The sequence below is a fragment of the Jaculus jaculus genome, chromosome 1, assembly GCF_020740685.1.
Source record: "Jaculus jaculus isolate mJacJac1 chromosome 1, mJacJac1.mat.Y.cur, whole genome shotgun sequence".
In the NCBI taxonomy this organism is placed as follows: domain Eukaryota; kingdom Metazoa; phylum Chordata; class Mammalia; order Rodentia; family Dipodidae; genus Jaculus; species Jaculus jaculus.
The window spans coordinates 244,632,095-244,774,692 of NC_059102.1; the positions used below are offsets into that span (position 1 = coordinate 244,632,095).

Consider the following 142,598-nt stretch of genomic DNA (forward strand, 5'->3'; position numbering starts at 1 on the left):
GGGCTAGAGAAACCACATCTTTTTCAAAAAATTATTTTATTTATTTGAGAGATAGAGAAAGAAGAGAGAATGGGCATGTCAGGGCCTTCAGCCCTGCAAATGAACTTCAGATGTATGTGCCACCTTGTACATCTGCCTTCTGTGGGTCATGGGGAATTGAACCTGAGTCCTTTGGCTTTGCAGGCAAGCACCTTAACCACTAAGCCATCTCTCCAGCCCCCTTCAAAAAAATTTTTTTGTTTATTTTTATTTATTTGAGAGCTACAGACAAAGAAAGAGGCAGTTAGAGAGAATGGGCATGCCTAGGGCCTCCAACCACTGTGAACAAACTCCAGATGCGTCTTTGTGCATCTGGCTAACATGGGTCCTGGGGAATCGAGCCTTGAACTGGAGTCCTTTTGCTTCACAGGCAAGTGCTTAACACCTAAGCCATTTCTCTGGCCCTCTTCAGCCCTTTTTAAAACCATATTTCCATGTTTTTTTGTTCTTCCTCAATCTTCCTAGATCTATGGAATAGGTAAGATAGATTTTTATTTTATCTGTAAAGGAAACTGAGGCCAGAGAAAAAGTAAGGGAAGGACTTAAGGTAGATTTTCATCTTATGTGTAAAGAAAACTGAGGCCAGGGAAGGGAAGAACCTTCTAAGCAGAAGTAAAAAACACCAATCCCAGCAAGGTGTAGTGGCTCATGCCTTTAATCCCAGCACCTGGGAAGCAGAGGCAGGAGGATTGTCATGAGTTCGAGGCCACCCTGAGACTATATAGTGAATTCCAGGTCTGCCTGAGCTACAGCGAGACCCTACCTTGGGGAAAAAAAAAAAAAAAAAGAAAAGAAAAAAAAGGCAGAAATCTTTCTGAGTAAACTGAGGACTTCAGGGCAGCAGGGTTGCCAACTGGTAGTGTGCAGACCTGGCCTCCAGGACAGGGGTTGAGCAGAACTCTGAGGGTGCATATCCTAGCTGGAGGAAGACAGGTCTCCAGAAAAGACTCAGAGGAAGGGCCTTGTAACTGTGTGCTTGGAGACAACATGAGGTGCCTTCGGAACTAGCCCATAGTGGCAATGAGACCAGACAACAAAGGAATCAATGATTGGTGCCAACCCATCACATGTGCCCACCATCCCGTGCTATATCCCATGCCCTAACAAACAGGATCTGGGTAGTGGGGTGCCAGCTCCTAGCCACACTGAGCAGCCCCTGGCTTTGGCTGCAGTTCCTTCATGGAGATGCCCATGCCTGAGGGAAGAGGGACAAGGAGGACTGAAGCGACACCAGGAAAGGTCACGGTGATGACTACACCCACCAGACCTGCAGGGCATGGAGACTCAGCTCTCGGTTGGGGTCATGCTCTCAGAGATCATAAATGGCTCCCCTGCTCCTTTTGCCTTCCAAAAGGTCATTAAAACATTAATTACATAGCAAGTGGCAATAAAATGGTCTCATTCTTCCTCATCTTCCCCAGAGCCCAGGGACTCAGGACCCACAACTGAAGGGTTCTGTCATGAGCCAGCTGCCTTGCCATAGGTGGGCTTTGACATCCCCAGTTGTGGTGGCTTGATTCAGGTGTCCCCCATAAACTTAGGTGTTCCAAATGCTTAGGTCCCCAGCTGATGGCAATTTGACAACCAAAGCCTCCTAGAGGCAGTGTATTGTTGGGGGGGGGGGGGCGTGCTTATAAGGGTGTTACATCTAGCTTCCCCTTGCCAGTGTTTGGCACACTCTCCTGTTGCTGTTGTCCATCTGATATTGGCCAGGAGGTGATGTTCACCCTCTGCTCATGCCATCATTTTCCTTATCACCATGGAACTTCTCCTCGAGTCTTTAAGCCAAAATAAGCCCTCTCTCCTACAAGCTGCTGTTGGTCAAGTATTTTCTGCCAGCAACGCTAACCTGACGGCGACACCAGGGCACCGAGTCATGTCTGGGTAGCACATCTGTCATGGCATGGAAATCCTGGCCTCGAAGTCCAGTCCTACCCACCGGGAACTCTTGGAAAAGCTGTTCACCTCTGACCAGCACTGGCAGGAGGTGACCACAGATCTATACACGCAGAGGGCCCTGCAACGTCCTCAGAGACACTGTCTCTGCCCATCATGGCTTTGACCTGTGAGGCACATACTTTCATCTCCAGTGACAGAAGTCCCATATCATACTTCTGCCTCTAAGCCTCCAAAACTATGTTATGAGACAAGCTGGAGGTGAAGATTCCAGGCTTTGAAGCCCAATAAATTTGATCTGCATCATGGCTTTGCCACTCGTTAATCCTGTGGCCCAGGTGAGCATGCCAACCTCTGGAAGTTTTTGTCCTCAGTAGTAACCTGGAGATAAGATTATTTGTCCCACGTCTGTCATGGGGTTTAGACAATATAACATGGTGAGGTACGCCAGGGGCGTCTTCCTACTGCCTTTCCTGACTGTGGTATTTGCCGTTTCTTTCCACTCCTTGTCCTCCCTCGCTGGATGCAGCTGGAGGCCTTGACCAATCAGCTTAGTCCTTCAGCGGCTTTGACTGGCCCGAGTTCTAGGCCTCTGGTCCTCCTGTCCTGCCCCGGGACCCCTGGTGGCCCTAGACTTCTGCCACTTGGGATGATGAGCCTGGGCTTCACGCTGGACAGACCCCTAGTCAAGTGAGAGATAAGCCAACGGATACCGGTGTAGATCACTGCTGTTCAAAAGAAATAGAAGATGGGTAATTTAAAATTTTCTAGTAACTGCATGCAGAAGAAATTTAACAAGAAAAACTTAATTTCACTAAGACACTTTATTGAAACCAATATGTCCAAATAATATTTTGACATTATTCAGTGTGTCTGTCACAGAGAATTATAGAAATGCTTCATTCTGTTTCTCTTCTACCAAGTGTTTGAAATCCAAGCCGTTTAACCACATGCAACGTATTATAAGTATTAGACTGCACAGATTTTCAACACAGAGGAAATAAAAGTGTCATTCAAGGAGACATGAGAAAACATTCATTCATTCATTCATTTATTCACTATTTCATTTATTTATTCATTCATTCATAACTACGTGTTCCTCCTGCTAACCCCCACCAGTCTAAACAGGAGGTCCCTTGCTATGGAGTCACCACTTCTCTCTGGTCCCAAAGAGTCGGCATTTTCTCACCCTCCTTCCCGCCCTTAGCCCCTCTGGCCTCACTTACCACATGTACGGCCAGCTCTAGGCTACTGGAAACCCCCTACCTCGGGCCAGGAAAGGGAAAGAGGGTCAGAAATCAGGCTCCCCTGGAACTCTGTCCGTGGGGTGCTTGGAAACACAAGATCTAGCCAAACACCTGCCCTGCAGCCCCTTTAAGCATGTCAGCAGGCCCTGGCAGGGTGGGTCGCGTGACTCCCGATCTCACAAGCTTGCATGGCACAGGAACCAACTGTGGCGGTGACTCTGCACGAGCCCAAAGCCTGGAGACCCCTAAGGGAGCCTGAAGAGCTCCCTATATCTCCTAGCCTCGCCTTGTCCTAAAGCATAAGCAGAGAACAGCGGAGCCACCCAGGTAGCGTAGGGCGTGCAAATCCTAGATCCCTGCCAGTAGCCTCTTCTTTTCCCAGTAGCTCCAGGTAACACCAGCAAGTCCCCCACATTCCACCTAGGAACCCGACTACCTGATGTTCATGGTACACAGAGTTTTCACCAGGGCACTCCCAGCCCCCAGCCCCTCAGCCCAGCCTAGGGAAGCTGGCGTTCTTGGCCACAGCTTTCTGGAGGGGAAGGATCTCCGTGGGCATTTCTACTGGCCTGAAGACGGGAAAGCACAATAGCCAGGCCTCCAGGTGGCAACAGTCTCTGGGCACAGGCTATCCTCATTTTGCCATGACACCTCGCTTCATACTTGGCATGCTTGCTGAGTGAATGTCCAGTGGTAGAAATCTTCCCCATGCCACAGTCATGCCCAGCTGGACCAAGTCCCCCCCCACTGGCCCTGTCAGCATGACGGCACATTCCCAGGAAGCGGGCTTTCTAGAAGCTGTGTCATACTGGGTGGATTCCTCTCGCCCTCTGAGCAGGCTTCCTCGTCTGTAAAGTGGGGTGGGAACACCTGCCTGTGGATGGTCGTGGGAATTAACGCCGCGATGGACATGGTGACTTCGTCACTTCCTCTTCTTCCCCCTTGGCTGACTGGCAAGGGCCAGCATACTCATCAGGTCCCCCCCCCAAGCCCCCACTTGCGGTAAGCGGGTGTTCCCAAGTGTAGACTGTGGACCTCAAGGCCCAAGGTCTTCTTGGAGCTACCTAGTTTCTAGGGGCAGAAGGAAAAGGCTGCTTCCAGTGGGTGGGGATTTGTGCTCTTTGTGCCCAATTCTTCTTAAGCAGCCCCACTTAAAAAATTTTTTTTTGTATTTATTTGTTTGAGAGCAACAGACAGAGAGAGAGAGAGAGAGAGAGAGAGAGAGAGAGAATGGGCGCGCCAGGGCTTCCAACCTCTGCAAACGAACTCCAGACGCGTGCGCCCCCTTGTGCATCTGGCTAATGTGGGACCTGGGGAACCGAGCTTCGAACCGGGGTCTTTAGGCTTCACAGGCAAGCGCTTAACCGCTAAGCCATCTCTCCAGCCCTAGCTCCACTTTTAAGTGTTCTATGCATGAGCGTTCCAAAGAGGGCATGAAAACCAAAACCAGATTGAGGACACTTCTTGCAAGCCTCCTTAATCCATGAATGGAGTAATGGAGGTCTTCCCAAGATCTTGGAGAGACTCAGCTGGGGGAGCCCAGAGCCCCACCGCGCCCTGCGTGAGACGCAGACTCGGGCCTTGACTGTCAATGCTCAGCACGGGCGGGACACTTGGTTCCTGCCCTCCTGGACCCTGTGGGCTTGGTGGTGCAGGGTGAGGGGAAGCAGGGAGCTTCAGCAGAGCACTGGAGCCATGAGCAGGAGACCCAGCCACTTCCCTGGGAGCTCATGGCACCCGAAACCCCCACACACACAAGAGTGTGAGGGGCCCCGTATACAAGGGAGCCTTTCCACATGCTAACTGATACCCGGTGCCAGATGTTGGAGAGACACAAAGGTGGTGGTCACCATATCGGCCTGCCCACAAGTTACTCTTCCCAGGGAAGTGTGTGATGGGAGCATGTTGTGTCTTGAGTTTTGTGTATTCACCGAAACTCACCAGCATGTACACGTCAGGTCTGTGCATTCTGCTGCTGGGAGAAGGAACCTCAATGGCTTAAAAAAGGAAATCATCAGAGGGAGACAGACTAGAGAGAAAGAAAGGATGAAAGAAAGAAAGAAAGGAAGGAAGGAAGAAAGAAAGAAAAGTTATGAATCGGGGCCACCATACAGGTACGTGCCTCTTTTACAAAAGCCTGGAGAGAGAGGACAGCATCACCGAGAGATGGGTGTGGCTCCTTGTCCGGGCTGGGAGCGTTGGGAGGGACAAGATGGATGTTCTGTCCAGAAGCCAAGGCCAGACACACCCATCTGCATGTGCACATTTTTTTTTTTTTAACCAGAATCTGTCTGCCCTCTGCCCAAGCCTCCCTCTGGCTGGGAGGCCACACCAAAACCTGCCTCCAGAGCTGACCCAGGGCAACTCACTCTTGCCCCTTTCCGCCCACGGCCCCACCCCGAAGGAGGCTGGGGGAGATCCCAGACCCTTGGGAAGATTCTTCTCCCTGCACCTTCATTCCCCAAATCTACCAGAATCCTCCCTCCTCCAGAGGGATGGAACATGGGTTTACTGCCCACAGGGGTAGTTGGGGGCAGCCATGGGCCACTTGTAGGGAGAGCAGCTCTGGGAAACTTGGAGCTGCAGCCACCCCAGATGACAGGGTGTGAGCTGCTGGTGGCTTGGGGAGGCAGGCTGGGAGCCGTGTCTCATCGCTTGGGAAGCCGGGTGCAAGCGCGGACAGCTCCCCTGACGCAGGCGGGGTGTGTGTGTGGGGGGGGTAGGTGCTGCTGCCAGGGTGGCCACGCCAACCCCCAAGGCAGAGCCTCCTCAGGCCAGGGGAGGGGTAAGTCCTGCAGTGTGTGGCTTAGATACTCGGTTCGCATCTCCAGGGGGTGGGGAGGGGTGTCTGGGCACTGGGGGTCTCTGATATGATTTCATGTTGAGGAAGGGACAGCCAGCCTTTCCTGGCTATCCATAGCTTACCTTACGAGGTTCCCAGGTGACACTTCCCTGGCGGGAAGGCAGATCCTGAGTAAGGGTCCACCCCCATCAAATCGCCAAGACACACCTGCCTTACTCGGAACGCGTGAGAGGTCTCCCACTTTGTTCATCCCGGCCCTCAGCCTCTCCCCTCCCTGGCCTCCCTCCCAAAACTGCTGGGATGAGGTATGGCTGGCTGGCCCTGCCATCTGCCCTCTTCTGAGCTGTTCTGGGAACAGGTTTTTTTTTAATTTTTTTTTTGTTTATTTATTTGAGAGTGACAGACAGAAAGATGGTGTGGGGGTGAGAGAGAGAGAGAGAGAGAGAGAATGGGCGCGCCAGGGCCTCCAGCCACTGCAAAAGAACTCCAGACGCGTGCACCCCCTTGTGCTTCTGGCTAACATGGGTCCTGGGGAATCAAGCCTCAAACCAGGGACCTTAGGCTTCACAGGCAAGCGCTTAACCACTAAGCCATTTCTCCAGCCCTGGGAACAGTTTTGACTGGCATTGCCCACCTCCATAGTGAGGCCCACCTGGGAAGGAATGGAGGTGCCCAAGTGGATCTTGAGCTCCTAGGGTGCTCAGGCAGCTGGGTAGTGCCAGAATGAACAACAGGTACAATCTCCCTGATTACTAAAAGCCAAACACAGGGCTGGGGAGATTGCTCAGTGGCTAAAGGTGCTTGCTTACAAAGTCTGCCAGCCAGGGCCCAGGGTCTCAAGCTTCCCACATAAGCTGGGCACCAAAAAGAGAAGAAAAAAAATGCTAAAAGTGGCGCAAGTGTCTAGCATTCATTTGCAGAGGCAAGAAGTCCTGGTATATGCATGAATGCACACACACACATACATGTAAAAATAAAATTAAAACGAATAAACCAGAAAAAGTTCTCTGGCAGGTCTTAAAATGGTCAGCTCAGCTTTTCTTCTCCCAGAAGCAGCACGACAAGAAATGGGCTGGGGGTGGGGTGGAGGGGCTGCACTGGGTCTCCAGGGACATCTTTATGTGTCAGTGCCCTGCTGCCGCCTCTCCTGTGGCAACCCTACCTCTTTCCAGCTCTGTCCCCACATCCCATCTAATGCCCATGGCTTTTGGGCTGCACCAGCCAAGGGTGATATCAGAGCGGGGATAGGACAGTGGGGTGGTGGGTGCTCAATAGCCCTGGGAATGGGGACCTGCCCTCTGAGCCTCCATACAGATTGAGTAAGGCTCTATAGTCCAGCATGAGCTATAGGGGTGTCCATGAGAACCCAAGACTATAGAAGAGGCTGTGTAATGGCTCCTAGGGTTGGGAGGAGGAAGTGGGAAGACAGAGCTCAGTTTCCTGGGCAGGAGAATGTCCACACCGGGAGGTGAGCTCCGCAGAAAACTGCCCAGGGGTGGTGTGATGGTTTTCTCTGACTGATGGAGCTGGGACTTTGCTGGAAAGGCCAAGGGGAGGTTGGGGAAGGTAGCCCCAGCCAAAGAGGCTGAGAAGAGCGCCCTCCCGTCCCCAGCTGGGAGCAGCCCTGCCCATCAGCTGTGATCTGCAGCTTCTGGCCTGGCTGCAAAACCCCAGCAGGCATCTGCCAACAACCGTGGATCTACGGCATTGGCCCCTCCCTCAGACCCCACCCTCGCCAGCCTGTGCCCAGCCTGTGCCCCACATCTCAGGCACCTCACCCAGGACATAGTGTCCTCAGAGTGTGACAGAGCTGTCAGCAGCTGAGGCCACACCTGGAGTTGCAGGTCCTTGCTCCTGACTGGCAACCCTGGCCTGAGGTGGGCAAGGGTGGGGGGATGGGTTTAGCTCTGTTTTCCAGTGAGGATGTCTTTGCAGGGAACTCCATGCCAGTTCCTTGTCAGAGCCCCTGGCTAGGCCTGGCCTGTTTCCTCTGACTCCAGCCCTGCCCATTGTCACCCTGTTTGTCAATGGTATACTCCGCAGTCCATCAGAGCTGAGGTCCTGAGGGAACTCCACTCTGGCAGAGCCCCTCCTGAACCCTCAGAGAAAACCCTAGTTTTAGGCACAGAAAATAAGAAAGGAGGAGGCTGGGCAGAAGGCTCAGCAGTTAAAGGTGCTTGTTTGCAAAGCCTGTGGGCCTGGGTTTGATTCCTCAGTAATACCCATATAAAGCCAGATGCATAAAGTGGTACATGCATCTGGAGCTCACATGCAGTAAGAGGCTCTGGAGCACCCACATGTTCTCTCTCTCTCTCTCACACACACAAATAAATAAATAAATAAAATAATTTAAACTAGTTTTAGAAAAAGAATAGAGGAGGATATGATATGTCCGCCCAGCCTCTGCTCTACCTCAGCTTCTCTCAAATGTCCAGCAGGGGTAGAGGAGGAGGAAGGCTAGACCCTGCCTAGGTTCCTAGAAGGAAGGAAGCAGAGAGAAGGGCTATATGGAAGAGAGAGGTAAAAGGGCCAGACAGGTGAGGAAGGGAGGAAGGAAAAAGAAGTGGCCATCAGGCTGGGTCTCATTCAGGATGCGGTAGTTTCTCACCTAGGGACATGCCATCCAGGACACCTGGCTCTCCTAGGACCTGCCCACTGCCCTCCACTCTGAAGCCCCCTCTTGGAGATCCCCAGAGTCAACCCCCAACCTCCTCAACCCCAGGATGAGGAACTCTTGAGACAGAGGACTGTGGCAGGCAGTGAGCCGAGGAAGCTAGGGAAGAGACACCCTTTCCCTGGGCCAGGGCCAGGGCGCCTAGGAAGTGTGCGGCTCTCCCCAGAGAGGCTTGCTTGGAGAGGGAGAGGGACAATCTGCTGGATCTGCAGCTCCAGCCCCTCCTCCAGTTCCCTCATCTACTCTCCTCAGGCTGCCCCGCCTTTTCAAGGAGACCCCTTCTCTTTTCCCATGTGTTATCTTGGGCATCAGGCACACCCCTTTCCCCGCCCCCGGGGCTCATGGGGTGCTGCTGAAAGGCCTATGGCACCACCTGGTGGTAAATCTGCGCCAGCTGACTGGCCAACAGCAGAAACTTCAAAGGGCGGTTCGGACTCCTCCGGGCTCTGCCCATCTCTCCGCCCTGTGGCACCCTTTCTAGGGCGGATGGACCTGACGTCGATCGTGCGCTGCACTGGCCCCTTCCACCAGCTCCAGCCCCAGCTGCTGCCCTGGAGGTAGTCAGGCCACACTGACCTCTCCCATAAGGGGAGATTTAGAAATAGCAGTGGCGCTATGATATAAAGCAACATGGAATCCGCACAGCACTCAGGGGGATGTTCTGCTATCCTCTCCATTTTACAGACGAGGGAGGGACTGGGCTCACGAAACCAATGAACGACGGAGGGAGGCTTTAACCCAGGCACTCAAGAAATCCAGAGCTCCGCCTAGCGGTGCCTGCGGTATGCATCGCTGCAAGCACAGAGAAGGGGAGGGAAGAGCGAGCCTGGTGGGCTCCACCACTCTCTCACTGGGGGGCTCCAGGCAAGGCCCTTTCATGCTCTGGCTCTTCTCCAACCCCAGACGAGATTTTCTGCGTGAGTGCCCTGAGCTCGTGCCCAGCTGTGGCCTTCAAGGGCCCAGGCTTCTTCTGCCTCAAGGCCCAGCTAGCTGTAGAGCTGGCTCTCAGCACCGACGAGAGGAGCTGCCCAGGACTGTTGGGTTCGGAGAAGTGTCGCCAGCGCTCAGCCGCACCCTCTTCCTGACCCTGCTCCTCGTCTGCAGGAAGCACCTCTGACTTCTTTCCAAGGCAGCCTCTTCAGAGCCTTCTCTCACGTCCCCCAGAAACCCCAGCTTCTTCCCTGTCACCAGAGGGCGCTCTCGATCCTGGGAGGAGTCAGCTGGGCTTGCTTCTCCACTAGAGGGCTCTTTCTGCCTGTCTCAAGGCTCCCTCTCAAGACCTGCCTGGACCTCTCTGGTCCCTGTGTCATGTCCCTCTGGTGGACCCATCTGTCCTCTGTCCCCCAAGAAGGGAAAGCCTCACTGCTACTACACCCAGAAACTGGGGCACATGGGAAACTCAAAAAACCCCAGAACAGGGCTGGAGAGATGGTTCGGCAATTAAGACACTTGCCTGCAAAGCCTAACCACCTGAGTCTGATTCTCTGGTACCCACGCGAAGCTGGATGCACAAAGTGGCCCCCTCATCTAGAGTTAGTTTACAGTGGCTGGAGGCCCTGGCATGCTCGTTCTCTCTCTCCAAATAAATATAATTTTTTTGTTTCTCAAGGTAGGATTTCACTCTAGCTCAGGTTGACCTGGAATTCACTAGGTAGTTTCAGGGTGGCCTCGAACTCACGGCAATCCTCCTACCTCTGCCTCCTGAGTGCTGGGATTAAAGTCATGCACCACCATACCTGGCTCAAATATGTATGTATGTATATATGTATATGTATGTATGTATGTGTATATATATATGTGTGTATATATATATATGCATGTATAATTTTAAATCCCAGATCAACAGTTCTGCAAAGCCCAATGGAACTATCTCCACCCACTCGTGCTTACTGAGCCTATACAGCTTTACCCCAGTTTTCTTGTCCACGCATTCCCTCTTGTCCTGAGGACACAAGTCTCTCACATCAAATAGAGGTTAGGGAGAGAATGCTGCTGTGGAAAGGGGCTTAAACCCAACTCCAGCATGCCTTGGTGGCCACCAGGAGCCCATGTCACAGGGAAGATGCCTGTCACAGAGTTGCAGCCCAGCCTATGTCAGCCCTGGACAGGACGAGGGCGCAAGCTTAGGAAGATGGACTCTTAACATGTTGGAGGGAGGGAAGGAGGAAGGGAGAGAGGGAGGGCCAGCCTCAGCACTGACAGAGAGCCAGAAGCACAGGAAAAGCAAGAAGAGCCATGGGGATCGCCTAGTGTGGAGAAGTCAACAGAGGCACAGATCAGGGAAGGGACTAGCCAAAATCTGTCAGAGTTCAGGTGCCTTCTGGGGTCTTGGTGCTATATGAGACTTGCCCATGAGACAAGAGAGACCTCACCGTATACCCTAACACAGTGGGGTCCTCGGAGAGCAGAACTGTTGGCTGGGAACTTGGGACAAAAGGATTATGTAGGCAGGTTCGAGTCCTCCTTGGAGGTGGACAGGATGTCAGTGTGGAGAGCGGGGACCTGTTGTCCCTTTGCTGGGGCTCCTTTTTCTTTCCCCCTCAGCTGCCTAGGCCCGCCTCAGTGAAAATGCAACTAGGCTGCCCAATGCAGAGAAGCGGTGTCCCTGGTGGGATGTGAGGGGGTCTAGAAAGGGCTCTGTTCACTCTCTAAAAGGAACCTTGAGTTTCCCCTTAGGGTGGGCAGGAGAAGGACAGGCTTGTGGCCCCCAGCCCTTCTGCCTATTCCAACCCACCCAGCCAGGAGGACACGACTGATTGCTCTGGACGTAAATTTGGAGAATGACTTGCGAGCGGTTATAATTGGGACAGGAACCAGGTTACTCCCTGCTCCAAACTGAGAGCCGGCCATGCAATAACCAAAGGCCAATGCCCACTCCTTCAGGGGCCATCAAGGCCTTTCCTCCTGCGGTTGCCCCATGACCCTTGCCCTGCAGCAATACCGTCTCACCTGTGGCATCGTGAGTCCTGTGGCACCACCTACACCTGTAGCGTGCCCTTCCTTCTTGGCCCATAAGCAGCTCGCTCAGCTCTGCAGACCCGACCTCCTTCACGCTCGCCACTGGCTCTCCACCTTGCTGTCTGTTAGAAAGCTGTATAGGTTCAGTAAGCACGAGTGGGTGGAGACAAGATCCGTTGGGCTTTGCACAACTGTTGAGCTGGGACCATCGCTTCTCAGTTTGCCTTCTTCTCGAGGTTGACATCATGTCCTCAGCCACCTGGTTAAAGAACATGGAGGAGTCTCCAACATGCATTCCCAACCTGGCTCTTCATTCCCTGCCAGGCTTGCCACTGGGAGGGTCCAAATACTCATCAGGCTGTGTGTAAAATGACCTCACCTCTACGCCTCCCTTCAGAGGGGGACACGACTGCCCTTCTCAAGACGCTACCAAATGCCCACTTCTCACAAGCTCCCCTGTCGGGAACGCTAGCCATCCCTAACTAGACCTTGAGGCTGTGCACAGGTGCCACCTTCTCGTGGAAGCCTTTCTTGAGTCCCTAGGCTGAGTTAGGTGTCCCACTGATGCTCTCCTGTGGCTCCCTGGGCGTATTCAAGTGAGCAGTGACTCCACTGTCCTGCAACTTGCTCTGAGCCCCTGGGCTACTCGTGGGCGCAGGTTATGCCTCCGCTGGTGTTTGGCACACACTGAACATCCCGTATGTACTGCTTGAGACCACTGATGAAGTGATGAGTTCAACACTTGGGAAGTCCTGAGGCTTTGAGGCCAGGGGAGGATCTGCAAGAGCAGAAGCAGACTGTCTCCCGTATAGCTGCCCACAGGCTGGCTGCTAACAGCATGGCAGGACAGCCTGGGAGATGCAGGGAAAGATGCACCAGGCATCAATACTGCCCTCAAAGCCTGGCACAGCAGGAAGGACAGAGCCATCATGGAGGGCCCCTAGGTTCATGGTGTTAGGTCTTAGGCAAGGCGTCTTTCCCCCTCTCTCCACAGCTCTGACAGACATTCTACTGGTACTCTATCTCTGACTAAGTTAACCACATTGTAAAGGAAACCGACCGGCATACTACTGTGATTCTGTACTTCTCCCTTCCCCAGAGGAGTTTAGGAGGTCCCCCAGGTAACCGGACCCTAACACCAAGGGCCTTACAGGCTTGAGCCATGGATGTCCAGCTGCACAAACTTTCCCCCCAGTTCCACAGGTCTCGTGCCTCCCCCGCGTCACCCAGTAGCACAGCCCTTTTCTAGCGGTGTGAGTTCCTCCTCTCCTCCCCGAGAAGCCGCAAACTTCCCTGCTCAGCCCACGGCTTCTTTCCCTTTGCTTCAGATTGTAATATTCTCTCCCGGCATTAAATAAATCTTGTGGCTTCAAGAAACAATTCACCTCAGTGTCTTCTTGAATCTGACTTTATAGATAGGATGGCCGCGGGCCACCTCTGGCCTCGCTCATGCCCCTCTCCAGGGGCTGGAGTATCCTCTTTGTCTCCTGGAAGCCAGTTTAGGCCAGAGACCAAGCCAGGCACTTCAGGGCCCCAAGTCCAGGTGAGTCAGCCTCTCTTCTCCAGCAGCACAGCCAGCTGGCCCTGCAGCCACATCCTGGTCTAGAGCACCTGAGGCCACCTGGGATGGAGGGCAGGAGCTGTCCTGCATCAGCTTGGCCAACCCTTCAGCTTCTAGAAGCTCTAACCCCAGCTGGGCCTGAACCATCTGAAGCTTAGCCAGCTCCTGTTCCAAGACTCCAGGAAATGGCTCTGAACCCAATAAAGTAGGAGGTCACTTTCCTAGTGAAAGAGTGTCTTGTGGGCTGGAGAGATGGCTTCGCAGTTAAGGCACTTGTCTGCAAAGCCTAATGAGCAGGGTTCAGTCCCCCAGTACCCACATAAAGAACAAAGTGGTGCATGCATCTGGAGTTTGCAGTGGCTAGAGGCCCTGATGCACCCATTCTCTATGCCTGTCTATCTTCTCTCTCTCCCTCTCTCTCTCTCTCTCTGCTTGCAAATAAATTTAAAAAATGTAATAAAAAGTGTCTTGCACTATTGCTGCACTCCTGATCATTTTTATTTACAAGACCACTTCTACCACTTCCTCCTGCTAGCCTCATGGAGCATATTTTACAAATTTTTAATTCTTAACACTTGTTTTTGTTTTCTTCTTTGGTTTTTGGAGGTAGAGTCTCACTTTAGCCTGGCTGACCTGGAATTTATTATGTAGTCCCAGGCTGGCCTCAAACTCACTGCGATCCTCCTGCCTCTGCCTCTCAAGTGCTGGAATTAAAGGTGTGTGCCACCATGCCCAGCTTATTAATGCTTTTAACACCTTGGAAGGAGTACCGTTTTATGACAAGGAATCCAAGTCTCAGAGAAGTTAAATAACTTGCTTAACATCACACAGCTGATGAATTTTTGAGCTGAGACATTGTCTAGCTCTAAGCTTATAATTTAATTGCCACTTGATCATTATTTATTAAATAGTTAAGTATCTGCTGTATATTAGGCATTATTTCTGACCTGGGAATAGAGCAGTGAACATAAAAGTCGAAAACAAAACGAACAACACAAAAAAATCCTTGCAGAACTTTGATTCTGGTAGGAAATAGATATAAGGCAAACCAGTAAAATAGTATGTCAGATCATGGTGAATGCTTCTAGAAAAGACAAGCCAAGGAAAGGGAAGATAGCACAAGCTTCTGATGTAGGACACTGAGAAATCAAGCTAGAACTGAGCTGGGGGCTGGAGAGATGGCTTAGTGGTTAAATCACTTGCCTACAAAGCCAAAGGGCCCAGGTTTGATTCCCCCGGACCCACATAAGGCAGATACACAAGGGGGCGCACGCATCTGGAGTTCGTCTGCAGTGGCTGGAGGCCCTGGCACACCCATTCTCTCTCTCTCCCTCCCTTTCTCATGTAAATATTAAAAAAAAATTAACTGAGCTGGATGCCACCTCCCTGCTGGTTAGCAGGCACATTGCCAGGAAGTGCTATGCAGTCTGCTGGAGGAGAAAACTCATCAACAGTCTTAACCAGCAGTGGACCATGCAAGCTGCATAACTGGCCACCCATACAAGGGGCACTCACTCGTGCAATAGTGGTGTGTCTGTTGTGGGGGTAACCAACTGCTCTCTGGTTAAGGCCTTCTCCATGGAAGAGAATTCATGCTTGAAACTGAAAACCTAGTCAAAAGCTGGTGGCTGAGAAAGTCACAAACTCAGGGGGGAAGTTGCTGCTACTTTTTGGCTACATGGATACATTATGCCCACTGAATGCACTGAAAAAAGAAAAGCGACACGAGTGTTCAGCACTTAGTGAAACATCTAAATTACACCCTCCGGTGGCTCATGAACGATAGCAGAAGACGTTGCAGAAAGAATGTAAGTGCCTTCTCTCTCTCTCCCTCTATCTGTCTTTCTCTCTGTGTCTGTCGCTCTCAAATAAATAAATTTAAAAAGTTGTTTAAAATTCTCTCTCTCTCCCTCTATCTGTCTTTCTCTCTGTGTCTGTCGCTCTCAAATAAATAAATAAAAATTGTTTAAAAGAATGTAAGAGCCACAGGATGAAGAGGAGTGCTTTGGAGTGCTGTCTCCCAGACAAAAAGACAAAGGTGGCTGTATTCATGAACTCACAGTGCCATCATTATCTGCATAAGACCTGCATAATATTGGGCCCAATGTGTTGTCATGAATGATGAAGGAGGGCAAAAAGAAGACAAAATTAAAAAGAACACACACACACATTTATTTATTTATTTACTTATGGGAGAGGAGATTGAGAATGCGCAGGGGAATGCCAGGACCTCTTGCCACTGCTAACGAACTCCAGACACGTGTGCCGCTTTGTGCGTCTGGCTTTACATGAGTACTGGAGACTCGAATCCAGGTGGGGAGACCTTGCAAACAAATGCCTTTAACTAATGAGCCTTATCCTCAGCCCCCAAGACATCAATTTAGAAGAGGAAATAGTAGGGGGAAAAATGGGGGCTCAGAGAGGGTAGGAGAGGAGGGGCAACAGAGGGTGGCGAGAGAGGGGATCATGTAAATTTTTAAATAAAGTTTTTAGTTGTATTTTTAAAAACAAAGTGGGTAGAGATTACTAGTAGGAGGAAGTTGACATTTTAAATTTATTTATTTATTTATTTGAGAGTGACAGACACAGAGAGAAAGACAGATAGAGGGAGAGAGAGAGAATAGTCACGCCAGGGCTTCCAGCCTCTGCAAACGAACTCCAGACACGTGCGCCCCCTTGTGCATCTGGCTAACGTAGGACCTGGGGAACCGAGCCTCGAACCAGGGTCCTTAGGCTTCACAGGCAAGCATTTAACCGCTAAGCCATCTCTCCAGCCCCAACATTTTAGATTAGGTAGACAGAATCCAACCTAAAGACACTGATTACTTGAAGTCCTCATAAGTTTGTCCTATAGGGACTGGGCATTCCTTGTCTACCACACACTTCACTGAGCCGGCTTTGTTAGCCCTGGGTCCAGAAGGGGGAGCTAATTGTATTTACTGCCATCCGTTTGGCCTTTAGCTTTGTTGCTATGAAGGAATAAACAACAACTCCTGCTGCTGTCAGTTTACAGTCTGCTTTCGCTCATCTTTAATCTTACAACTCGCGAGCTGTCTATTGGAGGATCTTCATCCCAGACTGAACATCCAGGGCCAGTTTATTCTTAATCTAGCCATGGAAGGCCAGTGCCTGGAAATGGATTATAAGCAGCTTGTAGAGTTTTCATTACCGTACTTGAAATCTGCCTCTCTTTAAAAAAATAAATAATTCTTCATTGACTCAGGAATTACTGACCACATTGTTTGTTTGTCTCAGAGGAAGCTGGCATTGATATTCCTATGTCTCAAATGGTACCTTGGGAGGAGGTGGCTTCGGTGGCTCTTTCATCTCCTTTCTGTCTGCCTAGGATCCCGACACACCTGCCATTGTCACTGCAGGGCCAACTAGGCATTTAAGGAAGCCTGGACTGAAGGGGGACATGTTACTGAGGTCCCTATTATCCTTGCTCTTGATACCCACAAGGTCCAGGACCCAGGTTCTGGAATCCACGCTGCCATTAAACTAGCTGTGTGAATGAGACGAAGGCTTTTGGCCTCTGGGCCTAGCGCTACCCTGTAAAAGTGAAGCAATGGGCTGCTTAAGGAGGTGACTCCTAAGTGATGGCTTAGCCTTCCTGTACTTTAAATTAGATTCTTCAATCTCACTCCTGCTGGGCGTGGTGGTACACACTTTTAATCCCAGCACTTGCAAGGTTGAGGTAGGAGGATCACTGTGAGTTTGTGGCCAGCCTGAGTGAATTCTAGGTCAGTCTGAGCTAGAGCAAGACCCTGCCTCGAAAAATGAAATTTACTCCTGAGCTAGAAAGTATTTTACAGCAGATCATGATCAGTGATGATATGAGTGTTAAGCACCCGCAGTAATGCTGATGTGAACTGAAGCTTCAAATGGTTACTCAGCGGGATCCCCTCCCTTCACCAAGTCTGGATATAAAAATTTCCAATCCAGGGCTGGAGAGATGGCTTAGCCATTAAGGTACTTGCCTGCAGAGCCAAAGGACCCAGGTTCAACTCCCCAGTACCCACGTAAGCCAGATACATCTGTAGTTTGTTGGCAGCAGCTGGAGGCCCTGACATGCCCATTCTCTCTCTTTCTCTCTGCCTCTTTCTCCTTCTCTTTCTCAAATAAAAAAATAAATAAAAATAAAAATATTTTTAAAAATAGGCCGGGACTTCCGGTTAAGATGGCGGCGTAGGTACCACGCCAAAGCAGCCTAGGGGGGAAAAAGACCAAAAAAACTCAGCAAAATACACGTTTTTACTAAAAAGTGAGGTGTATAGGAAATTGAGGCGGCAGCGGAGAAGTAGAAGAGTTATAGAGCATCCAGAGCCCGCACAGGCGGGAAAAGCGGCTCCAGCGGCTCAGGCAGCTTGGCCAAACGCCGCAGCCGCGGCGCAGCAGAAAACCGCCAGACCAGCTCGAGCCACAGGAAAAGCCAGGTGCGGGATTTTCCCCTCACACCGCGCTCTCCGCAACTCGGGAAACGTGAGGGGAGAGCAGCAGCGAGCAGGGGAGGAGAAGACCGCGAGTTAGAACACGTGGAGCAGCGAGACAACCAGAGCAGCCGCGGCTCCCTCCCCTCCCCCACCGCCTGAACCCAGCTCCAGCGAACACAGCAGCGGCCCGGGACCGGCCACACCAACTTGGGCTGACAGCGGGACCCAAGCAGGAGCAGAGTTCGGCAGCAACTTCAGCGGCTCCAGCACCGGTACCAGCGGCCCCAGCAGCAGCGGACCCAGGAGCGGCGCGGCGGCAGATCCCGCAGCAGCGGCTTCGGGGGGAGCAGCGGCGGTGGTCACGGGCGGCAGCTTCAGCAGTGGTGGTGGCTCCGGTGGTGGCAGCTATAGGAGCAGCGGAGGCAGCAGCAGCGGCTCGGTTTGCCCTGTAGGAAAAGCAAGTGCCCAGCTCCAGAAATCAGAACAGCAGCCCGACGACCCAGGCAGCAACTTGACTGAGACCAAAATCACCCAAGGTAACTGGGATTGCACCAGGGAAGGGACTCACTTGGTCACAAGCTGACTTGGATACCTCAACAGACCAGAAATCTAAACCTCTTTGTTGATAGAGGATCTGGTCATTATAATAACTACTCTTGCATACATACTCGGGGCTGTTTTTGATTGAATGTGTACAGTGTTTAGTTAAATTTTAGAATCTACCTGTATTTTATTCCACTCAGCCTGCTTGAATACTCCTATAGCAGGGAATCTCAACCCCTAAGAACATCTTTGTAGATACTCTGAGAGTCTTAAGAGCCACACCTAATACCTTAAGGTCCTACCCTGAAAATATATTACATCAAATCAATTGATACAGCTAAGAATACACAGCTAGCTAGAAAATCCAAGCATTAACTTAATCCAAGATGCAAAAATATATACATTATAACACAAGAAACACTAAAAAGCAAGATGATATAAGTCCACCTAAAAGTATTAATGCATCAGAAATGTCCTCCATAGAGAAAGAGTTAGAGGAAATGCCTGAGAAAGAGTTCAAAAGAATAATTATAAATATGTTCAAAGAGGTCAAAGAACACATGAAAACAATCAAGGAAGAAATCAAAGAGGAAATCAAAGGAATCAAAGAAGAGGCAGGACACCAATTTAATGAAATAAAGAAGGCAATACAAGACATAAATAGGGAAATAGAAATAATAAAGAAAAACCAGTCAGAATTACTAGCAATGAAGAACACAGTTAATGAAATAAAAAACTCTGTAGAAAATCTCACCAGTAGGATGGATGAGGGAGAGGACAGAATATCTAAGCTAGAAGACCAGGTGGCAGACCTAATGCAGTCCAACAAAGAGAAAGACAAACTTATAGAAAAGTATGAGTGGGAATTTCAAGATATTCGGGACACTATGAAAAGATCCAATATAAGAATTCAGGGCATAGTAGAAGGAGAAGAACTCCACTCCAGAGGCATAGTAGGCATCTTCAACAAAATCATAGAGGAAAATTTCCCCCAAATTGGGAAAGAGGTGCCAATACAGATACAGGAAGCCTTTAGAACCCCAGCCAGACAAAACCCAGAAAGAACCTCCCCTCGCCATATTATAATCAAACTTCCAAACACACAAACCAAAGAAAAATTATTGAAAGCAGTTAGAGAGAAAAATCAAGTTACCTACAAAAGCAAGCCCATCAGGATTACAGCAGATTACTCAACACAAACTTTTAAAGCCAGAAGGGCTTGGAGTGATATATTCCAAGCTCTGAAAGATAACAACTGTCAACCAAGGTTACTTTATCCTGCAAAGTTATCCATTCAAATAGATGGAGAAATAAAGACATTCCATGACAAAAGCAGGTTAAAGGAGTATTTGAAGACAAAACCAGCTCTACAGAAAATACTTGATAGAATCTTCCATGCTGAACAAAAGGAAAAGCACACATATAAGGAACCTAGAAAAAACAAGCTATACTCAAATACCAGTTAACAGAAGAGAGCACAGGTAGAACCAGTAACACACACACACACACAAAAAAAATGGCAAACATAAATACACACCTTTCAATAATATCTCTTAATATCAACAGTCTCAATGCCCCAATGAAAAGACATAGATTTGCAGACTGGGTTAAAAAGCAGGATCCTACAATTTGTTGTCTCCAAGAAACTCACCTTTCTACAAAGAATAGACACTATCTTAGGGTGAAAGGTTGGAAGACGGTGTTTCAAGCAAATGGGCCTAGAAAACAAGCAGGGGTTGCTATCCTAATATCAGACAGGGTAGACTTTAGTCCGACATTAGTCAAGAAAGATAAGGAAGGTCACCTTATATTGATTAAGGGCACACTCCAACAGGAGGACATTACAATCCTAAACATATATGCACCTAACATGGGGGCTCCCAAATTCATCAAACAAACACTATTAGAACTAAGGTCACAGATAACACCAAACACAGTGGTGGTGGGTGACTTTAACACCCCACTCTCATCAATTGACAGGTCATCCAGGGAAAGAATAAACAGAGAGGCATCTGGACTAAATGAGGTCATAGAAGGAATGGACCTAAGAGATATATACAGGACATTTCATCCAAAGGCTGCAGAATATACATTCTTTTCAGCAGCACATGGAACATTCTCTAAAATAGACCATATATTAGGACATAAAGCAAATCTTAACAAATTCAGGAAAATTGAAATAATTCCTTGCATTCTATCTGACCACAATGGAATTAAACTACAAATCAGTAGCAAGAAAGGCTATAGAGCATACACAAAATCATGGAAACTAAACAATACACTACTAAATGATGAGTGGGTCAATGAAGAAATCAAAAAGGAAATCAAAAAATTTATAGAGTCAAATGATAATGAGAACACAACATACCAAAATCTCTGGGACACAATGAAGGCAGTTCTAAGAGGTAAATTTATAGCCTTAAGTGCCTATATTAAGAAATTAGAAAGGTCGCAAGTAAACGACCTAATGCTTCGCCTTAAAGCCTTGGAAAAAGAAGAACAAGGCAAATCAAAAATTAGTAGACGGGAAGAAATAATAAAGATTAGGGCAGAAATTAATGAAATAGAAACAAAAAGAACAATCCAAAGAATTAATGAAACAAAGAGTTGGTTCTTTGAAAGGATAAACAAGATTGATAAACCCTTAGCAAATCTGACCAAAAGAAAGAGAGAAGAGACACAAATTAATAAAATCAGAGATGAACAAGGTAACATCACAACAGATTCCAGAGAAATTCAAAAAATCATAGGGACATACTACAAAAGCATATACTCCACAAAGTATGAAAATCTGAAAGAAATGGATGATTTCCTTGATCTATACGACCTACCTAAATTAAATCAAAATGAGATTAATCACTTAAATAGAACTATAACAAACATGGAGATCCGAACAGTTATCAATAATCTCCCAACTAAAAAAAGCCCAGGCCCGGATGGATTCACTGCTGAATTTTACCAGACTTTTAAGGAAGAGCTAACACCATTGCTTCTTAAGCTTTTCCAGGAAATAGAAAAAGAAGGAATTCTACCAAACTCCTTCTATGAGGCCAGCATCACCCTGATACCAAAACCAGGCAAAGATAGAACAAAAAAAGAAAATTACAGACCAATCTCCCTCATGAACATAGATGCAAAAATTCTCAACAAAATATTGGCAAACAGAATACAAGAGTATATCAAAAAGATCATTCACCCTGACCAAGTAGGCTTTATCCCAGAGATGCAGGGATGGTTCAACATATGCAAATCTATAAATGTAATACATTACATAAACGGGTTGAAGGACAAAAATCACATGATCATCTCATTAGATGCAGAGAAAGCATTTGACAAAATCCAACATCCCTTCATGATAAAAGTCCTACAGAGACTGGGAATAGAAGGAACATATCTCAATATAATAAAGGCTATTTATGACAAGCCTACAGCCAACATATTACTAAATGGGGAAAAACTGGAAGCTTTTCCACTAAAATCAGGAACAAGACAAGGGTGTCCACTGTCCCCACTTTTATTTAATATAGTTTTGGAAGTCTTAGCCATAGCAATAAGGCAAGAGACACACATAAAAGGGATACAAATTGGAAAGGAAGAAAGCAAGTTATCATTATTTGCAGATGACATGATTCTATACATAAAGGACCCTAGAGACTCTACTAGCAAGCTGTTAGAGCTGATCAAAACCTACAGCAATGTAGCAGGATACAAAATAAATACCCAGAAATCTGTAGCCTTCATATATGCTAACAACAAACACACAGAGGATGAAATCAGAGAATCACTCCCATTCACAATTGCATCAAAAAAAAAAATAAAATACCTTGGAATAAACCTAACCAAGGAAGTAAAGAATCTATACAATGAGAACTTTAAAACACTCAAGCGAGAAATTGCAGAAGACACTAGAAAGTGGAGAAACATCCCTTGTTCCTGGATTGGAAGAATCAATATTGTGAAAATGGCAATCTTACCTAAAGCAATCTACACATTTCATGCAATCCCTATCAAAATTCCAAAGGCTTTCTTCATGGAAATAGAAAAAACAATCCAAAAATTCATTTGGAATCACAAAAAACCTCGAATATCTAAAATAATACTGAGCAACAAAAAAGAGGCTGGTGGTATCACCATACCTGATTTTAACCTATGCTACAGAGCCATAGTAACAAAAACAGCATGGTACTGGCACAAAAACAGACATGTAGATCAGTGGAACAGAATAGAGGACCCAGATGTAAGCCCAAGTAGCTATAGCCACCTGATATTCGATAAAAATGCCAAAAATACTCATTGGAGAAGAGACAGCCTCTTCAGCAAATGGTGTTTTGAAAACTGGATAAATATCTGCAGAAGGATGAAAATAGATTCTTCTCTCTCGCCATACACAAGAATTAAGTCCAAATGGATTAAAGACCTTAACATCAGACCAGAAACTTTGAAACTGCTAGAGGAAAAAGTAGGGGAAACCCTTCAACATATTGGTCTTGGCAAAGACTTTCTGAATACAACCCCAATTGCTCAGGCAATAAAACCACAGATTAACCACTGGGACCTCATGAAATTACAAAGATTTTGCACCGCAAAGGACACAGTGAAAAAAGCAAAGAGGCAACCTACAGAATGGGAAAAAATCTTCGCCAGCTATATATCTGATAGAGGATTAATATCTAGGATATACAAAGAACTCAAAAAGTTAACTAATAAGGAATCAAACAAGCCAATCAAAAAATGGGCTATGGAGCTAAATAGAGAGTTCTCAAAGGAAGAAATACGAATGGCATATAACCATCTAAAAAAATGTTCTACGTCACTAGTCATCAGGGAAATGCAGATTAAAACTACATTGAGATTCCATCTCACTCCTGTCAGATTGGCCACCATCATGAAAACAAATGATCATAAATGTTGGCGGGGATGTGGAAAAAAAGGAATCCTTCTTCACTGCTAGTGGGAATGCAATCTGGTCTAGCCATTGTGGAAAACAGTGTGGAGGTTCCTAAAACAGCTAGAGATTGATTTACCATATGACCCAGCTATAGCGCTCCTAGGCATATATCCAAAGGACTCATCTCATTTCCTTAGAAGTACATGCTCAACCATGTTTATTGCTGCTCAATTTATAATAGCTGGGAAATGGAACCAGCCTAGATGTCCCTCAACAGATGAGTGGATAATGAAGATGTGGTACATTTATACAATGGAGTTCTACTCAGCAGTAAAGAAAAATGAAGTTATGAAATTTGCAGAAAAATGGATGGACCTGGAAAGTATTATACTAAGTCAGGTAACCCAGGCCCAGAAAGCCAAGCGCCACATATTCTCTCTCATATGTGGATCCTAGGTACAGATGACTGGGCTTCTGTGTGAGAATGAAAATACTTAGTAGCAGAGGCCAGTAAGTTGAAAAGGAGACATAAAGGGTGGAGAAAGGAAGGGAGGAGGATACTTAAAAGGATTGTAATGGGGAGGTAATATGATGGAGAATGGAATTTCAAACGGGAAAGTGTGGGGGTGGGGAGGGAGGGAATTACCATGGGATATATTTTATAATCATGAAAAATGTTAATAAAAATTAAAAAAAAAAATAGGCCGGGCGTGGTGGCACATGCCTTTAATCCCAGCACTTGGGAGGCAGAGGTAGGAGGATTGCCATGAGTTCAAGACCATCCTGAGAATACATAGTGAATTCCAGGTCAGCCTGGGCTAGAGTGAGACCCTACCTTGAGAAACCAAAAAGTAAAAACAGCAACAAAAATAATTCCAGTCTAGAGCCAAATGAAACTACAGATGTCCTTTCTGTTCTAAAGACAATCATGCACTTGAAGAGGCAACAGCAGAGCGTGGAGCCAAGTGCGAGGACCATTTCAACCGGAACTGGGTCGCAGCCCAGCTTGTCCCACCCAAGACTCCACCGACCACGGTCTCCCCGACCCTGGTGCTCCTGACACTCAGCACCACCCTAGGCAGGAGCTTTGTGAGGACTTGATGAAAGATGGTTGCCTTAATTCCAATAACAACCTGGGGGTGTCCTTTGCCCTGTCTCAGCTGAGACACCAGACCTCCACCTGGAAGAGACTTGAACAGAAGGCAGGCGCAGCAGGGGGCGGATGACAGAGGACAGCCATGGCAAACTGCAGGGCAATCCTAAACTAACTCAACAGCCGTAAAACTCCCTGTGCCCCCGCGTTTTGGAATAAGAATATCATTGTTAGTACTTCTCCCACATTCGGTAGGAATGTGGGCGAGTTCTCAAAGCCAATATTTACCACCCTAGGCGCCAAATCCTCCTTGGGAGCTGCGGATTTGGTGGCACAGTGTGGTCCATGCCTCGCCTGGAGCTGCGGAGAACAAAATGGGAGCGGACCAGAAGACAGGCGAGTGAGTGCGGGAGAGAAGCAGGTCCACTGTGGGGACAGCACCGTCACCACCCTGCCTCGCTGCTCCCTGAGCTCGGGCCAGACCTTCCTGCAGCTCCTGCCCCATGGCCCCAGCGACCTCAAAGCCTCCAGCTGGCCTGTTGTGGGCAGGAGCCAGGACCAGGGGCGCCCCGAGGTCACAGCCCAGAGCCCTGATGCTTAGCTATTGCTAGGAGGCCAGGCTCCCATCGGCTTCCTGGCTCATCCTCCTGGCAGGTCACAGCGACAACTGACAGCGCCATGCCCAGCGCCCGCCTGGGCTGTAGCCAGGTAGTCAGGGAAGCAGAGCAGCCAGCTCTGGTTGGCTGCTGATGTGCTCCGTCGGCCAATGAGAGCAAAGGGCGGCTTACTATCAGGGGGGGAGGCGAGAGGAAGGGGCGTGGCCAAGAAGGTGGTGGGCGGCTCTTAGCGGGGTTCAACCCGGACTGAAAGGGCAAGGGGTTCAGTGCTCGCGGTGTGATAGGTGGAGCTAGAGCCGTCGTCATTTGCACAAACAGGAATAAAGAAATAACCACAAACCATTTAGAATTTACAACATCCAGAAATAAAACATATGACAAAAATATCAGGGCTGGAGAGGTGGCTTAGTGGTTAAGGCACTTCACTGCAAAGCCAAAGGACCCAGGTTTGACTGCCCAGGACCCACGTAAGCCAGATGCACAAGCTGACTAGAGGCCCTGGTGCACCCATTTTATCTCTCTCTCTCTCTCTCTCTCTCTCTCTCTCTCAAAAATACATCACTGACAATGAGAGAGGTTTTGAAGTGGAAGCCTGTTGTGGCGAGGTCCTTACTGCACTTGGCTCACTGTCCGTGCATTATTTGAGGGCAGTGATAAGGGGACGAAGAATAGTTACAGCAGGGACAAAAGCACAATTTAGATGAATATTTCAACAATCCTCTCTAGTAGCTGAGAGAGCACACAGAGAATCAGTAATGATATATAATACCTGAACAAAGTTATTTTTATTGTTATTTTTATTAACAACTTCCATGATTGTAACCAATATCCCATGGTAATGCCCTCCCTCCCCCACTTTCCCCTTTGAAACTCCACTCTCCATCATGTCCCCTCCCCCTCTCAATCAGTTTCTCTTTTATTTTGAGGTCATGATCTTTTCCTCCTATTGTGATGGTCTTGTGTAGGTAGTGTCAGGCACTGTGAGGTCATGGACATCCAGGCTCTTACATTTTTTCTGCCACCTCTTCCACAATGGACCCTGAGCCTTGGGAGGTGTGATAGAGATGCCTCCTATTTTGGACTCTGACTGCCATTTCATTGCAACTCCCAGTTTCCCAAGAGTTGACCCAGACCACCCATCCCAACTATCACTCTCCTAGAATGACCCAGACCACCTGTCAGATTATCATTTTCCTGTAATGACCCAAGTCTTGAGGCAAGGTGGACTGTTCTGTGATGGAAAAATTCCAGTGCTCCCACCACCCCATAAGTATCCCGAGCCTGTAAGGGAAGTGGCTCTAACCTGCCTGTTCAGAGCCCTTCCCAGGCTTTCCCCAAATAAAGCCTGTCTCTGCTGTCGAACCGAGTCTTCATTTCTTTCCTGCTTTTGCTAACATTTGGTGCCAAACCTGGGATGGGTGCTCAGAGCAGGGAGTCCCTTGCAAACCCAGGGAGCAGTGGGTAGCGGCAGCTTGTCCTGGGCCAACCCCTGGATGCTGGGGTATCCTGGATCTCCACCCTTTCCTCTCTCTCCCTCTCTTTCACCATGGTGAATTGTGTGAGAATTGCAATGCCCTTGGGGAGGGTTGTGAGGCCAAGGCGAAGGCTACTCTTTGGTGGGTTCTCAAAACTTCCAGGTGGCTACAGCAAATCTCCTCCAAAAGACCAGTAGGGTAATTCTCCTGCCTTAAAGTTTTCTTTCTCCCCTCTTCTCAGCTCCAGCCACAGAGAGGCCATTTGCCATATCCATTGGATCACCCAACAATGGACCATCACCAAGGAGGTGATGAGTCAACTTCTATCTGTCTTTCTTCCTATGGTACCTAGATGGAGCTGGCTCCCTTTGACTTGGTCAGAAGCAATTGCTCGGGGACACCTGTTTTCCTTTTGAGCCTCCTGCCTTCTCCAAGATTTCTGGCCTTTGTCTTCAGATCAGATCCTCAAGACAGATGCCCCAGCACTTCTTACCCTCCATGGGTTCCCAAATTTCAGAACCTCCCCTGGCCTCCTCACTTGGCTGTCTCCTGGCTAATCTTAACATCCCAGCCTAAAAGAAGACATAAAGCCCAAGAAGCTCATTTTTTACTGCTATATAGTTTGGCCACAATACAAATTGAACAATGGTTCCCAATGGCCTAAAATGGTGCATTTGATTTCCAAATTACCTTTTTTTCTTTTTTTTGAGGTAGCGTCTTGCCCTAGCTCAGGTTGACCTGGAATTCACAATGTAGTCTCAGGATGACCTCGAATGATCCTCTTACCTCTGCCTCCCAAGTGCTGGAAGTAAAGGCATGTGCCACCACTCCCAGCCCTTCTTACATTTTTGTTTTTGTTTGTGTTTGTGTTTGTGTTCTTCAAGGTAGGGTCTCTCTCTAGCTCAGGCTGACCTGGAATTTACTGTGTAATCTCATGGTGGCCTCGAACTCACATCAATCCTCCTAGTTCTGCCTCCCCAAGTGCTGGGATTAAACGGCCGGCTCAGATTTCCAAAATTTGAAAGATCTTCATAACTTCATTAACAAGAATAGCAACTGGCAAGAAGTCACCCAGATTCAGGCATTCTTCTACCCCTGATCTCTTCCTTCTCTGTCAATTCTGCTTCCTACCCACTCTTCCTCCTGGGGAACAATCATCTCTTCATCCCATTAAACAGTTTCTATTAGTCACCTACCTTGCCCCAGCCCAAAGAGATGACCACAGTCCTCCTACACCATGCCACTGCAAATGACAATCTCCCATTCCTCCCCCTACCCTCAGTGCAGTCCTAATTGCAGTTAATTTTGCTTAACCTGTTTCTGTTCAAAGAGCAGCTGTTGGGCTGGAGAGATGGCTTAGTGGTTAAGCACTTGCCTGTGAAGCCTAAGGACCCAGTTTCGATTCCCCAGGCCCCATGTAAGCAAGATGCACATGGTAGTACATGCATCTGAAGTTCGTTTGTAATGGCTAGAGGCCCTGGTGTACCCATTCTCTCTCTCTCCCTCCCCCCTCCATCTCTCTGTCTTAAATAAATAAAGCAACTGTTAAACTGGCCTTTAAGAATGGCCTCTACACTGTTCTTACTGCTAGCCTGACAACCAGCCCCAGGTTGATGGTGACAAACACGGTGATCAATCAAAATCTATCAAAACAGATGTCCAGAGGGTTCAGAGAACTCAACACTAAATTAGGCTGCCAACAGGTCTGCCATGGCTCAGGGAGGGGATGGAAGAGGGGATAGAAAGATTGTAAGAGCCACAGAGTACCTAGGAATATCCTGAGGCACGGTCCCACACTACCCCACAGGGATGGACTGAGGTCTTCATGATCCCACAGTGAATACCATAACCCCACTGAAGAGGGTCTCTAGGGTAATGGGAGCTGGAGGAAGGGGATAAAAGAGATAACCAGTTATAATTAATATAAAATAAAAATTAATATAAAAAAGAATGTCCTCCAGCCCATTCCCTGGATCTCACTGGTTTCCTCTTTTGGATTTTAAACCTTGGATATAATTTATGTGTCACCTACAAATGTCATGTCATATACAAGAAAATTCATGTAGATATATATTGACCAGATCATAATGGCTAATAAATTTAATATGATCTAGGAGTTCCTTTGGCAATGGCTCTGATAAGTGTAAATCTCCTGAAGAGCTGCCTCCCTGCCTCTTCGGCATCATCTATAGCTGACTCTAGGAGACAGCCTCTCAGCCACACGGGGCAACAGCCTGCCAGGAGCACGAGGTGCAAAGTGAAGCTTGGCAAATGAGAAACCAAAGGCCCGAGGCTCCTGAAAGACATGCCTGTGTTACTAGAACGTCAATGATGGACTGCAACGACTGTGGAGAAGTAAATGTCACCAGTCCAGAGCCATAACATGTGGGGGCTATATTTATTAGCCTTTTCACTTATTTATTTGAGTGAGAGAAAGAGGCAGATAGTTAGTAGCAGAACTGGACTTCAAAGCCTTAAATTCCTACTCAGATTCCATTCACTTGACCAGGGACTCACATGGGAAGGAATGAAAAAAAAAAAAAATCCCAGGCTGGAGAGATGGCTTAGTGGTTAAGCGCTTGCCTGTGAAGCCAAAGGACCCCGGTTTGAGGCTCGGTTCCCCAGGTCCCACGTTAGCCAGATGCACAAGGGGGCGCACGCGTCTGGAGTTCGTTTGCAGAGGCTGGAAGCCCTGGTGCGCCCATTCTCTCTCTCTCTGTCTTTCTCTCTGTGTCTGTTGCTCTCAAATAAATAAATAATTAAAAAAATTTAAAAAATCCCTTGATGACTTGTTGGTCTCATGTTCCTCCTCAAGTATTGAGGACTGCTAACCCTTCCCGGGGACTCCCAACCTTGCTCTGTCCCCCCAACTCCAGAGCAGGCCACCACTCCCATGACGTGGATACAAAGGCAGGAAGGAGCTTTGTATGCAGTGGTGGGTGCCCACAGGACACACCCTCTTGCAAATTAGAGCCAGTAACATTTCCCTCTGGCATTTGATCAAAGTGCCATGGTAGCTACATAGGTCACCCGGAATTGTTCAAACAATCATTCAAGGCAGCCATTCAGCACCATTTGTGTTTTCCTCCCTCCACCCATTGCCCACCTTCGCTGGCCATCCCCTTGCCACCTTTCAGGAGTAAGGGTGCTTGTTTAGGGAGGCCCACTGAGATCCTCAGTGGACCATTCTCTCCTCCTTGGAGCTCCTTGGGGGTCTCACAGTGCCCGTCTGAGAGTGTGCATCACCTGTCACCATGCATCGTGGCTCTTGAATCCAATGCCATGGGTCTCGAAGGCAGGTCATGGTGATGTCTCCCTCCATTGCGTGAGTTCAGGGCTCATGTGGACATGTCTCCATGGCACTGTGTGTGGGGTGGGGTGGGATGTTTTGGTTTGCTCCCTCTTCTGTGAGTCCTTTCACTTCAAGCTATGCCTCCCGTGCCCTGTGCTTTGCCCGGCTTTAAGAGGGCTGCTCTGAGTGGGGAGGGGGCCACTGTGCACACAGCGTCCTGACCATGAGTAAACCGAATATGTCCCACACTTAGAGTCTCTCTGTGTAGCCCAGGACAATGCTAGTGGCGGCTTGCAACTCATGCCCAGTCTATGGGTGCCTATAGCGGACAGATTGAGTCTGGGGTTGGTCCTGACCACTGGTTCACGGGCATGAGCTAGATGGAAAGAGGAGGCTCACCTTTCTCCATGTGGAATAGAGTCAGAGTACACAGGCCTTCCTGGAGGCCTGGGGAGCCTTTGGGGACCTAAACAAAGGGCCAAGACAGCAGGTGGATCTGGTGAGTCTCCTTATGAGGAAAACAAGGTGCAATGCATGCGTTTAACTTATTAGCTGAAAGGTTTCCCCAGTCTCCTGCCTCTGGTTATGGCTGAATCCAGTACTCACTGCAATCCACTTGCCACTTGTCTGCTTCCTGGGCTGGGAGAGCTGTGGGGCTCAGCCTTCACAGATAAACTAAGCTATATGGATGGGTGATCCAGCTCCCTGCAGAGGCCAGCCCTCGCCTGCAGATGTGGTGAGGCCAAGGTTAGAGGAGGTACACAACACGTCTGACTGAACCTAATATGGAGGCACATCTCCTGTCCCGTGGCCTCCCCAGTGAGACGTTGTAAGGCGTATCCCCCAGCTAACCTTTCTGCATCTTACTGCATCAATTCAGATAGGTACCTTTCATATGAAAGAACAGTGAACAGATGAAAACTATCTGATATACCATGCAAGCAAGCCCCTGCTCCACACGCACGGACATGTCTCATAAAGCCAACTCAGGGTTGTGTTTTGGCCTTGTGTCTCCTTGGAAGGCTGGCCCCCTCCCACTTTAGAAGGGCTAAATGGTTTCTCCTCTCAGAAAAGGCAGCCCATGGTCACTGGTAACCCCGCTGTGGAGCCCCCTCCCTGCTTCAGAAATCACAGACTCTAGGCTTATCTCTCCCTACTCCAGGCCCTGTAACCCAAATAGCACTTTTGTGAAGTGGCCCATCTAGGCTGAGGTGTCAAGCCTCTGTCTCTTATTTCTAAGAACTCTCTTTTTGTCCTTTAGCCTGCTACAGTGACAAGGCAGACACTGAGAAATCCCAAAGAATATCATTTTTGAAGCTCCCTGGGAGAAGATTACAATAAGTCATAGCTTGTCTGTGCAAAGGCGTTCTGATCCATCCTCCTGCCTCTAGGGGACACTCTTGACCTATTTTGAGTGGACAATTATCTCTCCATTTCAGAAAGCTCATTTCAGACACATGTCATCCACTCCCAGGAAGGTACTTTTGGCATCCGTCCCCCACTCTGAGACATCCCCCATCCTTCCTGCACCTGCCAAGAACCCAGGTGCAAGGAGAGACCATGGCGAGCAGACGCCAAACAGATCAGACCATGTTCTCTCTTGTCAGGTGACCTGCGGACCTGGTTGTCAACATTCTGGGAGAGGGTAGGCTTGGCCTTCCCCAGGATTCTCCTTCTCTGGCCCCTGTAGACTCCAGAACATTTTCTGGGCGTCCTGAACTGTAGAACCCAGTGTAGGGCCTGAAGTGTAGGGTGGGAGATCTATGGAGGGCTGGCACACACAGTGATGCTTCCAGGAAAGGAACCCGGGACATGGCGCAGTGGAGCTGTGGAGCCGAGGAAGCGCCTCTATCAAGCCTTGAGCGAGAGTAAAATCTCTGGGCTCGGTGGTCTCTTCCATCCTCTCTGATGGCAGGGTTCTCCCGATCCCAGACTATTCATGACTCCAGGAAGGGACAAGGATATTGTCCTAGGCTTAGTGGCCCTGCGCTTCCCACACACATGACATCTGGGAGGCGCCTAGCTCTGTTGTTCCCAGGGTTTCGGTGGGAAGCCCGGGACAGGAGGAAAGCGCACAGAGACTCTCACCCTCCATGGCTTTCCTGTTCCACTTCAGGAGAGCCCGACTCTGAGCCATTCGCCTCCTCCCACTGTGAACCCTGTACAAAGCCTTTGCTTTGGGATCTTTCCTACTCACCAGCCCCAAGTTAATCTGCAAAGAATTCACCTCTCTTAGTCTGCTGTTTTAATCAAGAACGTACAGAGAGCATCCAACACACATACCCTTGATGCCCTCCTCCTCAGCCAGGTCCTCTGACCTCCCTTACTCTCCACTCCCTGAGGTCACAGCAGGCTTGGCTCCCACCTCAAGGGCAGTTCTCTCTGGATCTCCTTCCAGAGGTACAGAAAAAAAAGGTAACCCCACAATCAGGGTCGTGCTGAGTGTGACCCAGCTTGAGATCACTCCCTTCACCCTTCTATTTCTTCCCCAAAGACTCCAGGCCCTCCTGGCCAAGGCTTGCCAGGAGCCTCTTGCTTCTGTCTTCTCGAGGCTCTGGACATGGCCTCCTTCACTCGGATCTGGCTCCCCAGGCCTGCATAGGTGTCAGGAGCAAAGCTTCAGAGATCTGTCATCCATCCAGTGACTTTGGGGTGGGGCAGGATCATTCCAGGTAAGGCGGGTTTAGGAGCTGGGTTCTGCAAGACACGGGATATTCCAGCTGGCCTAGGTGGGACAGCTGTCCCTCCCCCGCCTGCTCCACAGTGAAGACAAGAACATGGAGTTAGTTCTGCAGGCTTTGCAGCACAGGACACGGCCTCAAGCCCAAAGCCAGCACATCTTTTCAGAGTTTGGGCAAAGTCCTTTCATGGCCCTGCGGGCAGCCATTACCCTCATCCGACACTCCTTTCTTTCTACACCTGTTGGTCAGCATACATGCCATAAAGAAATGCTCTGAGGGGGGAGGAAGGGTACTACCATGGGATATTGTTTTATAATCGTGGAAGTTGTTAATAAAAAAAGTTTTGGAAGAAAAAAATAGGAGCTGTGGTCTGGAGAGATGGCTTAGCAGTTAAGGCACTTGCCTATGAAGCCTAAGAACCCATGTTCTACTTTCCAGAGCCCACAATAGCCAGACACACAAAGGTGAGTCAAGTGCAAGGTCGCACATGCCCACTTGGTGGCACAGTGTCTGGAGTTTGATCTCAGTGGCTGAGGCTCTGGAGTGCCAATTCTCTCTCACACTTGCGCTATCTAAAAATTAAAAAAAAAAATAGGAGCTGGGAGATGGCTTGGCAGTTAAAGGCATTTTGCTTACAAAGCCTTCTAGCCCAAGTTTAGTTCCCAAGCCACCCTTGTAAAAACAGTAGTTTTTATAAAAAGTAGTACATGTGTCTGGTGTTTGTTTGCAGTGCAAGAGACCTTGGTGTACACACATACACTAACTAAAATTTTAACATAAAATAAAAATGAGATTAAAAAAATGTCTTTTTTTAAAAAAAGCTCTGAGCCAGGTATGGTGGTGCACACCTTTAATCCCAGCATTGGGGAGGCAGAGGTAGGAGGATCACTGAGAGTTTAAGGACAGCCTGAGACTACATAGTGAATTCCAGGTCAGTCTGGACTAAAGAGAGATCCTATCTTGAAAAATCACACACACACACACACACACACACAGAGAGAGAGAGAGAGAGAGAGAGAGAGAGAGAGAGAGAGAGAGAGACGGAGAGAGTGAGCTCTGGTCTAGTACTAAAGGGCCATTTTTGCACAAAGTTCAATTCTAATTAACTAAAAATGCCTAGGGGCTATTTTTGCTATTCATACCATAAGCCGTTTTAAGTACTATTAGGAGAAGATATTTTCTTATTAACATCTATTATTTGCCTTTCTGAAAGGAGCCCACCAATGACTGAAGAGCATGATCTTTCAGGCACTGAATGTCCCCATCTGAGTCTAAAAAGATACACATAGCCAGGTGTGGTGGCGCACGCCTTTAATCCCAGGACTCGGGAGGCAGAGGTAGGAGGATCGCCATGAGTTCGAGGCCACCCTGAGACTCCATAGTAAATTCCAGGTCAGCCAAGCTACAATGAGATTCTACCTCAAAAATTAAAAAAAAATTAATTAATAAAATAATAAAATAAATAAATCAAAATTAAAAGAAAATCAGACACACAGAAGAAGCCTCCCACATCTCACCCTGAGCACATGCAAGCCACACTGGGGCATGCACATTGGCTTTTAAGTGAATAGCTCCTCATCTCGCCTAAACGCCTCATTCTACAAGGAGCAAAACCAAGCTTCAAGAGGCCAGGTAAAATAAGTACCAGTTCCCATAGAGGCATGCAGAGAATCCCAGACTCCTGACCCCAGCTAAGTCACTCAAATGCAGACAGGCCCTTGAGGATTTCCTGAAGCTGTATGGGCAGCTCCTCTGGCTCTCTTTCCTGTGTTCCTGCCCACTTGACCCCTGGGCTAGGACAGCCACCATTACCTGTGACAATGAGAGTGGCCGTGCTGACAGCCTGGCCCAATCGGTTCTCGGCCACTGCCTTGTACTCTCCACTGTCCTTAGGGGACACGCTGGGGATGATCAGGGAGCAGACGCCCAGCATGTCAGTGCTGTACATCGCGGGGTCTCCTTCCAGGCTCTGGTCGTTCTTGAACCAGGTGACTCGGGGCTGGGGTGAGCCCTGCACGGCACAGGTCATGCGGCACTCACAGCCCTCAGGCAGGAGGTGAGCCCTCAGGCCCACCAGGAACCGGGGTTTCTGGCTCAGGTCGGGCTCCCGGTAGGTTGGAGACTTCACTGTGAACTTGCCTGTGGTAAATCCCGGGACAGGAAGAAGTAAGGTCAGAAAGTGAGTGAGGGTGGCCTGACTGGAGCCCAAGACTGGAAAGATCACGGTACCTCCCAGGCATGCCCTGAGCCATTCACCATATCTTAGCTGGACAGTTTGACTCATTGTTTTCATTCTTGGTCTAAAATTCTTTTTGGATTTTTTTTTATACGAAGCTAACACCTATTTACTGTGGACAAATCCGAACACACAGAGCATCAAAAGGAATAAGAATAAAATCCAGCCACAGTCTACCTATAGATGACTGTGGCTAACATTTTCATATTTTATCGAAACAAAATGATTCAGCTGTTTGCTTAGTCTTTTCTCTGATGGCCTCTTTAAAGGTCCACATCTATTGGCTATAAAAAATACTTTGGGGCTGAAGAGATGGCTTAGCGGTTAAGGCGTTTGCCTGCAAAGCCAAAGGATCCCTGTTCAATTCTCCAGGACCCGCGTGAGCCAGATGCACAAGGGGGCACAAGCATTTGGAGTTCCTTTTCAGGGGCTGGAGGCCCTGGCACACCCATTTTTTCTCTCTCTCTCTCCTTCTTTCCTCTCTACCTCTTTCTCTCTCTCAAATAAATAAATAATATATATTTTAAAAAGTACTTTGCTTTCAGAGAAATGTTACAGTTTCTTAACTCCTCACCACTTAAAAAAAAAAATATTTTATGGGGCTGGAGAGATGGCTTAGTGGTTAAGCACTTGCCTGTGAAGCCTAAGGACCCCGGTTCAAGGCTCAATTCCCCAGGACCCATGTTAGCCAGAGGCACTAGGGAACACATGCATCTGGAATTCGTCTGCAGTGGCTGGAAGCCCTGGTGTGCCCATTCTCTCTCTCTCTCTCTGCCCTCTTTCTCTGTCCGTCACTCTCAAATAAATAAATAAAAAATAAACTTAAAAAATATTTTATGGGGGAGGGAGGTTATTACCATGGGATATTTTTAATAATCATGGAAAATGTTAATAAAAATTGAGAATAACAAAGAAAAAAGAAAAAAATATTTTATTTATTTACTTGAGAGAGAAAGAGACAGAGACAAAGAGAATGGGTGCATCAGGGCCTCTAGCCACTGCAAACAAACTCCAGATTCATGAAGCCCCTTGTGCACCTGGCTTACATGGGTCCTGGAGGATCGAACTGGGATCCTTTGGCTTTGAAGGCAAACACCTTAACCGCTAAGCCATCTCTCCAGCCCTCTTCACCACTCTTAAGAATGTACCCAGAGATTCCCAGGCATCTTAACAACCACAGCTCTATTTGTTCAGCTGACTGAGGTAGGGTCTGCCCTGAATTGGACACAGAGAGTATCAGTAGTGGTGGGCACTAGACAGAAGGAGGGAGGACGGCGTTGGCTCTGGTTGGACTGGAGTGTTCCCCAGTCATGACTGCCACAGATACCCCATCTTACTCACTGGCCAACCCAGGGCTCAATGCCTCCCTCCCGGGGGACCCTCACCTCGCCGCCGGGGGATGCACCAGGGCTGGCTTGTATCTGAGGGATTGCTGCTTCCCAGTTCGTTCTTGGCCACCACCCTGAAGTGGTACTCCTGGCCAGGGAGGACACCCAGGAGTGTGAAGCGGTTGGTATGGACACGGTTGGCCACCTCGTGCCAGGTGCCATGGGAGGAGGAGCGCATCAGCACCGTGTAATGCAGAGGGGTGCCCTGGGCCTCATCTGGAGAGGGCTCCCACTGGACCGTCACTGTCCCCGGCACATTCTCCTGCAGGCAGATGGGCCCGGGCGCCTGTGGGCACGCTGCAGGAGAAAAGACAAGGCCTCCTGTTGTGGGAGAGCCAGCACAGCTCCTGCCCTCTTCTGGAGGCCCTGTGGAATGCAGCGCTGCCAGGCAGGTAACAAGTGCACGGTTATCTCTAGGGGGTAGAAACCCTTTCCCAAAGAATACTGTTTTGAACATTTTTATTTATTGATTTACTTGAGGGGAGGGTAGAGGGAGAGAAAGAGAGTGGGCGCACCAGGGCCTCTAGCCACTGCACATGAACTCCAGACACACGTGCCAACTTGTGTATCTGGCTTACGTGGGTACTAGGGAATTGAACCTGGGTCCTTAGGCTTCACAGACAAGCTCCTTAGCCACTAAGCCATCGCTGCAGCCTTTTCTTTTTGTTTGTTTTATGAGACAGGCTCTCACTGTAATTCAGACTGGCCTTGACTCTCTCCTGCCTCAGCCTCTCAAATGCTGGGCTTACAAGGCATGTGCCGCGACCTGGCTCCCCCCAAAAAAGTTCTAACTCACGTTAGGTTTTCAGGTAAAATGAGACAGAGCACAGGCAGCGGCTTTCACAAAGTCAGGAATTACAGACAGCCCCCCTGTTAGGGGCTCTCCTTCCGCCCTGCTTCCTTTGTGTATTCAAGTGCATAGGAAGGGCGGATACTGTGGTCATCTCGAACATTCAGCCCTGGTAGAAGGACCCAAACCCAGGCCAGATGACACCTCCATGCCTTGACGAGGGCTCGCAGCTGAGCCGGCCTCACCTGCTACAGTAATGGTGAAGCTATAGGCAGCCTCCTCCCCCCGCAGACCCCTCAGCACCACGGTGTAGCGGCCACGGTCCGAGAGGCTGGCGGCAGGAATCAGAAGCTGAGTGAGGCCATCCTTCGTAGTGGTCACACTTCTTCTAGGCAAGGGCAAGCCATCCTTCAGCCAGGTCACCTCAGGCATAGGGTTAGCCTGAGAAACCAGAGTGATGACAAGTTGAAGAGAAGTTTCTTTTTCTTTAAAAAAAAAAAAAAGAAGAAGAAGAAGAAGAAAGAGCAGGGAGTGGTGGCACACGCCTTTAATCCCAGCACTCAGGAGGCAGAGGTAGGAGGATCGCCATGAGTTCAAGGCCACCCTGAGACTACAGAGTGAATTCCAGGTCAGCCTGAGCTACAGTGAAACCCTACCTCAAAAATAAATAAAAATGTAGCAGTATCTTAAGGAATAGATCTATAACAAACATGGAGATCCGAACAGTTATCAATAATCTCCTAACTAAAAAAAGCCCAGGCCCGGATGGATTCACTGCTGAATTTTACCAGACTTTTAAGGAAGAGCTAACACCATTGCTTCTTAAGCTTTTCCAGGAAATAGAAAAAGAAGGAATTCTACCAAACTCCTTCTATGAGGCCAGCATCACCCTAATACCAAAACCAGGCAAAGATAGAACAAAAAAAGAAAATTACAGACCAATCTCCCTCATGAACATAGATGCAAAAATTCTCAACAAAATATTGGCAAACAGAATACAAGAGTATATCAAAAAGATCATTCACCCTGACCAAGTAGGCTTTATCCCAGAGATGCAGGGATGGTTCAACATATGCAAATCTATAAATGTAACACATTACATAAACGGGTTGAAGGACAAAAATCACATGATCATCTCATTAGATGCAGAGAAAGCATTTGACAAAATCCAACATCCCTTCATGATAAAAGTCCTACAGAGACTGGGAATAGAAGGAACATATCTCAATATAATAAAGGCTATTTATGACGAGCCTACAGCCAACATATTACTAAATGGGGAAAAACTGGAAGCTTTTCCACTAAAATCAGGAACAAGACAAGGGTGTCCACTGTCCCCACTTCTATTTAATATAGTTTTGGAAGTCTTGGCTATAGCAATAAGGCAAGAGACACACATAAAAGGGATACAAATTGGAAAGGAAGAAATCAAGTTATCATTATTTGCAGATGACATGATTCTATACATAAAGGACCCTAAAGAGTCTACTAGCAAGCTGTTAGAGCTGATCAAAACCTACAGCAATGTAGCAGGATACAAAATAAATACACAGAAATCAGTAGCCTTCATATATGCTAACAACAAACACACAGAGGATGAAATCAGAGAATCACTCCCATTCACAATTGCATCAAAAAAAATAAAATACCTTGGAATAAACCTAACCAAGGAAGTAAAGAATCTATACAATGAGAACTTTAAAACACTCAAGCGAGAAATTGCAGAAGACACTAGAAAGTGGAGAAACATCCCTTGTTCCTGGATTGGAAGAATCAATATCGTGAAAATGGCAATCTTACCTAAAGCAATCTACACATTTAATGCAATCCCTATCAAAATTCCAAAGGCTTTCTTCATGGAAATAGAAAAAACAATCCAAAAATTCATTTGGAATCACAAAAAACCTCGAATATCTAAAATAATACTGAGCAACAAAAAAGAGGCTGGTGGTATCACCATACCTGATTTTAACCTATACTACAGAGCCATAGTAACAAAAACAGCATGGTACTGGCACAAAAACAGACATGTAGATCAGTGGAACAGAATAGAGGACCCAGATGTAAGCCCAAGTAGCTACAGCCACCTGATATTCGATAAAAATGCCAAAAATACTCATTGGAGAAGAGACAGCCTCTTCAGCAAATGGTGCTTTGAAAACTGGATAAATATCTGCAGAAGGATGAAAATCGATTCTTCTCTCTCGCCATGCACAAGAATTAAGTCCAAATGGATTAAAGACCTTAACATCAGACCGGAAACTTTGAAACTGCTAGAGGAAAAAGTAGGGGAAACCCTTCAACATATTGGTCTTGGCAAAGACTTTCTGAATACAACCCCAATTGCTCAGGCAATAAAAGCACAAATTAACCACTGGGACCTAATGAAATTACAAAGATTTTGCACTGCAAAGGACACAGTGAAAAAAGCAAAGAGGCAACCTACAGAATGGGAAAAAATCTTCGCCAGCTATATATCTGATAGAGGATTAATATCTAGGATATACAAAGAACTCAAAAAGTTAAATAATAAGGAATCAAACAAGCCAATCAAAAAATGGGCTATGGAGCTAAACAGAGAGTTCTCAAAGGAAGAAATACGAATGGCATATAAGCATCTAAAAAAATGTTCTACGTCACTAGTCATCAGGGAAATGCAGATTAAAACTACACTGAGATTCCATCTCACTCCTGTCAGATTGGCCACCATCATGAAAACAAATGATCATAAATGTTGGCGGGGATGTGGAAAAAAAGGAACCCTTCTGCACTGCTGGTGGGAATGCAATCTGGTCCAGCCATTGTGGAAAACAGTGTGGAGGTTCCTAAAACAGGTAGAGATTGATCTACCATATGACCCAGCTATAGCACTCCTAGGCATATATCCAAAGGACTCATCTCATATCCTTAGAAGTACATGCTCAACCATGTTTATTGCTGCTCAATTTATAATAGCTGGGAAATGGAACCAGCCTAGATGTCCCTCAACAGATGAGTGGATAATGAAGATGTGGCACATTTATACAATGGAGTTCTACTCAGCGGTAAAGAAAAATGAAGTTATGAAATTTGCAGAAAAATAGATGGACCTGGAAAGTATTATACTAAGTCAGGTAACCCAGGCCCAGAAAGCCAAGCGCCACATGTTCTCTCTCATATGTGGATCCTAGCTACAGATGACTGGGCTTCTGCGTGAGAATGAAAATACTTAGTAGCAGAGGCCAGTAAGTTGAAAAGGAGACATAAAGGGTGGAGAAAGGAAGGGAGGAGGATACTTAATAGGTTGATATTGTATATATGTAATTACAATGATTGTAATGGGGACGTAATATGATGGAGAATGGAATTTCAAATGGGAAAGTGTGGGGGTGGGGAGGGAGGGAATTACCATGGGATATATTTTATAATCATGGAAAATGTTAATAAAAATTAAAAATAAATAAATAAATAAAAATGAACTTAATCTTTTGCATGTGTGTATGGTGTGGTGTGCTGTGGCATGTGTGGTGTATGCACGTTTGTGTGCCCATATGCTTGCCTACAGGGGTGGGGGGTTGACAGTCTACTGTGGCAGGAGCGGAACATCACAGGATGTCCTGCTCCATGGCTCTGTTGCCCATTCTTTGTTTGGGGCCTGAATCTCTTACTAATTCAGGAACTTGAGGGCTCCTATGGTTCTCAGACCCCTACTGCCTGTACACCTGGGCACACAGGTCCAGGTGGCCACACTCGGCCATTTACAGGACCTCTGCAGCTGCGAACTCTGGGGTGAGGGGCCTCAGGCTCCCTCAGGCCCTCGTGCTTGTGCAGGATGCACTCAACTGCTGAGAAATCTCTCCAGCCCATTGGCTGGAGGGATGGCTTAACGGTTAAGTCATTTGCCTGCAAAGCCAAAGGACCCAGATTCGATTCCCCAGGACCCACATTAGCCAGATGCACAAGGGGGCGCACGGATCTGGAGTTCCTTTGCAGTGGCTGGAGGCCCTGGCGCGCCCATTCTCTCTTTCTCTGTCCAATAAATAAATAAAAATAAAGTGCTTTTTAAAAAGTAACGAGTTTCATTGAGACATTCTCACGCCTGTGCGTCAGTGTAGCTCGGCTTATTCACTGGCCCCATTATTCTCCCGTGTTCCCTCCCCTTACTGGTCCTGCTCCTGTTCCTCCCCACAAGTCACCCTCCCCTTTGCTTTAATGTCTCACATATAAATCATTTCAATCTAGATTCTGCGGATGACAGAACACATGTGATATTGTGTCTTTCTTCCCTCCTGTCGCCCCTCCCTTTCCCTTCTTCCCCACTGCTGTGAGATGCTTACAGGACAGCACTGCTGACTCTGGGTTCACATGGGGGGGAGTGCTGTGCAGGAGGGGGAAGGGATTCTTGGAGAGGAGAGTGCTCCCCACTCTGGTGCTCAAGACCAGATTGCTGGGGGAGAAGGTCGGAGAAGGGGGGGACTCAGGAATCTCTGCAATAGAAAAAGACTGCAGGAAGGAGATTCTGATGGCCTGGCCTAATAATTGTGGTGACCATGACCAGCTAGGAAGGCCAGTTCAGCTGCTGGATGACCATGCTGCCATTGCCTAGAGGCCCTGTTACTGGACGCTCTGAGAATGCTAATAATAACTTACCCATGGGAGTGTTCTGAGGGCTTAAGGAGTTAACAACATATGGAAAGCACAGAGAATGGGGCCCAGGGCATAGCAAACACCCAGTGCATGCTCAGGTTTGTCATCATTATCATTGTCCTTTGATGGTCCAGAAGTTAAAAACATATAATTTAGAGTTACACACATCTGGTATCTCCACCTATGAGCTACACACCCAGATGATGATCCCAATGGCAGCAACTTAATAATAGTAAGGACATGATTGAGTGCTCGCCGTACACCAGACCCTGTTTATACACACCCCTTCCCTTCTTTCCTCCCCTCTCTCTTTCCTCTCTCCCTTCCTTCTTTTCATTTTTTTTTTCTTTTGGTGGGGGGAGGGTAGTGTCTCGAAGTAGTGTCTTGCTCTGGCCCAGAATATGGAATATGTAGTCTCAGTCTGGCTTCAAACTCACCGCAATCCTCTTACCTCTGCCTCCCAAGTGCTGGGATTAAAAACATGCATGGTCACACCTGGCCCTCCCTCCTTTTCTTTTGTATGTGAAGTTGTTTTAGTGTACACAAGGAAGTTCACTGCAGCATTTTTGCACATATGTATCACTGTACTTTGCTCCCATTCACATCCATTGGCTCTCCTTCCCCCCACTTCCCCCCCCCCCAGCCCTGCTCAAATAGTTTCCCTTTTCTGCTGTCGTGATTCCTTATATGAGAAAAGACATGTAACATCTATCCTTCTGGGCTTGGTTTATTTCTATTCACATGATAGTCTCCAGTTTCACCCTTTTTTTTTTTTTTGGTTTTTCAAGGTAGAGTCTCACTCTAGCCCAGGATGACCTTGAATGGCCTTGGGCTCATGGCAATCCTCTGACCCCTGCCTCCTGAGTGCTGGGATTAAAGGCATGTACCACCACGCCCAGCTCATCCATATTTTTTTCTCTGCAAATGAAACAATTCCATCCCTCTCTATGGCTGAACAAAACCCTTTTGTCTGTATGCTTCCATGTGTTGATTCCTTGAACCTTCGTAGCAGCCCTTTGAGATAGGTCACGATTACCTCTCAGCTTCTTGGCTAAGATCAAGGGATATGTGTCACTATTCTTATCTGCATCTGAGGCACAAGGGGCTTTAAACACAGAGAAGTGACTACATTGTTCAAAGTCCAGCTATAGTGAGCAACGATGACATCAGAATTCGAACTCAGTCAATCTGCGCTCTTAATGATCAGACTAGATACACTGTACACAAAATATCAGGTGGTGTTGATGTCGGCTGAGGTTCATCCCAAGTCAAACTTAGGTCATGCATGGCACAAAAATATCCTGAAGGCAGAAAAGATTATCCACACTGCACAGGGCTGGGTGATGATTAAAAACAGTGGCCAAGGGAGAAAAACAAAGCCTAGTTTGGAGACACAGTGCCCGAAACTACCACTAAAGGCGCGTGTCCACTGTTCAGACAACAGAATGACCACCAAGGGAGACCAGATGCCAGCTGTGCCCTAAAGGACCATCCTCTCTCCCTTCCTCACACTGGGCCTGATTTCTATCACAAACTCAGCCCTCTTCCCCCAACACACACACGACAAGAGAACCCAGAACCGTCTGGTTCCCTTGCTGTTCTGGGTGCCCCTCTCCACACCCTTCCAGCTTATACTCACTTCAAAGGAAACAGGCACACGGATGGTGTCCCCAACTCTGACCATCAGTGCATCATTTGTTCTGGAGTCCATGAGGAACCTGGGAGAGACTGGAACAAAGAGGATGCCTCGTCACCTCCCTCCACAGTTGGCCTCCAGCCTGGGACTCTCAGGGGGCAGAGGGGCATCTGGGTCTAGGGCTCTGATGGAGGAAAACTGAGAGGGGCATACTAGGGAGAGGGACAGAAGTGGAGAATCGGGACATCACTGGAGAAAATTAGGATTAGACAACAAGGCGGCAGAGAGCAATGTGGCTTTTATATTTGAAGGTGAGCAGACCACCAGCTTAAGCTTGGAGTCGCACCCAGTGTTGGACAGAGTCAGGACAAGATTCTAAAGATCTGGACTCAAGTGCCCTGTGCTTGTCACAGTGACAACCAGAGCCAGTTGGTACAGCACACTGGCAGAGCAGAAGGTCTGCTGCTGGGGATGAGGGCCCAAAAGGAAAGGTCATCCACCTTCCAATAGCAGGGCCCAGGGCCTGGGTCACCCTGGTGGAGAACTGTCTACACTGAATAATGCCTGTGTCCTGGAGTCACTGCTCGAAATCCTGGCTCTGATTCACAGCAATGGTGAGACCTTGGGAGAAGCACCTTGGACCTCAATTTCCTTCTGTGTAACTTGGGATAAAGGGGAAAAAAAAAAAAAAAACAAAAGCAAACAATAATCAGCCAGGTGTAGTGGCGCGCGCCTTTAATCCCAGCACTCTGGAGGCAGAGGTAGGAGGATTGCTGTGAATTCAAGGCCACCCTGAGACTACAGAGTGAATTCCAGGTTAGTCTGGGATACAGTGAGACCCCACCTTGAAAAACCAAAAAAAAAAAAAACAAAAAAAAAAAAAACACAAAACAAAAAACCCCCCAATAACATTGTAGGATAGTAATTAGAATGAGAAAGCATTTCTAGGAGGGGCCTGCCTGGTCTAATGGCTGCATCCAGGAGGTGCCCAATCCCATCCCTCTGCTTAGAGGGCTGCTGCTGGCTGCTCAGTGGTCTTTCTCAGGAAGGGTCTGCGGGGCTCAGGGTAGAGGCGATGGCACTCACCAGTAACAGGCATGGTGTGAATCAATGAGTCCAGGGCAGTGGGCTGGCCACAGCCCCCATCATTCACTGCTGTTACTCGCACAAAGTAGCCTTCCTGGGGCCGAAGCCCTTTGGCTGTGAAGGTGGTGCCTGGCACAGTGCCCACATGGCACGGGCTCCACTGGAGGCTGTCTGAGTGGCGTAGGTCCACCACATATCCCTGGGCTTCATCGCCGTCCTGGGTATCTGGCCCCATCCAGCTCACGGTGATGCTGGTGTGCGATGTGTCTGTGACCCGGAGGCCTCGCACTGGTCCTGGGGATCCTGACCGAGGACCACGGAGACATTAGGAATGGTGTCAGCTTTCTGGGAGGAAACCCGCTGGGCGTGGGTAGTTCCCAGCATTCCTGCAGGGTGTGGGGGCCTTCTCTCGGGGTTTCTGAGGTACCTGCCCTCCTCTCCAGCACTGTGCGTCAGCTACGCGCACAGGTAGCTAGCCACTTCCTCTGGAGCCTCCCCTACACGTTCTGCTCATTCACCACCTTTGACGCCACTTGTCAACTTATAAGGTATTCTGTTGTCAGTTGTTTCAAACAGCCTGCCACCTGGCGGATCCCACTCGTGTCAGCAACTTGCTGCTCCCTCAGTTGTCATTGTCACTGGTAGGCCAAAGGAGCTCAAGGTGCACAGAACAATATTTTCCAAACTCTGCCTTGGAGTGAAGTTTTTTGAATGGGTGATGCATTAAAAAAAGAAAAAAAAAAAAAAGCCGGGGCTGGTGGCGCACGCCTCTAATCCCAGTACTTGGGAGGCCGAGGTAGGAGGATCGCCGAGAGTTCGAGGCCACCCTGAGATTACACAGTGAATTCCAGGCCAGCCTGAGCTAGAGTGAGACCCTACCTCGAAAAACAAACAAACAAACAAAAAGGAATTCTCTACTCAACTTTGAGAGGTTCAGATCAAAATTAGACATGTTTCTTTCATGTGGGTCATGGAAATGAATAGACTCATGTCGGACTTATATTTGACGACAGACCTTTTTGCTTTCCTGCTGTCTTTAGACTGTCTCTTGGCATCCTTCTAATGCTCCTGAGACCACAGACAGGGAAATGGAACAATGCTGGCTGCCTTGTCAGTGATGAGCAGTGTGTATTGGGTAGAAAACTGAGGATCAGCTTACCTGCTATACCTGTCCCCCCCACCCAAGGGATGAGACCACCTGCTGCGTGAGTGATTGGCCAAAGGATGGTATTGGTGAGCTAGCTTGGAGATGGACCTGCCCAAAGAGTGGATGATGTGATCTCGGCAACAACTCTTCTCAGTCCCGCTGCATGACTTCTGTGCCTGTTTGATCTAGATTTAGGGCCCTTAATACATGTCTCAACCCTGTGGCCTTTCAGCCTGAACTTTCTTTTCTTTTTTTTTTTTTATATTTTTTGTTCATTTATTTATTTATTTAGTTGAGAGTGACAGACACAGAGAGAAAGACAGATAGAGGGAGAGAGAGAGAATGGGTGCACCAGGGCTTCCAGCCTCTACAAACGAACTCCAGATGCGTGCGCCCCCTTGTGCATCTGGCTAACGTGGGACCTGGGGAACCGAGCCTCGAACCAGGGTCCTTAGGCTTCACAGGCAAGCGCTTAACTGCTAAGCCATCTCTCCAGCCCTGAACTTTCTTTTTTTTTAAAAAAAATATTTTTTTATTAGAGAGAGAGAGAAAGTCAAAGAGGCAGAGAGAGGGAGAGAGAGAATGGGTGTGCCAGGGCCTCCAGCCACTGCAAATGAACTCCAGACCACATGTGCCCCCTTGTGCATCTGACCTGGGTCCTGGGGAATCAAACTGGGATCCTTTGGCTTTGCGGGCAAGTGCCTTAACTGCTAAGCCATCTCTCTAGCCCTCAGCCTGAACTTTCAATCCTCCTAACCATTTCCCTTAGGACTGCCTCTGACCTGTGACCTCCTGTCTCACCCAGCTTCACAGCTATTCCAGGCACACCCCCTCCCAATCCTGGCTTAGTGCCTTACTTACTCATGGGGTCTCGAGCAAATATGGCATCTGACGGGGGCCCAGGTTCTCCAGGGCCTGAGGGAGCCACAGCCACGACTCGGAACTCATACTGACAGCCCTGTCGCACATCCGTCACAGTGTACTTCCTTTCTGTGAAGGAAGTGCCCAACATTAGTTCCACCCTAATGGGGCCAGGCAGCTTGGCACTGCCAAGCTCAGGAGAAGACACTCCCTGGGGTCTTGACACAAGCCTCTTGTACCAGCCCCAGCCAAGTGTGACCCAGTTCTCTCTAAGGTCAAAAGAGTACCGATCAAGGTGTTGGGGCCCCGATCCCTGTGTGCTTCTACAACTGGCTTGCTGGGTGATCTTGGGCAAGCATCCCAATGTCTCTGGTTTGCTCTGCCTTTCAGAGTGCTATTTATATGAAGCGGCATCACTCAATAGTGAAGTTAGAGGAAGGCTCATCTCATCTCCCTCTTTCCAGATGTGAGGGTATGAGACCCTGGAAGGCCTAGGTCCCAGGTGACACAGGCACGGCGGGACATCAGGAGCTCCTGAAACCCGTTCTGGGTCTGCTCTTTGGCCTTCAGGACACCCAAGCACAGAAGTGCAGGAGGTTCCGGGGTGTCTTTAGCCTTGGCCCACCCTTGGCTTTTCCAGATTCTTTCTGATCTCAGAAAGCAGTCTGCTTCTCGGTTGCTGACTAGAGGGAACAGTGGTGCTCCTCTTTGCCTCAACGTTGGAGAAAGTGAGCTCTACAGAGAAAGTGGACTGACTGCCCAAGGCCAAGGACCAAAGTGGAGTGCCAGGGACAGCAGCCTCTTCTGGGTTCCAGCCTGAGACTTCTACTAAAGCCAGAGCTCTTCAACCCCAGTTCTATTGATGGGCTTTCCCAGATATTTCTTTAAGACTTTGTTGCTGTTGTCTGAGGAAGGGTCTGTAGCCCAGGCTGACCTAGAATTCACTACATAGTCTCAGGCTGGCCTCGAACTCACAGCGATCTTCCTATCTCTGCTTCCTGGGTGCTGGAAATAAAGGTATGTGCCACCACGCCTGGCTTTCTTTGAGATTTTTGAGGGCAGAGGTCTGGTGCCTTTTAGGATATTTACAGCATCTAGATGTCACTAGATACTGGGAGCTTGTAGGGGGACAAAGCCACCCCAGATGAGAGTCACTGTATTAAACTGATCTGCACTGATAATAGGGAGGGATGCTGGAGCCTCGGAGCTGGGCCAGAGAGAAGCTGCATTCAGGCTGGCTTACCAGGCACAGGCTGCTCGTTCACTGCTGTCCAGGCATTGCTTCCCCTCTTGCGCTTCTCAACCATGTAGCCTAGGATATGGGCACTGCCAGGGCCCCGTGGTGCCCCCCATGTTAGGGTGATGCTCTGGCTGGAGGCTGACAGGATGGTTGGAGTAGAAGGGGGCCCTGGGAGAGCTAGGGGCAGAAAAGGTACCAGTCAGCAGAGGTTGAACGAGAGGCCAGCTCAGAGACATCGGGGAGAAATCACCCAGGAGTAGGGTCACACCATCCTTTCCTGGGGAGTGTCAGGGCTGACCCAACCTGCCCTCGATACTGCTTTGGCTGCCCTGGGGCAGGAATAATGACACACTGGCCTCGGAGTCTCGAGCCAACCCCTTGATCATGACCCCTGATAGGCTGCTTGAGGACAGGTGCATCTGAGAGAGAAAGACGCTGACCTCTACCCAGGTCCTGAGATGGGGTGGGGCTGTATCTCACTCAGGGGTAGCTCAGAAATCTCAATCTCATCTCCTGATCTGACTGCCCCTGGGCACAAGCTGGTGTCTCTCAGCCACGGTGGGGGGGGGGGCAACCCTGCTTGTGCTCTAGGCATAGTGGGGAGCCCAGAAGCGTCCTCTCTCCAAGTGCCAGCTGTTCTCTCACCCTCAGGAGCCACCAGCACCTCCTCAGACTCCAGGGCATCCCCAGCCCCCTCTGAGGTCACAGCTCGCACACGGAAGGCATACTTCCTGCCCAGCTCCACGCCAGCATCGGTGAAGGTGGCGCTGTCTGGCGGTGGCTCTCCCACCTTCAGCCAAGTGCTCCTGCCAGCCTGTCGCCTCTCCACCACATAGTGTTCCACGGGCCGGCCCCCGTCATCTTTCGGGGGTCGCCAATGGAGGCAAACACCGGCCCTGTGGCAATCTTGCACCTCCAGGGGTCCCTGTGGAGGCTGTGGCTTGTCTAGGAACCCACAGAGAGGTGCAGAAGGAAAAGGGGGTCAGAGAAGCTAGAGGGGAACCATATTGCCCCCCCACACACGGACAGACACACACACATATTAGCAGATAAGCCTGTGATGGGAAGGACTGCCCAGAGATACCCATGGTTCCTGGCATGATCAGAGAATGAGGCAAGGTGCCAGCTCATGGGAGGTTCTAAATGTCTCCTGTGAAATGTCCCTGATCTCTGCCTCCCCAGTACTGTACCCAAGGACAGACCCCGGAACCCCCAGCCTGTATACAGTCCCGCTGTCCGTGGCTGTCATGAGCACCCACTTAGTGCTCTGGTGCAGACACTTGCACCTACCAAGGAACTTCCCCAGGGCCCAGCGTATTGGGACTCACAGAGGTTCTACAAAGTCCTCTCCTAGAAGACGCTCGGCCCCTGTTCTAGACTGCCTCTTCCTACGCAGACTAGGGACAGGAAAGAACACTGACAGGGAAGTCTTTGGAGCTTAACCAGCATGCAAATAAGGACCAGGGCTGGCCTCCTCGAGGGAGAGAAGCGCCTAGGATCCTGGAGCCCCGAGGCCTCAGTTTGGAAGAAGTTGGGGCTGGCACCTATGACTTGCACGGTGATCTCAGCCTGCACGCGGCCTCCCTCGCTTCTGAGCATCACGCTGTACTGGCCACTGTCCTTCCTGTCTACGCTGGGAAGGCACAGCCGCGTGTAGCCATCTCCCAGGTCCACCTGGGCCCCCTTGTGGCTGCTGCCGGCCACTACATCCCCGTCCTTCATCCAGGCAGCCTGAACAGGGAGGCGGCTCTGGAAGGGGATCTTCAGGGTCACTGGCTTTCCAGCTTTAACCACCAGTGGCTTTCTCAGTTTCTCTGTCACATCTGGAGCAATGATGGGGGGATCTGGAGGAAAAGCAGACCAAGAGAGTCTCAGAATATCAGTCCCTGGGGACTGTGGAAAGAAAATCCTAGAGAAGGTAGTTTGAGTGAAAGGGAAGGAACCCCCTGCCCCACGTCACAAGGACTGACACAGGGAACAGGCTTGGTCTGCAGCAGGAGGGGCCAGGGTCAAAGTGCAGCACCGGGCATGGCAAGGAAAGGGGTAATGCGAGGAAGGCATGGGCTGACTTCTCAAATCATCTTCATCGTCCTGGAGAGATGACTTAGTGGTTAAGTGCTTGCCTGTGAAGCCTAAGGATCCTGGTTCAAGGCTAGATTCCTCAGGACCCACGTTAGCCAGATACACAAGGGGGCGCACATGTATGGAGTTCGTTTGCAGTGGCTGGAGGCCCTGGTGCACCCATTCTCTCTCTTTCTCTCTCTCTCCCTGTCTATGTCTCTCCCTCTTTCTCTGTTTGTCTGTCACTCTCAAATAAATAAAAATAAACAAAAATATCATCTTCATAGAGTGAGAAGGCTGCACACGAGCCACAGAGTTGGGGATCTGCCGAGAGGTCTTTCTTTCTTCCTCCTCTTCTTCCTCTTCCCCTTCTTTTTACTTTTTGGGTTTTTGAGGTGGGGTCTCACTCTTGCCCAGGCTGACCTGGAATTCACTGTGCAATCTCAGGATGGCGTTGAACTCACGGCGTGCGCCACCCCCCCAGCTACCTGTGAGGTATTTCAAATGGTGCAGACACGGAGGGGCAGGGCAGGGCTGGGCCTCACCGTGCACAGTCAGGCTGGCCTCGCTGCGCAGGTTGCCAGCTGTGAAGGTGTACTTCCCGGCGTGGGTCCCCTCCACATGGGTGATGACCAGTCTATGCGCGAGTCCATTTTGCTCAAAGATGGCCCCATCCTGGGCAGTGAGCTGGAGACAAGCGGCACAGGAGAGATGGCTAATTCTCACCCCTTCCCACGCCTCCCAGAGAGCTGGCCCCGGGGTCTCTGCTGGTGCACTGGCTCAAATGTGAGTAGCAGCCACATGAACTGCACACTTAAGGCCACCAGTTAACTGTCACAGCCTTATTGAGGTTGGTACTGCTACGAGTCCCATTTTACATTTACCATTTTGCCCGGGGTCACTGATAGTGACAGGGAGAGCAGGGGTCAGGAGTCACAGCTCACTGACACCACTGTCATGTTTCCTGACGTGATTGATGGCTCTAATGGAACCCAGAGGGGGTGCTGCTTGGATGCATGAGGGAACCTAGCTGGTCAGGGTGGAAAGATGGCTTCAGGCGAGGCCTCGGAAGGTGAGCGGAATCCCGCGGATGTGGGAGAGGAGTGGCATTTTGAACAGCGGAAGTGCAGGGCTGTGCTAAGGTCGGAGTGAGTCACGTACATACTCATTGGAATGCTTATTTCAAACACACCACATTTAAACTTCTCTCAGGGTGAAACGTGAGTAAAACAAAGAGTAAAACTCGGGCTGGATAGATGGCTTAGCCATTAAGGCACTTGCCTGTGAAGTCTGACTCAGGTTTGACTCCCCAGTAACCCATGTAAGCCAGATGCACAAGGTGATGCATGTGTCTGGAGTTTTGTGGGATTTTTTTTCAATGGCTAGAGGCCCTGGCATGCTCCCCCATTCTCTCTCAAATAAATAAAATAAATATTTAGGGCTGGAGGGATGGCTTAGCACTTAAGGCATTTGCCTGCAAAGCCAAAGGACCTAGGTTCAATTCTCCAGGACCCACATTAGCCAGATCCACAGGAAGGTGGGGTTCATTTGCAGTGGTTGGAGGCCCTGGCATGCCCATTCTCTCTCACACTCTCTCTCTCTCTGTCAAATAAATAAATAAATATAAAATAAATACTTAAAAAAGAGCAAAACTCTCATAAAGGCCTCCTCCTTCTACTTGTATGCCTTGCTCTGTCCTCTCCCCCACCCCCGACAACCTCAACCCCACATTAGTTAGTCAAGAGATGTGACGGACCAATACCTTGACTCCATCCTTAAACCACGTGCCAGGTCCCAGGTCACTGGTGAGGGTACAGGAGAAGGTGGCAGCCTCTCCCAGTTTCGCCTCTGTGTCCGCCAGACCCTGAGAAAAGTGGTCCACAGGGCCTGGAGAGACACAGAGGGAGTCGCCAAGGCCCATTCAGTCTCCCAGGCCCTGACCTGTACTGAACTCCATCCACAAGGCTGCTAAGGTGCCGGCGGCAGCCTAACTCAGTACCACCACCCAGCCTCCTGTTTTTCTCATGACCTAGGCCAAGATAGATAGAGACCCTCCTGAGTCCACAAACGGGCATTCTGAGCCTCCAGAGTTAAGCTAACACTCTGGTACTTCGGCCATAGGGTTTCAACACCTGATACCAAGGAAAACACAGCACCTCACACCACCTGGCTCCCTCCCACACAGGTGAGGGGAAGGAAAATGCTTCCCAAATCTTTAAGAGGTTTCAGGAAATGGGGATTCTGGTAGGGATAAGCTCTTAGGCTAGAGGCAGAATTAGCACCCAGGTACCCCAGTGCCCAGGGAACCCCCTCAAGGCTCCACCTCACAGAAGCTACCCTATTGGGGATACCTACCTCGGGCCTCCTTGGAGGAACTGCCAGTGCCAGGCTTGTATCTGGATCTGGGGCTCTGCGTGGCACCTTGCTTCTGGCCGCAGATGTCTGACCTGCCTACTTTGGTACCTCCCCTGCTGCCAAGATGGCTGAAGGGTCCCCGATTTTCATCTTCACCCCAAGTCTCCCCCAGGCGCCCTCTGTTTTTGTTGCTTATTGAGCTCTCTGTACCCCTGGACCCCTCTGTGGTCACTCTCTTTGCTGATCCAACCTCAGTCCCAGGCTGCGCCGGACACTGGCTCCCATAGAAATCAGGCTTCCTTCCCGACCAGCCAGCACCTTCTCCTCCCTGCCCCTCATACTTCCTTGGAGTCCTAGAGCCTGGAGCCTGGCCAATCTCGGCCTCTGGGGACCCCCATTCTTGGAAGGATCCCCGTCCCCATCCCTGTCCTGTCCCTAGCTGACAGCCCGGGGTCTGGATCCCTCCTGATCCACCTCCATAGACTTCTCTACTTATGGGGTCATCTGAGTCATCCCGGGCTCCCCTAGGTCCTGACCCCCGAGGTTTCAGAATCACACCATCCCCACACACAGTGGACTTCTCCTTGCCTAGAACACCCGAGTCCTCTGTACCGCCAGCCCTGCCCCCTTCAAATCCTGAACCTCTGCCTTCCAGAGGCCATCGGCCTTGATATTGATCTTGGCCTGGTTCCAGCCCCCCACCCCTAGAGCCCCCTGACCCTTTATGAGTTTGCCTAGAGGCGGCTTTCTCCTGCAGAGAGCTGGGAACTCTGCAGCTGCCTTGGCCAAGACCCCCATCTTCCCAGCCTGGAGTCCAAGTGTAGCTCACCCCTTGCCCACCGTCAGGCCTCGACACTGACTTGGTCTGCTCCCCATCTTTGCAGCTGCTTCCCTTCATCTGGTCTGTCTCTGCGGAGATCCCAGAATGTGCTCCCCTCCTCCCGCCTTCTAGCAGTGAGTTCCCACCTCCCTGCTGGCCCACAACTCTCTCCCTGTCTGTTGTCCCTGAGCCTGTTGCATTTAAGTCCCAATCCTGTCCTGACTCCATACCAGCTATCCCTGCCCAGGTATCACCCTCCACTGTTCCTCTACCACCAAGAAAATGAGAAGTCCCCATAGCTTTTGCTCGGTCTGCAGACCCGTCCTCTCTCCTGGGAGCTCCTCGGTCCCTAGGAGACCCTGGAATCCCACAACCATCTTGCCACTCTCTAGCACCAACCTCTCCCAAGGCTTCAGTGATTCCTGAGGGCCCAGTGTTCCTGAGACTGTCCTTGGTACCCTGCCTACCTGAAAGGCTGTGTGGCCCTTCCTGTGTCACCAGGACCGCTGGGTCTGTGGAACTGTCCTTGTGTACCATGCCACCTGAGGTGCCCAGCATCCCAGCCACCCTAGAGCCTATCCCAACCCCTGCTGCATCCACAAGTCCCTTTCCTCCACCCCTCTCTCCACCATCCTTAGAGTCCATGCCTTTCTCTGATGCTGTCAAGTTTCCTGACCTGGGCCCTGTAAGTCTGTGGCCCCTGGGTCCAGACCTGTGCTTCATCCCAGACTGTGAGCCTGACCCCAAAAACCTCCCTGAACCACCTCCATGCTGCATCTCAGCCTCTGACCCCATCTCCCCGGAACTTCGTGATCCTCCCCTATAACACATCTCACTGTCTGATTCCATTCCCTCGGCTTCCCCCAAGGTATCCCTAAAACCTGCCTCACCACATGACAGAATGTCTCCAGAGTGCTCCAACTCACCTGCATAACCTTTCCCACTCCCTATCAGGCTCATTCCAGAAGCCCCTAAACCATTCTTATAACCCACCTTACCCCCTGGCCCCGTAAGCCCAGAGGCACCAGGACCATTCTTATAACCAACCTCACCTGTTGGTCCCATTCCTCTGAGGCCTCCTGAACCATCTGTAAAGTCTGCTTCACCCTCTGGCCCTGTTCTTCTGGGCCCAAAATGCTTTGACCCTCCTCCATAAACTGTTCTGTCCCTAGTTCCCTGAGACCCTAGATTTTCATATTCATCCCCGTAACCTACTTCATTGCTGGGCCCACAGACCCAGTGGCTCTTAGAACCAACTTCAGCATGAGCAGCCAGTACTCCACGGTGCTGGACATCATCCCAATTCCTATCCCCAGAGGCTTTGTCACCAAGGAATCCGATCCTGTTTCCATCACCCTCCTTGACCCCTCCTCCCAGAGACCCTGGCTCTCTGGCTCCAGGAACTCCAGTGCCATCTCCAAAGCCTCCTTCTCCAAAGGCCCCCAGAGCCCCTAAAGCTTTGAAGTCCTCATAATCTCCGGTCTGACCCCAAGACTTGATTCTTCCAGGGCCCTCTGGTTCTATTTCCATATGTCCCTCTCCAATAGTCTCCATTGTTCCAGAACCCTTGAGACCACCTCTACGCACAGACTCCACTATCCCAGGACTACCTAAGGCACCATCAGAACAGTGCTGTCCCCCAGGGCCTGCTTGCTTCTGGCCTCTGGATGCGTCCCACTTCCAAGCTTCACCCACAGGTATTCCATGATGGCCACCTGAGGCATTCTCAAAGCTAGCCACCCTCCCAGATCCACTTTCTGCAGGACCACGGTGACCTCTGTTTGCAGACCACATTTCCCCAGGCAGCCTTGAGCCATGCCTGGAAGTGCCCCCATCCTGAGATTCTGTTTCTACAGGGCTCTCAGAGGTGGCTTTATAACCAGTACCAGAGCCAGGCCCTGTTTCTCCTGGCATACTTGAGCCAACTTGATAAGCAGCTCCATTCCTGGGACTTACCCCCCTAGCATACCCTGAGCCATCTCCAAACCTAGATCCCACTTTCCCTGGATCTCCTAATCCATCCTTATAGCCCATTTCTCCTCCCGGCCCCTTTTCTCTGGAGCTCCTTGACCCATTCCAGAAATCTGACTTAGGTCCTGCTGATCCAGAGTTTCTTAATCCCTCTGCATCTCCTGTTGTTCCCCCAGATCCAGGGGCACTCAGGCCTGGAGACATAGCTAGCCTGCCATTTCTCGCACCTCCCTGACCAGAGTCCATCAGTGCAGCTGCTTGGAAATCATCAATACTCCCTTCCTCTCCACCAGACCCCAGCACTCCAGGCCCAAAGTGGGTCCCTGTCTTTCTGAAGCTGGACCATGAATCATCCTGAGAACCTGTGCTCTCACACTCTGTTCTGCCAGGTCCCCCTGCTCTCCTCTGTCCCATTGTCCAGCTCTGAGGAGACTGAAGGCTTCTGGGGCCTTCTCCATCCTTTCCCTGGAGCTCCTGTAGGCTACCTTCCCAGTCCCTAGGATCTCCTGGGCCTCCAGGAACAGTTTTGTAATCCCTTCCTCCAACTGCAGTCCCTGAACCTTGACCACTTGTCCTCTGTGGGGAGTCCCTGCCATTGGCCTCAGGACTCCAGGGTCCCAGGAGAAGTCTCTTGCCTCCAGGTAATGATGACGGCTCAGTGTCACTGCCAGCAGGTGTCTGTCCTGGATACCCCCCTGATTTCCAGTAGCCCCCAGCTTGCCCTTGGTCAACACCTCCACCTCCCTGGGAACCCCAGGACTCAGGGCCTATGCCTACTTTGAAACTGGATCCTCTTCTTCCAGGAAAATCTGAGGTGCCAGGACTTCCTGTCCTGGTGCTGCCTCCAGCTTCTCCTAGGTGGGTCCCACTGGCCCACACTCCTCTCCCACTTTCCCTACTCAGGCCATCCCCGCCTTCCATCTCATCCAGGTGATTGCCCTGCAAAACCTCTGTTCCTTCCCCTTTCAGCAGAGACCTGTCAACATCAGACTGGGATCCCCACAGAGCCCTCTGTTCTGCCCCAGCTCCCAAGTGAGGGTCCCAGAGTTGTCCCTGGCCCTGTCTGTTTAACTCACTGTCATTGCCCTCTCTGGGCTCTTCTCCTTCCCTGCTGCTCCCAAGTCTTCCGTCTGGAGAGCGACTATACCCAGCCTCCCAACTTCTTGGTGTCCCCCAGTCTCCATCCTGATGGGGCCAATTGTCCCCAGGAAGAGTTACCGTGTCCCTCTCTGCTTCTAGAAAGCCCTTTTTTCCCTGCCCAGAACTCCAGGCTGAGTTAGCTGTCCCTTCCCCTCCCATCAGAGAATAGCCTTGCCTGCCAAAGCCGCCCCCTCCTGGGCCTGCCCCGGCCGGGAGCAGGGTCCCAGAAGTGGGCTCAGTCCTCTCGAGGAAGCCCTGCTCTCTGCTCTTCCCTCCCTCGCCACTGAAGCCCCAGGTGTCTTCTGCATCTGAGGCCGGAGCTCCCGGTGCCTGCGTTTGGAGGTCAGCATCTGTGCTTTCAGCGTGTTTATCTTTCCCAGCTTCCGTGAGGTGTGGAGAGAAAAGAGAAAAGACCGAAAGCCCTGGTAAATGGGACCAAAGCATCTTACCCTACTGCTTTGCCTGGCCCTCACTCTCCCCAAGCAACAAGCAAGTTACCCATCAGAGAGAGAACCAGGATGTTCCAGCATCCTAGCACCTCTTCCAGCAGTCCGTACTCACCGGCCACCTCACCCGGTGACATGGATTATGGTTCTGACACATAAATCCATGGGCCAAAGTCACGTGCTTCTCAAGTTGCCATTTTTCTTCTTTTAAACCTACTTGTCCTATTGCATGTCTCACATATGGTCAATTTATAGTCTTCTGGGATTATACTGAACCCGAATCCCAATCCCTAGAAGTTTTAAGGTACTTTCTGGCCTGGCACAAGGGCTTTTTATCTACACTGAACCTGGGCCACTGTCACAAACCCTGTCCAGACATTAGGGCCATCTCAAATCTGAGAGCCCAGAGTAGCTCTGGAGCAGAGGTCCAGTGGAGTGGAATAGCCGAGGAAGAATGAACGGCCACGAAGAGACTGCAGTTCACTGGACCAAGAATCGACCCAAGGAAGCTTATTCTCTCCAAGTGAAGGGATTACTCAAAAGCAAATGACCAAGTAGACGAAACCCCCCCCCCTTCCCTGACCCTGAGGCCTTGCCCTGGTGGAGGCAGAGGAACTAAGAAGTGTGGCCACTCACCTTCAACTATCAGCCAGGCACTGGAGGCATGGAGTCCAGTGTCAAGTGAATAGAGGCCCATGTCTGAGAAACGGGCCCCCTTCACAAGCAGCCGGTGAGTCAGCCCGTCAGGGGACACGAACGCTTCATACTTGTCACTGAGCCGGAGTGGTCGGCGCTGGAAGGTCCAGGCTGCATTGGGGCATGGACTGGAGAGAGTGCATTCAAAGACTGCATCCCCCTGCTCCTCACAGTGGGCCTCGGCCAAAGGGACCACCACTCTGGGTGGAATGGCTGCCGGGGAACAAGGATGGGCTTATCAGCCTAGCAGGATGACAAGTGAGACCCAACAGAGTGGGGCTAGGGAGTTCAGAGACCCAGGATGCAACCAGTGTGCCACAAATTTCTTTCACCTTGGATGGGTCACCACTTTATCCCAGTTTCTGCTCCCATTACCAAATCCTTACTCAGGATGTCAGTAGGAACACACATAAAATGTGGAATCATAATCATATTTTGAGCAGTCAGGCTGTTTCAGCTCTGGAAGTCTACAGTTGTAAACCCAAAAGTTCTATCTGGGGGGTGAAATGAGCACATGAAGGAATTCAGGATAGTAAGAACCAGTGTATCATCCTGTGATCATCTCCAATTAGGCATTTGTAATCCCTCCCCCCATTTTTTTTTTTTTTTTTAGAGACAGCTAGCGAGTGAGAGAGACAGCAACAGAGACAGAGGGAGAGAGAGAGACAGAGAGATTTGGCACACCAGGGCCTCAGCCACTGCGGTCCAACTCCACACTCTTGTACCATGTAGTGGGCATGTGCCACATTGCACTTGCCTCACTTTTGTGTGTCTAACTAACAAGGGATCTGGAGAGTAGAACACAGGTCCTTAGGCTTCACAGGCAAGCGCTGTAACCACTAAGCCATCTTTCCAGCTCTGAATTCCCTTTTATAAGTGAGCAAACTGAGGTTTTATAAGTCAAGTAACCAGGCATGGCAGTATACACCTATAATCCCAGGATGAGGCATAGAAAGTACAAGGCCAGCCAGGGGACATATAGCAGGTTCAAGGGTAGCCTGTACCACTTAGTGAGAGCCCATCTCAAAATAAAGAAGGTCTAAGGACTTAGGTTAGTGTGAGCATGAGTGAGGTCCTGAGTCCAAAGTTAAGTGACTTGCCCCAGTCTGACTTAACTAATAGTTGGCCAACTCCCCCCACCATTGTGCTCAGGCCTTCCAAGCCTATCCAGGCACCTCAGGCCTAGTTGAGGCCTTTCTTCCTTCTCTTTCCTTAATTTTGATTCAACGATGTTCTTTATGATCAAGCTGGAAAGCTTCCTCCTCTAAGCCTCTCCTTGTCCTTCCAAGAGGCCCCTGGAGCTGCCAGGTGATTGGGGATGATGTAGAGCCACAAGGACAGGTACAGTACAGTTCAAGGAGAGGGGTTCCCAGGTGGGGAAGGAACACAGGACACAGGGAAGGAGGAGGCATGTGCACAGCAGAGGTGTGCCTAACCAAGGTGGGCACTCTTGCCCAGGAGTTGTGGGAGGATCTGCATTGGAAAGTGAGGCAGGCAAGGATAGGGGGTCGTTTAGCCACCTGAGACCCTGTTTGCCTTGAGCAGTAAATGCAGCCTTCTCCTATACAATGCACATAGCCACCTGTTGGGAACCTGCAACCTCATCTGTACTGAACTCCACATACACCTCACTCCACTCCACGCAACGAAGTAGTTTTCCTCTTCCCTTACTGACCATTCTTTATTTATTCATTTATATTTATTTAGTTAGTTGGTTTTTCAAGGTAGGATCTTGTTCTAGCCCAGGCTGACCTGGAATTCACTCTGTAGTCTCAGGGTGACCTCAAGCTCATGGCAATCCTTCTAACTCTGGCTCCCAAGTGCTGAATTTAAGGTGTGTGCCATCACATCTGGATTTTCTATTTGTTATTTTTATTTTTTGAGGAAAGCCAAACAGTCTGCCCCCACTTTTTTATGAGAGGGATCAAGAACAACAGTGAAAAGAGAGAGAGAGAGAGAGAGAGAGAGAGAGAGAGAGAATTGGCATGTCAGGGCCTCCAGCCACTTGCATCACCTTGTGCATCTGGCTTACATGGGAGCTGGAGAGTCAAACATGGGTCCTCAGGCTTTGCAGGGAAGTGCCTTAACCACTGAGCCAACCCTTCAGCCCCCTTAGTGACCATTCTTTGTCATCAGTACCCATTCAAACATATTAGATCAGGATCAAAACAGCAACAGCCTATACAACCTGGACTGGTTTTGGGTGCATGAGCAGTAAGGCAAACTGTGTCCTCTAAGTAAACTTTGAGGGAGAAACCCCTATTTACTGTCTTGTGCCTATGTGTAACTAGATGTACATATGATTAAAAACAGATGCATCAGGCTGGAGAGATGGTTTAGCAGTTAAGGCGCTTGCTTACGAAGCCTAAGGACTCATGTTCAACTCTCCAGGTCCCATATAAGCCAGATGCACAATGTGATGAAAGGCTGCATATGTGAACAAGACAGTGTATGCACCTGGAGTTCAATTACAGAGGCTGGAGGCTCTGGTGTACCAATTCTCTTGCTGTATCACTCTCTCTCTCTCTCTCTTCCTCTCTCTCTGATAAAAAGAAAAAAAAATTAATGATGTACCATGGGGGCTGGAGAGATGGATTAACAGTTAAGGCACTTGCCTGCGAAACCTAAGGACCCAGGTTCAACTCCCCAGCACTTGTATAAGCCAGATGCAAAAGGTGGTGCATGCATCTGGAGTTTGTTTGCAGTGGCTAGAGGCCCTGGTGCACCCATTCTCATTCTCTCTCTCTCTCAAATAAATAAATAATATATATTATATATTATTTTAGGCATTATTTTAGGTACTTGGGACATCATAAATAAAACAAAGATTCCTGCCCTGAAGAAGCTAACATCCTATGAGGGAGACAAACCAATAAGAAGCATCACAAATAAGTAAATAGAGTGTGTACAGAAGAAAACTGAAGTAGGAGAAACCAAGAAGAATATGATATATATATATGAGATGTACCATGGGAAGGAAAATGCACAGTTGCAGTAGAGAAAATATTATATTACCCAGACCTGTTGACCAAACCATAGGATCTCGCCCAAACAATGCCCTCAGCAACTGACCCATCATCCCCTAAATAACTTTTTTTTTTTTTTTTTTGGTTTTTCGAGGTAGGGTCTCACTCTGGTCCAGGCTGACCTGGAATTAACTCTGTAGTCTCAGGGTAGCCCTGAACTCATGGCGATCCTCCTACCTCTGCCTCCCAAGTGCTGGGATTAAAGCATCCCCTAAATATCTTATAGAGACCCCAGATCACTTCCTGTTGCCCTTGAGTACTGTCCACTCGAATGGCTTGCTTCCCCATTAGCAGTGTTCTCCAACCTTCCCTCATTTTGATTTTAATAAAGTCTCTTTCTGCATAACTACCTGCGTTTCCCTTTCTTTAATTCTTTGAATGAAATGCCAAGAACCTGGAAACCCCGGAGACCACCAGTAACAAAAGGAGTGACATAATAAGAAGCTGTAAAGTTCAACTGGGTCTGATCTGGAAGTCATCAGCTGCGGCACAAGGCTTGCGGGCAGGGCCCTGACCCACGTCTATGGCTGTAACTCAGTGGAGCCCAGCTGGACACCAACAGAAGATAGATGCTGTGTGTGTGTGTGTGTGTGTGTGTGTGTGTGTGTGTGTGTGTGTGTTTGCAATTGGGCCATGCAACATTTATCCTCCCTTCACAGCACCAGTGTGGACCCTCTCTTGACTTCTCCCCCATGCAAACGCCCATGTTGAAGAGTGCTCACCACTGGCTTCCAGCTCTGTGGAGAAGACTATGGTATCTTCCACCATGACCTGGTAAAGGCCAGCATCCTCGGGCTGCAGGTCATGGATCTGGAAGTTGTAGCGTTTCCCCAGGCGCCGCAAACAGTGCCTGGTCTGGTTGTCAAAGCCGTAGGGGATCATTTCATGATCCTGAAGCCAGGAGGGGAAGAGGAGTGGTGCAGGGCCTCGGTGAGTGCCAAGAGCCTCCTGGCCCAACCCCATTCTAGCTACAACCAGAAGTTTTCTCCCACTGGCCCAGGCTGTAGACAGCGCAGTCTTGGAGCCAATAAAAGGAACAGAGAGCCAGGCAGAGAGCCGAGCCTGGAGGTGGAGGCAGATGGTGACGTGGGTGGGAATATGTGGCATGTCCAGGCCTTTTACCATGGAGTGGAAAATCAATGATGTCATGCCAAGACCCACCTGGAACTGCTGACTCAGCTCAGGCTGGAGGAGTGTCACTCCTGATAGCCTTGAAGGTTAGCCCTGTAGCTTAACCCTGAGGCAGGGGCGACACCTGGTGGCCCAGGAGTCCAGCTCACTCATGCAGAGAATCAACGTCCTACAAAACCTAATAAATTACACATACACTCACCTTTACTAAGTTCTACGTGGATTTGCTCCTTGCTGAATATGAATAATAGCTAACACTAACAGATGCCTGTTGCATGTCAGGCATTATTTTAGGTACTTGGGACGTCATAAATAAAACAAAGATTCCTGCCCTGAAGAGGGAGACAGACCAATAAGAAGTATCACAAATAAGTAAATAGAGTGTGTACAGAAAAAAATCGAAGTAGGAGAAACCAAGAAGAAAAGAATAAGAGGCTCAGGAGCCCCAGGGTGGAACAAGGAAATACAGCAGGCAAACGCTCATGAGTGGTCAGGACCAGTGACCCTGTGGGTGAGGAATTAGCCATATGGATATCTGGATGCGCCTGCCAGACACAGGGAGCAGCTGGAGCAAAGGACTAGGGACAACCGCTGGGAGCAGGGACAGAGTGACAAGGTGGAAGAGGAACGGTTGGGGGTGGGGGAAAGTTGAGCATGCGCAGTCTCATCTGACATTTCAGAGAACTATGAGTTAGCTCCTGGGTGGTGGTTTGGATTAGGTGTCCCCCATAAACTCATGTGTTCCGAATGCTTGGTCTCCAGCTGGGGGCAATTTGAGAGGTGGAGCCTTGCTAGAGAAGGTATTTTTTTGTGGGGGAAGGGCAGGTTTAGGGGTATTATAGCTAACTCCCACTTGCCAGAGATTGGCTCCCTCTCCTGCTACTGTTTTTCTCCTGTCAGAGAGGTGGTGACCAGCCTCTGCTCATGCCATGCTTGCCCCTGCCCTCATGGAGCTTCCCCCTCGAGACTAAAAGCCAAAAAGAAAAGAAAAGAAACAAAGAACTTTCCTCCCATCAGCTGCTTTTGGCTGGGTGTTTTGTCCTAGCAATGAGAAGGTCACTGCAACATCCTTTTTACCTCCGCTTCACAAACGAGGAAACTAAGGCATTGGGGGGGAGATGTCACTCTAAAGTGATGGAGCCTGGATGAGTTTGGCTACAAAAGCCAATGTATGCTTTGCGTCTTCCAACTCACCTACCTGCCCCGGCCCCACATGGATAGCTATAGTTCAGAACCTTCTGGTTACCCCTGCTCTGGCAGAAGATTCAGTTTGTACAGACACGGGCCTGGCTGGAGAGCCTGGCTTCTGAAGAAGACGTGAGGAGCTCCTGGAGACTGTCTACACCGGGGTCTGACCTAATTCTGACCAGGAACTCCACAGGGTGCATGCTCACCACCTAAGTGCTCTGCCTTTTCCCACAGTGAGACCCATGGTGGCCACTGTTTTCCCTCCCAGCCTCTACTCACAGCTCCTAGCCTCACCTTGTACAGGTAAATCTTGCTCCCGAAGTCCTTGAGGTCCAGCTCCAGGTCAAATGTGGCAACCCCTTCCTTGGTGACCCTGATGTGTCTCAAGTTGGAGACAGCATTGACATACTAGGGAGGAGACCAACAAATTAGGGGCATTTCCAGAGCTCGTTGTTTGGGCATTCCAAATCCTGGCAGGCTCTGGTTCTGGTCAAGCCCACAATGTCCCAGCTGAGCAAGCAGTTGTGGGTGCTCCAGCAGGGAGACGTAGCCCCTCACAGAAGGAAATTCAACGATAAAATATCAGATAAGAAAGGCAACCCAGCAAGGGCTCTGGATGTCCAGGGGCCAGGACTGGCCCATTCATTTGTTCTGGCTGAGAAACATTAGTTGGAGACTGTATGCAAAGCTCTGTGCTGGGTCCTGTGCTAATGCAAAATAAGAAGGCTTGAAGGAGGAAAAGTTGTGGCTCTAGCTGGGAAGTTTGAGGAGCTACTTTCAAAGTGATAAAATGCTATTTTCAGAATAATGAAAACTAGTTATTTTTGAATCCCAGAAAAAAATTAAACTTGCACTTAAATTAGGCACCGGAAGGAACTTCGTATACAGTTTATGAGAACCTAGCAATTTTGAAATTTCTTCCCATGGAAATTTCAAAAATCAGAAATAAGTCCTCAAGTCTGATAACGATAGCTGACCTTAAACCCTTGTCAGGCACTAGGTTAATTAATATAATTAATGAAATAATTAATATAAGAACATTCTCTTACTCATCCTTTCAAGAACTCTTTGTGGAAGGTATGGCTACAAGTCACATTCTACACAGGAAGAAACTAAGATAATGAAAGCCCAGAGTTTAATAAGTATCGGGCCCAGCTTTTAAAGTCAAGAGCCAACACAGAGAAGCCTGGGTCCTTGACAGAATCCCTCACTGGGGGGCTAGGAGGGAAAGTGAGCCCCCAACCATATTGGGTTTCACAACCATATAGTGGCACGCCCAGGTTGAGGTCCCCCTCCCCCATGGCCCACTGCTGCAGGTGTGTGGGGCAGGAGTGGGGCAGGGCACCTGGGCCATCCGGTCCTCTTGCTCCTTCTTCATCTCCTGTAACTTGCGCAGCATGCCTCGGAAGTCCACAATGCCGTACTTCAAGCAGATCTTCTCATAGTCCTTCCGATCTGCCGTCATTAGCAGCTGCCACACCTGCTCAGGCTCCAACTTCTTCTTGGGGACTGGAGGCGGGGTCCTAAGGAGCAAGGCTGGCAGCTCAGAAGTCAGAAGAGCCCCAGGCTGACTCTGGCCATCTGAGTGGCCCAGGGAAGCTTCCCTAAGGGCACTGGAAAAGATAGACTCAGGGGATGAGATCTCTAGTACGGACCAGTGTCCTGACTGGAAGGCCCCAGTGATCAGAGGGGCGAACCTCACCCCATAGCTCCAGCACCCGGGAGACACTGAGGACTTGCATTATTAGCTGCTGAAGATGAGGTCTTAGCACGGGGAGTCGGAGTCAGTCTGTGCCTTTAAAACAGTTTTTAAACTCGCTGCTCTAGTGGTCCACTCCGCTTTGCAAGTGAGGAGATCAGTACAGAGGGAGAGAAGACTAACTCAAGGACACAGAGTTTAAACGTGGCTGAGCTGGGTCCAGAAGGCTCAGTCCAGTGCTCTTCCCTTCCTCTTAGCTACTAGTGGCAGTCTAGTTCCCTGCCTGTTTTGGAAGTGAAGGTGGGTACTGAACCCAGCTTGCATGGAAAGAACAGGGATCAATTCCATGAGAGTGGCCCAAATCCACCCCCACAACCAGGCCCAGACCCACCTCTTTTTCAGCATCTTTCTGAAGTCCATCAGCTCCTTCCTGAGGTCTAGAAAGGGAAGAGTGAGGCCCCGATCCCAGATGGGATGCCAGGGGCTAAGGCAGGGCTGCATGGTCCAAAGCTTTTGAAGGGAGTTCTCTAGCAGACTGGTAATGCCCCACAAGGTGTGGGGTCACCAGTAGGCAAGAAGAATCCTATCCTCCACCCCCAACCACCAAAGGCCCCAAGGGAGTTTCTGATAACTCTACCTACCTTCCTGGGGTTCCTTTTGTCTCTTCCGGTTCTTCCGAAAGCCAACTGGGCCATCCAGGGAGGAGAGGAAGGAGTTAATATGGCCAGGCGGGGGAGGGGAGGAGGTGAGATACTGATGGTTTTCCTGAGAAATGAACTGAGTCCCACAGTCCTGACCTCCTGCCTCCTTGGATATCCCAGAGCCTTAGCATGACTGAGGAAAGTCAGTCTGAGCATGCCTTAGTAAAGGGGAGGCCCATTTATATACCCACAGGAAAGCGACATGCGTAAGTGAAGTGGCCACTGGCAGCCACAATAAAAAACTGAAGGGCATCTGAAGAGACAGCTGTTTTTTTCAATGTGTCTGAAAGTTGCCCATTCAGAGTAAGGTCCCAGTGGTGCCAAATACCTCAGACACTGTGGTTTGACTGCTCCCACAGTCATTCATAATCCTTCATTACCCATTTTCACTGGAGGGGCTGGAAGCAAAAAGAAATACCTTCCCAGCTTCCCTTGCAACTGGCTGTGATCATGTGACATGACTCTGGCCAATAAGATCTAAGCAAAAAAACTCCCAGTCCTAAATTTCTGAGAAAGATTTTGTTTCCTTGATGAAGAGGTGGGTGAACCTGAGGCCACCTTTTCCTGCTTGATCGTGGGTTAAGTATGGTTCTTTAGCAGCTGTCTCTGACCATAAAGTGGACAGGCAGCCTGCTAAGGACAACGGAGTGGTGAGGCAGGAATAACCTTCTGTCCTGCGACAGCCCTGTGGAATGAACCCTGAACTCTATCTAACTCAAAACTTCTTATCATGGGAAGTAATCCAATGTCTTTATTTCTTGGGCTGCTTTTAGGATTTTCTGGTGTTTGCAGGCAAACCAGTTACCAGCATAACTTAACTGAAAGACTAGGTCTGTTTTCTCAGGAAAGCAGGAGGTATTAGCCTTCCACTTATTACAAGCTGATGAGTAAAAAATGAATTACAAACACCAGGCAAAACAGACCAAACATGTCTGAGGTAGGGTTAGGCCTCTGTGTTGCCTGTTTGTCTTTTTGATGTTTGCTTGTGCAAAATATCTGGTTAGGCCTGGAGAGATGGCTTAGTGGTTGAGGCACTTGCCTGCGAAGCCTAAGGACCCATGTTCAAGTGTCCAGATCCCACCTTAGCAAGACATGCAAAGGTGAGGAGAGTGCAAGGTCTCACATGCCCACTAGGTGGCGCAGAATCTGGAGTTCGACTGCAGTGGCTGAGGCCTGGCTCACCAATCCCCCCCCCCAGCTCTCTGTCTCTCTCTCTCTCTAAAAATAAATAAATAGTAAATATCTGGGTAGAAATTGAGGCCCAGAAAGCAAAACAAAGTAATATAGCAGGAGACACAGGACTAGAAACCAACTCTCAGTTCCTGGCCTCTTTTAAAGCATGTGTACAGTGGGGTGACAGCTGAAGGCATGCCTTCTTCATTCTAGGGTTCAGGCAGGGGGTGGGGCAGCAGCCGCAGCCTTGATGGTCCTCCCTCCCTCCCTTCGGCCACCAGCCACAGAGTATACTTCCCCTGAGGATGTTCTCAGGAGAAAGCGGATGGAGGCCCTGTGCAAGGATGAGACGGGCTTAGAGTTCAAGGTCACCTTCAATGACAGTGAGCCTCGCTGAGCATGTGGCTTCTCCATACATGTTCACTGCTGTGCAGCGGTACAGGTCAGAGTCCTCGCCCGTCAGCTTGTTGATCTGTGGAGAGGCAGAGGGCAGGGGAACAGGGCTGGCACATCCACCCTGTGCATGAGGCATGGCTGTGCACGGGGAGTGTGAAGAGGTACGGGATCCAGTTCCTGTGCTCACAGGGCTCACAGTCTTTATCAGGAAACACGTACGTCAAAGCAAAATCCTGGTTCCCTACCAAGAGCAGGTGTCCTTGCCATCAGGGGCAACATAGGTAAGCAGAACGAGCTTGCTTTGGGGTCAAATGAGCCTGGGGTTAAAAATGGTTTGGGGGGGCACCATGGTGCTGAGAAGAAGTGGCAGAAGAGTGTTCAGCGCTGCAATATCTCTATCACACCTATAAAAGCTCAGGGTCCATTGTGGAAGAGGTGGTGGAAAGAATGTAAGAGCCAAAGGAAGGGTAAGACTCCTTACAACGTGCTCCCCCCAGACACAAAATGGCCTGGATATCCATGACCTCACAGAGCCTGACACTACCTACACAAGACCATCATAATAGGAGGAAAAGATCATGACATCAAAATTAAAGACAGAGGCCAGCCTGGGCTAGAGTGAGATCCTACCTTGAAAAACCAAAAAATAAAATAAAACAAAATAAAAGAGAGACTGACTGAGAGGGGGAGGGGGATATGATGGAGAGTGGAGTTTCAAAGGAGAAAGTGGGGGAGAGAGGGAATTACCATGGGATATTGTTTACAGTTATGAAAGTTGTCAGTTAAAAAATGGCTCGGACAGAGCATAAAAAAAGAAAAAGGAAGAAAGTGGTCTTTGGCTTGTATTAGCTGTGGAAGCTTGGCTTCTCTGAAGTGGTAAAATGGGGCTAGGAGCACCTCTGAAGGTAGTGAATGGTGATGATTAAATCGTGTGCTTCGTATTACGTGTTCAGTCCAGGACCTGGCACATGGTAGACATTCCACAGTTAGTATCTATGATATTATTTCAGTTAACCAAGATTGATAGCATACAGATGCTTCCTGACTGACATAGGACGCAGTCCAGTAAACCATCTGAAAGTTGAAAATAATGTAAACTGGAAATGCATTTAGTACACCTAATCTACCAAAACACTTGGCTTAGCCTTGCCTATCTTGATATGCTCAGAGCACTTAACACAAGCCTATAATTGGGGAAAATTATAACGGTAAGCCCACTTTACAATAAAGGGCAAGCTATCCCATGCAGTTCATTGACTGCAATCTGCTCTGCAGGCTGGTGGGGGTTGCGGCTTGCTACCACTGCTCCACATGAAAGGGTCACACTTTCTTAGCACTAGCCCGTGAAAAGATCAAACTACAACTCCAAGTACACTTTCTACTCTGTGTACATTGCTTCTTCACCAACTCAGTCAAAAATTGTTGTGATAACTTTTTAATTATTATTTTATTTTGAGAGAGAAAGACACAGAAAGAGACAGAGAGAGAGAGAGAGAGAATGGGCACGCCAGGACCTTCGGCCTGCTGCAAACAAACAAACTCCAGACATGTGCACCCCCTTGTGCACACGTGCAGCCTTGCACACTTGTGTCACTGTGCACCTGGTGATGTGGGACCTGGAGATTAGAACATGAGTTCTTAGGCTTTGCAAGCAAGTACTTTAACTGCTAAGCCATCTCTCCAGCCCTGTGGTAACTTTTATGCATGTCAAATTGTAAGTTGCAGACCATCTGTAAGGCTAGACACTTTACATAAACTTTTAATCTTCCTAACCCTTGTAACAGTTCCTTCAAGTAGGCACTATCATATTATCACCCCATTTCACAGGTAAGCAAGCAGAATTCTAAAGCCAGAGGGACCCAGTCGTCTGACTCTACAGTGCACATGTTCTTCCACTCCAGCCCAGGCTGCCCACTAGGCATCAGCAGAGGTTATCTAGTCCTGGCTCAAGCAAAATCGAACTAGGAGATGGAGTTAAATGGACTCAACTTTAGGAATACCCCTTCCTCGCTTGGAGAATGGTGGCCATCAGGAAGACCTCCAGGGGCTGGAGAAATGGCTTAGCCGTTAAGGCGCTTGCCTGCAACGCCTAAGGACTCATGTTCAATTCTCCAGGTCCCACATAAGGCAGACACACAATGACGCAAGCACACAAGGTTGCACATGTGCTCAAGGGGGCGCACGTGTCTGGAGTTTGATTGCAGTGGCTGGAGGCCCCGGCGAGCCAAGTCTTTCTCTTTCTCTCTCATTAAAAAAAGACAGTCTGGGGCTGGAGAGATGGCTTAGCGGTTAAGCGCTTGCCTGTGAAGCCTAAGGACCCTGGTTCGAGGCTCGGTTCCCCAGGTCCCACGTTAGCCAGATGCACAAGGGGGCGCACGCGTCTGGAATTCGTTTGCAGAGGCTGGAAGCCCTGGCGCGCCCATTCTCTCTCTCTCCCTCTATCTGTCTTTCTCTCTGTGTCTGTCGCTCTCAAATAAATAAATAAATAATTTTAAAAAAAAAAGTCTGTTGGGCTTGCCTCAAAAATAAATAAGTAAATAAATAAATACACCTCCAAGGCAATGGGAAGAGACCTGTGAACCCCAGATGAGAGGAACCGCAGAGCTCACCTGCAGCACGTGCTCCTTGCTGCCAGGGGCGGAGGAGATCTGGTACTTGCTGGGGTTGCTCAGGTCTCCTCGTGTGCTCTCCCAGTGCACTTCGGGTCTGGGCTCTCCACAGACCACTGCCCGAAAGATGGCATTTTTTCCTGTGACAGGAAGACCCAAGTTGAGGCTGGAGCGGCAAGTAGAATATTTTCACGTATGCCATCTTTCCAGGTATTCCAACTCCCTGTTCTAAGAGGAATGTGGGGCCTTGGTCCCGCCGATGTGGTACTCCTAGTGTGAGGTGGAGAGCAACAGTGCCCAGAAAAGGAAGCAGCGCAGACCGGCTTTGGTCGCGCACAGGCCTCGGGTTTCGCGAGGGGAAGACGCAGCTGGACTGTCAGGTCAGGAGTCAGGGAGGCAAGCAGGGCCGGGGCGGGAGGGTTGCTGCCTTCCAGTGGGTATGCAAGGAGGCCGAAGGACTCTCTCAATCCTTGGAAGTACATGAGATTTTGTGAGTTCCATTCCTACTTTCTAGGGAGGAAGGGGAATGGGAGCCTTGGAATGCCAGGTACGAAAAGGAGCTGGTCCTGAGTCATAGGATCCCATCCTCAGAAATGACCCCCAGTTCCATGCAGGGAAAGAAAGCCTGAGAACTGCTCATCCTTCATAGACCCCGCAGCCTCCCGTCAGGACCCCGCAGCCTCCCGTCAGGACCCCGCAGCCTCCCATCAGGACCCCGCAGCCTCCCGTCAGGACCCCGCAGCCTCCCATCAGGACCCCGCAGCCTCCCGTCAGGACCCCGCAGCCTCCCGTCAGGATCCCCGCAGCCTCCCGTCAGGACCCCGCAGCCTCCCGTCAGGACCCCGCAGCCTCCCGTCAGGATCCCGCAGCCTCCCGTCAGGACCCCGCAGCCTCCCGTCAGGATCCCGCAGCCTCCCGTCAGGACCCCGCAGCCTCCCGTCAGGATCCCCGCAGCCTCCCGTCAGGACCCCGCAGCCTCCCGTCAGGATCCCGCAGCCTCCCGTCAGGACCCCGCAGCCTCCCGTCAGGATCCCCGCAGCCTCCCGTCAGGACCCCCACAGCCTCCCGTCAGGTCCCCGCAGCCTCCCGTCAGGTCCCCGCAGCCTCCCGTCAGGACCCCTGCAGCAGAAAGCAACAAGGACCAAGTAATGGCTCCAGTGCGTTTCCTGTGTTCTCATGACCTTGTTTTAGATTTAGAAAAATCAAGTAAGCATCATTGTTTTTTTTTTATACCAGAATGTTGTCAAGTAAAATTTGTGTCAGGGAAGAAATATCACTTTTCAGAGATTCCTCCTGTGGCCTTCTAGAATGGTCTGCCGGGGCCTACCCTGAGAGCCCCTTAGCATGTTGGGAATAAGTTTAGGAGAAAGATTTTTGACAGCATCTCTCTAAGAAGGCTTTCAGGCAGGAAGAGGGGAGAGGGAATTTGCGGACACTGCTCCCAAATTTAGCTTGGCCCTTCCCTTTGTTCCCCCTACATCAACATTTCTGCACTGCCCTTCCGCATTTCTCTCTCCAGGCTCCTTGTACTATGTAGGGATCCAGGCAGATAAGCACCCCTCACACAAAGAAGAGGGAAGACATAACATAACCTGGTGATGGACATAGGGGCTGAATGACCAGAAAGATGGGTGGTCAATACCTCTTCTTTATGCTTGCTGGGGGGTGAGACAGCAGGAACCGTGAATGCCCTCCAGGGTCTTACCCTCTGGCAGAGCCAGGGTGACAGGCTTCTGCATGAAGTCCGGCAGGCTGCATCCTTCAGGGATCTCCTCCACCAGCTGCCGGATGCTCACCCCAGGGAGAGAGGACTTCTTCAGCGGTTTCCCTGGAGAAAGGGGGATGGACACATAGGACATCTCCTGCCTCCTCTTGGAAGCACTTCTACTCACTCAGCCAGGGAATAAGTTCTCTTAGCTTTGTTTTGCTTTTCAAGGCAGGGTCTCACTCTAGCCCAAGCTAACCAGAAATTCACTATGGAGTCTCAGGGTGGCCTCGAACTCATAGCAACGTTCCTATCTCTGCCTCCCGAGTGCGCCACAAAGCCCAGCTAATGGCATCCGTTTGCCCTCCACTTTTTATTTATTTATTTATTCATTCGGTGGAGAAAGAGGGAAAGAGAGAGAGAGAGAGAAAATGAATGAATGAATGGATGTGTCAGGGCCTCTAGCCACTGCAAATGAACTCCAGGTGCGTGTGCCTCCTTGTGCATCTGGCTAATGTGGGTCCTGGGGAATTGAGCCTGGGTTCTTTGGCTTTGCAGGCAAATGCCTTAACCGCTAAGCTATCCCTCCAGCCCTGCCCTCCACTTTTTGTTTTAGTTTTTCTTTTTTCAAGGTAGGTTCTCACACTAGCCCAGGCTGACTTGGAACTCACTCTGTAATCCCAGGCTTGCTTTGAACTCACATCTATCCTCCTACCTCTGCCTCCCAAATGCTGGGATTAAATGCGTGCCACCACACCTGGCCTCTCTTGTTAGTTTTTTGAAAATTTGAGCTGTGAGTGTGTGGTGTGGGGAGGACAAACCGCGTAGAGGTCACTGGACAAGCCTGGGGCATCAGACCTTGCCGTCCACTTTGACACAGGTTCTCTTTTGTTGTTTTGCCACTGGGAAGTCAGACTAGCTGGCCCATAAGCTTCAGATTCTCCGATTCCATTTCCATTGTCATAGGCCCATTGGGTACAGATCCATGCATCATGTTGCATGTGGCTTTATGTGTATGCTGGGGATCCAAACTCTGGTAGGCAGGCTTACAGAGCAAAGCACCTATGAACACGAATGATCTCCCCAGCCCTAAGGCCCCTCGTTTCTCCCACTGTGGGGGTAAGCTTGTCCTACCCACCTCCTGCCTGTGAACTTCATAGCTTTCTAGTGGGAAAGTTAGTAGAACTCTGGTGGTTGCCTTCTGGCCATGTGAATGGAGTCCCTAGGAAATGGCAGGGAGTCCCCTGGGATGACCCTGAGAGTGTCACTAGGGAAAGGCCGAGGACAGGAGAGTGGGAAACAGAAGCCCATGTGGAAGTTCAGTAAAACAAACCAAAGCCAAAGCCAAGGGCTAGAGAGATGGCTTAGCAGTTAAGGCACTTGCCTGCAAAGCCTAAGGGCTCTTGTCCGACACCCAGACCTCACATAAGCCAGACCGCAAGTGCAAGGTCGCATTTGCGTACAAGGTGGCGCAAGCGTCTGGAGTTCAATTGCAGTGGCTGGAGGCCCTGGCATACCAATTCCCTCCCTACCCCACCATCATTAAAAAAAAACAAAAAAAAAAAAACGCTGGGCTGGAGAGATAGCTTAGCTGTTAAGCGCTTGCTTGTGAAGCCTAAGAACCCTGGTTCGAGGCTCGATTCCCCAGGACCCATGTTAGCCAGATGGACAAGGGGACACACATGTCTGGAGTTTGTTTGCATATCTTGGAAGCCCTGGTGTGCCCATTCTCTCCCCCTCCTCTCTCTACCTCTTTCTCTCTCTGTCTGTCCCTCTCAAATAAGTAAATAAAAATAAATTAAAAAAATTAGAAATAAAAAGCCAAGCAGGTGTGGTGGCGCATGCCTTTAATCCCAGCACTTGGAAGGTGGAGGCAGGAGGATCACTGTGAGTTTGAGGCCAGCCTAAGACTACATGGTAAATGAAATCTAGGTCAGCCTGGACAGAGCAAGACCCTACCTCAACCCCAGCTCCCTCCCCCTCAAAAGAAAAAGAAGAAAAAAAAACCCAAAGCCCAAACTGATGAAAGGAGAGAGGGGTGAATTCCCCATGAGCTCCAGCCTTGAGTTCCTTGCCGCTCGCTCGCCATGCTGGTGAGAGTGTAGCCGGTGGTTAGTTCCCTCACCTGCCATCGTTCTGCCTTCTCCTTGAGTGCTCAGACAGCACAAACCGACCTCCTGAGAATGGAAAATGAGTTGCTTATGAGAGATCCACGTTGGTCTCAGTCTACCCATCCTATTTCATCATGGTGCCAACCAATGTCTGGGGTGGACGCTGGGGAAAGCTGCACCCCCCGCCTCTGGGCCTTTTCTCAGCCCAGGAATGACACTAATAAGTTTCCTGCCATTCCCTTACTCCAGCAAACTTCCCAGGGAAGTTTTCAGGGAGGAGGTAGGCTGTTACTCAGATGGTACCCTTCCCAGGTACAGGACACTTCTATGGTGCTAGAGCTGCATGCTGGCTGTCCTGGGGGAACCCATGCCACGAGCACTCAGAGCAGACCCAGACTCATTCAGGAGTCTTCCAGCTGCACCCTCCACTTTATTCATTCATTTATTTATTTATTTTGGTTTTTTGAGGTGGGGTCTCACTCTAGCCCAGGCTGACCTGGAATTCACTATGGAGTCTCAGGGTGACCTCGAACTCATGGCAATCCTCCTACCTCTGCCTCCCGAGTGCTGGGATTAAAGGCGTGCGCCACCACGCCCGGCGTGCCCTCCACTTTCGAACGTGAGTTCTCCAGCCTCCTGGCTCCTCTGCCTCCCACCCTGAACCAACTCGAAATCCCTCAGACTTCAAGGTCTGTGGGGGTAAGTTTCCTGACTTGATTGTAAAGTTCTTTTCTCGCCAAGCCACTGGGATCACCATGAATCCATCTGTTCCCCTGTGAGACAGTGACTTATAGTAACTGGTGAACGGTTTCCCAGGCACTACCGTCATCCCCCCAAGGTTCCTCTCAGTTGTATCCATTTGTTGTGGCTGATGGGTGAGGAAGGAGGGTTGGCTCTGAGATGGGGTGAGAGCCACAGATGGGTTGGAGGGGATCATGAGAGTATTCTCCAGCAATCTCACCTCTTGTGCAGTTGGCACATAGCCAAGTGACTCCATTTTGGGGGCTGTAATTCCTGCCCCCAAAGCCGGGGGCACCATCAACGTAGAATCACACATGACAGAGCAAATTCCTCCCTCCAACCGACATGCTTCCATTCCACAACTGCCCACCCACTGGCATTTCCATCCACTCTACAGCCCAGCCACGGCCCCCTGCAGGCTGGAATGTCATGGTGTGCCAACCGCGTTCTGGAGCGGTCACAGGCACCGCAGCCTCTGTGCTGAAGGGAGTCACAAGGGTGGGCAGGAGGGAAAACAACACCAATGAGCGGGACCCAGCTGGCCACACTGGGGTGAAGGACCCTAAAGCCTCTGCCCACCTAGCTCCCCCAAAATCAGCATCTGGTAGGGAGAAACATAATGGCACCTGGCCATGACCCACCACACTGGAGTAGTTTGAGTTCGACCCAGCTATCACAGTCACCACCATCGTCACCACCAGTGCCACTAAATTACCCAGTTGTTGGTCGCACAGAAAGTATAGTGCGGACACCAGCCCTTCCCCTTGCTCCCTGCCTGCTGGTCTGATTGAGAAGCGACGACGGCAGCGGAACGGAAGCACACAGTGCTCAAGAGCCTGATGTCCTGCCACCTCAGGAAGACACTAGAGCAGGTACAAGGTCAGGGAGTGACTAATGGGCAAGACCAGGGGGCTGCGGGCTTAGAGAGAATGGGAAAGGAGTGCCGGGTGTAGTGGCCCACGCATTCGGGAGGCAGAGGTAGGAGGATTGCCAGGAGTTCAAGGCCACCCTGAGACTCCATAGTGAACTCCAGGTTAGCCTGGGCTAGAGTGAGACCCTACCTTGAAAACCCAAAGCCGGGGGGGGGGGCGGGGGGGAGAAAGGAGATCCTTTCCTCCAGGATTTAGTCCCACATTTGAGAAGAACCCAGATGCTTCTCGACAAAAGCAGCAACTTGAGCCCTCATTTCAGTCCATCCCAAATTCAGGCTGAGTCCTGGGCCCCAGGCTGTGCCCCTTCACCACGTCCCGTGACCTACATACAGTTGCCCCCATTCCCAGCCCCCAGGTGCTGTTCCGATTCTGACAGTTTAGATCCCTGTTAGCTCCAACTTCTCACCTGAAAAGAAGGGCTGAACGGGGCTTCTCTCAGCTGCTTTGGCCCTATCCTTAATCAAGGTGTAACAAGTCCCATCCCTGAGGTCCCTGTGCTGAACTGCTAGTGTGTTAACCCACTTGTTGTATTATGGTCTCAACAAGCAAGTGCCTAGGAAATCAGGAGCCAGGGCAGAGCCACCCAGAAAATACTCGCTGACATTCTCTCCTCCAAGGATATGGAGGTCCTCTAGCGGGGCTAGAAATGCACCCAGCATGTGGTCAGTCAGCCTTCCTGGGGCTGATCTCATGTCCACTGCCTGCCCCTTCCTGAGCAGAAAAGTTAGAGCTCAGGCCAGTCTCTCTCTCTCTCTCTCTCTCTCTCTCTCCCTCACTGCCTGAATGAGCAACCAGGTGTGCAGTGCTCACTTACCTGGGCGTCCCACCAGCCTCCAGCCTCCTGTCCATTCCCTCCTCCCCAGTGCCACCTGTCACTGGCTGCCAGGGCCTCTGAGCTGTCTGGTGGTGGACAGGCAGTGCTGAAACAGATGTAGGTCACAGCAGGCGCACTGCTCCCTCCGCTCCTCCCACTCTCTCCACCTCCTCCTCCTCCTCCTCTGGCCCAGGCTTGGCTGGGTAGGGCCCCAGGGCTAATGGGCCAGCCTCAGAGGAGGTCAGAGACGGAAGGGTCCTGAGGCATCTGCCCATCCAGTTCTCCTTTTGCAGAGTGTTAAGCTCTTTTCCAGATCAGCTGAATGTGGGATACTTCATTTATCTAATCCTGTGCAGCCAGAGCATTTTCGTCATCTACAGCCTTGAACTTTCATCTAAGCTCATCCCTTGAGACCCTTGACACCATAATGAACACAGATACATAAAGCCATTGTCCTCTTGAAAATCCCTAGTGTGGGACCAAACCATCCACAAACTCTGAGAGCCGGTCGCACACTCTGATGGACCGAAGCTTGTGGACCCAGAGGTCCTGCCTGAGAGCGACAGGGAAGGGGGAGACCCTGAGAACCAGAGACGGTGCTCCTTTAGGGAATGAGGTGTGGTGTGGCCAGCTGCGATAGGAAGAGAAGTTGATGAGGCAGATGACCTGGGTTTGGAGGAAGCATGGTGATGGGGTTGGGCATTGGAAATAGGATGGCTATGGGCTGGAGAGATGGCTTAGCAGTTAAGCACTTGCCTGTGAAGCCTAAGGACCCCAGTTCGAGGCTCGATCTCCTAGGACCCATGTTAGCCAGATGCACAAGGAGGCGCACGTGTCTGGAGTTCATTTACAGTGGCTGGAAGCCCTGGTGTGCCCATTCTCTCCCTCTCACTCTCTTCTTCTCTCTCTCTGTCTGTCTCTCTCTCTCTCTGCCTCTTTCTCTGTCTGTCGCTCTCAAATAAATAAATAAACAATTTTAAAAAATGGAAATAGGATGGCTACCAACAGATTGTCTTAAACAAAGTAGAGGGTAGGCTAAGCCCAGGACAGAAATGATAAGACCATTAGTCTGCTGTGTTTGTTTCGTTTTGTTCTTCTAGTCAGGGTCCTGTATAGTCCAAACTGGACTACAGCTTACTAGGAGGAGGTTGAATACCTGATCCTCCTCCCTTAGCCTCCCTAGTGCAGGTATTATAGGTATGAGCCACCACACCCCAGCTCACCCATCTCTGTTTTGGAAGAGCCACCTATGCTCTCCTGAAGGACAGAGAGCTTCTCTGTTGCCCCCAAATAAGCAAGGCTTCAGGTAGAAAGCCGGGGAAGTGCTATGTCCGCCTCTCTCTCGTGGTTACCTGCAGTCCCAGCTAATCAGCAGGGAGGATGACTCCAGCCCAGGAGTTCCCAGGCCAGCCTAAGTAACAAAGCAAGACCTGGTCTCCAAACAAAGCGTGGAAGGGCTGGGGTTAGGGCTCGCTGGTAGAGCACTTGCCAGGCATGCATGAGGGCCTGGGCTTGATTCTCAGCGCTGAGGGCATGAGGTGTGTATATGTTGGGGAGGGAGGAGCAGAGCGAAGTAGGTGAAGTGAAAAGGAAATGAAGCTAATGGTCCCCAGTTCTTCCTAGCTCTGGAGGAGCTCCCTCAATATGTTTGGGTGGGAGTGAGGTAGCCTCGTTAGGTAGTTTAGGGTGACTGGGCCCCTGAAGGTAAAAACTAGGAATGTCTTTGGGCCTATCCTTGCAGTCTCTACTTTGCTAGAGTTCAAAGTATGTTCTGACTTTTTTTTGGGGGGGGGGGGTGGGGGGGGAGGGTTTCAAGGTAGGGTCTCACTCTAGCTCACGCTGACCTGGAATTCACTATGTAGTCTCAGGGCGGCCTTGAACTCATGGTGATCCTCCTACCTCTGCCTTCCGAGTGCTGGGATTAAAGGCAAGTGCCACCATGCTGGGCTTGATCTGACTTCTTATCTCTTCTCTAGATCACAACCTGATCTTCTTCTGGGAGGGAGATCCCCTTTCCTAGAATTTAATTCCTGGTTTTTTTTTTTCTTTTGAGGCAAGCCCAACAGACTGGCCTTTTCTTATGTGTGTGTGAGAGACAGAATTGGTGCACCAGGGCCTCCAGCCATTGCAGTTGAAGTCCAGGTGCCTGCACCACCTTGTGCGCATGTGCGACCTTGCACCTTGCATCACCTTGTGTGTGTGGCTTATGTGGGACATGGAGAGGCGAACATGGGTCCTCAGGCTTTGCAAGCAAGTTCCTTAACCACTAAGCCATCTCTCCAGCCCTAGAATTTTATTCCAATGATGACATTGTGGTTAGTCAAGTTCAGGCCCCAGAACTTGGCTTCATGAATAGCCTCTTCTGAGCCAGCCTCTAACCCAAACCAATCAACTGTCTCTTTGGCTCACTTGAAGTTAGGGCCCACCACCATACTGTTATAAATACATTTACCAGGCGAGGGCAAACTCTCTTGGCCGGTTCCTGAACTTCGAAGTTCTGGTAAACTTCCCTCATAGACTGTCCCCCACCCTTACTCTCACATGGGTTCTTTACCCCTCTTGCCCTCCACATAGAAGGAGCTCACTGTGCTTTCCTTTCTTTTTACGTTTCTTCTGTGCCCACCCTATGGGCTGTCAGACCACATATCTATTGTATCTATTTTTATTCTCTTGATTTTCTACTTCCCTAAATAAATATAATACTTCATTAATTATCCTTCTCAGTCTTATTTTATCCAATTCTTTGGTTAAAAGTGGAATGAACCTAGGGTTTGGGGTTCAAGGACTCTATTCCTGAACCCCTAACAGCCCATTTCATGTACCCTAATTCAAATTCTTTTTTCTTTTATTTTGTTGAATATTTATTTATTTGAGAGAGTCAGAGAGAAAGAGAGACAGAGAGAATGGGTGTGCCAGGGCCTCCAGCCATTGCAAATGAACTCCAGACACATGTGCCAGCCACATTATGCACCTGGCTAACCTGGGTCCTGGGGAATCAAACCTGGGTCCTTTGGCTTTGTGGACAAGTGCCTTAATCACTAGGCCATCCCTCTAGCCCCCTTGTTTTGATAAGGTAGAATGTCATTCTAGCCCAGGCTGACCTGGCACTCACTCTGTAGTCCCAGGCTGGTCTCTGGCTTTGAACTCACATGGTTCTCCTACCTCTGACTAGGCGTGTGCTTGCCTGAATTCTAAGGGGAAGTTTTGATCTCCACCCTCCAGGGTGTGTGCTGTGTGCTCCTGTTTCCTCCCTGTATGTTTCCCAGTGTCAGGAGCTGGGCTTTGTTCATTCAGACTCTGTGCTGGGCCCAACTCAGGCACATTTGGAACCTGAGAATACAAGGTAAGCATAAGCCCAGTGTGGTGGCACACACCTTTAATCCCAAAACTTGGGAGGCAGAGGTAGGAGGACTACTGTGAGTTTGAGGCCACCCTGAGACTACATAGTGAATTCCAGGTCAGCCTGGACTAGAGTGAGACCCTACCTGAAAACAAGACCACCACCAAAGATAAGCAAACATCCGAGTGCTCCCCTCATGAAGTTTATAGGCCAATGGGACAGACAGATTTTGACCATCCAATTCCAAACTGGATACAGATTCCGAAGGAAACAAGAGAGAGTTGGGCAGCCAGAGGTGGAGAAATGGGGAAGGGCAATCTCAGGTGAGTTTGGGTTTTTAAAATCATTTATTTGTTTTTATTGTGTGCCTGCATGTGTGTGCGCATACAAAAGAGGAGGTGTGCGGGGGACTTTCCGCCTCAGGTGAGGCAGGGTTTCTCTCTCTGGGTCCTGCTCTGCCATTGTTATTCTTTTTTATTTTTTGGTTTATTTTTATTTATTTATTTGAGAGTGACAGACAGAGAAAGAGGCAGATGGAGAGAGAGAATGGGCACGCCAGGGCTTCCAGCCACTGCAGACAAACTCCAGATACGTGCGCCCCCTTGTGCATCTGGCTAACGTGGGTCCTGGGGAATTGAGCCTCGAACCGGGGTCCTTAGGCTTCACATGCTAGCGCTTAACTGCTAAGCCATCTCTCCAGCCCCCGATTTTATTCTTTGCTGCGCCCACTGCAAACTTTCAAGGAATTCTCATCTCCACGTCTCATCTGTCTGGACCCTAAGAGAGCAATTCAATTACCCCAACGTTTTTTGTTTGTTTGTTTTTTGTTCTTGCTTTTATGGTGGGTCCTACAGTCCAGTGAGGGGTCCGCCATGACGTATTGTCTGCAGAGGGCTGAGAAAAAGGCTGTGAGCTTGACACAACAGGGAGCCCTTCAGCACGTCAGGTGTCTCTGCTGGCTTCCAGGGAGCTGGCAGCCTCTTCCCTGAGGCCTGGAAATTACCAACAGACCCCTGAACCAGAGTGCCTATGAGAGGCTGCAGAGATGGCTTAGTGGTTAAGGAGCTTGCCTGAGAAGCCTAAAGACCTAGGTCTGATTCTCAAGGCCCCACATAAGCCAGATGTCCATGGTGGCACATGTGTCTAGAGTTTGCAGTGGCTAGAGGCCCAGGCGTGCCCATTCTTCCCCACCCCCTCTGTCTCTAAATAAGTAAATAAACTTTGAAAAAGAAAAAAAAAATGTTTAAAAGCGAAGTGCCTGTGAAAATCTGGCCTCCATTTTCCAAGTGTAGGCAGCCACACTAGAGGCGCTTTTGCTCTCTGGACTGTGTCATACTAATAATATCCCTCTCATTGCAATTAGATAGAAATTTTGTCTCAGGCTGGAGAGATGGCTTAGCAGTTAAGGCACTTGCTTGCAAAGCCAAAAGACCCAGGTTTAATTCCCTAGGACCCACATAAGCCAGATGCACAAGGTGGCACATGTGTCTGGCGTTCCTTTGCAGCGGCTAGAGGCCCTGGTGTGCCCATTCTCTCTCTCTCCCTCACTCAAATAAATAAATTTTTTTAATAAAAAGAATTTTAGTCTCCAAGAAACAACACAAGTCAACTAGTTTTCCCCACCCCTTATATTCATGGGCCAGGTGTGGTGGTACATGCCTTTAATCCTAGCACTTGGGAGGCAGAGGTAAGAGGATCATAGTGAGTTCATGGCCACTTTGAGACTACATAGTGAATTCCAGGTCTGCTGGGCTACAGCAAAATCCTGCCTCAAAAAAAAGAGATATCCAATAGCATTTAGTTGGCCATGTGAAGGTGAGACTCTTCAACTGTATGAAGGATCTTATCTCAGGTACTGGTGGGGCTCCTGTCATTGGCAGTCAGGAAGGAAAGGGTACCAGCCCCTCCTGGGATCTTCCTTGTTATCATTCAAGCCAAACAGAGCCAGTGTTCTGACTCTTTCCCACTGTGACCTTGCCTATGTTCAGATGTTAGTCAGTGGCAAACCTTGTCATACCTCCTGTTAGATTATTCCTTTTGTATACAAAACCCCAGAGTTTTGCCTCCATTGATTAGAGAAATAAAGCAAGAGATTTGTGTGTGTTATCCACTCTTCCTCCATGCCTTGCAGGAAGGACTCTGTGACCTTTAGCAGGACCATGATGGTATCAGTACCCCCCACCCAACACACTGTCCTTACAATGGAAAATGCAATAGCACAGCAAGAGGCTCAGGTTCCATAAAGGCGTCCCTCTGGGGCTCTCATTCCATGTGGCATGGAGTGGGTGAAGGGGCTTCTGCGATGCCAGATCCTTCAGTCCTGAGACTTGCTGAATAGGCCTCATGGACTTGAAAAGCAGGGGATTCTGTGTGCCTTGAGAGTCTGAATTGATTCACAGGATATCACTGCCCTGTGTGATGGGGTAAAAACGGCACTGCTCAGCAGGTGAGCCAACCAAGGCTGCTTTGCAAGGAACGGTGTTCACCTTTGCCCCCATGGGTGCAGAGAGATGGATTGGGAAAGCATGATTCTAACAAAGGCATGCAAACACACACACACACACACACACACACACACACACACACACACACCAACCAAGTTGGCAGAAAGCCAAGTGCTGCCCTCTGGAAATACCTTTAGGGACTGGGCTTCATTTCTGGACCTGTGCTCTAGTACAGGACTCTGCAACCAGTCTTCACTGGGACGGCGGGGTGTGAGGGCTGATGGAGGCCTACACACCTTCCTCCATGCTGCATACGTGTCCTCCCTGGGCCATTATCAGGATCTCCTTCAGGGCTGCCCAGTTCTTGAGAACCATTTACCCTTCCCTGTGCTCCAGCTACCTCTCTGGCCAGTGTGCCTCCTTGTCCAGCCCCTGGGTCAGCATGAGTATAAGTCTTTCTCATCTTCCACAAGTGTAGTGGATCCATGCAGTCTACCAGGCATAAAGACGTTGGAGACCCCCAGGGAGAATTTCATGCTTACAAAGTTGCTTTTAGCCACAGAGAAACTTGAGTCAGAAGTCAATCTGCTTATGTGAAAGGGTTTTGCCCAATAGGACCAGCTGGTCCCAGAGCTATGGAAAGGGGATCCTTTAGGCCCCAGCAATGAGAGGCCGGGGAGGTGTCCCCAGTCCAGCTTACAGGAGGGGTGAGGCCACCAGAAGCAGAGTTTTTATTGGAGCAGTGTAGGTCCTCACAGAAGACAGCTGGACAGGGCCTCTTAGAGTATTTAACAACAATAAACAAAGACTACTCAATATTCATATAGTTCTTGCTACAAACCAGACATTCTTCTGAACCTTTAGATAAACTAACACATTTACAGGACTAACTTCTTAAGGTGGGAATAATTACTAACCCCATTTTATAGAAAGAGAAACACACAGAGATTATAGAACAGCCAAGGTCAGACAGCTAGTGAGGGGCAGAGGCTTGGTGTGGACACAACAGTCCGAGGCCCGGTGATTCACATTCTATGGACCTCATGCAACTGCACCCTTTTCTGACATGGGCACCAGGGCCTGCCTAGTAAGAAGCAGTGGTCTGCCAGGAGGCATATGGTAAACTGGTTAGTAACCAGAGTCACCTGCATGGTCTGGAAGACACACCGAATGCCAAGTCATTCCAGAGAGCTATTTCCTCCTTCTCCATCATGGAAGCTGAAGTGAATAGTCCACTCCTGCTGCCCAAGACACAAACCAGCTCTGCTTGCTACCATTTCTCCCTGGTGCAGTTGGCCGTTTTATTCCCATAAAACCACGGCATATCGCAGTGCTTATTATGTGTGGTGGTTTGATTCAGGTGTCCCCCATAAACTTAGGCGTTCTGAATGCTAGGTTCCCAGCTGATGGAGATTTGGGAAATAACGCCTTCTGAAGGCAGTGTATTGTTGGGGGTGGGCTTATGGGTGTTATAGCCAGTGTTTGACACACTCTCCTATGGCTATTGTCCACCTTATGTTGGCCGGGGGTGATGTCCACCCTCTGCTCATGCCATCGTTTCCCCTGCCATCATGGAGCTTCCTCCTCGAGCCTGTAAGCCAAAATAAACTTCTTTCTTTTCCCCCACAGGCTGCTCTTGGTTGGGTGATTTCTACCAGCAATGTGAACCTGACTGCAACACTATGTCCCCAGCATCTATGTGACATTTGTCCCGTGGGTTACTTCACTGAGCCCGCATTATCTCCAGTTTAAAGAGAAGGAAGCAGAGTCTGAATGATGCAACAGTGTCCCCACGGTTTAGTTTACAGCTAGTAAATGATCAAGTAGCACTGTGAGCCAGGCAGCTGAATTTCTCTATTCTTGACCCTGGCCCAGATATTCAGAACCTTAAGGAAAAAAAATAGAAGGATCCACTGTTCAGCCTTTATAGCTGCGTGGTTCTTTAGTAGTGAGTCTTGTCCTCAAGATGTCTCCCAGGACAGACAAGGAATGTCACTCGGGTACAGTGTCCACTAGGCTGGTGAGAAGGATCCAGCTACTTGCAAGGTTTGAGCTTGCTGTTATGGTTTTAAAGAAGATGTGATAAGCTGGGTGTGGTGGCACACACCTTTAATCCCAGCACTCGGGAGGCAGAAGTAGGAGGATTGCCATGAGTTCGAGGCTACCCGGAGACTCCATAGTGAATTCCAGGTCAGCCTGAGTTAGAGTGAGACCCTGCCTTGAAAAATAAAAAAAATACATTTTTAAATATTTTCAAAATTTTTTTTTATTTATTCAAGAGAGAGAGAAAGGAATATATGTGTATATATGTATACACACACACACGTGCACACACACACACACACACACACACACATATATATATATATATATATATATATATATATATATATATAGAGAGAGAGAGAGAGAGAGAGAGAGAGAGAGAGATTGAGAGAGAGAATGGATGCACCAGAGCCTCCAGCCACTGCAAACAAAGTCCAGACACATGCACCACCTTGTGCTTCTTGTTTAAGTGGGTCCTGGGGAATCAGACCTAAATCCTTTGGCATTATAGGCAAGCACCTTAACTGCTAAACCATCTCTTCATCCCCACCATAACTTAAAAAAAAAATGGATATTAAGGGGCTGGAGTGCTGGCTCAATGGCTAAAGGTACTTGTTTGGAAAGCCCAATGGCCCAGGCTAAATTCCCCAGTACCCACATAAAGCCAGATGCACAAAGTGTCACAGACATCTGGAGTTTACTTGCAGTGGTAAAAGGCTCTGGCATGCCCATTCTCTCTCTCTCTCTCCCCTTTACTCTTTTTCTGTCTCTCCCTTTCAAATAAATAAATAATTTAAAGATAGATAGTAAATATCTGGGGGGGGGGGACTAGCTCAGTGGATAAAGCACTTGCTGTGAAGACTGAAGTTCAGGGCTGAAGAAATGGCTTACCTGTAAAGGCGCTTGCCTGCAAAGCCAATGGGCCCAGGTTCAATTCCTCAGTACCCACATAAGTCAGATGTACAAGATGGTGCATAAATCTGGAGTTTGTTTCCAATAGCTAGAGGCCCTGGCATGCCCATTCTCTCTCTCTCTCTCTCTCTCTCTCTCTCTCTCTCTCTCTCATAAATAAATACAATATTTTTTTTAATGAAAACTGAAAGCCTGGCATGGTGACACATGCCTTTAATCCAAGCATTTGAGAGGCAAAGGTAGGAGGATCACTGTGAGTTTGAGGCCACCCTGAGACTACATAGTAAATTCCAGGTCAGCCTGAACTACAGTAAGACACTACCTCAAAAAACAAAATTAAAAATTAAAAAAAAGAAGAGTGAAGTTCAGATTTCTGTCACCCACGTAAACGTCAGGCAGCCTCTAATCCCAGCACTCAGGAGGTAGGGACAACAGATCCTCAGGATAAGCTAATTAGATGGACTAGCCAAATCACTGAGCACTGGGTTCAAGTAAGAGACTCTGCTTATTAAATAAGATGGAGAACAATGGAGGAAGACAACCGACATCTTTTGATCTCCATACATGCATACCATACATAGGCACCAAAAAAGTGCATAGTAGACTGCAGAGATGGCTTAGCGATTAAGGTGCATGTCTGTGAAGCCTAAGGACCCAGGTTTGATTCTCCAAATCCCACATAAGCCATATGCACATGGTGGCATCTGCAGTTTGTTTCCAGTGGATGGAGTCCCTGGTGTGCCCATTTTCTCTCTCTCTCCCTCCTCTGTCTATCTCTAGTAAATAAATAAATAAATATTTTTAAAGTGGATGGTATACCATAAATATTTACATTTAGCTGGGCATGGTGGTGCACGCCTTTAATCCCAGCACTCAGGAAGCAGAGGTAGGGGAATTGTGAGTTCGAGGCCACCCTGAGACTTCATAGTGAATTCCAGGTCAGCTTGAGCTACAGTAAGACCCTACCTTGAAAAACTAAAAAAAAAAAAAAATTGCATTTAACCACTTAATAATATTTTTAATTCACAAACACAAAAATGCCCCATGATGGAACTGTGCTATTTGTGGATCATGAAAGGACATATTAAGTGGTCTCTGTCAGTGGCATGCTATGGGAATGCTGGATAAAGGTGAAAGCCCCAAGTATCCTTTACCCTCACTCCCATGAGTGGCTTCTCTGGTGTATGGCTATCTGGCTGAGGAAGATGCTGAGGTCCTTGGAGGAGCATGCCTGCCCCACACCAGGAGAGGCTCCACTCTGGGCAGGAGCTAGGAGAGTCAGAAGATCTTCAGGGTTTCAAGGGGATGTCCAAGTGCACAGTCTCAGCTCAGGCCCAGCTCACAATGATACAAGCTGATCAGAAAGGAGATGATCTCTTCCCTGTCTCTTCCTAGAATGATGATGCTGGCAGGGGTGGAACCATGGCAACCAGGCCATGTGCCCCTGACAACCACGTTGCTGCCATTTCTCCTGGTAGCATGGACCTCCAAAGTAGAGGTTTAGGGCTGGCAGGAGATGGAAAATGGGCTTCTTGGAGACCCCCTAGACAGTCCCTTGGAATCCTTGCCCAGCTCTCACCTGAATCACACCTCAAGCAACGCCAAGAACCTAATGCTGAAAACTGCTTTCTCAGGTGGTGAAACTGAGTCCTGCAAAACCTTGGGATGCTGGGTAAAAGCACTGAGGCCATTTGAAGGAACTGAGAAAACATAAAAGGGCAGCCTGAGGCAGGCTGGGGCTGGGGAGCTACGAGCCCTTAGCCCTGGAACTGGCCGGGGAAGCTTCAGCAGGCCAGCTTGACTCAGACTCTTATATTAGAAGCAGACGTCCTCAGGGCTGGGCTTGCAGGGGGCTCTCTCCTCCTGTGGTCTTGCCTATGCAAGGAGGCTGCCCTCAACAACTCTGAACCCTTCACAGCATCGCAAGCCTTTTTACCCACCACCCTCCCTAGCAGACCTCCCAGTGGCTTGTCCTCCAACTCAACAACTCGGCCTCTGCCCCTCCACTTGATTCTCCCTGCTGCCTGAAATGCTAACTTTCCTTGCCCGGTGATCCCCATATTAAGTAACATTTCCGCGTGACTGCATTCATTCACCTCAGCTTCATGTCTCAGGACTATTCTGGAGGCATGCTCTGTCATCTGAGTCCTGGGAATGTCCCAAGTGCCCCAACGGGGCCTCTCCTTCCCAGACATCTTTCCCCACTGCGCATGCCTTGGATAGGTCTCTGCCCCCAGGGCAGGTTCTCTCACAGGGCTTCTCCTGGGCCCAGAGTCCTAGAGGTGGTAAGATGGGCAGAAGCTCTCTTCTCATTCGCCTTCCCACCCTGCTTTGGCTCTGTGCCAGCAAAAGACAACCCTGGTTAGCCACAGGTTTAGCAGATACCCACAAGGGACCCCCCCCCCCTCCACTAAGCAGGTCAAGTTCCTGGGCAAAGCAGGATAAAAACCAACGAACCCACTCACCCTGTGTGGGCTTCACCCAGGAAGGCTGTCAAGCACACTCTGTGCTTTGCTGTGGAGTTTGTATTCACTCGGGAGTGGATACGAGGCCACGGAAGGTGCTTAAGCCACACATACGTAGAACATATGTTCTAGGGGCTGGAGGGATGCTTCAGTGGCTAAGGCATTTGCCAGCAAAGCCTATGGGCCCAGCTTCAACTCCCTAGTACCCACATAAGCCAAATGTACAAGGTGGAGCATGCATCTGGAGTTGGTTTGCAGTGGCTAGAGGCCCTGACATGCCCATTCTCTCTCTCTCTGTCCCTCCCTTTCTCTCTCTCTCTCTCTCCTCCTCCTCTCAAGTAAATAAACAAAATAATAAAAATAAAATAAGGGATGGAGGAGGAATGACTTAGCGGTTAAGGCAACTGCCTGCAAAGCCAAAGGACCCAGGTTTGATTCCCCAGAACCCACATTAGCCAGATGCACAAGGAGGCGCACGTGTCTGAAGTTTGTTTGCAGTGGCTAGGGGACCTGATGCGCCCATTCTCTCTCTCTTCCTCTGTCAAATAAATAAAAGTAAAGTATTTAAAAAAAATAAAAAGGGCTGGAGAGATGGCTTAGCAGTTAAGCGCTTGCCTGTGAAGCCTAAGGACCCCGGTTCGAGGCTCGGTTCCCCAGGTCCCACATTAGCCAGATGCACAAGGGGGCGCATGCGTCTGGAGTTCGTTTGTAGAGGCTGGAAGCCCTGGCGCACCCATTCTCTCTCTCTCCCTCTATCTGTCTTTCTCTCTGTGTCTGACGCTCTCAAATAAATAAATAAAAAACATAAAAAAAATAAAAAGAGCTGGGCATGGTGGTGCACACATTTAATCCCAGCACTGGGGAGGCAGAGGTAGGGGAGCACCACCACGAGTTCGAGGCCACCCTGAGACTACATAGTGAGTTCCAGGTCAGCCTGGGCTAGAGAGAGACCCTACCTCAGAAAAAAAAAAAAAAAAGAAAGATTGTATATTTTAGAAAGAGACCTTAGGTTAGATTGGAGCCCAAAAGACTCTGAAGCCAGAACCTGTCTGCCTCCATTAGCCCGACACTCCTGAAGATACAGTGTCTCCCACATCAGACTGGGGACTCCAAGGGCAGGGACAGGGCCTTGCAGCCACTGAGCTTCAGCCTGGATATACAGTCTGGGAAGACTCAGTGTTTGAAAACTGAATGGCTAAAGCAGAAACTAAAGTGTAAGATGTACGTGACTTGTCTCTGAGAACCTTCCTTCCCCCTGGCCAGCTGAAACCAGGATCTTGGGGATGAGACCCCGTGACCCAATTCTCCTGCCTCAAGCGTGGCCCCTTCCTTGGGATCAGCTGTCCTCCCTCTGGCACTAACTTTCCAGATTCCCAGCAGCCTAGCCCTATGTAGCTGGCAGTAAAGATCAGGCCGGAATCCCACCCCTGCCTGACCAGTGGCTTGGCCTGGCCTGGAGCACTGGCCAGTGCCAAGCACCAAAGACACAGCCGGGCTGACGGCTGGGCAGGAGCTGGGAAGCCTTACCATGGGGAGGACAAACCCACGCCTAAGAAATCCGGGACAGCGCGGGGCATGGTATCACACGCCTTTGATCCCAGCACCCGGGAGGCAGAGGTAGGAGGATCACTGTGAGTTTGAGGCCACCCTGAGACTGCTCAGTGAATTCCACATCAGCCTGGGTTAGAAGGAGACCCTACCTCAAAGAAAGAAAGAAAGAAAGAAGGGAGGGAGGGAGGGAAGGAGGGAGGAAGGAAGGGAGGAAAGAAAGAGAGAAAGAAACAAAGAAAGAAGAAAAGAAAGAAACAAAGAAAGTAACAAAGAAACAAAGAAAGAAAGAGTGTCCACTGAAAACTGAGAGACTGCCCATCCTCAAGAGACCAGCCCTCTGATGGGGAGGGGGGTCGCAGCCCCTAACTTCTATAGCAAAGGCAGACAGCTGCCAGCTGGCTGAGGAGACACAGCCCCCACCAGGTTGCCTGCTATTGCAGTGGCTAGCTCTGACAGCTGTTCTTTGAAGTAGAAATGGCAATTAACATGAATTAACCACAACCAGGGAGTGACTGTGCCCCGTGCTTGGTTCCCTCGCGCCTGTCATTCTCTGCTTGGATTGCACTCTTCGCACTGTGGGTTGGAGGGTATCCTTTGTGCACCACTGTCTCTGCTGAGCGGACGCATTGGCAGACGGCTCAGTGGAACCTTCCACCACTCAGTACAAAGTAACGGTGCTTCTTGCCATTGAAATTATCTTAGCTGGGTGTGGTGGCGCACGCCTTTAATCCCAGCACTCGGGAGGCAGAGGTAGGAGGAGCGCCGTGAGTTCAAGGCCACCCTGAGACTACAGAGTTAATTCCAGGTCAGCCTGGACCAGAGTGAGACCCTACCTCGAAAAACCAAAAAAAAAAAAAAATCTTACCCAGCTACAGGAGGGCACACGTCAATTGGCTCACTCCCTGGTTTAAGTGCAAGCCCACGGGAGAGGGATGTGGTCTTGTTCACTAAGTTGAGACTAGCTGTTAGCATTTGTTTGTGGAACGAATGGAGCCTGAGAGACTGTCAAATGGCATAGCTGACTCTAAACTGGAGTGGGGAAAAAAAAGCCATTTCTCGTGTCTACTATCTGATTATGTGTCTAGAGACCGGTCTGTAAATTGTGATGTCCAAAACATGGGCAAAGATGCCTATCAAGGCCAGCTGGATGTGAAGACTAAATTGGCAGGTCAGGAGCTAAGTGTCCTGGCTAAGTGCCAGTGCCACACAGGTATGGCACCTTTGTGCCAACAAGGATTCCCATTTACCTATTTTTTTTTTCTTTCTTTGCTTCTTTTCTTTTCTTCTTTGCTTTTTCAAGGCAGAATCTCACTCTAGCCTAGACTGACCTGGAACTCACTCTAGTCCCAGGCTGGCCTCAAACTCACAACACGACGGGTCTAATAAGAGCGAGAGGGGGATAGGAGAGGTGAAAGGGGTGATATGACCAAAATGCATGTTGCAGTCAGGTCGGTATTGCTGGCAGAAATCATCTGACCAAGAGCAGCTTGTGGGGAAAAAAAGGGGATTATTTTGGCTTACAGACTCGAGGGGAAGCTCCATGATGGCAGGGGAAAATGATGACATGAGCAGAGGGTAGGCATCACCCCCTGGCCAACATCAGGTGGACCATAGCAACCAGAGAGTGTGCCAAACACTGGCAAGAGGAAACTGGCTATAACACCCATAAGCCCTCCCCCAATAAGACACTCCATCCAGGAGGCATTAATTCCCAAATCTCTATCAACTGAGAACCTAACATTCAGAACACCTAAGTTTATGGGGGACACCTGAATCAAACCACCACATTCTGTCCCTGGCCCCCATAAACTGATAACCACACATGATGTAAAATGCAACACATTCAGTCCAACTTTAAAAGTCCCCATATTTTGATGACTCAGAAGGTACCATGGTGCTGAGAAGAAGTGACAGAGGAGTGCTCAGCACTGCAATATCTCTATCACACCTTCCAAGGCTCAGGGTCCATTGCAGAAGAGGTGGCAGAAAGAATGTAAGAGACAAAGGAAGGATAGGACTCCTTACAATGTGCTCCTCCAGACAAAAATGGCCTGGATATCCATGACCTCACAGTGCCTGACACTACCTACACAAGACCATCATAATATGAGGAAAAGATCGTGACATCAAAATAGAAGAGAGACTGATTGAGAGGGGGTGGGGAATGATGGAGAATGGAGTTTCAAAGGGGAAAGAGGGGGGAGGGAGGGCATTATCATGGGATATTGTTTACAATCATGGAAGTTGTTAATAAAAAATAAATTAATTTTTTAAGTCCCCATATTTTTATCAATCCTAATGATGTTCAAACACCCCCATAATCCAAAGTCTTTTAACTGAGCCATAATACAAAAAAAAAAAAAAACATAAAAAATCCCTCCAAAACCCATAATGGCACAGAATAAAAATTCACACTGCAAAAGATGGCACTAGATATAGCAAAGAAATATTCAGCCAATACAAGTTTTAAAACAACCATGGCAAACATCAAACTCTATCACTTCAAGTCCAATAAATAACTCTAGTGAGTGACAAATATCCAAATGTGATAATTCTAACCAGCAACAAGTCTCTGGAGTTCTAATTCTGCCCCTCCAGCCAGGCTACTCACAGTTCTGGAAAACTTCATCTGGGGCCAGCAGTTCTCCTTAGCAGCCCTGTCATAGTCCCGGCATCTCCACTGTAACCCACAGTTCATCCTCACAGCTCCATGGGTTCTCCTCGCAGGCACCCAGCAAACCTGGAAACACTGCCCATGGCCACTTCCAAAACACAAGACCATGTTACAAATTCAATGACCCTCACTTTCCTTCATTTCTATACTCTGTAATACCAGGTAGGTTGCCAATTTGTTAATCTGGGGGCATAAGGATAAAGCAGACTTTGAAAAACAGGACACTCTTTGAGCATTCAGGCCCCTTCAAAAGACTGTATTCTTTCTACTGTCCCAATGCAGGTCAGCTGGCCCAATCGCAATGCTTGTAATCTCTCAAACAATTGCAGCTGAACAGGCAGCAGCTTTGGCCCAAAGATTTCATTTTTTCTGTGCCATATCCCTCTGCTTACACCAGTCTATTTCTATGCAGTACAACCCTGCACAACTTCTCAGAACATGGGCATAACACATGCCTCTCACACAAACTGTTTCTAGCTGAGTCCAGGCAGAGCTCTTTCTCACCCTCATAAGCCAAATCTCACAGTCCATAGTTCTTATTGCCTTCAGGTCTTTCAACTCTGACCAGAATAGTCCATCAAGCTTTACTTAGGCCAAGGTTTCAAATCCTTCCACATTCCTCTTGAATATCAGCTCTACAAGGCCAAAGACACATAGTCAGGTGTCTAGCAGCAAATGACCCCACTCCTGGTACCAACTTTACTGCTGCAAATCAGGTTCACATTGTTAATAGGAATCACCTGACCAAGAGCAACTTGTGGGAAAGAGGGTTTATTTTGGCTTACAGACTCAAGGGGAAGCTCCATGATGACAGGGGAAAATGATGGCATGAATAAAAGATAGACATCACCCCCTGGCCAACATAAGGTGGACAGTAGCAACAGGTGAGTGTGCCAAACACTGGCAAGGGGAAACTGACTATAATACCCATAAGCCCACCCCCAACAATACACTGCCTCCAACAGGCGTTAATTCCCAAGTCTCTATCAGCTAGGAACCTAGCATAGTTTATGGGGGACATCTGAATCAACCCACCACATTATGCTCATATGTGAAATTGTCAATAAATAAATTTTTAAAAAGAAGACAGATTGAATAAATGGCTCAGAGGTTAAGGTTCTTGCTTGCCAAGTCTACCAAACCAGGTTCAATTCCCCATTACCCACAAGAGGCCCTGACATGGCCATACTCTCTCTTGCAAATAAATAATTTTTTTTTGAGGTTGGGTCTCACTCTAGCCCAGGCTGACCTGGAACTCACAGGATACTCTTCAGCCTCCTGAGTGCTGGAATTAAAGGCATGTGCCACCACACATGCGTAATGTTTTAAAAAATATTAATTTAATTTAATTTATTTATTTGAGAGAGAAAGAAAGAAGCATATATATATATATGGAGAGAGAGAGAGAGAGAATGGGCATGCCATGGCCTCCAGCCCTGCAAACGAACTCCAGATACATATGCCACATCTGCCTAATGGGTGCTTGGTGATGATGGTGAAGTCCTGAAATAAGAGAGGAACTCACCAGTTCCTTTTAAAGTACATCACATGTCATCTTTAATGGGGCTGATCTGCTGACTTTTCATAAGACAAACCTACTTTATTTATTTATTAATTTATGAGAGAGAGACAGACAGACAGAGAGAGAATGGACATACCAGGGCTTCTAGCCACTGTAAATAAACTCCAGAGGCACAGGCCACCAGGTGCATCTGGCTTCCGTGAGCTCTGGGGAATCAAACCTGGGTCCTTAGCTTTCACAGGCAAATGCTTTAACCACTAAGCCATCTCTCCAGCCCCCAAATCAAACTTTTAAAATGTTGTTTCCTAGAAAATTAAACTGGGAAATTGTGGGGTTGGAGAGAGTTTCATCTCCAGAGTAAGACTATTAGTACCAGTTCAGCTCCATGGTACATCTTGGTGCTATTTTCTTGGAATGCCTGATGATTTCAGGCACCCATAATGTGCTCTTCCTTCAGGTCCCTGCTTCCCTTTGCCTGAAATCCCCATGCCTCCCCTCCTCCCTGTGACTGCTAGAAACATGTGCCAGGCAGTCTCTAGGCTAACTCAGAGTGTGTCCCAGGGGGCCACCTGTCAGCCTAGTGTGTTAAATGCCTGTTCCTGGGAGATTGATAGGAGCCGACTGCATCTCACTAATGCTTACAACGGAAAAGGGCTTTGCTGCTTAGCGACTGATTTGTGTGATCGGGACCCACTTGACAATGCGTCAACATGGTGACATCATGGAACTGTGAACTGAAAGACTTGTGGTCCATTCTTATTCAACTTTACGTCCCTCCTGGAAGTAGCAACTCTGGTTTTGCGTCTCCTATGCTAGAGACAGTTTTCAGAGACCCTCACCCCATTCTCTCTCATTGCCCAGTGTGATCTGACCCACGGCAGTGGGGAATGGCCCCCTCAGCCTTGTGCTTCCCAGTGAGATCGATCCTGTCTGGTGGCTTTTCCTCTGTCCCCTCATGGAGGATCCACTGAGGTCAAGACAAGGGCTTTTTCACAAGCTTCTCTTCATCCTAGCCCTGGGTGCCCTGGCTGTATAGAACAGGAGCAAGCATCCTGGAGGCCTCCTTTGGCTTTATTTACAAAATTGGGATGATGAAAAATGTAGCATTTGGGCTGGAGAGATGGCTTAGCGGTTAGGGTGCTTTGCTTGTTAAACTTAAGGACCCAAGTTCAACTCCCCAGAACCCATGTAGGCCAGATGTACATGGTGGCATACATGTTAAAATGTAGCATTCGTGTGGCCATCGGCTTGATCCTTAGCACATAAAAACAAAGAAAACATGGCTGGGTTTGGTGGCACACTTTTTTTTTTTTTTTCGAGGTAGGGTCTCACTCTAGCCCAGGCTGACCTAGAATTCACTATGGAGTCTCAGGGTGGCCTCGAACCACACCTGGCTTGGTGGCACACACTTTTAATCCCAGCAGTCAGGAGGCTGAGGTAGAAAGATCACTGTGAGTTCAATAACACCTTGAGAATACAGAGTGAATTCCAGGTCAGCCTAAGCTAGAGAGAGACCCTACCTTGAAAAAAAAATAAAAAAGAAGAAGAAGAGGAAAACAACAAAAACCCATACAATTTCAAATGCATATTTTTGAATGAGGCGTACCTGTTATACCAGCACTTGGGAGGTTGAGTCAGAAGAATGGTGCGTTTGAGGCTAAACTAAACTACATGAGTGTACCAGATAATCTGAACAAACCCTGTCCCCACCCAAAAGAAAGAAAGAAAGAACTTCCTTTGTATTCTGGGTAGCATGAGATTTTAAAAGACAAAGAGAAAAAAAAATATTGTCTGATTTCCTAAGATCAATTTAAACCAACCTTGGGCTGAAAAGAACCAAGACAGCAGCTAAATAGAAATTGAAATAGCAGGAAGCTTGATTATGGCGAGGGTTTGATTTACCAACAGTATTATTTCCTGATCCATACTGGTGGACATTTAAGGCAGGAAGTCTGCCTTAAGACTTATTATTAAGTAGATCTACGCTCAAGGCTTGACTGACATTTCAAAGTCATGTGACTTAAACTCATTGACATTTCTCCCACATGGTAGAGGGGACATTGACTTTTGATGCAGACAGTCCAGGGTTTAAATTTCACTTTGCTTACCTGCAGGCTGGGAGTGGATGGGGTAGGAGCTGACTAAGCAGGGAAAGAATGGGGCAGACTTTATAGGAGAAGCAGGGGACAGAAGTCACCTTGAGCCATAAGACCATGGGAAAGTCGTTGGCTTTGACTCTGGGTGATAGGGGAAATCAGTGCAGTGTTTTGAGCAGAGACATCACGAGATATGACATGTCACTAAAGGAGCCTTCTGGCTGCTGGGCTGAAAATAGACTGAAGGGAAGGGAACGTAAAGGAGGGAGGAGGGAGAGCAGATCTGCAGGCCCTGCAGCAGGCAGAGGACCTGGCTGGGACCACGGCCCGGGCAGAGGTGGTGAGCTGGCCAGGGTCTAGGTGTGTGTGCGAGGAGACCTACATGGCCTGCTGCCATGTCACAGCTTGTCACTCTATGACTGAGTGACTGGTAAGCGCTACCTCGCTACTCATCCATTACACGGGGAGCTCTATGCACGTTGTTCTTTTTTTTTTTTTTTTTTCTGGTTTTTCAAGGTAAGGTCTCACTCTAGCCCAAGCTGATTTGGAATTCACTATGTAGTCTCAGAGTAGCTTTGAACTCTTGGCGATCCTCCTACCTCTGCCTCCTGAGTGCTGGGATTAAAGGCGTGCACGACCACGCCCGGATTTTTTTATTTTTATTTTTATTTATTTATTTATTTGAAAGTGACAGACACAGAGAGAAAGACAGAGGGAGAGAGAGAGAATGGGCGCGCCAGGGCTTCCAGCCTCTGCAAACGAACTCCAGATGCGTGCGCCCCCTTGTGCATCTGGCTAACGTGGGACCTGGGGAACCGAGCCTCGAACCGGGGTCCTTAGGCTTCACAGGCGAGCGCTTAACCGCTAAGCCATCTCTCCAGCCCCACGCCCGGATTTTTAATAATTTTATTTATTTATTTATTTGCAAAGAGAGAGACTGAGAATGGGCATGCCAGGGCCTAGTGCCACTGCAAACCAGCTTCAGATACATGCGCCTCTTTGTGCACCTGGCTTTATGTGGGTAGCAAGGAATTGAACCCAGGCCTTCAGTCTTTGCAAGCAAATGCCTTTAACCACTGAGCCATCTCTCCAATCCACTTTTCTAAAAAGAGATGACTGCTGCAACCATAGCCCCATGGAGGATACCAACAACCCTACTGAGAAGGACTCTCTGTGGAATGGCCCATAACTAGGCAGAGATTTAGTCTTAGATTATAAATACTAGCCAGGTATGGTAGTACATGCCTATAATCCCAGCCCTTGAAAAGCTGGAGGATCAAGAGTTCAAGGCCAACCTTGAGCTACTAGCAAATTTGATCCAGTTACATGAGACCCTGTGTCAAGAGGGTCCTTTCCTCAGTGGGGCGGGTAAGAGGGGACATAAGAGGATTACATGAGGGAAACGGGACCAACACAGGATTTGCTCATACAGTAAAGTTCATAATTAATAAAATATTTAAAAAGAAAATCCCAGAGCCAAAGGCAGGGGTGGGTGATGGAACAGTAAGTAGCAACGTTGGAATTCTGCAAGGTGACCCCAGGACTCATATTGGTGCAGATGTCCCCCTAAGAAGAGCCACTTGGGATATGGGGTCACTGACACAGAGGGGGACAGAAGTCCTGGAAGCTGTTGAGCCGGAGCACATGTTCTCCCTGCATTCCCCTTTCTGCTATAGGGAGCAAGTGGATCGTGGAAGTATAGAGGCACCAAGGTTGGAGGTGTGTGGATGAGAGAGTGAAGGTGCAGGAGGGCAGTGTGGTGGAGATGTACAGCATGTGAAAGTGTTGCAGAGAGATCCAGAGGGGGCACTGTGGCTCGGGTCTTCAGGAGAAACCAGGGGGTCACAGGAAATGGGGATGCAAAGACATGGCTGCCCTTCTGATAGACATGCCATGTGTGCTTTAAAATATTATTAATTAATTAATTAACTTATTATTTGCAAGCAGAGAGAGATGGAAGAGAGACAGACACACCCAGAGAGAAAGAGAGAGAGAGAGAATGTGTGCATCAGGGCCTCCAGCCACTTCTGCCTTTACATGGCTACTGGGGAATTGAATCCGGGTCATCAGGTTTTGCAGGCAAGCACCTTAACCTCTGAACCATCTCCCCAATCCTGTGCTTCTTCTTTTTAAACTAGTGCTCCTCCAGCACCCAGCCCTGGTGGTCACTCATGACTCCTGCCCTCTTTCCACATGCTGACAGTTGTCACAGCTGTGCTCCCATCACAATTTCCTCACTCCTGCCCACAGTTTTCACTGCTACCTGCAGCCCACCCACAGGTGCCCACGCACAGGAGACCCCACACTTTGATTGCCTAGAATGCATGGGTGTAAACACACACACACACACACACACACACACACACACACACACACACACCACACAGTACTAGATCTGGGAGCCCGTAACTGGGTAGAGATTTAGTCTTAGATTTTAAGTACTAGCCAGGTATGGTAGTACATGCCTATAACCCCAGCTCTTGAAAGGCTGGAGGATCAAGAGTTCAAGGCCAACCTTGATCTACTAACAAGTGTGACCCAGCTACATGAGACCCTGGGTCAAGAGGGTCCTTTCCCCGGTATGGCCCTCTCCCTGTCTCTGGCCATCCCAGCACCACAGGTGTATAGAAATCGGCCATGGACACACCTTGCCACCCCATGTATACCCATCCACAATCCCTCTGAAAACACCAAGGAGAAGACAAGGTGTCCATCTCCCTCTGCTATCCCCATAACACCTCAGCTTGGGTGCTTCCCAGGAATCGCTCAGCGCTGGAAAGGGTTGCCAGCAGATGGGATTCTTAAGGGCAGAGACGGGTGCAGACTAAGCATATCACATGTTTACCAAATGACAGCACTGAGGCATGGAGAGGGGTGGGCAGGATGGAAAGGGTGGCTGGCGCAGGACTTCAGGGGCTGGGGCTAAGCTCATTGCCCAGCAAAGCCAATTTCAGAACTTGAGATGGACCTGCAGCAGCTGCCCTTGACTGGTTGTAGAAGATTTAGCACCACGTACTCTAGCCATGAATGAGCTGTCCAGACGATGAGTTGCTTTCTCAGCTTTTCTTAGCAGGGATGCCCTGGTAAGGAGAGGGGAGAGAAGAACCTAGAACTGTCAGGAATGATGAAGGCAGGGCTCCCATGGCCAGGAGGTGGGGAGACTCTTGAGTCAAAAGGAATTTGGACAAATCAAGTCCCTGTCCAAAGGGCTTCTCAAGGAGGCAGAGGGCCAGGAATAGAAAAAGAATGATGTATTTGTTTGCAACCTATTTTTAATAGCTCATAAACATGCTTTGCTTGTAACCAAGGCTTGCATTGCTTATAATCATGGGCTGCCAAGCCGGCTCAATTCTGATTGCCCCCCGAGAAAACCTCAAAGGTTATCCCATCAAAGGCACCAACTCCCAGAGAGGCCTGGCATTACCATGGGCTACACTCGTGGCCATTTATGGTAAGCCCCAAAGTAAAGGGTAAATGTATCCAGATAGGTTTTCTTTCTTTCTTTTTTATTTATGAGAGAGAGAATTGGCACACCGAGGCCTCTAGCCACTGCAAACAAACTCCAGACACACGCGCCAGCTTGTGTGCATGTGTCACCTTGTAATCATGCAGCGCCTTGTGCATCTGCGTTCTAGGGAGTTGAACCTGGGTCCTTAGGCTTCACAGGCCGGAACCTTAGCCACTAAGCCATCTCTCCAGCCCAGGACAGGCTTTCTAAGGCAATGATGAGAGTGAGCATGGTGAGGAGAAGCCGTCAGAGCAGACCAGACACATGTCTGCTCTCTCAGCCCCCTGCTCACTTCATAGGAAGTCACCAAGCAGGCTGGCGCTACAGAGCTGCCACCTCCAATGCCAGCATGCAGGCGCTTAACCATAGAGACATAGTGGCGAATCGATATATATATTTAAAATATATATTTAAAAAAAAAAAAACTTCTAGACTGCAAGCTTAGCCCATGTCTCTCCTGTGGTGGGAAGTAGGGTTGGGGGCTGATGTTAAATTGCTGAGGTGTGAAATCCCTCATTTGGACTACAATTAGAGTTATCTGAAAAACACATTGAGCTCAGCTGGGCTTGGTGGCACATGCCTTTAATCCCAGCACTCAGGAGGCAGAGGTAGGAGGATCACCATGAGTTTGAAGCCATCCTGAGACTACACAGTGAATGCCAGGTCAGCTTGGCCAAATGGAAACCCTACATCTAAAAACAAACAAACAAACAACAACAAAAAAAACCCACAAAAAATCCCATTGAGCTCAAAAACTCCCCTTTACAAAGAAAATGACGAGCTTCTGTCCAAAGCTGAAAGAGAAGGTTTGGTTAAGTGGAGTGTAAGGCCTTTGTTCCTTCAAACTTCTTGGGAAGTTCATAGAAAACATGATGGATATATTCATTCCCACAATAGTTATAAGAAAATAGTCAACCCGTGACATGGGTGAGATGTGTTCATTCATTTAGTAAATATTTATTGAACAACTCCTATGTTGCAAATATGGTGCTAAGTGCTGGTGTCCTTGTCTTCACAGAGTTTTTGGTCAAACTTATTTTTGTAGAGGATACATATGAAGTAAGAGATTACAAGGCAGTGTAACAAAGCAATGGGGTCTAGGGAGATGGCTCTGTGAATAAAGCGCTTGCCGCAAAAGCATGAGGACCTGAGTTCAGGCCCCCGACACCCACATCAGTACTTGGTATGGTGTCATGAGCCTGAAATCCCAACACTGGGAACATGGGAGGGTTGGAGAAAGGAGGGTTCCTAGAGCTGACTGGCCAGCTAGTCTAGCCACCCCATGGGCTCTAGGTTCACTGAGAGGCCCTGTCTCATAAACTAAGGTGGAGCCTGGGCGTGGTGGTGCACTCCTTTAATCCCAGCACTGGGGAGGCAGAGGTAGGTGGATTGCTGAGAGTTTGAGGCCATCCTGAAGACTGCACAGTGAATTCTAGGTCAGCCTGAGCTACAGTAAGACTCTACCTTGAAAATCCAAAAAGAAGAAAACAATTAAGGTGGTGCCTGGGTGTGGTGATGCACTCCTTTAATCCCAGCACTTGGGAGGCAGAAGTAGGAGGATTGCCGTGAGTTCGAGGCCCCCCTGAGACTACATACTGAATTCCAGGTCAGCCTGAGCTAGAGTGAAACCCTGCCATGAAAAACCAAACAACAAAAAGATTAAGGTGGAGATTGGCTGAGAACATTAGCTGCCCACCTATGGTTTGTACACACACACACACACACACACATGCACACACACGCACACACGTATGCATGCACCTGCACAAGCACATACATCCACATACATATGAATATACACACTCAGGCATACTACATATGCTTTTAAAAAAGTGGGGGGGGGGCAGTGCAGAGGTCTACGAGGATAGAATGGGAACACATGCAGTGACCTCAACCATGATTTCAGGGAGGCTGTGTTCCTGGAGGAACTGCCAGGGTAGATGCCAGGAAAGGTGTCAGAAGATACCGAGATGTAGATGCATAGGGGGGAAGAGAGAGGTGTCCCAGAGGAAATAAAGTCAGTCCAGGACATCTGAGGTGACTCCTCAAAGCCCCTCTCCAACACCAAGCATCAGGGCCCCACCAGCACCTCTGAAGCCATGCCCAACCCAGTGGGGACTTGCTTTAGAGTTTCTTCCTGGGGCACCAGGGCAGGTGTAGCGAGCTGCTGAGTTCCAACAGAAGATAAGGTGCTCATGAGAGGGTTGGTGTGGACCTTCCTCCATAGGAAGACAGTTGTCTGAGCAGGTAAGGACTGAGCACAGTGTGTCCCAAACACCTATGCAGTTCCTCACTTTTAAGACAGCCCCACAGCCCCATTCCGGCACAGTAATTGAACCATCAGCTTCTGTCCAGGCATGACCTATGGGTGGGGGGGGGTGGAGCTATGGGGGATGTTGTCTCTCCTGTTGGTGCAAGTCCAGGGTGTGCCTTGGCCACGCTGCATTATACACAGAAACTGCTTGCCCTTCATAGGAAAAGTTTGCAGATGGCTGGGCTAGATGAACTGTGTTATTTATTTATTTATTTTTGGTTTTTCAAGGTAGGGTCTCACTCTAGCTCAGGCTGATCTGGAATTTACTACGTAGTCTGAACATGGCCTCAAACTCACAGCAATCCCCCTACCTCTGCCCCCTGAGTGCTGAGATTAAAGGCGTGCACCACCACACCCAGCTTTATTTTATTTTTTTTTAATTTAATTTTATTAATTTGAGAGTGGGGGGGGGAGAAAAAGAGGCAGATGAGAGAGAGAGAGACAGAGAGAGAGAATGGGTATGCCAGGGCCTTCAGCCACTGCAAATGAACTCCAGATGTGTGCGCCCCCTTGTGCATCTGGCTAATGTGGGTCCTGGGGAATCAAGCCTCGAACCGGGGTCTTTAGGCTTCACAGGCAAGCACTTAACCACTAATCCATTTTTTCAGCCCCTGTGGAGACTTTTAGAGCATTAAGCCTAGCATGCAGGAGGGGCATCTCTCAGAATAGCAGGAAGAGTCAAATCCAAAGTCCTCTGTGTAAGCTGACACAAGGTGATGGTGGGGTGACTCTGAAGGTCTGGTAGAAGATACGAATATGTGGCAGCAAGGAGTGAAGGGTCAGATGGCTACAAGATGGGTGGGCTAGAAGGTGGCCAGCAAGAGGACGACATACTCAGCTCAGTGAAACAGAGAGGGCCCGTGAAGTGATGTCTGTCTCATCTCCGTGGCAAAGACCTCCAGAGATCATCTCCATCTCCCTCTTCTGCAGGAGGACTGCACACCTGGCTGGAAGAAGGGGCATCAAGGGGTGCATGAAGCCTGAGGCTGACGACCATAATGCTGGAAAAGTTCTTCCAAGGCCCATCCTTTGTGATGGCTCAGAGCACGGACTTTAGAGCCAGAGGACTCGGGTGGGAAACCCAGCTCTGCCAATTCCTTGTTATGACTTTGGCCAAATAATTTAATTTCTCTACATTTCTGTTTCTATACTATACTTGAAAAATGGGGCTAAATTAATATTTGTTTCATAGGGCTTAGGGAGTTCTAAACAGTGACTGTTTGAATCATGTAGTGATGGGGCACATAGTTAGTTCCAGATACATGATGATAGCTGGACTCATCCAAGTTATTAAATTCTTTTTTTTTAATAGTTTATTTATTTATTTGAGAGAGAAAGAGGGAGAGAAAGAGAATAGGCACACCAGGATGTGTAGCCACTGCAAGTGAACTCCAGATACATGTGCCACCTTGTGTATCTGGCTTATGTGGGTACTAGGGAATTTAATCTGGGTCTTTGGGCTTTGCAGGCAAGTGCCTTAACTGCTAAGCCATCTCTCCAGCCCCCAAGTTATTAAATGCTTTCTCTTAACTTATATCCACTTGCTGTTGCTCTTGGTTCAAGGTGAAATGAATGCTCAGTGATAGATAGTGTAGAGTTCAAAGACCTGGGTTGATTTCTGGCACTGCAAAACAAAAAGGAAGACAAGCTAGAAGATAACAGGTATAGTTCACGTTTTAGTACTGAGGGATCAGTATTTGCCTAAAGAGTACATTCCTTTTTTGGGGTGGGGGGAGAGGCAAACTGAGAGAGAGAGAGAAGAGGCATGCCAGGACTTCCAGCCACTGCATTTGCCACCTTGTGCATCTGGCTTATGTGGGTACTGGGGAATCGAACCGAGGTCCTTTGGCTTTTCAGGCAAGCACCTTAACCGCTAAGGCAACTCTCCAGCCCAAGAGAACACTCTTAACTGTGGTGGCAGAACAAACCTAGACCCTGTGGCTGTTCTCTCTACCTCTCTAGCATGAGCTTATTTAGGAGTCTGTTGAAGGCTAGAATCCTGGTCTTGGTCCTAAGAGACCCAAGAGGAAGAAGGGTCTCCAGCTGGAGGTGTTATGGATATCTCAAACAGCATCAGAAGCCACACACACAGAGAAGCAATCTCTTAGGCAGGAAGCTAGTTTCTTAAGTCCAGTGACCTGGATGTTGCCCTAGCACTGCCTCTTACCAAGACAACTCTGCTAAGTGCCCAGGGGACTGCTCTGGGACACTACACACACTTGCTGTCTGCCCTGCAGCTAAGCAGTGGAAGCCACTGAGACCTCTCCTTCCTTCTCTCTTGATATTTGAGGCAGAACCTTCAAAATTCTGGCTCTATTGACAATCAAATTCAGGGTTTCACTCTGACTAAATAAACTCCCCATCACTGAAGGCCCCAGTCTCTCTTTTTTTAAAAATTTATTTATTTGAGAGAGAAAGACAGAGGAAGGAAGAGAGGGAAAAATGGGCACACCAGGGCCTCTAGCTAATGCAAATGAACTCTAAATGCATGCACCACCTTGTGCATCTGGCTTACGTGGGTCCTGGGGAATCAAACCTGGGTCCTTAGGCTTCTCAGGCAAGTACGTTAAACACTAATCCATCACTTTAACCGCCCGCCCCCCCCAGTCTCTGTTTAAAGGTATGTATTAAACACCTAACGGGTACCAGCCCTGTACTGGGCATTTTACTCAGGTTAGGACATTTTGGGGAGGACTGGATCAGGCATCAATTCTATGTGTCAGTGTCATCATGTCGCCTCCCTCCTGGGACAGATTTTTTCAGGCGTCAGGGTAACTGTAGGAGGCCCTTTCCTCCATATCCCTGCCTGTCTGCCTGCCCAAGGATGGCAGGCCACCCCTGTCCCAAGCTGAGCCAGCTGCAGTTGGCTGTGATTGATGGCCTCTATTAACAGCATGTGGTAAACTGATCAGGTACACAGAGCTCATGAAGATCTCACCTCGCTAAATCGCACACTATGAATACTCTGTAACTCCAAATCCTCTACCTCCCCCGACATGGTCTCAGGGAAAAGGCCTTTTTTTTTTTTTAGGGTCTCACTCTAGCCCAGGCTGACCTGGAATTCACTATGTAGTCTCAGGGTGGCCTCGAACTCACGGTGATCCTCTACCTCTGCCTCCCGAGTGCTGGGATTAAAGGCGTGTGCCACCATTCCTGGCCCGGGAATGGCTCTTTTATTAGAGAAATTGAGTTTTTTGAGGGCTGGAGACATGACTTAGCAGTTAAGGCACTTGCCTGCAAAGACTAAGGACCCAAGTTCAATTACCCAGTATGCACGAAAGATGTACAAAGTGGTGTATGAATCTGGAGTTTGTTTGTAGTGGCTGGAGGATCTGCCATGTCTATTCTCTCTCACTCTCAAATAAGTAAAAAAAAAAAATATATATATATATATATATGTATATATAAATATATGTAATATATATATACATATTATATATATACATATTATATATATATATATATATATATATATATATATATATATGCACACACACACACACACATAGTTGCTGTTTGAGGTAGGTTTTCACTCTGGACCAGGCTGACCTGGAATTCTCTATGTAGTCTCAGAGTGGCCTCAAACTTATGGGGATCCTCTTATCTCTGCCTCCCAAGTGCTGGGATTAAAGGCATGAACCACTATGCCTGGCAAAATAAATATTTTTTAAAATGTTTTGAAGCTGGGTGTGGTGGTGCACACCTTTAATCCCAGCACTTGGGAGGCAGAAGTAGGAGGATCTCTGTGAGTTCCAGGCCACCCTGAGACTACAAAGTGAATTCCAGGTCAGCCTGGGTTAGAGTGAGACCCTACCTTGAAGAAAAAAAAAAAAAAAAGTTTTGAAAGCAGGAAACAACTTGGTTAAGTCTCTGGAAGAAATGTCCACATCTTAAATTGTTGTCAATGGGGGTGATGCTTGGGGAGCCAGGGTGGAGGTCTAGGTCAGGGAAGCTGGTTTGCAATAAGCCTCTAAGAAACGCAGGAGCTGCCAACAGCTACCTGTCCTTAAGTAAGTCACCGTCGTCCCCTGTTGGGGCTCAAAATGTTTGTCATCCTCTTGATCCACAGTCTGAACGATGGCTCTGATCATAGGAATCCTCACTGAAATCACAATCCAGGCCTCAGTCTACCCATTCCTTTAATTCCGTGACAGAATCCCTGAAAATAAACAGCCCTCTCCCACTTTGTGATTCTGCCCTCCCTAACCTGCTCCCCTCATCCGCTCCAACCAGAAGATTGGTTTCCTTCCAGTTTATTATGACTGGTTCTTTGAATTAATCAAGCATTCTTTGGGGAGCATCCAGAAGAGGATGTGAAATCCCTAATCGAAAGGAACTCTCTACTTTGGACACAGTGAGCTTCCCCAATGCTCTTTCCAGTGTCTCTTGCATCCTTAGAGAGCATAAGGAGATGCATAAGGGTCAGGTTAACCCACTGAACAGGCGAGAAGACTGGGGCCCACAGAAACACAGTGATGGAGAGCAAATGGCAGTTGGAAGATTAGAGCCAGGGTGGCTGAATCCACCTCTACTCCCTTACACTCCTGTACCACGCCGCCCCTGAGAAGCAAGCTGAGAGCCTTTAAAACCAACAGATCCCGCCAGCTATGAATGCAATCTGAGGTAGGTAATCTTTGAGTGTGAAGTGATTATGTGTAAAAACAGCGGATTAGTGTCTCCGTGCTGCTATGTCTCTTGGGATCAGCAGGGCCCAGTCTCCCGCCCCACCCCAGGGACACACAGGGTGACCTCTGGGCCCAGTACCTCCCGCTGTGGGTCTCAGGCTTTTGCTTCCAGCCTGCCTCCTGGGCAGGGGCGCCCCGGACTGGGGTCCTGGATGTGGGGGTTCTCCCCCTGCACACCACAGGACAAAACCAAGACCCCTTCTGCCAGGTTTTCCTCTCAGCAAACCTTCCAGGCTCTGGAAGGACAGCGGGCTGGAGGGTGGATGCCCCCAGGGGTGTCACATTTCCCCCCCTCTGAGGGGGGGCTAATTACCTCAGGGCAGGGAATCTGAGCTGTGTCTGTCTCAGGCACAACAAGCCTCGTCGCCTAGTGGAAGAATCTTAATCTTTCTCAGGTGACAGCTGCTGGCCTGGGACAGAAATGTCCTCATTCTGGGGGCGCCACCTGCCTCATAAGGCTGCAAACGCCCCAGGAGGGCCAGACTAAGGCGGAGCCTCCTGGAATAGGGTGAGGGGATTGGACAAATGTCGGGTCACTTGTAGGTGGGGCAATGGCAGGACTTTGGCCTAAAAGGAATCCCTTCCTTGGCTAGCCCCATCCTGTGTGACCTCAAAGCAATGCACTTGCCCTTTGCGCCTGATATTTAACCTTTCCATTTTTGCAGCGGCTTAGTGATCCTTGGTGTCTAACACAAGGCTTGACACATAGTAGGCATCCGATCCCTATTTGTTGAATGTACAAGTCCATCAGCTTGTCTGTCGCCTAGGGTGTCCTGTTCTCAGACTAGGGGGCGTTTCATCACACACTTATGGCATGTCACATGTGCTATTGCTAGTAAAATGTTAAGCATCCAGATGGGCTTGTTTTGCACTTTTAAAGGTAAGGGAAACCTGATGTGGTGGCACACGCCTTTAATCGCAGCACTGGGGAGGCAGGGGTAGCAGGATCACTATGAGTTCAAGGCCAGCCTAGGACTACAGAGTGAGTTCCAGGTCCGTCTTGGCTAGAAGGAGACCCTACCTTGACAAAAAAAAAAAAAAAAAAAAAAAAAAAAAAGGGAGAATAGACTGAAAAAAATATATTTCTTTTTTTTTTTTTAGTTAGGGTCTCATTCTAGCTCAAGCTGACCTAGAAATCACTATATAGTCTCATGGTGATGGTGATCCTCCTACTTCTGCCTTCCAAGTGCTAGGATTAGAGGTGTGCACCACCATGCCTAGCTAAAGTGAAAATTGCTTCTGCCCAGCATGGTGGCACACATCTTTAATCTCAGTACTTAGGAGGTAAAGGAGGGAGGATCACTGTGAGTTTGAAGCCAGCCTGACTTTATACAGTGAATTCCAGTTCATCCTGAACTAGAGAAGATTCTACCTTGAAAAACCAAAAAAAAAAAAAAAAAAGACTGTTATTTGTTAGGGCTGGAGAGAGCACTTGCTTGCAAAGCCTGAAGGTCTGGGTTTGATTAAGCCAGACACACAGCTACACAGTTGTGCAAGTGTGTGGAGTTTGTTTGTGGTGGCACTAAGCCCTGGTGTGCCCATTCTCTTTCTCTCTTTGCTTGCAAATAAATAAATTAAATCAAGGAAAAGAAAATAAAATTATTTCTGGAGTTCAAGATCAGACTGCAACTATAGAGTGAGTTTCAGGCCAGCCTAGGCTAGAGTAAGACCCTACCACAAAAAACAAAACATGAGAGCCGGGCGTGGTGGCACACGCCTTTAATCCCAGCACTCAGGAGGCAGAGGTAGGAGAATCTCCATGAGTTTGAGGCCACTCTGAGACTGTAGTGAATTCCAGGTCAGCCTGGACTAGAGCAAGACCCTACCTTGAAAAACCAAAAATAAATAAAAACCCAAACACAAACAAACAAAAAACCAAAACAAACCATGAGGACTGGAGAGATGGCTTAGCAGTTAAGGTGCTTGCCTGTGAAGCCTAAGAACTCATGTTCTAATCTCCAGGTCCCACGTAGCCAGATGCACAGTGACACAAGTGTGCAATGTCGCACGTGCGCACAAGGGGCACATGTGTCTGGAGTCTGTTCATTCGCAGCAGCTAAAAGGCCCTGGGTGCACTCATTCTCTCTCTCTTTCTCTCTCTCTCTGCTCTTTCTGTCTCTCTGTCAAAAATTTAAAAAAGAAAAGAAAATTATTTCTATTTAAATTCAGTTCGCAGTGCATAGTGCTAGGTACCGTAATATCAGCTAGTCAGGAGTCTGAGGCAGGAAGAGCACTTGAGCCCAGACATGTGGGGCTAGCCTGAGCCACATAGTAAGACCCATCTCTTAGCAAACAAATGAATTATATATGCTTGTAGAGACTGTAGGTGCACTGTTTTGTCCTTCCACTAGTAACAGCTTCTGGTTTTATCCTGGGAGATGACTTTGGGCCTATCATCAAGGCATCATGAACCATCTGCCGAGGGGCAGTAGTCATGAGACCAAGTTCAGTTCATGCGATCGCCTCTCTTCTGAACTTTGTACATTGAATAGGATTGCGGGGGGGAGGGGCACCCATCACAACAGATTCACCATGGTGGGGTGCCATGAGAGGATGCATTAATCTGACCCCTTCATGTTCGTTCTTTGGCCATTTCTTAGACTATGTGGATTTCCCACTTCTTTCCTTAGCTTAACCAGTCCGTTTGTTGCTTCCACCTGAAGCCCCGTAATTGCAGGAGTCATAACAGGGCAACTCATTCTTGCTTTAGACAAGCAGGTAAACATTCTTCCTGGTACTAACTCAGAGGAGTTCTCTGCCTCTGTCTACCTTGAGGCATCATGTACTGCAAATGCTCTCCCTCCTCCACGTGGTATCCTTTCAAATAGCTGGAGATGGCTAGCAGACCCGCAGATTTCTCTTTTTCTCTGGACAGTGTCCCGGTAGCTGCTCTTCATACGGGATTCAAGGCCTTTAGCATGCTGGCCATTTATCTAAATGCATCCCTATCTGCGTTCCACATGGCACGTGTCCCTAAAGCTGTGGGGCTGCTTGGATAGGCTGAGCTTGATCATTACTGTCCTTCTTCTCAATAAAATAAAATTCTTTCACTTAGAGAGGAGTTATCTTATGTAAAATAGAATAATTGGGGGTGGGGAGATGGCTCAGTGGTTAAAGCCCTTGCCATCTAAGCTTGAAGACTGGAGTTCAGACCCCCAGTACCCACATAAATACCGGGTGGGTGTAGTGGCCTGCCTATAATACCAGTAGCAGGAGGTGGACAGGGAATCCCTGTAGCAAACTGGCTAGCTAGACTGCTCAATGGTGAGCTCTGGGCTTGAGTAAGATCAAATTAAGTCCATGCAACTGCCTCTCTTCAAGTAAATAAAATGAAGAGTGATCAAGGAAGACCCCTGATGTCAACCTTTGCCCTTCACACACACACACACACACACACACACACACATACACACACACACACACAATCTATATATCTATATCTATACATATATATCTATATGCACACACACATGCCAAAAAATCCAGTTATTAAGTCACTTTGAGGTTCAAATAGATGGTTTGCTATCGTCAGTCATGTTACACTGTATTATCCACTCACATTCTCAATAATACTTTTCTCTCTGGGTTTAAATTTGCTTAAGTGGGAAACTAAGACTCAGCCTTCACTGCAGTCATACAAAATCTTTTAGTTCCTGACTTTCCTTTTCCTGCCTTCTCCTTATTATAGTTTGAATCTGAAATGTCTCCCACAGGCTTATGTAGTGAATGTTTGGTCCCCAGGTAGTGGTGATATTTTTGAGAGGTGTTTTGAAACTCAGAAGGCGGGGAAGAAGTTGGTCACTAAAGTCAGGTCACTGAAGGTCATAACTGGTCCCGAGTCCTTTCTTCTCTCTCCTTCTGTTTCCAGTCTCCACCACCAAATGAATAGCTTTCTTCTTCACAGACTCACACCGCCATGATGTTCTACCTCACCATGGGCCCGCAATCAATGGAGCCAAGAAAAATGAACTGAGGCCTAATGAGTGACAATTAATCTCCCCTTTGTTTATGTCAGGTACTTAATCACAACAATGTTGAGACTGAGTAGTACAGAATTTTGGTACTAGGAACAGGATCATCTGCTATGGATTTTGCCTGACACCGTGGTTCAGAGACCCTTTGAACTGGCTCGTGGGAGTGGTTTGGAAAAGTTTGGAGATAGGGACTTCTAGAGAAGCCCTAGACTACTGTAATCAGAGCTTAATTAATGATTGCTGGGAGCGCAGAAAACAGCATTCAGATAAGAAAACAAACAGTAAAGACTATGCTCATATGGTTTCATATGGGACTGGAACTCTTAGGAATTAAGTGGATTTGAGGTGATTTGTGTTACATTCTGCCAAAAAATTTATCTACCTCTTTGTCTGTCCTGAAAAGTATGATAGGCCACATTTAATGGTACTGATAAGTTATGTGTTGGATTTCAAAGTAGTCAGCATTCAGACTGTGATATGGTTATTGCTAGCTGTTTTTAGCCAGGTTTACAGTAAGAATTGGGAACAAAAGGCAGAGCAGAAAGATTTGGGAAATTTTGTGGTATAGTCAAAAATGAAGCACATGTAAAGTTGGGGCTAAGGATGGTGTGGTTTCTGAAGAGATTAGCACCATTAAAAAGAAGCCAAATCTATAATTATGGAAGTCATCAATAAAAAAATAATAATAACCCTTTCTGGCAGTGACGACCTCCCTGCAAGAACATGCCTCTCACCAAAGAGCTCCTTTGCCCCTCTCCAGAAGAGGAAACACAAGAAGCAGAAGCTGGGGCAGAGCCCCAATTTCTGCTTCATGGACATGAAATGCCAGGTCGTTAGCTGGGTACAAACGGTAGTTTTGTGTGTCGGCTGCTCCACTGTCCTCTGCCAGCCACGGGAGGAAAAGCAAGGCTTCTAGAAGGATGTTCATTCAGGAGGAACCAGCACCAACAGCAGCCTGATCAAGATAACTGGGAAATGATCCCAATAAACACGTCTTGGGAAAATAAAATAAAATAAAAATACTTAAACAAAAGAAGCCAACTGTTTTTCATGGACACAATAGGAAAGATATTTTAAGGGCGTATGGTGGTTTGATTATAAATATCCCACATAACCTCAGATATTTTGACTTTATTTGTTTTTATTGTGAAGTGATAAAGCACAGAGTACAATATAGTCATACAAACTATATCATGAAACTGGCATGCATTCGCCCCTATCACTTCATAAAGTGTGATAATGCAATCATTGTTTGCCATGTGCAAATGGCACAAGAAAGGTTGTAGCCATCATTCAAACACCTGCAATTTGAGGCTGTCTGGACTTAAAACCTTATTCTAAAAGAGTTCTCAAAGTAACATTGTACCTTCAAGTGTTCTAGGTAAGACTGCTGGCTGTGTTTACAAAGGGATATCCATAGATAGGCAGCACTCAGATTTTCATTTCATGTTATGTACTCTAAACAAACCCACCAGACTATGTGGAAGTTTTTCATCACTAGATAGTAACTTTAGGATCTAAACTCAATAATACACTATTATCTTCCACTTTCAGCCTACACTAACTTATAGACCAATACAATGAAAATTCAGATTGTAAACTTTTTCCAGGGATTTAGTGAATGCAAGAAGCATGAAGCCATTTTCCAGGAAATGTGATTACCTAGGTTTGGGGGTGAGGTGGAAGCTCCTTTGAACCAAACAAGAGTATTACAAGACAGCTAGAGGCCTTACACAGATGTTCTGTTCTGTTCTTACCTGCTGTGGTTTGATGAATTTCTTCTGTGCTTCTCATTTATTACAATTTCAAATATAAATGAAGCACACAAAATTTCGACTTCAGGAGTTCTAAGCCTTATTTTTTACTATAAACACTGTTTTCTCCAAAATTAGATGGGAAGACCAGCCTTTGGTATAAATAATTTATTTCCATGGCAATATGTAAAGAATGTCATTAGTGTCCACCATCATTTAAGTCTTTTGGTAAGGGCATGGCTAAAGCCTCTTTACTCTCAGTAAGTGCTCTGAGCTGATGGATAAACACACTAAATTAAACACCCTGGTTGTTTGCAGCTCTGACAAAACCACTATTCACAGTCATTGTAATGGCCTTCAAGGTGTCTCCTGTCCCAAAAATTGTTAATGAATTAGTATTAATTGTTGAACTGGCCACTAGTCTGAAGGTATGATCAGAAGGCTGGTCTGGTACCACACTGATTTGCTTAATTAGCACAGTGGCCCTCCCTCTCCCCCCAGGTTCCCCCTAAAGTATCCAGAATTGACTGAAAATTTTTGACTGCAGATTCGCAAGCAAACAGCTCCTTGTCCTTCACAAATGCCTCCAGCTGGGGCAGATCCTGCTCTCTCTTGCTCTGCTTGTTCTGTGAGCACTTTTTCCTTAAAGATAAAGTGGCAGCCTCCATAGCTGAGAGCAGACACACAGGTGATCCAAGTAGTGGATGTCCAGATTGACTCTTCGACACACATCCACCTTAATCTCTGTTGGAAATGCAACATTTGCTTGGACATTTTCTCCGTCTACTCTTGTCACCTGCAAAAGTTCCTGGGCCCTCGTCATCTGACTTGCTCCCACTCAGCTGGAGCTCTTCCGGGTGCTCTAAGAGGGAATCGATGGCTGCTATGTCTCCTCTCACAGCTGTGCCCATTTCTTTCAGCTTTTTGGCCATAGAGCTGGAGACACTGTTATAAAACACAAAGATGATGTGAGGGTTGCTATGCTGCATCGGCAGCTGGTCATTGGCCTGGAGGAGGTCTTCAGCTTCTCAATGATGCTCTTGTCACCATACTGGCCCCTGTCCAGCCAGGTGTCATGCAATGCTTCAGCCTTTCGGCCAGTGGCTTTCACCCAAGTATGACCTCCATTTGCCACTACCAACCAAAGACGTACAAATGTAACTGCTGTCTGCCTAGCTGCCTGGAATTCCCCCAGACCTAGCCCGCCAAAACTTAAGGACCAATCAAAGAAATACAAGTACAGCTACTGTTCAAATTAGCTAATCATGTTAGAAAAGACTAAGCCTGCCAAAATACCTCTAGCTGTGCTTAAAAGGAGCCTGTGAGCTCCTCTCAGGGCCACCATTTTTGTATGAATGGTTGAACCCCCCACCCCCATGCTGGCTGATTCTGCAGAATAAATGCTCTTTGCTTTTACATACTGTTCGAGTCCAGGGTCTTTCTTTGGTGATTTTTGTACCCTTACAGTTATAGCCAGTTTCCCCTTGCCAGTGTTTGGCACACTCTCCTGTTGCTATTATTCACCTTATGTTGGCCAGTGGGTGATGTCCACCCTCTGCTCATGCCATCATTTTCCCCTGCCATGATGGAGCTTCCCTTCGAGCCTGTAAGCCAAAATAAACCTCTTTTTTTTTTTTTCTACAAGTTTCTACCAGCAATACAAATCTGACTGCAACAGCTTCCTATTTAAGTCTCCAGCAGACAGAGCCCTGCTGGAAGAGGTGTGCCACCGGGGTCAGATCATGCACCCAGCCCCTAAGGCAAGGATTCAGAGTCAGCTAGTGTTTGGTGTTGACTATTGTCTCTCTGCTATCGATGTTTGATGAAGTAAGCTAGCTTCCTCTGCCACGATGAAGCTTCTCCTTGAATCTATAAGCTTGAAATAAACCCTTTCTTCTGATAAGCTGCTTCTGGTCAGTTGTTTGTCCCAGCCCGAAGGGAGCTACAAAAGGACAGCTCAGGAACCAGCCACACCTCATCCATCATAGGCTCAAGGGTCTGAAAGACTTTCTTTGAGCAGAGGACATCTTGAGTGCCTGGGAAGTTGCTTCCTCTGTGTTTATTTCACCATGCTTGGCCATCCACATGCTCAGAGGTCATGCACTAAAAGAAACCAGCTATTGCTAGAGCTGGCAGCAAGCGTTGGTGTCCACATGATGCTGTTTTTGCAGGCATGTAGAATGTAAGAGTTTTAGAGTTGGGCTGGGGGGATGGCTTAGTGGTTAAGACATTTGCCTGCAAAGCCAGAGGAACCAGGGTTCGATTCCCCAGGACCCATGTTAGCCAGATGCACAAGGGGTGCGTGTGTCTGGAGTGCGGCTGCAGTGGCTGGAGGCCCTGGTGCACCCATTCTCTCTCTCTCCCCCTCTTTCTTTGTTAAATAACTAAATAAATAAGAGTTTTAGGGTCTTTGGGGCTTTCAAGCAGATTTCACAGGAAAGCCTGAGAGGTCAATGTGTGACATGGGTGGAATCTGCAGAAAGCTCCTGAGAGGTGCTATGGAGTTAAATCCCAAGCTGTAATAGGGACTCAAAGGAGTGGGAAATGAGAATTTTGGAAATTCTTAAGGCAGCAAACAGAAACAATCCAAAAGAGGGCTGGAGAGATGGCGTAGCGGTTAAGCGCTTGCCTATGATGCCTAAGGACCCCGGTTTGAGGCTTGGTTCCCCAGGTCCCACGTTAGCCAGATGCACAAGGGGGCGCACGCATCTGGAGTTCGTTTGCAGTGGCTGGAAGCCCTGGCGCGCCCATTCTCTCTCTCTCCCTCTATCTGTCTTTCTCTTTGTGTCTGTCGCTCTCAAATAAATAAATAAATAATTAAAAAAAAAAAAGGAAGAAACAATCCAAAAGAGGCTGTGTGGGCTGCAACCAGCAAGGTCATGAGGGTGGGGCTGCCCAAGCCTGGAGGAGCTCCCAATGTGACATGTGCCCTGATGCTGGACATGGAGCTACAGGGTTTAATGTTTTCCCCACTGAGTTTCAGTCTTGCTTTGGCTTAATCCTTCCTTCCCTCTCCTCTTTAGGGGTAGGAATGTTTACTCGGTGCCATTATATCTTGAGAGCATGTAACTTTTTTAAAATTTTACAGGTGCTCACATGTAAGAGTTTGCTTTTGACAAACATTTGAGTACTGCTGGAACTCTTAAAATTGTAGAAAGGCTTGGAGCTATACATGGACCTTTGGAGGCCAAGAACAGGATGTTGTAGTTTGCATCTTATATAGCTCCCAAATCTCCTGAATGAAAGTTTGGCCTCCAAAGTAGCAGTGTCCAGAGATGGGGTCTCATGAGTGTGTGAGGACTTTTAGACCACATGAATACATCTATGTACAGATTTGCAGACTGCTGGGCTTACGGAGGGGCTTTATCATAAAAGCTTTTCTCTCTCTCTTTCCTTGGCCACCACCTGCAGAAACAGCTTTGATTGACCATATACCCCCTGACATGGACAGCCAGTTCATAGAGGAAGGCAGAGCCAGGACAGGGAGAAAGTGACAGAGGCTTGGAGATGCCATTTGCTTGCTTAGATCCAACTGTGCCTGAAACTGGTTCTACATATGAATTTCCCAGTTATATAAGCTAGGACTTCCTCTTAGTCTCTTAGTGTGAACCATTCGAAATCATCACTTTATGAGTCAAAAATGATCAAATAGTGACAGTTTAATATGGTCCAGTCTAATAATTTGAATTAGATTCCACTAATTCAGATAGGTTTAAAAAAATTAAATTATTATTTTTTTGAGGTAGTGTCTCACTCTAGGCTAACCTGGAACTTACTGTATAGTCTCAAGATGGCTTTGAGGGCTGGAGAGATGGCTTAGCGGTTAAGCGCTTGCCTGTGAAGCCTAAGGACCCCAGTTCGAGGCTCGGTTCCCCAGGTCCCACGTTAGCCAGATGCACAAGGGGGCGCACGTGTCTGGAGTTCGTTTGCAGAGGCTGGAAGCCCTGGCGCGCCCATTCTCTCTCTCTCCCTCTATCTGTCTTTCTCTCTGTGTCTGTCGCTCTCAAATAAATAAATAAAAATTTAAAAAAAAAAAGATGGCTTTGAACTCACAGCAATCCTCCTACCTCTGCCTCCTCAGTGCTGTGATTAAAGGCGTGCACCACCACGCCTGGCAAAAATTAGATTCTTTATTTTGAGATTGTTATAGGTTCATATGTAGTTATAAAATACACAATGATCGCCTTATAACATCTTAGAAAATAAATAGGAAAATATTAAAGTTATATAAATTACATTGATGCAGCCAAAATACAGAATATTTACATTGCTATAAGGATCCTATATGTTCTACTTCTATATTCACATCAGCCTATCTCCCTCCTCTAACATTTCCTCAGCACCCCTTTTCCTTCTTTCCTTTCTTTCTTTCTTTCTTTCTTTCTTTTTTTTTTTTTTTTTTTTTTGTTTTTTGAGGTAAAGTCTCACTTTAGCCCAGGGTAATCTGGAATTCACCATGTATTCTCAGGGTGGCCTCAAATTCACTGCAATCATCCTACCTCTGCCTCCCCATTGCTGACATTAAAGGCGTACATCACCATACCCAGCGGTTTCCTCAACACCTAACCCATTCTTTATGAAAGAAGGGATGTTACTAGAGGCAGGCTGAAACCTGTATGTGGTAAAAAGTGGGCTGTATGAATAAATTAGCATGATGTCTTATTAAAGTCGATTCAATAGGTCTATTTTGCTTTATCATCTGTTGGGGTTGGTTGATCCTTTAACATGGCTAAGGCATGGTTGCTGTGCCAACTCAGGAAGTTCATTGTCTCCTAGGTCCCTAGGGCTATGGGAAACTGGACAGAAGGGTTTTGCTAGGGATAAGAGGGAAAGCAGAGCATATGACTAATGCCAGGGAGATGGCATGGTTGGGGTGGGGGGGGCGGCAACAACATCCAGTCCCTACTCAGGAGTACCAATAGTGAGCCCAGGAAGTGGAAAGGAACTCAGATGCTCTGCTGTGGCATAGATGCCAAGACCTGGCCTTATATGGGCATACTCATGCTTAGATTGTTGGGGTAAAAGCAGATATAAAATTCCTCTCTCTTTCTCTCCCTGCTTGAGAATAATTTTTTTTAAATGTTAAAAAAGTTGGGCCAGGCATGGTGGTACATGCCTTTAATTTCAGCACTCAGGAGGCAGAGTTAGGAGGTTTGTGGCCACCCTGAGACTATGTAGTAAATTCCAGGTCAGCCTGGACCAGAGTGAAAGCCTACCTTGAGGGGGAAAAAGAAAGAAAGGAAGGAGGGAGGGAGGGAGGGTTGAAATAAAAAGAAAAAGTTGGGGGAGGCTGGAGAGATAGCTTAGCAGTAAGATGCTTGCCTGCGAAGCCTAAGGACCCAGGTTTGATTTCCCAGTAGCTAGGTAAACCAAATGCACAAGGTGGCGCATGCAACTGGAGTTCTTTTGCACTGGGTAGAGGTCCTGGCATGCCCATTCTTTCTATCTGCTTCTCTCTCTCTCTTTCTCTTAAATAAATAAATAAATAAGTTGGGGCTGGAGAAATGGCTCTGTGGTTAAAGAGGCTTACTTGAAAAGCCTGACAGCCTGGATTCAACTTCCCAGTACTCATGTAAATCCAGATACACAAAGTGGCACATGAATCTGGAGTTTGCAGTGGCAAGAGGCCCTGGCATGCTCATTTCTTCTCTCTCTCTCCTTGGGAATAAATAAATAAGTTTTTTTTTGGGGGGGGGGGCTTGAGGGAGTGCCTTACCCTAGTCCAGGTTGGCTCAAAACTCATTATATAGCCTCAGAGTGGCCTCAAATTCATGGCAATCCTTCTACCTCAGATTCCTGAGTGCTGGGATTAAACATGTGCGCCTCCATGCCTAGCTAAAAATATTTTTTAAAAGTAGATGCACAAGCCGGGAGTGGTGGTGCACACCTTTAATCCCAGCACTTAGGAGGCAGAGGTAGGAGGATCACCATGAGTTCAAGGCCACCCTAAGACTACACAGTGCATTCTAGGTCAGCCTGGGCTAGAGTGAGACCCTACCTCAGAAAAAAAAAAAAAAAAGTAGATACACAAGAGAAGACCCATGGTAAACCATTTAATCTTACCCTGCATGCATCTATTAAAAGCTTTTTGAGGTAGGGTCTTACTCTCCATTTCCATATTTTTGCATTACCTACACCTCACTCTCTTTGCCTAAGTACCATGAACTTGGTGGCTTAAAACTATCCAAATTTATTACCTTACATCTCCACAGATCTTAAGTCTAACATCATTGAAAGTGAATTAAAATCAAGGCCTGCATTCTGTAGAGTTTCCAAAAGTTCTAGGGAGGAATCTAGTTCCTTGCCTTTTCCAGCTTCTAAGCACCCAACATTCCTTTGTTCATAGCCTCCTCTTCCTTCTTCAAAGCTAGCAACATGGCCTCTTGTCAGGACCTGCTTCCTCTGTGACAGTTTTTTCTAGCCACAGAAACAGTTGCTTTCTTTAGGACTCATCTGATTAGACTGAGCCCACCTGGAAAGCCAAGACACTCTCTCCGTCCCAAAGGCCTTACTTTGATCAAGGTAAGATAACACGAGAACACAGTCACAAGTTTAGGCATTAGCACATGGGCGTTTGGCGTCATTCTACTTACCACACTGGCCCAGCTCAGGGAGCTCCTTGCTACCCTTAAAGCCTCTCCACTGTTCCTGGTACCCCTGGCCTAGGTTTCCCCAAGAGCCTCTGCAGTCTTCTCCCAGCAAAGTTCTAACTACCCAGAATTGTATTTACTTGTTGACCTGTTGTTTTTCCTGCAATAAAGGTCACATTCCACAGGAGGTGGGGCAGGGTTCTCCTTGTTTCCCGATGGAGTCCTAGTGTCTAGCACAGAATCTGGCACATTAGTGCTCCACAAATATTTTGGGGAAAGAAAGGTCTTCTACAACGACATCACTTTCTATACTAAATTACACTCTGGCTATATGACTGCTTTTCTCTCGCAGACTCCTAACCCATCAAAGCTAAACGGGATCTGAGCTTAGGAAGCTGGTGCCCAGAGAGGGGAGGTGTCCTTTCCCGAGCAACACAGCTGTTGGAGGAAGACGGGGGTTCACATAGGTCCCGCAGCAGCCTAGGACGCCCCCAGCCTGGTTTTGCACACCTTGTCCCAGTTCGCCAGGCCTCTCGAATCAGTGCTCGGACCAGGCTGGTGAGGCTGTTGCGGGCTCTCCACGCACACCTGAGCCCATTACCAGTCTGTGTTTGCCCATTTCAGGTGTGCCTGTGTCTGTAGGGTAGAGATGGTATCTCGAAGTCCTCTGCAGAAAAAGGTGGGTTCCTAACAAGCATTTTCAGGCTGGGAAAAATTACAGTGCCCCTTGATGTCTTTCCGTGTGTGTGTTGTTGTTGTTGTTGTTGGTATTTTTTCGAGCTAGGGTCTCACTCTAAAACAGACTGACCTAAAAAAAAAAAAAAAAAAAAAAGGCAATCCTTTTATTTTAGCCTACCTAGTGCTGGGATTAAAAATTGTATTTCCTGCCGGGCGTGGTGGCGCACGCCTTTAATCCCAGCACTCGGGAGGCAGAGGTAGGAGGATTGCCATGAGTTCAAGGCCACCCTGAGATGACAGAGTTAATTCCAGGTCAGCCTGGATCAGAGTGAGACCCTACCTCGAAAAACCAAAAAAAAAAAAAAAAAAAAAAATTGTATTTCCTTGACCTTTTAAAATCATTATTGCTGTTACTAGTTTACAGTTTCTAAAGTGCTGTGCTTTCGCTAAAACAGGAAGATGTTAGACACTAGGAAAAGAAAGGCACCGCAAGTGGAGGCTACACAACGCGGGTTTCTAATCTGGAAGGCTGACGCTCCCTTTTCTTGCTTGGGAGGGTTTGAGAAATGCCTGCCTCTCCCTGGAGCCCAGGTCTCAAAGACGAGTCGAAGGTGGGTCTTGTTACCCGGGCGATGAGCGAGGTTGGGCTGACAGACTGCTCAGGCGGCCAATAGGACCCCGGAGGGCGGGGCCTGCTGGGTCATCGCGGCTGCGGCGGGGTTTGCAGGTTTGGTGGACGCAGCGTTGGGGGAGGGGAGGAGGGGGTCGCAGGGATTAGGTGTGGGGGGTTGTACCAGCGGGCCCCGAATCCCTAGGGGCGGTGGGCAGGGACCTTAGTTGAGGGATCGGGTCACTCTCGAGTTCTCGCCCGGCCTGAGCCGGAGGAGCTGCCGGGTCGTGGAGGCGGAGATGGCGGAGGGCGGTGGGAAGAGGTGCGGGGGTCGGCTCGCGGCCTGGCGGGAGGATCTGGGGCTCCCGGCCTCCGCATCCCCGGATGGCCCCTCCTGATGAACGCACTGGTGTCCAGTGGAGAGCCGGAGACAGAAAGGCCTGGGAGCATGGAACTCACCCCCCTGCCCTCTTCCCGGGGCCCCTAGCAGGGCGCTATGGGACGGAGAGTCTTCCTCCTCTCCGGACTCCATGCCTCTTTTTTAACCCCCCAGGTGCCTGGTCTTGCAGGCTCAGCTGGCCCGACAGACATGAAGCTCTTGACTTTGGTGGCCGTGGTCGGGTGCTTGCTGGTGCCCCCGGCTCAAGCCAACAAGGTGAGGAGGGTGGGCCAGCAGCACCTCGTGCATTAGCATCTGGACTACACGGGGCTTCTGCCAACCTTGCCCCTCACTCAATCGTGGACGGTTCTTGGGGGTGTCTTCCTACGGGGGAAGGAAGTTGGGGGTGGGAGGCGGTGGCGATGTCCACACATGCTGCACAGGTTCTAGACCAGAGTGGTACTTAATTAGAATTCCCACCAGCAAGTTTGTTTAGGGAAGTTAACGTTCTCTAAAGCTAGTTTCCTTTGTCCTGGTGAAAATGTAGCGACCGGACTGTATCTACTACTCCCCTTGAGAATCAAATCACATAACCACGTAAAAATGCTGCCTGAATGCAAACGCTTGGTACAGGTGGAAGTTTCTGCTACAAGAGCGCTCCCTCGGGCTTGGTAGACTGCTAGCTTGTTCCCATTCCTTAGGGCTAGAAGATTGACAGCTGGGATTGGGCGGGTTCTATGCCATGTGATTCTGAGGAGCTCACTAAGACTTTGAAGGAAGGTTGAGTGTGAAGGTTTGCTTTTTGACCCCCAGGGAATTTCTAATCCTCCCCCCCCCCCATAAATGTTTGTAGCCTGTCTCTTACCCATTCCACAGGAGAACTTTTAAGGGCGTTGTTTTAGCATTCCCATGGCATCCATCCATTTTTCCGAACTCACCCCGCCCTTTTCTGTCCCCCTTATTCTAACCTAGGAAGCTGAAGATTTAATTAGGGGAAAAGGCTCATCACCTAGCCCACTGGACAGAAAAAATACAAAAGTGGGTCCCAGGGTAGAGGACTACCACTTTGCTTGCCGAACATCCCCAAGCACCCCACTTCAGGAATGGCATCTTTAGTCAACTCCTTGTGAGTTTCATTTGCCACTTAGACATTTTCAGCCTTGAGGACCTGTTGATGGAGCAGCCTGTCTATAGATAGAAGCTGTCCTTGATGAAGTGAGAATGGGGCGAGTTAAAGAGTATACAAAGACCAGCGTGGTGGTGGCATGGGCCTTTAATCCCAGCACTCGGAGGCACGGGTAGGAGGATCCGTGAGTTTGAGGCCACCCTGAGACTACGTGGTGAATTCCAGGTCAGCCTGGGCTAGAGTGAGACCCTATCTTGACCCCCCCCCCGAATATATACATACATCCATACATACATAGAAAAATATGGTAGCCTGGCTAGAATCTGAAGGGTCCTCCCTTTCTGACCCATGCTTTTTCTTCCAGAGTTCTGAAGATATCCGGTGTAAATGCATCTGTCCACCTTACAGAAACATCAGCGGGCACATTTACAACCAGAATGTATCTCAGAAGGACTGGTAAGGCATTGCTCATGCTTGACCTTCTTCACCCAGCTGAAGTTGCAAGTGTGCACAAGAGTTCTTTGACCCCTTGAGAGATAAGCTTGCTCTCCCATTTCTTTGAGGAGTTTTATGAAGGAATACTTTATCTATAACCGTTTGGAAATAAGCCAGATATCTTGAATTCCAGCTGAGGTTGTACCTGGTATGAAGACTGGATGTTGTTGCTTTGAATTGAGGTCTTTATTAATACATGCACAATGGCAGTAGAGAAATTGGGAGAGAAAGCTATTCTGATCACACACTGTGTAGTTTTGTGCTAGTCTTATAGAAACCTTATATGGTAAATGGATAGATTTTGCTCCCATTTTATTTAAATATTTAATTAATTTATTTGACAGGTGGGGGAAGAGGAAGAAAGAAAGAGAGAATGGGTGCTACAGGGCCTCTAGCCACTGCAAATGAACTCCAGACACATGCCCCCTCCCCCCCGTGCATCTGGCTTACATGGGTCCTGAGGAATTGAACTGAGTTTCTTAGGCTTTGCAGACAGATGCCTTAACCACTAAGACATTTCCCCAATCCTTTTTTTTTTTTTAATATTTTTTGTTCATTTTTTATTTATTTATTTGAGAGCGACAGACACAGAGAGAAAGACAGATAGAGGGAGAGAGAGCGAATGGGCGCGCCAGGGCTTCCAGCCTCTGCAAACGAACTCCAGATGCGTGCGCCCCCTTGTGCATCTGGCTAATGTGGGACCTGGGGAACCGAGCCTCGAACCGGGGTCCTTAGGCTTCACAGGCAAGCGCTTAACCGCTAAGCCATCTCCCCAGCCCCTTTTTTTAAAAAATTAATTTATATCATTTATTTGAGAGAGAGAGAAAATGGATGTGTCAGGGTCTTCAGCCGCTGCAAATGAACTCCAGGTGGTATGCACCACATTATGCATCTGGCTTTTGTGGGTCCTAGGGAATCTAGCCTCAACTGTTAAGCCATCTCTCCAGTCCCCATTCTATTATTATTCTCCAGGTAGGGTCTCAGTCTAGCCCAGGCTGACCTGGAATTCACTGTGTAGTCCTAGGCTGGCCTTGAACTCACAGCGATCCTCCTACCTCTGTCTCCCGAGTTCTGGGATTAAAGGCATGTGTTACTATGTCCAGCTTGCACCCATTTTATTTTTCAATTAATTATCCTTTTGAGGTAGGATTTCATTCTAGTCCGGGCTGACCTGGAACTCATTGTACAGTCCCAGACTGGCCTCAGACTCATGGCAATCCTCCTACTGCTGCCTCCCAAGTGCTGAGATTAAAGGTGTGTGCCACCATGCCCAACTTGCTCCCATTTTATAATCACATTGATTGAGACCCAAACAAAGAAGTTATGCTTAAAGAGTCTCTAGTCTTTCATGTTTTGGTGCCTCTTTTTAGAAAGAGAAGAATAAATAAGAATTAATTTAGGCAAGGTAAGGAAGACCAGTTTGGTGAAAGGAAATTGAAATATGTTGTCCTAGAAGGAATGATTTAATGAACGCGATTCAGCTTGGAAAGGAGAGGATGCGGGAACATTCAGTTGCTGATTGAGACCAGGAGAAGGGAGTGGGAGGCCTGTAGCATTGCTTGCGGATGGGGATCAGGTAGGCTCAGTGTGGTTCATGGTATAGAATTGTGCCAGTGAATGGAGGTTACCAGGACACAGACCTCAGCCTGAGTTAAGGGAACATTCCTGGTGCTGGTACTTTTAGGATGGGGAGCTCCGTCCTTGAAGACTCTGAGCACACATGAGCTACGGCCTCTACAAAGGATTGCTTTGTGTGGGGGCTGCTAGGTCAAGGTTGCCCCTACTTGGTTGTGTGTTAGGATCATCATGTGAATTTTAAGAAAGTATAGATTCTGTCAAGCACCGCACCCCAAGATTTTTATTTAGCAGATGCAGTAGTAGGGGGAATAACCTCGTAGAGTTTGGGATAGCGTTGGTCCAGACCAACACTGGAGAGTTTCCAAACTTTGAGATGGTAGTCTGATTTTCTGAGCAGTAGTCTAGGTGGATGAATAGATTGTGGATACTGCCTTCCTGGCTTCCATTTTAGTTTGCCACTTGTTAATTGTGTGACAAATTACTGAAGACTATACTTTGAGTGACTTCTGTGTAAAGTGACAGAAGTATTTTGAGTATGGAGCGTGTGTGTGTTTGCGAGAGAGAGAGAGAGAGAGAGAGAGAGAGAGAGAGAGAATTTATGCCGTATATAGAATAATACCTGGCACATACTAAGTATTCTATACATGTTAGCTGATAAGATTGTTAATAATGCTGTGCCCTGCTAGAGATCACATAGTAGTCATAGTAAACTTACAGCAATAAACTTACAGCCCTAGAAAATCTGGACTTTTCCCAGAATACTGACTCAGTTCTTGTGCTTCTGCTGGCATGATGGATTCACAGAGTCCTAAAACATGGAGGCTTGGGAGGAAGGCTGTCTTCCAACATCAGAGACATTGGTGGGCTGTCTTACCCCTACACTGGATAGCAAAGCTACATCCCACATCCCTCATTTAGGCAGATTCTGCTGCTGGCAAATTTTGGTACCATGATCACTGTCTTGGGTTATAACATAGCCTAGAACTTGTGTGCTCACAGGATAGAGGAGGTTGTACTGTTGAGACTTCTCAGGCTGTACTTGATCTCTTCCTCTTACTGGTCAGAATTGGGGGCTGCCTGGTGAACAGTGTTATATTAAGACCCTCATGCCAGGCGTGGTGGTACACTCTTTTAATCCCAGCACTTGGGAGCAGAGGTAGTAGGATTGCTGTGAGTTCGAGGACACCCTGAGACTACATAGTGAATTCCAGGTCAGCCTGGACTAGTGTGAAACCCTACCCCCACCTCCCCAAAAAAGACCCTCATATAGGGGCTGGAGTGATGGCCCTGCAGTTAAAGGTGCTTGTAAAGCCTACTGGCCCAGGGTTCAATTCCCCAGTATCCATGTAAGCCAGCTGCACAAAGTGGTGCATTCATCTGGAATTAGTTTGCCGTGGCAAGAGGCCCTGGTGCACCCATCCTCCCCCTACATGCTTTGTCTTTCTGTCTCTGCTTGCAAATAAATAAAATATATATGTTTTTAAAAGACCTTACACAAAAGCAGATTTATTAAAGGTGCTGGGTAGAATCTGAAGCCAACAGCACTGGCCCTGCATGAGAGTAATCACATGCTTTCTTGGAGCCCCTTGGATGGGTAAGGACCTTGACATCGATCACCTTGACACCTTAGTGCTAGAGCCAGAATTGTAGGTCTCTGTGACTGATAGCTCTTCAAGTCTTAGCCACATTTTTATTCTCATGTCCCATAAATCCCCGTGTTAAATTACCTTCTTCCTCTTGGTAGTGCAGAATGAAGCCGTGATCTTCAAAGCTCAGTCCTGGTGTAGTGGCCTAGCAACATGTATTCCTGTGTTGTTGGTGTGCTGCCATCTAGTGTCAAAAGTGTATAATTACATGTGTGTAGAAAGGCCTAATGGATAGGCCTGTTAGGATCATAGAGACCATCCCAGAGTTAACTTGCATCTGGAGTTCGTTTGCAGCGACTAGAGGCCCGGGTGTGCCCATTCTGTCCCCACCCCTCTATCTCTTTCTCATAAATAATAATTTAAAAAAATTAAATTAGGGCCGTTCTATTCACTCTATTAGTACAGCACAAGCTATATAAATTGTGAAATCAGTTTCCCTGAGAGGTCCCATAGCCCTTTCCTTTACCACTACTTGCTTCCTACGCTGTGTTTCTAGTGCTACCAAAAAGGGGATAGCTTGAAAGACATTGAAGAAACTTAAGACCCATGAAGTTAAATAAATTGCCTATAATCACAGAAGAGCAGAGAGTTGAACCCAGCTTTTTTTTTTTCCTTTGCCATCTGCCCCTCATCTCTCATGACCAGTTTATAAAGTCTTTTTTATCACTGATCCCCAAAAGATAAATTAAAACCTTTAGGAAAGCATGACACTGTTAAGGATTCAGTGACTCCCAGGAGATCCACAGAGGGCAGAAAGACTTCAGTTCCTTGTTGCTGTTCCCCTTGTCCCCTCACAGCTGTTCCTTGGGCGGCAAAGTTCCAAATGAAAGAACTCAAGTTGCTCTTTCCTGCGGCCCCTGGCACCACCCCTTGGCCTTCTGGGGCATCTTCAGACCCAGTTGTCCCCGTGGACTAGCCTTCCAAACCCAGAGCCACATGTGCCACAGGAAAGGGAGGATTCTGGGTTCCAGAAGGCTCATATACACTTGCTGGAGAGAAGAAAATATGACATTCCCCCTGGACAGGAATGCACAATTTTTTAAACTCAAAAATATTTTTTTTCTGGTTTTTGTTTGTTTGTTTGTGTTTGGGTTTTTCAAGGTGGGGTCTCACTCTAGCCCAGGCTGACCTGGAATTCACTACGTAGTCTCAGGGTGGCCTCAAACTCATGTCAATCCTCCTACCTCTTCCTCCCGAGTGCTGGGATTAAAGGTATGCACCACCACACCCAGCCTGATTTATTTATATTTATTTATTCGAGACAGAGAGAGTGTGCGTGAGAATGGGCACGCCAGGGCCTCTAGCCACTGCAAACGAACTCCAGATGCATGCACCACCATGTGCATCTGGCTTACGTGCAAACTGGAGAATCAAACCTGGGTCCTTAGGCTTTGCAGGCAAGTGACTTAACCACTAAGCCGTCTCTCCAGCCCTTACCTTTTTTTTTTATTGACAACTTCCATAATTACAGACAATAAACCATGATAATTCCCTCCCTCTACCTACTTGCCCCTTCGCAGATCCACTCTCCATCACATCCCCTCCCTCTCTCCATTAGTCTCTCTTTCATTTTGATGTCATTATCTTTTTTCTTTTTTAAAAATATTATTCATTTGTTTATTTATTTATTTGAGAGAGAGAGAAAGAGGTAGATAGAGAGAATGGGCACACTAGGGCCTCTAGCCCCTGCAAACGAACTCCAGACACATGTACCACCTTGTGCATCTGGCTTACGTGGGTCCTGGGGAATTGAACCAGGGTCCTTAGGCTTCTCAGGCAAACACCTTAACCAGTAAGCCATTTCCCCAGCCAAAAAATATTTTTTATATTTCAGAGACAGAGGCAGGTAAAGAGAGAGAATTGGGTACACCAGGGCCTCCAGTGGTTGCACGTGTCACCTTCTGCATCTGGCTTATGTAAATACTGGAGAATTGAATCTGGGTCCTTAGGCTTAGCAGGCAAGCACCTTAACCACTAAGCCATCTTTCCAGCCCTCATTTTCTTTTCCTTTTTTTTTTTTTTTGTTGAGGTAGGATCTTGCGCTATTCCAGGCTGACCTGGAATTCACTGTGTAGTCTCAGGGTGCCTTTGAACTCCTATCTCTGCCTCTGGAGTGCTGGGATTAAAAGCATGAGCCACCATGCCCAGCTTTCTTTCTTTCTTTTTTTGTTGTTTAGATAGTCTCCCTATGTAGCCCAGGGCTTGATTTTGATATCCTTTTCCCAGTGCTGGCCAAGGACAACCAACCAAAACTGGCCCTGCCCATCAGTGAGTTCCTTGAAGAGCAAGCAGTGTGCCGAGCCTGCAGGTGGTGCCCTCCAGTTCCACAAAGAGAGAGGTCCCTTCCTGCAGCAGAGAATCAGCTGTGGCAGCTGCTACCCAGAGGGGAGCCAGGATTACCAGACGTTTAGATAAACTCATGTGCTACATACTGGACCGAAGGGGGAATAGAGTCTTACTTTATTGCATTACCTTCATTTCACATACCCTTGATGCCTGATAGCTTGGAAGATCAGGCCTGAATGTATTCAGGGAGCTATTCTATTTTTTTAACACTTTAAAAAGTTTATTTGAAAGCATAGACAGAAGAGAGGCAGAGAATGAGTGTGCCATAGCCTCCGGCCACTGCAGATGAATTTCAGATACACGCACCACCTTGTGCATCTAGCTTTACATGGGTACTAGGGAATCGAACTCAGGTTGCTAGGTTTTGTAGGAAAGCGCCTTAACCGCTGAGCCATCTCTCCCACCCAGGGAGCTTTTTTTTTTTTTGAGGTAGGGTATCACTCTAGTGCAGGCTGACCTGGAATTCACTGTGTAGTCTCAGGGTGGCCACGAACTCACGGTGATCCTCCTACCTCTGCCTCCTGAGTGCTGGGATTAAAGGCGTGTGCCACCACGCCGGGCTCCAGGGAGCTATTCTTGAATCTTACAGAACTTCCTTTATAGCTGGAAGAGCCTTTTATAATTGACCTGGGTGTCTCTGTGTCAATCTCCATCTCGCAGGAGAGGACAGCCCTGGGCATAGACAGTGACAGTCAGAGGGGAGCTGAGGCCCGGTTATCCACTGCAACGTGATGCCTGGTTCACCTCTGAGAACCTCTAAGGTCTTGCTGTTTTTTTCCTGTGTTTGTTTTCCTGTGGGGACTTCTACGTGGGAAGCCTGCTCATCCGGGGAAGGGTAGGAACGAGAGGCCTGACTGCAGAGACGGTGCAGGGAGTCAGTGGTGAAGGGACTCAACGGAGACCTCACCCCTGGGGTAGAGCTGCCTCTTGGCTGTCTTGGGTCTGTTCTCCTCGTTTTAAGTGTGAGATCTTCTGCCCACATTTGCTCAGGAGCACTGTTAGTGGATAGTGGGCTCTCGGATCAGAGCATGCGGTGCATTTGGCAGTTAATCACTGAGTCCTGCACTAGCTCAGCATGGGAGAGAGAGAGAGAGATACATGTAGATGTTACTCCGGTCTTTGAGGGACTTTATGTCTACTGAGTAAAACAGTACAAGTCAAGATAGGATTAAGTGTGGTGTGGTAGGAATGGGGCAAGGGAGCTGGTGTGGGGGTCAGACCTTGGACCTGAATCCTCTGGACAGGGGAGGGGGGCAGAGCCACACATTCCTGGCTCGGGTGTGGGATATAGTTCCTTCCATAAGCAGCCTGGTATTGGTCTGGCTGGAAGGGAGCACAGCAGGAGCCGGCTGCAGGTAGGCAGTGCTTGAGTGAGGCTATGGAGACCAGGCCTTGGAGGACCCAGGGACGCACTGACCGTTTTAAGTCAAGGAGCGACGTGACAGGACATTTTGGTACAGTCATGTGGCTACCGTGAGAAGGTAGTATTAGACAGGGCCAGGCTAGAGGCAGAAGTGCAGGTGGAAAACAGGGAACCTTGTCCAAGGAAAGATGATGGGGGCCTCATCCAACGTACAGCAGTGGGAGGAAATAAAGAAGGCATAGTTTAGACATTTTAGGAAGTAAAATCTTGGTTATTTGGTGGATTTGCAGGTGAGGGGGAAAAGTGGTTTTGGCTAGGTGTGGCAGCACACGCCTTTAATCCCAGCACTCAGGAGGCTGAGGTAGGAGGATCACTGTGAGTTCAAGGCCACCCTGAGACTACACAGTGAATTCCAGGTCAGCCTGGGCTAGAGCAAAATCCTCCCTCAAAGCAAACAAACAAAAAAAGTGGTTTCACAGATGACTCCCAAGTTTGAGCGGGTTGGCAGAGTGGGTGCCAGGGGTGCCCTCTGAGTCAGCACTGTCTCGAAAGCACAGAGGCCTGGGGGAGAGGACACGGAGGACATGGAGCTCGTGGAGTTTGTGGCCTCTGTGGGGCCCGCGGATGAATGCAGGTATCATTGTGTATAAAGAGTCCAACTCATGGGCTGGAGAGATGACTTAGCAGTTAAGACACTTGCCTGTGAAGCCTAAGGACCCAGGCTCGACTCCCCAGTGCCCACATAAGCCAGATGCACAAGGTGGCACATGTTTCTGAAGTTGGTTTGCAATGGCTGGAGGTCCTGGCATGCCCATTCTCTTTCTGTCTGCCTCTTCCTCCCTCCCTCTCTCTCTCTCTCTCTCTCTCTCTCTCTTTCTCTCTCTCTCTCTCTCTCTCTCTTATTTTTGTATGCAAAGACCAAAAAAAAAAAAAATTAGGCTTTATTAACACGCTTTCCAAAATGACATTGTCAGACACCAGATTGGCGGTGAGAGGACAAAGCTTGGAAGTTCACCCTCTGTCCAGGTAGCATGTTACAATGCAGCATCCTTGATGGACTCCTTGACAAACTGGTGCCCACACTCCCGGGTACCTACACAAATTCATCCAGCCATGGTTTAGAAATACATTTCAAAATAGGCAGATTGACCCTTCCTATCAGGCAAACAACCATTACAGATCATCTCATTACTGTTTTCAAAGGGTAAATCTTAAAGTAAAAAGTAACTGTTTCTTGAATCAAAATATGGGTAGTTTATATTTATGTGTGTATATAATTAGAAAGCTTTATATTAAAGGGCCTAAGAAATCATCAAAGTGTCATTTAATCTTCAAAACTTCTTCCCGTTCAGTCTGTGACAGCCGCAGTGATGCATCTATGTTGTTTTACATGTTTTTAATACCCACATCTGCTTTCTGCTGTTTGTAAATACTATTTGAATTGTTTAAAAATATGTTCAAAAATAAACATACAATTCCAATATGTATAGATCTGACCACTTTAAGTACTGTATATATATTTTATTTACATTCTTCATGTTCCACTGAAGCCTCTGTTCTCTTAACTATATCAGGGCCATATCACTAAGGCTAAAGGCGGTTTTACCTAGGAAGAAAATGAATACATACCAGGCAATGTTTTTCAGTTTCTTGGTCAAACAAAAAAGGAAGGAAAATTATATAACTTGAGTTCTAATTGCTTTTAATTTTGTAATGTAAAGTCAATATTGTAAAAATCTCTTCATATTTTTGTAGGATCTGTGTTAATAAAATGTAAGGGTAAATAACTACTTTCCATTTAAAGCAAATTGGCTTTTGTTTTGTTTTTTTGAGGTAGGGTTTCACTCTAGCCAGGCTGGCCTAGAAATCACTATGTAGTCTCAGGGTGGCCTTGAACTCATGGTAATCCTCCAACCTCTGCCTTCCAAGTGCTGGGATTAAAGGCATGTGCCACCACGCCCAGCCAAACTGGCTTTTTAAGATTATAGGGAAGGAGGAAGGGAAGAGAGTCCAGTATTCAATATTCCAGGTAGACCAAGTTTGGAGAGCTCTCTGACTCTGAAGACATTGCAGGTATGCCTGCACACACAACAGAAGCTCCATACAATCATGACAGAGACTGATCTGATCATGACACTTTGCAATGCTCTGAAAGAACTGTCAAGTAGTAACAATTCAATTACTCTCAGTGGCTTCTTGTTACTCTGCGTCAGTAACTCGAAGGTCTCCACAGGCCTATGCCTCCACTGATCTATCCACTCCCCCATGAACAAGCACTGAAAGAAATGACTAGGACCTTAGCACAGCTTCTTAACATAGTTGCAGCAAGGCAGACAAGAAACCCACGTTCAGATGTGCTTAAACACTGAGTTGATCACTCAACTATGAAGAGGTCTTTGAAAGCACAATTGATTTTTAGCGAGCAAAGGCATCAAGACCTTCATTTTGATTTTACAAAAGTAGGCTATGTTGTGTGAGAAACTGAAGTCCTCCCTCTCTCTTAAATAAATAAATAAAAGTATTTTTAGAAATCCAACTCATGAGACAACAGAGGGCCTGATAGGATATTCAGATTGAACACCCATGAGCTGGGCACGGGCTGCTGGGACACGTGAGGCCGCCAGGGATGGCAGGGCACAAAAGGCAGCAAAGAGCAGGCTCCGGGACTGTTGAGTATGGTTCTGGCACTGAGGTGCACTGGCAAAGAACTAGGCGGCTCTGCCAGCTCCACCCTTTATGAACCTCGCCCTCCCAGGGGGCCCCTGCCCCGGGCGCTCAGTTCCCCGCCGCCTGCTTTCTGGACCTCAAAGCGTGAGGTCCTCCTGCAGCCGCAACCCTCTCTGTCTGTATTGCAGCAACTGCTTGCACGTGGTGGAGCCCATGCCGGTGCCTGGCCACGATGTGGAGGCCTACTGCCTGCTGTGTGAGTGCAGGTACGAGGAGCGCAGCACCACCACCATCAAGGTACCGCTGGGCCTAGAAGGCCTCCTACGTGTCTCCTGTCCCGGGCTGTCCCATACCTGTGATGTTTGCTCTGTCTTGGAACACCTCAAGGCCGTAGGCATGGAGTCTTGTTTCCCATACCTTTGGGGTGGCCTGTCTTCTCTGACATCGCTGCATAGGTTCCCGTGAAGTGAGAGGGGAGAGTCCTGGGAGAGCTGCTTGAAACTGCCCCCCCCCCCCCGACCAGGCATTCCGTGCATCTCCCAAAGGTGCCTGCAAGTCTGTGTACCATGCACTGTTCTGGGTTTCTAATGCAATGCCCCCCTCTTTTGAGAAGGCCTCTGTGGACCACATAGGGCGTTGGGCCTGATCCTTGTCCTCATTCATCTGGGTGAATGGAGGAGAGACGTAATGGACACGGCCACCGCATAGAGAGTGGAGAAGGGTGCCACAAAGTTCCTGTCTGTTCCTCTGCCACTAGGTAGAACTCAACCAGACCTTGTCTCGCAGAGGCCCTGAAGCTTCCCTTCCTGGTTTTAACCTCACGTGTGCTTGTCCTCTGACAAGTCTAGAAATAACATCAGAAATAATTTACATGAGATTAAAGACACCGTGACTCCTCCCTTGGGCTCCTGCTTTTGAGTCATGTTTGGAAGTGAGGTGGTCTTAGCACTGTCCTCATCCCACAGAGCCACGGCCCTTCCCCTGTCCACTTCAGGTGGACAGCCACTGTCTGCCTCCACGCCTCTCCCTGTCAAGCAGTGCAGATTGTGCATCTCTACCATTTACTGGCTGTGGGCTCCTAGGTGAATTATTTGGCCTCATTGTTCTTGGTAAGATGATCATGGGCGTTTTGAAATGAGTCATCCTAATAACTGAGATAACTCTGCAGGGACCACCATACTGAGTGTTACAGAGAGTCCCAACCAAAATACCCAGAACACCCACATTGGGAAGCACTGAATTATCCTGAATTGAATCTGCCCTTTCTGTAAGGCAGAATGCATCAAGATTGGAAGACTGTATGTGGGAGAAAAGGTGACGTTGTCCTCCTAACATGTATTCCCTTCAGGAAGAGGAGATAGGCCTTGGCTGCCGGAGTGCAACCTCCTGCACGCCTGCCCCGTGATGTGCCATGCTTGGGCCAGTCTGCCCTCTCGGCATGGGCTATCCTCTACCTCCCCCTTGTCCTGGACTCACGGTGGGGCTAGCCTGTGAGCTCACGCTTGCTGCTCTTGGTCTCTAGTCTCCCTAGCTGGTCCTTGTTCCAGACTAGTTTCTCATGAATGCCAGCCCCCCTTCCTTTTTTTTTTTTTTTGAGGTAGGGTCTTACTCTAGCTCAGGCAGCCTTGTAGTCTCAGGGTGACTTTGTACCATCCTCCTGCCTCTGCTTCCCAAGTGCTGGAACTAAAGGCGTGCACCACCATGCCTGACTTGAATGTTTGTTTGTTTGTTTGTTGTTTTTGTCTTTTGAGGTAGAGTCTCACTCATAGTCCAGGCTATGTAGTCTCAGGGTGGCTTTGAACTCACGGCAATCCTCCTACCTCTGCCTCCTGAGTGCTGGGATTGAAGGTGTGCGCCACCACGCCCAGTGAATGCCACTCTTTGATGGAGACCCTTGTTCAACCAAGTGGGTCCTGCTTCCCACCCCACCCCACCCAGAGCTTCGTGGGTGTCCAGCAGCAGCAGGTCTCTTTCTCTGTTGGCTACGAATCTGCCATCTTGGTGCCTACTGGAGCACTGCCTCCACTGTGGCCCCTTTCACTGCCTCCTAGCCCTGAGGGGGTCACTGGCAGCCAGCCCAAGTGGCATGGTTGAAGCGGGGTTCTAGCCCAGGCTCTGGACATGGTTCTCTTGCTCAGGTCATCATCGTCATCTACCTGTCCGTGGTGGGGGCCCTCTTGCTCTACATGGCCTTCCTGATGCTGGTGGACCCCCTGATTCGGAAGCCGGACGCATACACTGAGCAGCTGCACAATGAAGAGGAGAGCGAGGTAACGGGCCCTGCACCCCATCACTCAAGTCCCAGTCAGACCCAAGCGTGTACCCTCCTTCCTGCCCTGGCCTGCTTCGGGCTGCTTTCTCCTGGTGGTTTTCCTACCTGTCCCCGGGACTCGGCGGGGAACTGCCCTCTGCCCTTCCGGACACAGCACGGGGTGACTCTGAACTTACCTGTCACCAGGCGGCCTCAGTGCATACTGTTGCTAGGCGGGGTGGGGAACAGAGGTGGGGGGTAGGCCAGCTAGGGCCAGTCCCGTAACGGTCTGCTCAGCCGCCGGTGACAAGTCAGCGGAGGACTTGGGAGCAGCATTTATTTTGCTCAGCAGTTTCACAAGCGACTGGCAAGCACTTGGTGAGTTCAGGGCACAGCCCTGGGGACAAGAGGCAGGATTTCACCAGCCAAGAGGGGCCAGGTGGGTGGTGGTGCCCAACACGGCTGTGCACGTGTGTAGACTCTGGGCTTCTGGGGAGGACAGGTGCTAGGAGGAGTGACAGGTCTAGCTGGTTAGGAAGATCCGGCGAGATAAGCTGCGTCATGTTTACGACGTATGGTAAGGAAATGTGGAGCCACTGCCCCCGGCAGCCTGCACATCTCGTCTGAGGGGCAGTGTCCCTGAGCTCTGTCCCCAGCTCTTCATGGCTGTCAGTATAGCAAGCAGTCTAATGCAAGACTGTGTGCACATCCACGTGAGCACGGAATGGGAAAGCACTTCAGCTGTGTCCTGGAGGTTCGAGTGAAAAAACGGGGAGCTTTTCAGCTTACAGAAGAACGCGCAAGGAGGCACACGGCAGCTTCCTTCCAGTGTTTGTGGAAGAGCTTGGCCTCACCTAGGGGCAGAGGGTCCGCAGATGGCAGCTGAGAGACTGAGCCGACCCCGTAAGCAGTGTTGGTGACAGCAGCACGGTCTGCCAACAGTGGGGGGGACTCTCTTAAAGGAGTGAGTTGTGGGTCACCAGAGTTGACCAGGCCAGGGCCACGCTACCCTGAGCAGTTACAGTTCAGAGTTGCCCAACTTCCCAGTTGGAGGCAGGAAAGAACAAGTTTTCATCTAAACACAGGACTCAGGGCCTTGGGCTTGCATGACGCTGTCTGGGTGGTGTGGGTCTGGGCCAGCATGGACAGGGAGGACAAGAATAGACCAGGTTGGGGTGGGGGGAGCCCCGCCGCTCCCATTGACCCTGCCGCTTCTCCTGGTACCCGTCTAGACTATTCCGAGCCTGTCCCCGACTCCTGCTGGCGTGAGTGTGGCCAGAGGTAGAGCAGAGGTGAAGGGCCTTACCCCCTTGGAGCTGAGGCCAGGGAGGTGGTGGCGCTGGCAGTTGGGTGGTCTGTGCTCGAGAGGAAAGTGTGCCTGCCTACCTGGTTATTAATGTAGGGTAATAGCAGCTCTGATAGGGGAGGAGTGTCACTAATAAACCCCGAGCGATTAGGGGTAATGTGCTAATTGTAGTCCTGGCCGGGGAGTAATTGAGAGATGTAGCCGATGATTACACAGCCCGCGCCACCAATTCCCTGGAATGCATGGCTCTCGGGCACAGCCTTGCTGCATCTCCTGCCACCCTAGATAAGGAGCCAGGGGAAGGGCAGCTTGCCGTCTCCAAGTCTGAGCCCTGTCTCTCTTCCTATAAGAGACCTTAGGTGCTGCCCACTTGGACCTGTGTACAGAAAGCCTTGGGAATTTGATCAGTTCAGCTTCTGGGGGAAGGGCATGAATCAAGGTGGACATTTTCTTTTAAAATATATCTATCTATCTATCTCGCGCGCGCGTGTGTGTGTACATATACACACACATATATACACACATACATACATACATACATACATACGTACTAGAGACATGGCTCAGCAGTTAAAGCACTTGCCCAGAAAACCTCACAATCAGAGTTCACTTTTCCAGTGCCCATGTAAAGCTGGATACACAAAGTGGCGCATGCAATGGCCAGAGGCATGCATCTGGAGTGCCCATTCTCTCCTATCTCTCTCTACTTGCAAATAAATGAATTTAAAAAAAAATTTTTAAACCAATAACAACAAAAAAGTGCTTTGGCTGAGCCAGGCATGGTGGTGCACATCTTTAATCCCAGCACTTGGGAGGCAGAGGTCAAGGATCACTGTAAGTTCAAGGCCACCCTGTGACTACAGAGTGAATTCCAGGTCAGCCTGGGCTAGAGTGAGATCTTCCTCGAAAAACCTATTTATATATTTATAGATGAAGGCACAGAGGAGGGCACACACACAGGGGGGGGGGGGAGCACAAGCACACCAGGGCCTCCAGCTGCTGCAGATGAACTCCAGACTCATTGTGTGCCACTTTGTACGTCTGGCTTTATGGGTACTGGGGAGTTGAATTCAGGCCATCAGGCATTGCGAGCAAGTGCCTTAACTGCCATCTCTCCAGCCCAAAATGGACATTTTCTGTATATAGGTTTGGCACCATTGGAAGAAGGATTCTCTGAGAAGGGGTACTCTCTGGCCATCTAGGGGGTGTAGTGTTCTGTCATAGACAGATTTAAGCTACAGCAGATGAGACCACTCCCCACCTGTAGAGGATGGGCAGGAAGATACCCCTTACCTCTCACCCTGGAGGCTGTTCTCTGGCAGGGGCTTGGACACAATGGTTCTCATCCAGTGCCCTCTGGGTGGGCAAGGAAATGCACTCTGGCCTCATTACTTGGCATCACATCCCCTCTCTGGCCTCCTGTGATTGCTCACTGTGTCCCAGGCATAGATGTCTGTGGTTCAGCGGCTCACATCCTCTACTGCTAGGTTCCGAAATTCTTTAGGTAGAATTATGTTGAGATTTACTCAGACCTCAGAGCTGTCCCCAGGAGAGCCCTTAGGACTGTCCCCAGGAGAGCCCAAGCCAGGTGCCTGTACCAGGGCAGCAGAGGCAGGCAGTAAGATCTGAAGAAGCTGGGTACTTCGGGAAGGTCATTGTTTCTAAACAAGGTTATCACCTCTTTGTGTTAAGAAGGAACGCTTCCTGGCAGAGAGGATCTCTGAGAGCGAGTGCTGCACTGAGCAGGGGAAGATAGTGGGCCCTGGACTGGAGGTCGCCTAAGGGCTCCATCTTTACAGAACCCCAACAGCCCTAGCCCTAGGTGGTGAAGGACCATCTACTGTTTTCCCATGCTCAGAACACAGGGCTGGGAGGACTGTCCCAAGGGTCCCTGCTGAGCTTATTAGTGGCCTAGACAGTATTTTCCTAAGGATCTAGATGAGAAAGATGAAGCTTCCTGTGGCTCGGAAAGTCTGAGGCCTTCAGGTTCCTTCAGGCCTGTACAGTCGGTGACCACTGAAGGAAAACTCTGGGCTCCAGGGCGCCCCCTCACCCCCCACCCCGCCAGGAGCATAGGGCCCAGGCAGAGGTATAATCTGGGGCCTAGAGCCTTTCTCAGGACTGGTGGCTCCTGGGCTCCATCCCCCCATTCCTGTAGCTATGAACTCTCCCACTGGGGACTGGAGGCCTAGGAGAGGAAGGGAGGTGTACCCCAGAGCTCTGTGGAGGGAGATGAAAGCCTGCTGTGTTCCTTTTGAAAGCGCTGGCAGAGCCTCAGTGGGCCTAACTGCTGGGCGCTGCCTCCCTGGATTCCAGCAGCATTAGGCCTAATCCCTGGGCTCAGACGCCCTTTGAAAGGAGGAAGCTAGCATGTTTGCGGGGACACAAATGGCAACAGAGCTGTTTTAGATGTACGAGGCTGGCCCTCTTTGAAGCGGGAGAAGTGAGGCTTTCTTTGAGGCTCTAGCTATCTCCGCTGCTTTCTGCATGGGCTTCTGAGCTCTGATGGGTTCAAAGTTCTCACTCTAGTAGGGCAGTGGGTAGAGGTCTGAGAATGCAAGACAGCCAAAGAGAAACGGTGAGGATGGTGGGAACTGATTGTGGAGGGCTGGAAGAGAAGGTTGGGGGGCTACCGAAGAGCAGTCTCCCTTCCTGTCCGAGGACGGCTGGGCAGTGTGTGCTCTAAGGAAGCTGACAGAGAAGACTCGCTGATGTGGCCCTTGAAATGTCCTCCCACTAGAGGACAGAAGAGGATGGTGTGCGACTAAACAAACATTTCTAGAAAAGCTTAGGGGCAGACCTGCACAGCAGTTCAGAGCAGGGCCCCGATCTGCCACTTAACTGTCCTTGGTGCGGCCCTTGTTGTGTAGTTTTCTAAATAGGCTGCAGTAACTCTTGCCTCAGCATCTCTGTTGCGCTCACTCATGCATCTGTAGACCTTAACCTTCTGCATTCATCCTTGAGAATGCAATAGTTCACTTGTTGGAAGGAAGGCTGAGCAGCAGCAAGACCTCCAGAGCAGGTAGAGAAGGGGCAGAGCCACAGGTGAAACAGGGCAAATGTGGGGCGTGCCATCAGTGTGAGCCAGGCAGGCCCCCCGTGTCCTGCCCAGGAACCATGCTTGTGAGTGGATGGGCCTCCAGCCCAGGTGCTGCATAAAGTGAGTGAATCTGTGGGAGAATGGCAACTGGCCGCAAATTCCAGAGCCAAGGAGAACCCTGCCTGAGGGAGGTTCAGGACTTGACTGTAGCGGAAGGATTTGGGATAAACTCAGAAGACGCAGGTCACCTTTCCAAAGGGCCTGGCACCAGAGTGCTAAACTTCTGTGCTTGGCTGGGTTGGTTGAGAGCTCCCAGTCCTGCTTCCATGCTGGGACCGAGGAGGGGAGAGCTGAGCGGCCAGAGGGTGATGTATGTCCTCCACGCGTTTATCGTGAGAGAAGTGATCAGTCTGGTGCTGAGCAGGCTGTGGATGGTCACCGGGGACAGGAGATGGACCCAGGCTTACTCGTCACCTCAGGCTCACCCACAGGTGCTGGGGTCCTCCAGCCTGGAGAGCAGCGTCTCTGGCCCCAGGCCCCCTGCAAGCACTTGTTCCTGTTTAACCCTGGACGTGACTCCTGCCTGCTTCTTTGGTGGTCCCTATGGTTCCCTCTTGGAAGAAACTAGCTAGAGAAGAGCACAGCTAAGTCCTAGGACAGGAGATGCACAGATGTGGGTGCAATACCGACTTGGCCCTGAGCAACCATGTGACCTTGGATAGTAAGGCAGTTCTTTCTTCAGAGCCTCAGTGGCCTTGTCCACAAGATGGGGGGGAGGGCTTGTCCATTTGTTCAGGCTGGGAATAGGCCCTGTGAGGGGCCTGGCCAGGGCTGCATACTTGTCAGGACCATACTTACCTGGTTACCTGGACACCTCCAGGGGTCCATCTATTTCCAACTCCCCCCCCCCCCGCCCCCAGCCAGGCACTCTACCCACCCTTTCCCCAACTACCTTCTGCCTCCTGGGGTTCCTGAGACTCCGCCCTGGAGGGAATCCCCTGCCAGCATCACTGATGGGCAGGTAGGGATGGGACTGTTCTGGGCCTTGTTGGGCACAGATGTGGAGCCTGTAATCCTTTTTTTTTTTAATTTTTATTTATTTTTTTTTGAGAGTGACAGACAGAGAGAGAAAGAGGCACATAAGAGAGAGAGAGAGAATGGGCACGCCAGGGCCTCCAGCCACTGCAAATGAATTCCATGCGCCCCCTTGTGCATCTGGCTAACGTGGGTCCTGGGGAATCGAGCCTCAAACCGGGGTGTTGGGCTTCACAGGCAAGTGCTTAGCCACTAAGCCATCTCTCCAGCCCCTGTCATACCTTTTAATCAGATTGTTAGCCATAGGGTCCCAGAGCCTCCAGGAGCAATTTTCCCCCACTTGGAAACTGCTTGCTTAGACTTTACATAAAGGGCTACTAAGCGGGGCCGTGGTACTAAGCGTGGGCTCCTTCCTCCTGACTCCCCACTCGTGCAGACAACCCCAGAGCAGAGCTGGTGAGGAGAGCTGATGCTTTCTCACTCCTCCAAGTCTGACCCAGAGAACCCTAGGCCGAGCCCCCCCAGCATCACAGCAAGGCACCCCTCAACAGGGCCTTTGAGGGCAACACTGGTCCCAGAATGAATAAGTCTGGGGACGAGGAAGAAAAGCAGCCCTTCTTCCCAGAGTCAGGAGGGTAGGGGTGAGTCCAGGTGGGATTTTCAGTGCCCGCCTCATCCCTGTGGCTGTGCTGAGGCGCGCTGCTCCTGGGGTGTGGTGGGGGCCGACCCGGGGAGGAGCCTCGTCAGAAGGCCACGCTGCAGCCCACGCCACTGCTCAGACACTGCTCTCCCCGCAGCTGCCTGCCTTGCGCCCCTTCCCTGCCTCAGTGATCCTGGCACCGGCATCTGATGCTGACCAGACTGTGGCCCGAGTACTTACTGTCTGCCAGGGGCTGACCAAGGCTCTGCATTTATTGTGTCACTAAGACTTTCTTGGTCTCCCTCTTGTGGGAAGGTGACTCACCCAAGGTCACATGTATCTGGCAGAAGTCAGAGCCAAGATTCAAAGCCAGGTTTATTTGCTGCCACAGCTTTCCTACCCACCGTGCCAGGGAGAGGCCATTGGATGCACATGTCTTGAGCTCCTGCTTCATGTCTGTGCTTGTCCTTCATTTGGCCATTTTGTCCACCAGCTAGTAAGCGGTGTTCAGTGTTCAGGCTGTGGGCGTAGCCCCCAAGGGGTCGCTTAATGAATCTTTTTTTTTTTTAAATTTTTTAAATTTTTATTAACATTTTCCATGATTATAAAAAAAGTCCCATGGTAATTCCCTCCCACCCCAGCTTAATGAATCTTGTGAGGATTCCTTTCCTTTCCTTTTTGTGCTAGGGATCTAACCCAGGGCTTTGTGTGTGCTTGGCAAGCACTCTGCCACTGAGCTACGTCTCCAGCCTCTGTGCATGTGTGTATGTGTGTGTGTGTGTGTGTGTGTGTACATGTTTGTATACATACATGTGCAGGCCAGGGGACACCATTGGGTGTTCTTTGGGTGCCATCCACCTTATTTTTTTCTTTGTCATTTTTTAATATTTATTATTTGAGAGAGAGAGAGAGAAAGATAGAGAATGGGTATGCTGGGGCATCCAGCCATTGCAAACAAACTTCAGATGGATGTGCCACCTTGCGCATCTGGCTTACATGAGTCCTGGGGAATCAAATCTGGGTCCTTTGGCTTTGGAGGCAAGCACCTTAATCGCTAAGCCATCTCTTTTGGTTTTTTGAGGTAGGGTCTCACTCTAACTCAGGCTGATGTGGAATTCACTATGTAGTCTCAGGGTGGCCTTGAACTCACGATGATCCTCCTACCTCTGCCTCCCTAGTGCTGGGATTAAAAGCATGCGCCATCATGCCCGGCCTACCTTTTTTTGAGACATGTTTTCTTGGCGTGAGGCTCATTAGGTAGATTAAACTATCTACCCAGTGAGCCCTAGGGATCCTCCTGTTTCTGCCTCCCCAGAACTGGCATCACAAACATGTGCCACCATGCCTGGCTTTTATTTTCACTCATTCTGGGGGATAGAATTCAAGCCTCATGCTTGCATGGCAAGCACTGTGCCGACTCAGCCTCCCCAGCTCTCCCCACCAGCCCCTTGTAAACTTTATCTTGAGACAGTATCTCACTGAATTGTTCCTACTGGCCTTGAACTTGTTATCCTCATGCCACAGCTGGGTTTATAGGCTTTCACCACTATGCCTGGCTATAACTAAGAGTTTAGGGAAAAAAAAAAAAAAAGAAATGGAACAGAGAAGCCAATATCTTGAGTGGGTCATGCTAAGTACTGTTTAGTAAGCCCCATTTTACTTTGTGTACATGTGAATGTGCGCTAGGTTATCAGGTAAATATAATTCCTAATGGCAGCAAGGTAGGAAAAGCCTCAGAGATTAAGCTTATTATACTGAAGCTTGGAGAAATACAGTGATTTGTCCAGGAATACACAGTGGCCAAGCGGCTGAGGCCACGCCCCTTCTTTCCATTCCCAGCGTTCCCTGTGATTCCAACCTACCAGAGCTGTGATCTGTGCAGACTCCTCAGCAAATCTCTCCTGGAACAGAGGAGTCTTGTCAGGAGATGGGTGCAGGGGGCACTGAAGCCAGCGGGGACAGGCAGCCCCTGGCTTAGGCACAGAATCCAGGGGTCCAGCCTATGTAGACGCCCTGGTGGTGTTGCCAGCAGCTCTTCCTCAGTGCTCTGAACCCCACCAGGCCCGTAGAGGACACACTCCTCAGGGTCCTAGACAGGGGCTCCCAGGGGACAGTGTCCACCCCTAAGTGGCCTTGCTATGTACAAGACACATTGCCCAGTGGTCTGCCACAGGATGAGACCCTCCAGCCCTGCTCTATCCAGCCCCTCTCTGCCTTGCTGCCCCACTCTACTCCCCAGCTTGGCAGCTGCACGGTAACAGAAGCCTTGCCAGCTTGGGGCGTTAGAAGCAAAGTTGCATTTACTGGGCGGCTCTGGGCTTAGAGGGGTGCACTAATCCCTTAAGAGCTCTGTGGCAGGAGATGAGAGGCGGGGAGAGCTGAGGAGGAAATCCCCATGGGCTGCGGGCCTGGCCCTTGGCTCTGATTACCCCCCAAAGATCAGCTTCAGGTCCTGCAGGAAATGCATGGGCTCTGGGGCTTCAGAGGCAAAGAAGTGGTAATTAGGGGAAGAGGGACAACAGAAGCGGCCCGAGAGCGACGGGGAAGCCAGAAGGCAGGCTGCAAGGGGGCTGCGGTACCAAAGCAGGGAGTGGTCACAGTGGGTCCTGAAATGGGAGTGATTGGGTCAAGCCCTAGATTTCCACTCCTCCCAGGCACTGATGTTCTGTCCTCTTTCCCAAGAGAACTGATTAAGCTAACGTCTTGTCCCGCCGTCCCCCACCACAACCAGAACTGATCCTAAAGCTGTGACCTATGCAGCCTCTACGGGTGCCTCACTCACCTGCCACAAAGGAGTCAGCTCAGGGTCGGTAGACCCTGGACCTTGGCCCTCCTGCTGCCTGTGGCGGTGTGGGGAGGCAGAGGAGGTCTGCAGTGCTAGCTGTGGGCACTTTGGTACACAGCCCTGAGGTCTTAGCCTGTGTAAGGGAAGTCTTTCAAACTGCCCATGGGTGTGCCATGGCAGGTTTGCAAGACCCAGGACTCTGACCCCTCCATCCTGCCGCCGTACCGTGAATCACTTCCTTTTTCTCCCCTACTGCAGGATGCACGTTCCATGGCAGCAGCTGCTGCGTCCCTGGGGGGACCCCGAGCAAACACTGTCCTGGAACGTGTGGAAGGTGCTCAGCAGCGGTGGAAACTGCAGGTGCAGGAACAGCGGAAGACAGTCTTTGACCGGCACAAGATGCTCAGCTAGATGGCTGGCGCAGTTGCATCAGGAACCCAGGCTGTGGCTGCCGGCTCTTGGGGCTGGGTGGAGTCGGGTCCATTCTCTTCCCTCAATGCAGTCTTCCCCGGTCTTCCTTTAAAAGCCTGTGACATTTATCTTTCTCTCTAGAAATGTACTCAGCTATTGTAATTAGGGTATGTGGTGGGGTCTCTGGTCACTAGTGTCTCCATAGGTTTTAGAGAGGAGGGAAGGCAGGCAAGAAAGAGATATTTGAGGAGGTCACAAGATTGGGTAGAATCTGGCCCTCCTTGCTCTACCTTTGCCATTCCTTCCAGTACTACGTGTTGGGAGAACTCTGTTTGGGAGGAAAAAACGACCCTGCGCTCGGCACATGGCTCCTGGCTGCTGTGGTCCTAATCCCCACTTCCTCCCTGTGCCAATACCTCAGCTCCTGCTTGGCCTGGCTCTAGCCCTCAGGAATCATTCTGGTGCCACCGGGCCCACCTGGAAGCCTGGGCTCTTGGTCCACTGGATGCACGGCAGTGCCCGTGCATTCCTGCACACACTCCCCCCTCAGGAGGCCAGGCAGCCCCCATCTCTTCCCCAGTGTCTGCAGCTGCTGAGCCACAAAGTTGGTTGAACCACATGACACAAGGCTGAGCAGTGGACTCCTGTCCTTGGACCACACTTGTCCCTGAATTCCACTGTACCATGCATGGAGAGAAATGTTTGTCCTTCGTTGTCTGTAACCCATGGAAGCCCATTAAATTGTCTTATTTCACTCACTTTGTGTATTCTCAGTGATATGGAAAACTAAGAATGTTTCACAAGTGACCTGGTAAGTACCAGAGAGGGACAGAGGACATTGTTCTGTGTAGGTCTCGGCAGAGGCAGAGCCTTGCAGAGCTGTCACTTGTTCCCCTTAAGGGATGAGACGGGCTGACTAGGATGCTGATGCACGTGGACCCCATCGCAAGGGGCCCTGGTGAACGGACCCTTGGGAATTGCCTGTAGTTGTGTTTGCTTTACCGTTTGGGGGCAATCCCTTAAAATTGCACAGCACATTAAATGGTGCTCTCTACAGAGTGACAGAACGTCTCCAAGTGAAACCAGCAAGTGTTAGGAGAGGGACTGAGGTCAGCAATCAAGAAAACAGTCCTAGAAGCAAGAATGAGCACCTTTCAGGACTGCTCAGTGGAGCAGGCCTGGGTCAGCTCACCCCGAATGTGCATGCTAGGGTTGTGAGGACTGGCAGAAAGACGGCCCCGGTAAGGACCAGTCTGTTGGGTTGGAGTTGGTGGCTTCCAGGGTCATCTAGGTAAGCAGGCATGGAAGACCTGTGCCAGATCCTCAGCGAGGGTCGGTGGCAAGAGAACAATTTGAGGCGGGAGTCTCGATTTGTAAAGGCTTGCTGAAGTTCAGAGCCAAGTCCAAGGACTGAGGATGGGAGGGGCTCCGATGGGACTTCC

The 142,598-nt window shown here is 49.0% G+C and overlaps 2 protein-coding genes and 1 pseudogene across 3 annotated transcripts; 1 reads left to right on the forward strand and 2 right to left on the reverse strand.

Moving 5' to 3' along the window:
* Positions 1–32,103: 32,103 nt before the first annotated feature.
* On the reverse strand, positions 32,104–72,459 carry Igfn1 (immunoglobulin like and fibronectin type III domain containing 1). The gene is made up of 25 exons (XM_045142762.1): positions 72,453–72,459; positions 70,328–70,450; positions 68,623–68,762; positions 65,990–66,089; positions 64,385–64,429; positions 64,135–64,180; positions 63,390–63,567; positions 62,339–62,452; positions 60,448–60,616; positions 56,640–56,912; positions 55,888–55,937; positions 52,205–52,214; positions 51,627–51,734; positions 51,034–51,158; positions 49,817–49,958; positions 48,755–49,054; positions 47,856–48,155; positions 47,214–47,387; positions 45,971–46,099; positions 43,963–44,265; positions 42,880–42,968; positions 36,860–37,055; positions 35,822–36,121; positions 34,013–34,339; positions 32,104–32,216 (listed from the first exon to the last, which is right to left on the reverse strand). The coding sequence occupies exons 1-25, from the start codon at positions 72,457–72,459 to the stop codon at positions 32,203–32,205; spliced, it is 3,762 nt and encodes a 1,253-aa protein (XP_044998697.1). The 3' UTR covers positions 32,104–32,202.
* Positions 72,460–110,409: 37,950 nt separating this feature from the next.
* LOC101609672 lies at positions 110,410–118,620 on the reverse strand (annotated as a pseudogene).
* Tmem9 (transmembrane protein 9) lies at positions 118,161–141,914 on the forward strand. Of its 2 annotated transcripts, none has more exons than XM_045142256.1 (6): positions 118,161–118,205; positions 118,642–118,743; positions 119,958–120,049; positions 129,877–129,985; positions 131,827–131,958; positions 141,004–141,914. In XM_045142256.1, the coding sequence occupies exons 2-6, from the start codon at positions 118,678–118,680 to the stop codon at positions 141,154–141,156; spliced, it is 552 nt and encodes a 183-aa protein (XP_044998191.1). In that variant the 5' UTR covers positions 118,161–118,205; positions 118,642–118,677; the 3' UTR covers positions 141,157–141,914. The 2 variants fall into 2 exon arrangements, with proteins under 2 accessions (XP_044998191.1, XP_044998192.1); XM_045142257.1 differs by lacking the exon at positions 118,161–118,205 and adding an exon at positions 118,282–118,410.
* The last annotated feature ends 684 nt before the right edge of the window (positions 141,915–142,598 follow it).

What these genes read in the sequence shown, in the direction of transcription:
- Igfn1 (XM_045142762.1), bottom strand. An exon ending in CACAGAGCTGGAAGCCAGTG is followed by an intron (nt 56,913 to 60,447) that starts GTGAGCACTCTT and finishes GTTCCCCGGCAG; the next exon opens with CCATTCCACCCAGAGTGGTG. An exon ending in GGTGCTGGTGGCTCCTGAGG is followed by an intron (nt 47,388 to 47,855) that starts GTGAGAGAACAG and finishes TTCTGCCCCTAG; the next exon opens with CTCTCCCAGGGCCCCCTTCT.
- Tmem9 (XM_045142256.1), top strand. Translation starts at nt 118,678, where the DNA reads ATGAAGCTCTTGACTTTGGTGGCCGTGGTCGGGTGCTTGCTGGTGCCC. An exon ending in CCCCGGCTCAAGCCAACAAG is followed by an intron (nt 118,744 to 119,957) that starts GTGAGGAGGGTG and finishes TTTTTCTTCCAG; the next exon opens with AGTTCTGAAGATATCCGGTG. An exon ending in GCAGCACCACCACCATCAAG is followed by an intron (nt 129,986 to 131,826) that starts GTACCGCTGGGC and finishes TCTCTTGCTCAG; the next exon opens with GTCATCATCGTCATCTACCT.